General features: G+C 42.4%; 2 protein-coding genes across 12 annotated transcripts; both read right to left on the bottom strand.

The window, feature by feature from the left end:
• Nucleotides 1-16,880: 16,880 nt before the first annotated feature.
• On the bottom strand, nucleotides 16,881-27,762 carry LOC115179294 (N-acetyllactosaminide beta-1,3-N-acetylglucosaminyltransferase 4). Its single transcript, XM_029740685.1, has 2 exons — nucleotides 27,431-27,762; nucleotides 16,881-18,102 (listed from the first exon to the last, which is right to left on the bottom strand). The coding sequence occupies exons 1-2, from the start codon at nucleotides 27,496-27,498 to the stop codon at nucleotides 17,025-17,027; spliced, it is 1,146 nt and encodes a 381-aa protein (XP_029596545.1). The 5' UTR covers nucleotides 27,499-27,762; the 3' UTR covers nucleotides 16,881-17,024.
• An 11,781-nt stretch (nucleotides 27,763-39,543) lies between these two features.
• LOC115179675 (muscleblind-like protein 2a) lies at nucleotides 39,544-118,366 on the bottom strand. 11 transcript variants are annotated; one of them, XM_029741339.1, is made up of 11 exons: nucleotides 118,257-118,360; nucleotides 118,089-118,152; nucleotides 99,819-100,682; nucleotides 60,873-61,040; nucleotides 60,553-60,759; nucleotides 59,278-59,526; nucleotides 55,473-55,526; nucleotides 54,818-54,977; nucleotides 52,776-52,811; nucleotides 51,761-51,855; nucleotides 39,544-43,034 (listed from the first exon to the last, which is right to left on the bottom strand). In XM_029741339.1, the coding sequence occupies exons 3-11, from the start codon at nucleotides 99,990-99,992 to the stop codon at nucleotides 43,020-43,022; spliced, it is 1,158 nt and encodes a 385-aa protein (XP_029597199.1). In that variant the 5' UTR covers nucleotides 99,993-100,682; nucleotides 118,089-118,152; nucleotides 118,257-118,360; the 3' UTR covers nucleotides 39,544-43,019. The 11 variants fall into 11 exon arrangements, with proteins under 11 accessions (XP_029597199.1, XP_029597198.1, XP_029597202.1 ...); XM_029741338.1 differs by having other exon boundaries at nucleotides 118,089-118,366; XM_029741342.1 differs by having other exon boundaries at nucleotides 60,553-60,756; nucleotides 118,089-118,363.
• Nucleotides 118,367-124,588: the final 6,222 nt, after the last annotated feature.

Raw genomic sequence — 124,588 nt, 5'->3', positions numbered from 1 at the left:
GGTTACATACGCCGAGGAACTTGAAGCTTTCCACCTTCTCCACTGTGGTCCCGTCGATGTGGATAGGGGGGTGCTCCTTCTGCTGTTTCCTGAAGTCCACAATCATCTCCTCCCAGAGCCCTCACCTCCTCCCTGTAGGCTGTCTTGTCATTGTTGGTAATCAAGCCTATTACTGTTGTGTCGTCTGCAAACTTGATGATTGAGTTGGAGATGTGCGTGGTCACGCAGTCATGGGTGAACAGGGAATACAGGAGGGGGCTGAGCACACACCCTTGTGGGGCCCCAGTGTTGAGGATCAGCGTAGTGGAGGTGCTGTTTCCTACCTTCATCACCTGGGGGGGCCCGTCAGGTAGTCCAGGACCCAGTTGCATAAGGCGGGGTTCAGACCCAGGGCCTTGAGCTTAATGATGAGCTTGGAGGGTATTATTGTGTTGAATACTAAGCTATAGTCAATTAAGAGCATTCTTACATAGGTATTCCTCTTGTCCAGATGGGATAGGGTAGTGTGCAGTACGATGGCGATTGCATCATCTGTGGATCTATTGGTGCGGTAAGCAAATTGAAGTGGGTCTAGGGTGTCAGGTAAGGTAGAGGTAATATGATCTTGACTGGTCTCTCATAGCACTTCATGATGACAGACGAGAGAGCTACTGGGCAATAGTAATTTGGTTCAGTTACCTTTGCTTTCTTACATACAGGAACAATGGTGGACATCTTGAAGCATGTTGGGACAGCAGATTGGGATAAGGAGAAATTGAATATGTCCGTAAATACACCAGCCAGCTGGTCTGCACATAAATGAGGACGCGGCTAGGGATGCCGTCTGGGCCGGCAGCCTTGTGAGGGTTAACAAGCTTAAATGACTTACTCACGTCAGCTATGGAGAAGGAGAGCCCACAGTCCTTGGTAGTGGGCCGGATTGGTGGCACTGTGTTATCCTCAAAGCGGGCAATGAAGGTGTTTAGCTTGTCCGGAAGCAAGATGTCAGTGTCTGCAACGTGGCTGGTTTTCCTTTTGTAGTTCGTGGTCGTCTGTAGACCCTGCCACATAGGTCTTGTGTCTGAGCCGTTGAATTGGGACTCCACTTTGTCTCTATACTGACGTTTTGCCTGTTTGATTGCCTTATGGAGTGAAAAACTACACTGTTTGTATTCTGCCAGATTCCCAGTCACCTTGCCATGGTTTAATGCAGTGGTTCGCACTCCACAGTTTCTGATTAGGGTAGGTCTCATCATATTTGTGCCTCTTCGATGGTCCAACATCCCTGTCTGCTGTTAGGTGCTTTCCCGGGTAAGGGGGCAGTAGCTCTTCAGCTGCATCAGATTCACAACTGTCAGTGTCCATGCTAGCTGGGCTAACAACAAATGTAGAATTACTGATGCTAATATTGGGTGTGCTCGTGGAAGCAGAACAACTTGTGTCGTCGACAGGTGCAGGTTATAGTACTGCTGGTAGTAGCAGTACTTCCAGGAGAGCTGGTATGTGTCTCTATGGACACGGGCCTTACTTTTTTTTAAGCATTTATCCATTTTCGAGCAAACAGAATGAGCTGCAGTTATGTTTGGCAACATACGGACCGTTAGTGGAATTCCCGCGAGAGAGTAACGGTTAATGTGATTGGATGTTCATTATTTGACTAGGCTACCTGTATTTGACATTGTGTTGTTATTTCGCTGAACACTAGATGGTTTAATTTTATTTTTGGCAGTGAAACGAGGCTACTCAGGCGAGACAAAAACCTCACCCAAATGTTGGAAAATATAAATGGACTGTTTGAAAATGTGAACAGGTATTCCCAGTTTGGTTACATCACAAATTAGTAACGAATTCGACATGATTGTTCTTTAAGACCCCCCCCCCCCCCCCCCACCATTTCCAACATTATTTATATTAGAAATATTGTTTCTTTCTCCACTTTTGGATGATGGAGTATTGGTGGGAAAAAAGTATTTGTTACAAAAGGGTTATTTCCCCTCAATCCTGCAGAACCCAAAGGCAGAGTTTCTGCAAGGTATTTATGACCGTTATAAAACTGTTCAACTCCATCCCTCTCCCAATCTGCGGGAGAGAGAGCGGAAGCGGTGGGTGGTGTGCTCGCCTCCTGAGTCGGACTAGAAGTGCACTCCGAGTACCTCTTCTATGCCGTCAATTCTTTGGGTCAGCCTCTGGAATCAGTTCAATTGCCCTTGGGGGTACGAACAAAGGATCCGATTCGGGAAAGTCGTATTCCTGGTCGTAATGCTGGTAATTCTGGTGAGTTACCGCCGCTCTGATATCCAAAAGTTCTTCCAGGTTGTATGTAATAACACAAACATTTTTCTGGCCTAGTAATTTAAGAAATAACACCTAAAAAACAAAACCTGCATGCTTTTTCTATGGTAACTGCTCCTCACCTAAGGAAACAGCAGGGATATGTTGCTTCTACCTCCAATCTTCTCCATTGATCCTTAACTAGCCTATGTACAGGTGGTTATGACCTGAGGTTGCTTCAGAAACATGGGATGGATCTCAATATTCAAGCACTGCATGTACTGTATGAGCATGGATTGGAGCAAAGAATAAAATCAAACAATGCAGAAGATAAAATAATACATCACATCAAATTTATTTGTCACATACACATGGTTAGCAGGTGTTAATGCATGTGTAGCGAAATGCTTGTGCTTCTAGTTCCGACCATGCAGTAATATCTAACAAGTAATATAACCTAACAATTACACAACAACTACCTTATACACACAAGTGTACAGGAATGAATACGAATATGTACATGAAAATATATAAATGAGTGATGGCCGAATGGCATAGGCAAGATGCAGTAGATGGTATAGAGTACAGTATATACATATGAGATGACTAATGTAGGGTATGAAAACATTATATAAAGTGGCATTGTTTAAAGTGGCTAGTGATACATTACATCAAGATGGCAAGATGCAGTAGATGGTATAGAGCACAGTATATACATATGAGATGAGTAATGTAGGGTAAGTAAACATTATATATATATAAAGTGGCTAGTGATAAATTGATTGCATAAATTTTTCCATTATTAAAGTGGCTGTCAAGGCCATCAGACTGTTTAACAGTCTGATGGCCTTGAGAAATAAGCTGTTTTTCAGTCTCTCGGTTCCAGCTTTGATGCACCTGTACTGACCTCGCCTTCTGGATGATAGCGGGGTGAACAGGCAGTGGCTCGGGTGGTTGTTGTCCTTGATGATCTTTTTGGCCTTCCTGTGACATCGGGTGGTGTAGGTGTCCTGGAGGGCACCTGGAGGGCAGGTAGTTTGCACCCGGTGATGCGTTATTGCAGTGAATAAAAAATATCCAAGCTTATGCCTGTAACAAAAGTGGACTGCCATTTGCAATGAATTCAAAGCAAATCACATCAATTTCTAATTTCAATGTCTCAATTCGGGATTAACTAAATAACCACAATACATAAGACTTCTAGCTAAATATGTTGTTTTAATCAGGCTTCAGCAGGAGAGACCAGAATCACCTGTACCCAGCTGTGTGTTCATGAAGAGTGACTGGTCTATGGATCCACCTCTCCAGTTCAGACAAGAAGACTTTCAAGTTAGATACATGTTCAGTAATAAACGTACCCCCCCCCCCTAAATTGTCAATCCATTGAATGTGCCGATTAGTTCATAGAATCACGTGAGTAACCTCTATCTGCTGTTAGCGGGTTCTGTTTCAGTTTCTGTTTCCTACCTACACATTTGGCTCTAACTTTTGAGACATCCTATCCAATTGTTTTCTGATGTACTGCCTCAAAAACAGCCAGATTGATCTGGTCCTGGATTAAGTTGCATGGACTCACTCTGTGTGCAATAATAGTGTTTAACATGATTTTTTAATGACTACCTCATCTCTGTACCCCACACATGCAGTTGAAATCGGAAGTTTACATACACTTAGGTTGGAGTCATGAAAACTCGTTTTTCAACCACTCCACAAATGTATTGTTAACAAATGAACTATACTATTGGCAAGTCGGTTAGGACATCTACTTTGTGCATGACAGAAGTAATTTTTCCAACAATTGTTTACAGACAGATTATTTCTGATCTCAAGACATCAGTCAGGAAGTTAAAGCTTGGTCGCAAATGGGTCTTCCAAATGGACAATGATCCCAAGCATACTTCCAAAGTTGTGGCAAAATGGCTTAAGGACAACAAAGTCAAGGTATTGGAGTGGCCATCACAAAGCCCTTACCTCAATCCCATAGAAAATGTGTGGGCAGAACTGAAAAACCGTGTGCGAGCAAGGAGGCCTAAAAACCTGACTCAGTTACACCAGCTCTGTCAGGAGGAATGGGACAAAATTCCCCCAACTTATTGTGGGAAGATTGTGGAAGGCTACCCAAAACATTTGACCCAAGTTAAACAATTTAAAGCCAATGCTATCAAATACTAATTGAGTGTATGTAAACTTCTGACCCACTGGAAATGTGATGAAAGAAATAAAAGCTGAAATAAATCACTCTCAACAGTCAAAACTGTTCGCTGCTCTGGCACCCCAATGGTGGAACAAGCTCCCTCACGACGCCAGGACAGCAGAGTCAATCACCACCTTCCGGAGACACCTGAAACCCCACCTCTTTAAGGAATACCTGGGATAGGATAAAGTAATCCTTCTAACCCCCCCCCCCCCACCCCCAAAAATATATAGTTGTACTATTGTAAAGTGGTTGTTCCACTGGATATCATAAGGTGAATGCACCAATTTGTAAGTCGCTCTGGATAAGAGCGTCTGCTAAATGACGTAAATGTAAATTCTGACATTTCACATTCTTAAAGTAAAGTGGTGATCCTAACTGACCTCAAACAGGGAATTTTTACTTGGATTAAATGTCTGGAATTGTGAAAAACTCAGTTGAAATATATTTGGCTAAGGTGTATGTAAACTTCTGATTTCAACTGTACAATTATCTGTATGGTCTCTCAGTCGAGCAGTGAATTTCAAAAACAGATTCAAGCACAAAGACCAGGGAAGTTTTCCAATGCTTCACAAAGGGCACCTATTGGTAGATGGGTAAAACAAATACATTGAATATATTTAAGCATGGTGAAGTCATTAATTACACTTTGGATGGTGTATCAATACACCCAGTCACTACAAAGATACAGGCGTCCTTCCTAGCTCAGTTGCCGGAGAGGAAAGAAACCACTAAGGGATTTCACCATACTAACCTAATTGACAGTGAAAAGGGGCTCCCGAGTGGCGCAGTGGTCTAAGGCACTGCATCTCAGTGCTAGAGGTGTCACTTGTGAGAACAGAAATTACAAGATTATGTTATAATACTGTTATTGCACCGAAATAGGGGGTTTTAGAACACTCTCATCTGTGTGTGTGGACTGAAAGTGGGCCTCTGGGAGATTTAACATTGACAGTAGATTTACGATGGTTTGGTGATAAAACAGCATTCCATTCCATGATTAGTGTTTGTCTGTCGGTAACAGGGAGAACCAATCTCCAGTTTCTTTAAAGAAAGGATTTAGTATTCTAGGATACATTAGTATTTTTGTACAAGCAAGCAGTAAATGAACTAGAGACAGATATTTGGCACCATGTAAATCTTGATGTCTGTTGCATGAGAGCAAAATGTACCTTTGTATAAATTCTCTCATCTGTGATTTGTCATGAACATCCAGGAGGATGGACTGTGCTGTAAAATGTTGTGGCTTAGTCCTGCTGGTTGGGCTCTCAACGAATCACATACGGGAGGGTGGTTGACAAGCTCCATTATTTCAGTAATTACATAATAAAGTTAACTTGTTTTTAAGAAATGTAATTTCATTTTGATTAGAATAATTTCATGACAATTTTGGCGACGATGAATGAACTTCATTTTTCCTCATTGTTCCCAGTGAAATTCAGGTTAACTGTGCACGGGGAGTTACATTAGATGCAGCTGGGGAAAGCCATACTCCACTATTCGGAGCAGATCGGATCCCCACCTGGCTGGGAACATCAGCTGAATGGATACATCATTTCTAACAGAAATGGATTAAGGGTGGGACTGGTTTCTTACAATAATTGAACTTGAAAGTGCACGGAATTGATAGTACTAAATAGACATTAATTGAACATTGATATCAGAGTGGACAATCTGTCAATAAGTGATGATAAATTAAGAAAAAATAAAGATAAGAAAAACATAAAAGCTCCTGTTGAGTGTACGCTCAGAGCAAGGTCTTCCTTAAGAGGGCCACAGCTGGGGCAACTGAGTTGAGTTGATAAGAGTGTTCTTAAGTGAGGTATCCTTGGACATGATTGTTACTTAGCCAGTTGCGGGCTACCAAAAGTCCAGATCCGTGGTACTGGCTTGATCACAGTAGGACTGGTGAGGTTAAGGTATTGAACGAGGAACTAGAGTGCAGGAAACTAATAATAATAATGACATTTTTATATTTGGGTAATATTTTGAGAATGTTATGGGTTTCCCTGTTCATATAGACAGGGTTTGAAATCCTATGTGGGTAATCTTTGTAAAAGCATTCTGTGTGGGCGTGGTAGGTTGACTCTGTGTGGGTAACCATTCAACGATGTTCTGTGTGGACATCTGACCATTCCTGGGTGGATGGTTATTTAGTAATGTTCTGTGTGAGCATTTCATCAATCCTGTGTGGGTGATCATTAAGGTTCTGTGTGAGCCTGAGAGAAATAACAATTAGTAGAGAAGTTAATAATATGCAATGGTTTAAAATAGTTAGGTACATATGTGAAAGCTATAAACCAAATCCACCGATAGAAGTAAGAAAATATTCCTGCAGGTGTTAAAAATTGATTTTTTTTTCTAAATATTCCATTACCGTACTTCGAAGCATGTCAAACGCTGTTTAAAATAAATTTTTATGCGATTTTTCTCGTAAAAAAAAGCGTTAAGTGAAATAATATATAGACATTTGCATAATAAGATGATTGAAATTTGGATAATAAGTATTGATATAATGTTATCTTGGGGTTCTGTCCATCACTGCGCATCATAGAATATCTCGGGGTGGTATTGAGAGCGGGATGTTAGCAGCAAGTCTATAGTTTCTGGGATGCTGGAATTTTCCGTGGTTTCTGGGAGGATAGAGAGCCATTTAGAATTCCATGACAGTGCTGGGTAGTGTCTGGGTAAGTTCCGTTTTTTCCCCCGCTGGGAGAATGTTTGTGAGCATGGATTGGTGGATGTGAGTACCTAAGAATTTCTAACATTCTATATGGATTCTGTGAGGAGTATGAAAATCTGATGTATTGTATGTGTGTATAATAGATTACTAGAGATTTAATAAAGTAATACTGGGAATATAATGAGATGCAATGTAAACAACCCATACATACAGTAGACATACGTAGGTTCAGAGTTGGTCCCTTTGATGGATCATTTGATAAAGATGGTTTACACATTATTAAACTCTACAAAGTCTGGGCAATTGTCTCAGAAACTGATTGGAGTGTGTCCAGGCACGGCGCAATGATTATTTCTCTCCCGGGGCTAAGGGAGGGCTTGACCGATACGTGCGGGTGCTAAGAAAATAGTCGATTTTCATGACTTCAGAGTTAAAAGGAAGTTCTCGCTTTTTCAATAAAAGCAGATATGGCACACAGCACATTCGATGTAAATGTAGTTTTTAATTGAATTTGACCAAAGAATATTCAACAAAATAGCTATAAGCCTAATACAAGTGACCACAAGGCAATGACAAAACAACGTCAGAAATGAAATTAATAATATCCAAAGTGCAGCCACAACGAGAAGTGCAATGCATTTAACCTATGCCTGTTAACTGTGCACACACTTGTAAAACGAACTGGCTATCATCACAAACTTAGTGATAATATTTCTATTGCAAAAATCATTGTAGGCTGACAATATGCTGCGTCTTCTTGTTCCATCCAGATCAGCGCGATTTAATCATGTTCCCACCACCGGACAGGCGCACTCTGTCAATAAATAAAAGGCCTTTCAGTTACTCACCAAGTGTTGTTTTATACAAGGACGATGCGGCTGTTGTTGTGGTTCAGTGCAAACGGGTCTATAATCTTCTGGACATCCAGGGCCTTGGTTCTTTCTGCGTGTATGGACATGGCAGACAAGGGTTCTGAGTCGAGGGTTTAACCCAGTATTTCATTCTGTATATCATGATGCGTGTACTTAGCATTTCTAGTATTATCTGAGATTTTCTGTGCAACTGTTTGTAGAATTTGCCTATGACCTGTAAAAGTTCAAGGAAGTTTCCCTGGTTGACAGCCATGACGTTTTCTATGTCTCCTCTCTGTGAAAGTACCTGGTATACAGTGCAACGCAATGACTCCACAACTGCGCTCATATACTCTCTGTTCTCTCGGACTAGTTTCGAATGTCCATCGCTTAGAGCATTGCATATTGTTGAGCCACTCTGTGAGGAGTATGAAAATCATCGTCACCCTCTGGTCATCCAGGCATCGGTCGGACGGTGCGCTGTCTGAGTGGGAAGTACTGGTGGCCCACCTTGGCAAAGGACGTGAGGGTTTATGTTTCCTCCTGCTCGGTGTGCGCCCAGTGTAAGGCTCCTAGGCACCTGCCCAGAGGTAAGTTACACCCCTTACCCGTTCAATAACGGCCTTGGTGGCATCTGTCGGTCGATTTCCTCACCGATCTTCCTCCCTCACAGGGTAACACCACGATCCTGGTCGTTGTGGACCGTTTTTCCAAGTCCTGCCATCTCCTTCCTCTGCCCGGTCTCCCTACAGGCTGCAGAGGCCTTGTTTACACACGTCTTCCGGCACTACAGGGTGCCTGAGGATATAGTGTCTGATCGGGGTCCCCAGTTCACTTCAAGGGTCTGGAGGGCGTTCATGGAACGTCTGGGGGTCTCGATCAGCCTTAACTCGGGTTTTCACCCCAAGAGTAATGGGCAGGTGGAGAGAGTGAACCAGGATGTGGGTAGGTTTCTACGTTTTATTGTCAGGACTGGCCGGGGGAGTGGGCGGCATTCGTGCCCTGGGCCGAGATGTCTCAGAACTCGCTTCGCCACTCCTCCACTAATCTCTCGCCCTTCCAGTGCGTACTGGGGTACCAGCTGGTTCTGGCGCCTTGGCATCAGAGTCAGACCGAGGTTTCTGCGGTGGACGACTGATTCAGGCGCGCGGAGGAGACCTGGGACACCACCCATGTTCACCTCCAGCGGGCCGTGCTGCGCCGGAAGGCCAGCGCAGACCGTCACCGCAGTGAGGCCCCGGTGTTCGCGCTGGGGGACTGGGTCTGGCTCTCGACCCGAAACCTGCCCCTCCGCCTGCCCTGCCGGAAGCTGGGGCCGCGGTTTGTGGAGCCATTTAAAGTCCTGAGGAAACTGAACGAGGTTAGTTACCGGTTACAGCTTCCCCCCGATTACCGTATTAACACCTCATTCCATGTGTCTCTCCTCAGGCCGGTGGTGGCTGGCCCGCTCCAGGAGTCTGAGGTGCGGGACGTTCCTCCGCCCCCTTTGGACATCGAGGGGGCCCCGGCGTACTCCGTTCAATCCATACTGGATTCGAGGTGTCGGGCGAGGGGCCTTCAGTACCTCGTGGACTAGGAGGGGTACGGGTACACAAGCATGGCGTAAAGAAAGCAAGTTTGCATTCCTTCTAAGTAAATCTATCAAGAAAAATAAATGGATACATACTGTACACACAGATGACTATCAAAGCCATCTTATTAACCACATTGGGAAAATGCAAAAGAGGGAGATTCCACTGATGACGAGTGGAAGGTGTGGCTGGGAAGAAAAGAATCTGGGCTTTTGTGATGGGCTTCACTTCTCATGCACACACACTAACGGTATACTCACTTCTCCTCAATAGGGTCTGGCTCCATCAGATACACTAGATGGCATCGAACATCTCATTCCAAAATCATGGGCATTAATATGGAGTTGGTCCCCCCTTTGCTGAAATAACAGCATCCACTCTTCTGGGAAGGCTTTCCACTAGATGTTGTAATATTGCTACATCGACTGCGAGCCACAAGAGCATTAATGAGGTCGGGCACTGATGTTGGGCGATTAGGTCTGGCTCGCAGTCGACATTCCAATTCATCCCAAAGGTGTTCGATGGGGTTGAAGTCAGGGATCTGCGGAGGCCAGTCAAGTTCTTCCACACCGATCTCGACAAACCATTTCTGTATGGACCTCGCTTTGTGCACAGGGGCATTGTCATGATGAAACAGGAAAGGGCCTTCCCCAAACTGTTGCCACAAATTTGGAAGCACAGAATCGTCTAGAATGTTATTATATGCTGTAGCGTTAATATTTCCCATCATTGGAACTAAGGGGCCCAGCCCGGACCATGAAAAGTAGTCCCAGACCATTATTACTCCTCCATCAACCTTTACAGTTGACACTATACATTGGGGCAGGTAGCGTTCTCCTGGCATCCTCCAAACCCTGACTTTTCCATCAGACTGCCAGATGGTGAAGCGTGATTCATCACTCCAGAGAATGCATTTCTAGAGTCCAATGGCGGCGAGCTTTACACCACTCCAGCTGACGCTTGGCTTTGTGCATAGTTATTTTGCCTGTGCTTAGCTTTATTATGCTTATTTTCATCCTACAAAACTCCCTAGTCCTTGCCGATGACAAGCATACCCATAACATGGTTCAGCCACCACCATGCTTGAAAATGTGAAGTTGTACACAGTGATGTGTTGGATTTGCCCAAACATAACACTTATTTCTGTTTTTTATTTTGTGTTTCTGTTTTTATTTCGAATACATTTGCTAAATAAAAAAATAAAACGTTTTTGTTTTGTTATTATTGGGTATTGTGTGTAGATTGATGAGGGGGAAAAATGAATTAATACATTTTAGAATAACGTAACAAAATGTGAAAAAAGGGAAGGGGTCTGAATACTTTCTGAATGCACTGTATTGAATTTTCCATGTGGTCTACATTAAACGACACTTGTTTAATATAACAGGCTTTTAAAATTAAATATTGGTGCACAATTTCTACTTAAAATACCAAAATGTACAGAAAAGGCACTCCTCATGTAGTGACCCAGTTATTGCTCATTGTTCTCAAAAGTATTCAGACATTCAATATTCAGAAATTTAAGTGGCAGACATTCTTTTTGTGACTTTATTTTGTGTTTTTTTGTTCATTGGAGGGCTACAGGTACAATATCAAAATGTTATATTCCGTTTAGATCATATTTTCCATTCATTATTTCACACATATACAGTATATTCTTGTTGTACCTGTGCCACAAAACATTTAAAAAAGGTACATAACTACAATTGATCATTTTTATCCTATTACAGATGAAGTAATAATAAAATTCAGTATGTACAGGAAAAGGAAACACAAAAGGAAGTGGACCTCCACCCCCAACTACCCATTCCAATTCTCCCAAATCCACCCAGCCAACATGTCTCCATCGAACATTTTAGGTGTCAACTTTCATTCCTTGAATGTATTTCTCAATTTAAACCTTTGGCCACGAATAATGATTCAAAACGAAAGTACATTTTCTGCTGTTTTATTTGTTGAGCAAACAAAAGTGCTGGTGTACTGCCAGTTGCTAGCTAGACAGTGAGATTAATTATATCTGTTAATTGACATGCAAATACTAGCAGCTAGCAGAGTGGAGGCTACCTATTTGCCTCTTGTATTCTTGTAATCATTTAGCTATGTGTTCATAATAATTTGTTTGTGTGTAGCGCTTTACACTCGTACCCATATACGGGTTGAAAATGACAAATTTGGGCACTAATACATGATGTCAGAGCTCAGGCTCTGCGCATCACAGCGCTGTAGGGGTTTTGACTGACGGTTGTTCTGAACTTCAGCACAGCGCAACAAGAAATTGCCCCCATCCCTCCTGGTATTGGGCAACTTTAGTATTTTTTTGTTGTTGTCTGAGTGAGGGAAATGCTGTAAATTAAGATGACTCCATGTCTTTTGAAAGATGAGACGTTGAGGATTAGAATAAATACATATTTGATGTCATACAAGCAAGCCAAACACCTGTGAGTCCAAATGTGCGCTTCACATTTCTAAATCATAAATCTCATGTCATATACAGGGTCAATGTTTATGATAACTATATTTGATGTACAGTTAGTTACAAGATGACATGTGTCATGCCCTGGCACACGCACCTGAATGCACTCATGACTCCATTCTATGCACACCAAAATTACGATATGGGTTTCTGAATTGCCTTAAGAAAGCCTAACACTGTAAGATCTTATTTGATCATTTAGCTAGTCATGTTGGCAATAGAACAAGCTTTCAAATCATGCCCTGCTGACCCAGATTGCTATATATAAATGGACCGTTTTTGGATTGCGTAAACAACAATAGTAATTTTATGATTGCTGGGATGCAGGATTATGTTCCGAATTAAACAATTACAAGTGTGCTTGCTCTAGTTCCTTATAGTTGAAGACTTCTTTGAGTCATAAAAATGCGTTGAAATTGCGTAGGAACTGTGCACGCCTTGGAGCGACATGTGGTCACTTGGAAACCCCAGTTAGTCCTCTCACTCAAACCCTTGTAATTGTTTTGTCTTATGTTGCACCTACCCCACATTTTCCAGGAATAGTTTTATCATGTTACTGAATGTAGCCAGAATATTTCAGATTTCGTTATCAACAAATGCAACTGAACAGTACAGTAAATGTAAAATGCACATAATATCAACAGTGTAATTTTGGATTCGGTCTTGTGTCAGTTGCCCTCAAAGCTCATCACTAAGCTAAGGACCCTGGGACTAAACACCTCCCTCTGCAACTGGATCCTGGACTTCCTGAGGGGCCGCCCCCAGGAGGTAAGGGTAGGTAACAACACATCTGCCACGCTGATCCTCAACACAGGGGCCCCTCAGGGGTGCGTGCTCAGTCCCTGTTCACCTATGACTGCACGGCCAGGCACGACTCCAACACCATCATTAAGTATGCCGATGACACAGCAGTGGTAGGCCTGATCACAGACAACGATGAGACAGTCTATAGGGAGGAGGTCAGAGACCTGGCAGCGTGGTGCCAGGATAACAACCTTTCCCTCAACGTGATCAAGACAAAGGAGATGATTGTGGACTACAGTAAAATGAGGACTGAGCACGCCCCCATTCTTATTGCCGGGGCTGTAGTGGAACAGGTTGAGAGCTTCAAGTTCCTTGGTATCTACATCACCAACAAACTATTATGGTCCAAACACACCAATAGACATCGCCTATTCCCCCTCACGAGACTGAAAAGATTTGGCATGGGTCCTCAGATCCTCAAAAAGTTATACAGCTGCACCATTGAGAGCATCCTGACTGGTTGCATCACCGCCTGGTATGACAACTGCTCGGCCTCCGACAGCAAGGCACTGCAGAGGGTAGTGCATACGGCCCAGTACATCACTGGGACCAAGCTTCCTGCCATCCAGGACCTCAAATCAAATACAATTCATTGGTCACATACACGTGTTTAGCAGATGTTATTGCGGATGAAGCGAAATGCTTGTACCAGGCGGTGTCAGAGGAAGGCCCAAATAATTGCCAAGGACTCCAGCCACCCTAGTCATAGACTGTTCTCTCTGCTACCAGACAGCAAGCGGTACCGAAGTCTAGGTCAAAAAGGCTTATTAACAGCTTGTACCCTCAAGCCATAAGACTCTTAAACAGTTAATCAAATGGCTACCCAGACTATTTGCATTGTCCCCCCCCACCCCCCTTTTTTTACGCTGCTGCTACTCTGTTTATTATCCATGCATAGTTACTTTACCTCCACCTACATTTACATATTACCTCAATTACCTCGACTAACTGGAACCCCCTGTATATAGCCTCGCTATTGTTATTTTATTGTTGCTCCTTAATTATATATACATATATTTTAATAATCTTAAAACTGCATTGCTGGTTAAGGGCTTGTAAGTAAGCATTTCACTGTTGTATTTGGCAAATGTGACAAATACACTTTGATTTGAATTGAAGTGTGTTGTAATAATTTTCCCATTATCTCAAAACTGTTCCCATTCAATTGCTACCATGGTTATGCATATGATTTTCATATTTCTTCTGTAAGAAACATTTAAATGTATCCCTATCCATATAGGCCAATACCCAGGAGTGTAAAGGGTTATTGAGGAGCTGAAGCAAGATGCTTCTGTGAAGTCCCTGATGGGCTTCTAGGAAGAGAACAGCAGCAAGAAGGAGATCAGTGGCCAGCAGAAGGGACACCCACTGCTGCTGTGTTCCCTCCTACCTCGAAATGTCCCTATCATTTTAAGAATGTAACAGTTACATTGAATTACTACATCTGTCCATCCAAGCAATTTAATCCCAAATTGTTTTTGCTTTTTAACTAGAAGCTCAGCAAACTCAGTTAACCATTGAATGAAGCAGAGGTGTGCTGGTTCATTTAAATCCAAATCTTGTCGCTGATTGCGCCACAGAAATGTAAAGGTAATTTACGATTGAGCCGGTTATGCAGCGTTTACCGGGAATGTAGTCTCTGCTAATGTGGAAACATTGCATAGAGCCCCAAGTGTCTTTTCTTGTCAGGCGGCAATGGAAACAGTTCTACATTTAATCACTGATGCTTACTTGCATCAATTTTCCCTTCATCATCGTGGCATGGCCTGTTTGTGCTCTGACTTACATGCTCTGTCTGCTAGCATTCTCTTTTTTTGCCTTTCAAAGTTTGCCTCATTAAATGACCATATAAAATACTGGAAACAGAGGGTATGATGCTTATGAGTTTCTGTAGATAACTTTTTGAATGTCAAATATCTGTAACAAAAATAGAAAATACATAAATTAAAAATAAGGCATTTATGCATAATCTTTTTTGTATTATTATGTGTTTCAAAACATGTGCAGGAGCTCATGTGAAATTAACCATTTAAACACATTTCAAATTACAGGATGTGCACATGCTAACAGAAAGAATTGAGGTGGGTAGCTAGCTAAGTGTGTCATTGTAGCAAAGTAATTATAAGCAACAAATCAGAACTCTTAAACGTTTTGTTCATCTTTGTTCTTTTATCTATACAACAGGCTATCATTGATTTTGGCCCAATAGGGCTGACATATTACCTCTTTCAGAGTTTTCCGTTTTGATATGGTTATTTGGCCTAAAAACCTTTGGGCCTGCCAATAGAAAAAAAAAAAAAAAAACAACTCTGCACCCATGCCCAGACTGGCCAGTGTCCTGAAGGCATAGCTGCGGGAAGATGTTTGGGGGTGCTGCTTTGAGAGAAAAAAAAAATGTATGTGACAAAAACAAGCTGAGGATTGATTATAAATATCGTTTGACATGTTTCTACGAACTTTTATGGTACTTTTTGGATTTTTTGTCTGTCTGTTGTGACAGGCAAAACGCGCCAACAAAACGGAGGTTTTTGGATATAAAGAGGGACTTGATCGAACAAAACAAACATTTATTGGGTAACTGGGAGTTTTGTGAGTGTAACAATATGAAGATCATCAAAGGTAAGTGATTCATTTTATCGCCCTTTCTGACTTTTGTTACTCGTCTACTTGGCTGGTTACTGTTTGTAATGATTTGTCTGCTGGGCGCTGTTCTCAGATAATCGCATGGTTTGCTTTCGCCAATAAAGTCTTTTTGAAATCTGACACCGTGGTTGGATTAACAAGAAGTTAATCTTTAAACCGATATATAACACTTGTATGTTTCATGAATTTTTATAATGAGTATTTCTGATTTTGAATTTGGCGCTCTGCAATTTCACTGGATGTTGGCCAGGTGGAACGGTAGCGTCCCACACCCCCTAGAGAGGTTAAATGCTGGGCGCTTAATGTTCCTGCCAGCCTAGAGTGTTGCACTCGCAAATGCTTCACAATTTATTTATTTGTAGGCTATAGCCTTGAAATAAAAGGCAAATAAAATAGCCTAAATCATTCATTTTTGTTCCTTCTTAGGCTACCCGTCTGGCACCTGATCTATTTAGGAGTGTTTGTATGCTGTTTAATACGACATGTAGCCTATTTGAAATGTTTCTTAAAATATTTTCATTCAAATCATATGGTTTCATTTCAATACATCCAAATGTTAGGTCCAGGTAGTTACAAAAACAGATGGGTGTTGGTTAAATTGTGATTTTAATGAATGGAGCGAATTTGGAGCTGCAGTTTTTTTTCCTGTGAGCCAGCAGCGGTTTTTAGTGGAGAGGTTGGAAAGGACATGGAGCGCTGGAGTGGTGATGAGTGATGACTGGGATTTTGGCCGCTCACTCCGCTCATATATTCTGATCTTGGCACTCCTCCACCATTCTAAAAATATTTTGGAAGCTATTGAAATATATGTATTAATGTACCACAATTATTCTATTACATAGCCTACGCCTCTATTTTGGAAGATATTGTCTTTATGGCCAAAATTAACCTACTTGCACTTTTTAGTCAATTTTGGTACTGGAATAAAGGTTTCTATTAATATCGATTAATATCGATGTCACATATGCCGTTTTCAGCGAGAGAAGTCAGTTCTCGAGTTCAGTCCTGCTTTAATGTTTCCCATCAATACCTCTGTAACCCACTATACCAGTTTTTAAAGTTTCCCATCAATATCTCCTTTCCAACCTTACAGAATCCTAGAAACATTCTACAAACGTCCTCATCAGAAGTGTCAAATGGCACTATATGCATCTCAGTATTCTTAAATGGATCTTACACTGTCTGTGCAGATCTGAACATACAGGATAAGGGAAGCCAAATGTCAGAATACTTTCAAATATAAGTATGGGTAAAGGAAAGTATGCTATTTTAGACCATTCATAAGGATAATTTATCCTTCCCTGTGGCTCAGTTGGTAGAGCATGGTGTGTGCAACGCCAGGGTTGTGGGTTTGATTCCCACGGGGGGCCAGTAAAAAAAAATATATATAAAAAATAATAATGCATGAAATGAAAATGAAATGTATGTATTCACTACTGTAAGTCGCTCTGGATAAGAGTGTCTGCTAAATGACTAAAATGTAAATGTAAAGGAATTCTCAATTTACAGCAGTGAGACAGATAAACAGCATGATATACACACAATGCCAGATGTCTCATGTCCTTGATTTAAAGCATTTCAGCTTTGGGTCCTGCTGTAGAGACCACATTGTCCACATCTCTGTGGGATTCAGTTTGTGCACCACCATGAGCTCCCTGTAAATGCAGGGGTTGAAGTGTGTCACCCCCTGTTTGAGCCCAAAGGTCTTGAAGCCAGAGTGGTGTGTCAGCGTGATGTTCATCTTCTGTAGGCACAAGCCCACAAAGACATCATCAATGGGGAACAGGTCAATGCTGGACGCTGCCACTTTCAGACTCAGCACAGTCTGATTTGACATCAGGTAGCCCCCACCCCCAGCGTATAGAGGATATGGCTTGTTGGGGTACATCTCCACTGGTATGAAATATTTACTTTCTTTGTCCCGGACTGGATAGCCAGACATGATGTTCCCAGCATACAGTTGCTCAGAGGGCTTGTTGTCCTTAACATATTCCACCAGATTGCTGGTGTGAACAAAAACATCATCGTCCCCTTTGAACACATAGTGTGCCCAGCGGCACTCCAGGCTGAACCATTTGAGGAAGTGGATCTCCTTTAGGGTCAGGTTGAAAAAACTGTCATCAAAATCCCACTGCAGGATGTCCCCAAACTGTCTGCTCTCCCACTCCAGTACCTGCTGCAGCGGGTAACCCTGTATTGTGTCTGAAGACTTACCTACTAGGAACAATAGTTTCACATTTTTACCCTGAACATATCCCTTCTTCCCCCATGTGTTCCGAAGTGCAGACCTGCGATCAACCTGGATGGCTGTGGACTTAACGACCAGCAGGAGAAAGAGGTCATTCTCACAGGGTGTAGGAGACAGCAGGCGGGAGAATGTCCTGCAGTGTTTGTACATGAGGAAGTTACGGTGGGTAGGTGGAATAGAGGATGAAATGTTGTTCACGGTGTCATTCAGGGAGCACTTGATAACATCCACAGTGGACTGTGACTGCGTGGCAGAGGGAGAAGTGTTCCAGTGCCCGTCTGTGTGGTTCATGCGCAATAGTCTGAGGACGCCAATCAACAACGCAGTCCCAATGACAAGGGACCATCTACTGCGGCTTTGGATTCTGAAGAGGTTCCTCATGGTTCTGAAAAATAATTGCAAGCACACCACTTTTTAGCCACAAGGAGACAGAATTGGAACTGGTATATGAAGTAGGCCTAAAATAGGCTACAAGTGGCACAGTTTATTGTCTCATACCAAAAGTATGTATGTTATATATTGTTGTGCCTATGACAAGGAGTGGATACCTCAGAGGCTTTCTCAAGCACAGAATAATACACCTACAGTTGAAGTCGGAAGTTGACGTACACCTTAGCCAAATACATTTAAACTCAGTTTTTCACAATTCTTAACATTTAATCCAAGTAAAAAATACCCTGTCTTAAGTCAGTTAGGTTCACAACTTTATTTTAAGAATGTGAAATGTCAGAATAATAGAATAGAGAATGATTTAGTTCAGCTTTTCTTTCTTTCATCACATTCTCAGTGGGTCAGAAGTTTACATACACTCAATTAGTATTTGGTAGCATTGCCTTTAAATTGTTTAACTTGGGTCAAACGTTTTGGGTAGCCTTCCACAATCTTCCCACAATAAGTTGGGTGAATTTTGTCCCATTCCTCCTGACAGAGCTGGTGTAACTGAGTCAGGTTCGTAGGCCTCCTTGCTCACACACACTTTTTCAGTTCTGCCCACAAATTATCTATGGGATTGAGGTCAGGGCTTTGTGATGGCCACTCCAATACCTTGACTTTGTTGTCCTTAAGCCATTTTGTCACAACTTTGGAAGTATGCTTGGGGTCATTGTCCATTTGGAAGACCCATTTGTGACCAAGCTTTAACTTCCTGACTGATGTCTTGAGATGTTGCTTCAATATATCCACATATTTTTCCTCCCTCATGATGCCATCTATTTTGTGAAGTGTACCAGTCCCTCCTGCAGCAAAGCAACCCCACAACATGATGCTGCCACCCCCTTGCTTCACAGTTGGGATGGTGTTCTTCGGCTTGCAAGCCTCCCCCTTTTTCCTCCAAACATAATGATGGTCATTATGGCCAAACAGTTCTATTTTTGTTTCATCAGACCAGAGGACATTTCTACAAAAAGTACGATCTTTGTCCCCATGTGCAGTTGCAAACCGTAGTCTGGCTTTTTTATGGCGGTTTTGGAGCAGTGGCTTCTCCCTTGCTGAGCGGCCTTTCAGGTTATGTCGATATAGGTCTCGTTTTACTGTGGATATAGATACTTTTGTACCTGTTTCCTCCTGCATCTTCACAAGGTCCTTTGCTGTTGTTCTGGGATTGATTTGCACTTTTCGCACCAAAGTACATTCATCTCTAGGGGACAGAATGCGTCTCCTTGCTGAGCGGTATGACGGCTGCATGGTCCCATGGTGTTTATACTTGCATACTATTGTTTGTACAGATAAACGTGGTACCTTCAGGTGTTTGGAAATTGCTCCCAAGGATGAACTTGTGGAGGTCTACAATTGTTTTTCTGAAGTCTTGGCTGATTTCTTTTGATTTTCCCATGATGTCAAGCAAAGAGGCACTGAGTTTGAAGGTTGGCCTTGAAATACATCCACAGGTACACCTCCAATTGACTCAAATTATGTCAATTAGCCTATCAGAAGCTTCTAAAGCCATGACATCATTTTTGGAATTTTCCAAGCTTTAAAGGCACAGTCAACTTAGTGTATGTAAACTTCTGACCCACTGGAATTGTGATACAGTGAGTTATAACTGAAATAATCTGTCTGTAAACAATAGTTGGACAAATTACTTGTGTCTTGCACAAAGTAGATGTCCTAACCAGCTTGCCAAAACTATAGTTTGTTAACAAGAAATTTGTGGAGTTGTTGGAAAACGAGTTTTAATGACTCCAACTAAGTGTATGTAAACTTCTGACTTCAACTGTATATGTGGACAATATACAGGCCCTTGGGCAGCTAGGAAATGTGTGTGACTTAAGCTTCTCAAACAGTATTTGATTACCCCTGCCCTATGCATGCTTAACAACCCAGCTAACAATTCTAGGGAGACATTATGTAACGTTACCCATAACGTTCCCCTGATGTTTGAGTGTCCAGTTTTCTGCTAGTTTTGGGAACATTCTGTTATTTATCAAAAACTTCCTGAGAACCTATTTTGCATGTTCTGGGTAAGTTCTGTTTGACATTAAGAGAATGGTCTATTGGAAACAGTCTTTGCACATCACAGGAACATTCCTTTGAAAATGATAGGTAATAACTTAATGAGACTCTTAAGGGACCATTCTCTAAAGATGTGGGAGTGTTTGTTTTTGGGGAATTGGTGTCTAGATGTCATCTAGGCCTAGTTATTTCTACAAGTCTGTCTTGATTCCTTATAAAACAACAAAATATAATGCATGATTTAATAAATTGATAACAATTAATCCTATGAGCTCGAGCAATTTGGTTTCTTCTCATTTGTATTATACAACGAGTGTGTCTAATCCTGGATGCTGATTGGTTAAAACTGCGTTTTGTGCAGTTGTCTATCCTGGTTGCAGTCTCTGTTCAGCTATCACATTCCACTCCTTGCCACGCCTGTCTTTGGCAAATGCTAGGAGTGGCAAGGAGTGGAACGTTAACTAACCACCCCAGAGGGTGGGCCTGGCTGCCAAGAGGGTGTGCCTATGCCCTCACAGTGCCACCCATGACTGCACACCTGCCCAGTCATGTGAAATCCCTAAATTAGAGCCTAAGGAATTTATTTCAATTGACTGATTTCTTATATGAACTGGAATTCAGTAAAATCTTTAAAATTGTAGCATATTGCGTTTATATTTTTGTTTAGTATATTTCACAACTACCACCGGCTATGATGGCAAAATGCCTATTCCCTGTCCCATGCCCTTGCTTTTGGCTAGCATTTGGTTTGACCCACTGTCATCACAACCAATGTCACTGCTACACAGAGAATATACTAATCGTCAGTGACAATAATTTGGCCCAGGTGGTGACCTTCTTTCCCAGTCGGGGTTCTGCTGAGGTCCTGCTCCTAGTCTGCTTTCTGACAGATACAGCATCACCTTTGTGTGTGTGTGTGTGTGTGTGTGTTCTATGTGACATGATTTGTGTTATGTCCCAAAGCTCTACCTCAGGGGTTCAGCTCGAGAACCACATGAGGAATTAACTGTCCTCCAACGACCCAAATTAAGAACAAAGAGTATGATACAGTTGAAGTGGGAAGTTTACATACACCTTAGCCAAACGCATTTAAACTCAGTTTTTCACAATTCCTGACATTTAATCAGAGTAAAAATTCCTTGTCTTAGATCTGTCACGTCCTGACCAGTGAAAAGGGTCATTTGCCATAGTAGAATGGTCAGGGCATGGCAAGGGGGTTGTTTTGGGTGGGGTTTTTTTCCGGTTCTAGGGGAATTTGTTCTAGTTTTCTATTTCTGTTTCGTTTTCCATGTTTGGCCGAGTATGGTTTCCAATCAGAGGCAGGTGTCTTTCGTTGTCTCTGATTGGAAGCCATATTTAGGCAGCCTGTTTTCCTTTGGGTTTTGTGGGTGGTTGCTTTCTGTTAAGTGTGTGAGTATACCTGACAGACCTGTTTGGCTGTCGTTTGTTTTTCTTTGTGAAGTGCTTTTTTCATTGAAAATAAAAGATGAGCACTCAATGCTGCGCCTTGGTCTGTTCACTACGACGCCTGTGACAGGTCAGTTAGGATCACCACATTATTTTAAGAATATGAAATGTCAGAATAATAGTAGAGAGAATGATTTAGTTCAGCTTTTATGTCTCATCACATTCTCAGTGGGTCAGAAGTTTACATACACTCAATTAGTATTTGGTAGCATTGCCTTTAAATTGTTTAACTTGGGTCAAACGTTTCGGGTAGTCTTCCACAAGCTTCCCACAATAAATTGGGTGAATTTTTGTCCCATTCCTCCTGACAGAGCTGGTGTAACTGAGTCAGGTTTGTAGGCCTCCTTGCTCACACATGCTTTTTCAGTTCTGCCCACAAATGTTCTATGGGATTGAGGTCAGGGCTTTGTGATGGCCACTCCAATACCTTGACTTTGTTGTCCTTAAGCCATTTTGTCACGACTTTGGAAGTATGCTTGGGGTTATTGTCCATTTGGAAGACCCATTTGTGACCAAGCTTTAACTGCCTGACTGATGTCTTGAGATGTTGCTTCAATGTATCGACATCATTTTCCTCCCTCATGATGCCATCTATTTTGTGAAGTACACCAGTCCCTCCTGCAGCAAAGCACCCCCACAACATGATGTTGCCACCCCCGTGCTTCACGGTTGGGATGGTGCTCTTCGGCTTGTAAGCCTCCCCCTTTTTCCTCCAAACACGATGGTCATTATGGCCAAACAGTTCTATTTTTGTTTCATCAGACCAAAGGGCATTTCTCCAAAAAGTACAATCTTTGTCCGCATGTGCATTTGCAAACCATAGTCTGGCTTTTTATGGCGGTTTTGGAGCAGTGGCTTCTTCCTTGCTGAGCGGCCTTTTACGTTATGTCGCTATAGGACTTGTTTTACTGTGGATATAGATACTTTTGTACCTGTTTCCTCCAGCATCTTCACAAGGTCGTTTGCTGTTGTTCTGGGATTGATTTACACTTTTCGCACCAAAGTACGTTCATCTCTAGGAAACAGAACGCGTCTCCTTCCTGAGCGGTATGACGACTGCGTGGTCCCATGGTGTTTATACTTGCAAACTATTGTTTGTACAGATGAACGTGGTACCTTCAGGTGTTTGGAAATTGCTCCCAAGGATGAACCAGACTTGTGGAGGTCTACACATTTTTTTCTGAGGTTTTGGCTGATTTCTTTTGATTTTCCCATGATGTCAAGCAAACAGAGTTTGAAGGTAGGCCTTGAAATACATCCACAGGTACTCCTCCAATTGACTCAAATTATGGCAATTAGCCTATCAGAAGCTTCTAAAGCCATGACATAATTTTCTAGAATTTTCCAAGCTCTTTAAAGGCATGGTCAACTTAGTGTATGTACATTTCTGACCCACTAGAATTGTGATACAGTGAATTATAAGTTAAATAATATGTCTGCATTGTCTTGGCTGTCTGCTTAGGGTCGTTGTCCTGTTGGAAGGTGAACCAACACCACAGTGAGGTCCTGAGTGCTCTGGAGCAGGTTTTCATCAAGGATCTCTCTGTACTTTGCTCTGTTCATCTTTGCCTCGATCCTGAATAGTCTCCCAGTCCCTGCCGCTGAAAAAAAAAAACACAGCATGATGTTGCCATCAACATGCTTCACCGTAGGGATGGTGCCAGGTTTCCTCCAGACGTGACGCTTGGCATTCAGGCCAAAGAGTTCAATCTTGGTTTCATCAGACCAGAGAATCTTGTTTCTCATGGTCTGAGAGACTTTAGGTGCCTTTTGTCATATTCTAAGCGGGCTGTCATGTTTCTTTTATTGAGGAGTGACTTCCGTCTGGACACTACCATAATGGCCTGATTGGTGGAGTGCTGCAGAGATGGTTGTCCTTCTGATAGGTTCTCCCATCTCCACAGAGGAACTCTGGAGCTCTGTCAGAGTGACCATTGGGTTCTTGCTCACCTCCCTGACCAAGGCTCTTCTCCCCGATTGCTCAGTTTGGCCAGGCGGCCAGCTCCAGGAAGAGTCTTGGTGGTTCCAAACTTCATCAATTTAAGAATGATGGAGGCCACTGTGTTCTTGGGGACCTTTAATGCTGTAGACATTTTTTGCTACCCTTCCCCAGATCTGTACCTCGACACAATCCTGTCCTCGGAGGTCTACAGACAATTCCTTCGACCTCATGGCTTGGTTTTTGCTCTAACATGCACTGTCAACTGTGGGACCTTACACTACCGTTCAAAAGTGTGGGGTCACTTAGAAATGTACCTTGTTTTAGAAAGAAAAGCACATTTTTTTGTCCATTAAAATACCATCAAATTGATCATAAATACAGTGTAGACATTGTTAATGACTATTGTAGCTGGAAACTGCAGATTTTTTATGGAATATCTACATAGGCGTACAGAGGCCCATTATCAGCAACCATCTCTCTTGTGTTCCAATGACACATTGTGTTAGCTAATCCAAGTTTATCATTTTAAAAGGCTAATTGATCATTAGAAATCCATTTTGCAATTATGTTAGCACAGCTGAAAACTGTTGTTCTGATTAAAGAAGCAATAAAACTGGCCTTCTTTAGACTAGTTGAGTATCTGGAGCATCAGCATTTGTGGGTTCGATTACAGGCTCAAACAAAGCACTTTCTTCTGAAACTCGTCAGTCTATTCTTGTTCTGAGAAATTAAGGCTATTCCATGCGAGAAATTGCCAAGAAACTGAAGATCTTGTATAACGCTGTGTACTACTTCCTTCACAGAACAGCGCAAACTGGCTGTGGGAGGAGTGGGAGGCCCCGGTGCACAACTGAGCAAGAGGACAAGTTCATTAGTCTAGTTTGAGAAACAGGACAAGTTCATTAGTCAAGTCTAGTTTGAGAAACAGATGCCTCACAAGTCCTCAACTGGCAGCTTCATTAAAAAGTGCCCGCAAAACACCAGTCTCAACGCCAACAGTGAAGAGGCGACTCTAGGATGCTGGCCTTCTAGGCAGAGTTGCAAAGAAAAAGCCATATCTCAGACTGGCCAATAAAATAAAAGATTAAGATGGGCAAAAGAACACAGACACTGAACAGAAGAACTCTGCCTAGAGGCCAGCATCCCGGATGATAAACAGGAGAGTTTGTCACGTCCTGACCAGTATAAGGGGTTATTTGTTATTGTAGTTTGGTCAGGACGTGGCAGGGGTGTGTTTGTTTAGAGTGTTTCAGGGTTTGTTGGGCTATGTTCTGATTTAAGAGGGGTGTTTGTTTAGAGTGTTTCGGGGTTTGTTGGGTTATGTTCTTGTTAGTCTATTTCTATGTTAGTTCTAGTATGTCTATTTCTATGTGGTGTTTGTTGGGTTGACCTTCAATTGGAAGCAGCTGCTCCTAGTTGCTTCTAATTGAAGGTCCTATTTAAGAGGGGTGTTTTTTCTATGGGATTTTGTGGGTAGTTGTTTCCTGTTTAGTGTTTGTTGCACCTGACAGGACTATTTCTTGTCGATGTTTGTTATTTTAAGTGTTTATGTTTTTCTTCATTAAAGAAGATGAGTATTCACATTCCCGCTGCGTTTTGGTCCAATTCATACGACACCCATGACAGAGTTTGAGTGATGAAAGTTGAACAGAGGACCTCAATCTCTGAGCAATAAACACTTAGACAAACATTTAAAAAAACTGTTACACGGAACCCAAACCGGCTGTGCGCGTGTGCCATCGTGCATAAATGTATTTTGTCCCCCCACACCAAACACGATCACGACACGCGGGTTAAAATATCAAAACATACTCTGAACCAATTACATTAATTTGGGGACAGGTCGTAAAGCATTAAACATTTATGGCAATTTAGCTAGCTAGCTTGCACTTGCTAGCTAATTTGTCCTATTTAGCTAGCTTGCTGTTGCTAGCTAATTTGTCCTGGGATATAAACATTGAGTTGTTATTTTACCTGAAATGCACATGGTCCTCTACTCCAACAATTAATCCAAACATAAAACGGTCAACCGAATCATTTCTAGTCATCGCTCCTCCTTCCAGGCTATTTTCTTCTCTAGACTTTATATTGCGATTGGCAACTTTCATAAATTAGGTGCATTACCGCCACTGACCTCGTTCGTCTTTCAGTCACCCACGTGAGTATAACCAATGAGGAGATGGCATGTGGGTATCTGCTTCTATAAACCAATGGGGAGATGGGAGAGGCAGGACATGCAGCTTGATCTGCGTCACAAATAGAACTGACTTCTATTTTAGCGATTGGAAGCGCAGACGCTCGTTGGCACACGCGAGCAGTGTGGATGCAATAATTGAATAACATAGATTTCTACATTTATTTTGCAACGCTCGCGCACGCGATGCGAGGGTGTAGTCAGGGTATTAGGCTATTTTCTGGCAATTGTGCTGTTATTATGTGCCAGATGTTAAGACTACAAACCGTTATAAATGGCCCATTTGGGAGATCGACTTGTCATTTCAATAGGCATAGACTACAAATTAAAATCTGAGTTTATGATTGTAATTGAATTTTGCCATGGTTTGCTTAGATAAAGGCAGTTAGCCTATAGCCCCTGATAAGCTTACACCTCATTTCAGATTACAGTAGCCTAGACAAGATGTAGGCAAGATGTAAACTGAACGATTTAGCAGCTTGCTTAGTTCAAATTGACAGACTAATTTATTCAACATGAATAGCGAGACCATTTCTGTGTTAAACACACAAGTAACTAGCAAGTTTGATAGCTACAGTAGTGGTAACCAAGTAAACAGACTTGCTTTTTGCTAACCAGACCATCAGTCCTAGCTTCAGCTTGCTAATATGAAAATCGAATTCAACAATATTAATACTGTTTTAATTTCAACTTTTGGTTTCAAAAGCAGCTCAAATAAAACATGTAAAATAAACTATAGGCATTCAATTATACCATGCAAATATACCAGGAGTAACAAGGAAATGTAAAAAAAAAACTGTGGTAGTCTCTATCAGACATTATACCACAGGTATCACAAAACATGTATGTTTACTGTTCTAATTACGTTAGTAACCAGTTTATGATAGCAATACGGCACCTCGGGAGTTCGTGGTATATGCCCAATATCTACCATGGCTACGGGATGTATTCAGGCACTCGGCGTTGCATCTGTAACGTCTGCTTCCAATTTACTCTCAAACACGTAGATCCCCTGAACGCAGCCCACTCTCCAGATCCCAATCACCTGTTCACACACCTGTATGCCACTATCACACACTATTTAGTTCAGTTCTTTGCACCCCATCATTGTGAGGTATCGTTTGTTATGTGACACTTCTATTCGGGGCCCTGGTTTTCCCCGGTAATTTACTCCTCCCGTGTATGATAGTTTTAGCCTGCCTCACTAACGACACCTTTTGCTATTCCCTGCCTGTACTTTAGCCTATCGGATTTCCTGTTATCTACCTATTGCCTGATCTCCCAGATGATGTTACTAGCCTTTTCCCTGCCTGTACTGTTGCCTTTTCGGAGCCCCTGTGTATGACCTTCTGCCTGCCCCTGGACCCAGTTACCTGCCTCCTCCTGTGGCCCTTTACAATAAACACCTGCTGCGCCCTGCGCTTGAAACCAGCTCTCGTCTCCCATCGTGTCCATTACAGCATCGTGCATAAGAACAGTACTTAGTCATAGTACAGTATATTGGCCATATGCCACACCACCTCCTCCCTTATTGCTTAAATATACAGCACCAACTACATCAATATCTGTTAGGGTCCATTATCTGCTAACTGGACAAAAAAAAGTATGCTTAACCATTTACATTTTTTAAAACTCAAAACAACATGGTTATTCACTTACTTGTTATTAAAAGAAGACGCAGTTGGACAATCAAAACGTTCGTGAGAATTGAAGTGTGCGTCAAACATCCATAGCACAGTCCAAGAGGTTGCGCAAGCAATGTTTGTACATCTGTCACTAAAACGCTAAATGTATAATTTGCTTGATACCGTTATGTATGCTAGGCCTACTATACCCGCGTTTTTAAGAAGTTATGCTATTCGTCTAGAGAATCGTTTGGAATTTACTTAACTATACTATATTCAATGGTTACCAGGTTCCAGTTGCCTACAGTCTGGAAGGGAAGTTGCCGTTATAGTCAAATTGAGCAGACCAGAACGGAGTGCCTTTGACCTGAAGGTGCTTCCTGAAAGCAAAAGGAAGTTGCCTTTATAGTCACATTTAGCAGACCAGAAGGGCGTGCCTTTGACATTAATGTGCTTGCTGAAAACAAGGCCACTCTAGCACACTTAGGTAATCTTTTTAGTGTGCTTGCTGAAGACAAGACACTAGATTCTTACATACTTATTAGTGTGCTTGCAGAAGGAAAAAACTATAGATTTCTTACATACTGTACTCATTATTATTATTATTTATTTTCTTTGGCTCATTTTAAGATACTAACACAAAACCAACTTTCATTTACTTTTTTATTTATGTTTCAGATTATTTTGTGCCAAGTAGAAATTAATGGTTTGCTTTGCTTTATCTTGGCCAGGTCGCAGTTGTAAATGAGAACTTGTTCTCAACTGGCCTACCTGGTTAAATAAAGGTGAAAAAAAGGTATATGATGTAGTTTGTAAATAATCTAGTTTGAGAAACAGACGCCTCACAAGTCCTCAACTGGCAGCTTCATTAAATAGTACCCGCAAAACACCAGTCTCAACTCAACAGTGAAGAGGCGACTCCGGGATGCTGGCCTTCTAGGCAGACTTCCTCTGTGTTCTTTTGCCCATCTTTTCTTTTTATTGGCCAGTCTGAGATATGGCTTTTTCTTTGCAACTCTGCCTAGAAGGCCAGCATCCCGGAGTTGCCTCTTCACTGTTGACGTTGAGACTGGTGTTTTGTGGGTACTATTTAATGAAGCTGCCAGTTGAGGACTTGAGACGTCTGTTTCTCAAACTAGACACTAATGTACTTGTCCTCTTGCTCAGTTGTGCACCGGGGCCTCCCACTCCTCTTTCTATTCTGGTTAAAGACAATTTGTGCTGTTCTGTGAAGGGAGTAGTACACAGCGTTGTACGAGATCTTCAGTTTCTTGGCAATTTCTCACATGGAATAGCCTTAATTTCTCAGAACAAGAATAGACTGACGAGTTTCAGAAGAAAGTGCTTTGTTTGAGCCTGTAATCGAACCCACAAATGCTGATGCTCCATATACTCAACTAGTCTAAAGAAGGCCAGTTTTATTGCTTCTTTAATCAGAACAACAGTTTTAAGCTGTGCTAACATAATTGCTAAATAGTTTTCTAATGATCAATTAGGCTTTTGAAATGATAAACATGGATTAGCTAACACAATGTGCCATTGGAACACAGGAGTGACGATTGCTGATAATGGGCCTCTGTACGCCTATGTAGATATTCCATAAAAAATCAGCCGTTTCCATCTACTTTGTGCATGACACAAGTAATCTTTCCAACAATTGTTTACAGACAGATTATTTCACTTAATCACAAATCCAGTGTGTCAGAAGTTCACATACACTAAGTTGACCGTGCCTTTAAACAGCTTGGAAAATTCCAGAAAATGATGTCATGGGTTCAGAAGCTTCTGATAGGCTAATTTGTGTACCTGTGGATGTATTTCAAGGCCTACCTTCAAACTCAGTGCCTCTTTGCTTAACATCATGGGAAAATCAAAAGAAATCAGCCAAGACCTCAGAAAATAAATTGTAGACCTCCACAAGTCTGGTTTATCCTTGGGAGCAATTTCCAAACACCTGAAGGTACCACGTTCATCTGTACAAACAATAGTACACAAGTATAAACACCATGGGACCATGCGGCCGTCATACAGCTCAGGAAGAGAAGACGCGTTCTGTCTCCTAGAGATGAACGTACTTTTGTGCGAAAAATGCAAATCAATCCCTGAATAACAGCAAAGGACCTTGTGAAGATGCTGGAGGAAACAGGTACAAAAGTATCTATATCCACAATAAAACGAGTCCTATATCAACATAACCTGAAAGGCCGCTCAGCAAGGAAGAAGCCACTGCTCCAAAACCGCCATAAAAAAGCCAGACTACGGTTTGCAACTGCACATGGGGACAAAGATCGTACTTTTTGGAGAAATGTCCTCTGGTCTGATGAATCAAAAATATAACTGTTTGGCCATAATGATCATCATTATGTTTGGAGGAAAAAGGGGGAGGCTTGCAAGCCGAAGAACACCATCCCAACCGTGAAGCACGGGGGTGGCAGCATCATGTTGTGGGGGTGCTTTGCTGCAGGAGGGACTGGTGCACTTCATAAAATAGATGGCATCATGAGGTAGGAAAATTATGTGGATATATTGAAGCAACATCTCAAGACATCAGTCAGGAAGTTAAAGCTTGATCACAAATGGGTCTTCCAAATGGACAATGACCCTAAGCATACTTCCAAAGTTGTGGCAAAATGGCTTAAGGACAACAAAGTCAAGGTATTGGAGTGGACATCACAAAGCCCTGACCTCAATCCCATAGAAGATTTGTGGGCAGAACTGAAAAAGCGTGTGCGAGCAAGGAGTCCTACAAACCTGACTCAGTTACACCAGCTCTGTCAGGAGGAATGGACCAAAATTCACCCAACTTATTGTGGGAAGCTTGTGGAAGGCTACCCAAAATGTTTGACCCAAGTTAAACAATTTAAAGGCAATGCTACCAAATACTAATTGAGTGTGTGTAAACTTCTGACCCACTGGAAATGTGATTAAAGAAATAAAAGCTGAAATAAATCCTTCTCTCTTCTTTTATTCTGACATTTCACATTCTTAAAATAAAGTGGTGATGCTAACCCTAATTTCTGCTAGGATTAAATGTCAGGAATTGTGAAAAACTGAGTTGAAATGTATTTGGCTAAGGTGTATGTAAACTTCCGACTTCAACTGATATATATATATATATATACACATATTTTGTATTTTTTGCAAAAAAATGTGGGGCCCAGTATGACGAGTTGCCACTGAACCTATCTACTGTACAACAGTTACTTTTACTACTGCAGTGTAGGGGAGAGCCTAGACGAAAGTAACACGGGCAAAACTAACACATTATTTTCAGCACATTCCTAATGTGGAAGACGACCTCCCTGTAAAAAAACAGACCAGTCTGACCATGTTTCGCTGAGTTATTAACCAAAAGAGATTCTGAGGCGTGTACAGCGCCGTGAAAAAGCCCCCTTTTCTGATATTCTCTATTTGTGCATATATTTTTTTTATCAGATCTTCAACCAAAACCTAATATTAGATAAAGGGGACCTTAGTGAACAAATAACACAAATGTGTTACTTATTTCATTTATTTCGTAAGCAAAGTTATACAACACCCAGTGCCCCTGTGTGAAAAAGTAATTGTCCCCATACACTGAATAACTGGTTGGGCCAACTTTAGCTGCAATGACTCCAATCAAACACTTCCTGTAGTTGTTGTTCAGGAACATCACCGTGAGGTATTTTTGGCACACCCTTCAATGCTGAACTGCTTTAACTCAGCGACATTTGTGGGTTTTTGAGCATGAATTGCTCTCTTTAGGTATTCCCATAACATCTCAAATCGGGTTTAGGTCTGGGCTTTGACTAGGCCATTCCAAAACTTTACATTTGTTGCTTTTCAGCCATTCTGATGTAGACTTGCTTGTGTGTTTTGGGTCATTGTCTTGCTGCATGAACCAGCTATGCTTCAGCTCACAGATGGATGGCCTGGAATTCTCCTGTATAATTCTGTGCCAAAAGTAAACTGATGACCTTGAATAAAATAAAATAAAATGTTTAAGCACAGGCCATTGTCTCCTCTAGTTCATATTGCTTTTATAATGTTAGCAAAATATCAACAGGTGACTGAATGTTTGAAAATTATATATGACATTAGAATTATGCCTTAATCAATTGACTTGGAGGATCATCTTCTCACATAAGCTTTTATCGACAGGTTAGTGGTTAAAGATTATACATCTTTATGATTCCGGTGGTCAATTTCCTTATGTCAAAATATTGTGGTTGCGCAACATTGCAATGTTGACGCATGGTTCATTTTCAGAAATCTCAAACCTATAGCAATAATTATTCAAATTGACACAAACATGAAATGATGTCTAATAGTACATTTGTTGAAAGTAACGAGCATTACAAGCCAGAAACAAAGATAAGACAGATATTGTGCACTTCTCACCAGCTGTTACTTCAATCCCAAGGTTGTGTTATTCCCACCCCGCTGGCAGGTACAAAAGTAACATTGCGGTAGTTCTGTTCTCGGTATATTTAATATTAATGAAATTACAGTTGATAAATGGTAGAGGACATATGCAAGTTGTTTGCCATAACATATGGTGTCTCTAGCGATCTGAGTAATTAGTAAAAAAAAAACTAAAATTGTTACTCTCTGCCCGGCTAAATATAAAGTCTGCTTACACAAAATATGTTTCTGTATACATGAGTTTTCATAGCACAAATATATGTTATAATGTAACAGAGACAGAGTTTTTTTCGTCAAATAAAAAACAGTGTGCTTATGATGGTTGTTATAGACTGTTTGCAAAGACAAAGGATAACTGATATTGGTTCCTACTACTAGCTGCACAGTAATACAAAACAAATGTGTCAGATTACAGTACTGTTCTTACTGGATTATCACAACGTTTTACACCAGTATAATGGATCTATAGTAAAAATTGTGAAACTTGAATCTTCTCTTGCCTGGAGCTGTGAAACTGGTTATGTGACCTTCATACATGGTCTAGAATGTTCTCTTGCCTGGAACTGTGAAACTAGTCATATGCAATCTCCAATCTCCATTGTTCTAGATTGTTTCTTTCGCCTCAAGAAAACTCACACCTATTTAGGTGATGTAAGGGTCCTGTGTGTAGCTGGTGTAGAGAGTCAGGGGCAGGACAGCAGAATTGAGTAATCAACGTACTTTACCCAAAAATACAAATATACAAAGTAATATCACGAGCCCACAAAGACGGACCGAATTACAACAAACAATCACTCACAAACACAACATGGGGAACAGAGGGTTAAATAATAAACCAGTGATTGGTGAGTGAAGCCAGGTGGGATAAGACAAAGACAGAACAAATGGAAAATGAAAAGTGGATCGGCGGTGGCTAGAAGGCCGGTGACGTCGACCACCGAACGAACAAGGAGAGGGACCGACTTCGGCGGAAGTCGTGACAGGTGAGGTGCTGGCTCGCGGAGTTGAACAATTAAAACATTTAAGGAGAGCCGCACACTCTAGGAGCTCAAATGCAATAATTGAATAACCTAATAGCCAACGTTTTGACAGACAAGCGGCCTTCATCAGGGTATGATGACAAACACATACCTAACACATCACTAGTTTATATAGTGTCAAAGGACACACAGGTGTCTGTAATCATCAGTGTTGCCCACAAATGTTCAGGGTAAGTTGCTAGAGGCAGCATGATTTGTTGCTAAAAGTTGCTAAATGACGTTGACATGTCATTGCGTAAGCCAACAATGATTTGCAATTTGCTGATATTGCTGCTGGCCTGCTGCTGCCTGTGCACGAGCTGAGCGCCTGCCGTCACTCACAATGCACTTTTGCAGCCAGGCACGTGTGTTGTGACTGAGTGTGTGACATAGAAAATCGTTTGTGTCATTTAGAGGGAAAATGTGTTCATTTTAGCATTTGAGTCACTTTTCAAAAGTTGCTAAAAGTTCCAAATAATTTTTTAAAAAGTTGCTAAATTTGTTGCTAGGTGCTGTTTGAAACAAAAGTTGCCAGGGTAGTCTGAAAAGTGGCTAAATCTAGCAACAATATTTCTAAGTTGGCATCACTGGTAATCATGGCCTGATATCAATGGTTAATTCTTAGATATAAAAATGATGTGGGTAAAACAAAGCACGAATCAAAAGTCCGAATCTCGGAGCATCGGAGCACCATTAGGTACAACAACTCAACTTACATATATTTTGAAAGCAAACAACTCGATTTCGTCCCTACATTATATCGGCTTTGAACATGTCACCCTCCCTAGGAGAGCGGGTGAACTCGACAATTTATTGTTAAAACGAAATCTTTAATTTAAAAGATCCTTGCTCCCTTCGGTCTCAATGTAGAATTTGATCTGAAGCCATTATTGTGATTTTGCTATTGTAAATGTTTGTAGGCCTATGCAGCCAAATTGCATCTATGATCGTATGCTATCCATTCATGTTTTTGGTATGTTATTTTTACATCTGAGAATTAACCAATGATATCAGGCCACACTGGCCATGATTACAGACACCTGTGTGTGTGTCCTTTGACGCTATATAAACTAGTGACCCTGCAGTGTTTGTCATTATACCCTGATGCAGACCGCTTGTCTGTCGACACGTTGGATATTAGGTTATTACATTATTGCATGTCAGAACTATAATTGTCATGTCAGAACTATACCTATCATGTAGTGAGAAGGCACTGCAAAATGTAAAAAGCAACATTTGTTTTTGTCCATACAATCTACATCAGCTGCTCAAACAATTCTGTATCCAGAGTATCCACCTAAGCGTCATAGCATGAGTTTCTTTCTACCTTACATTTACATTTTTACATTTTAGTCATTTAGCAGACGCTCTTATCCAGAGCGACTTACAAATTGGTGCATTCACCTTATGATATCCATTGGAACAACCACTTTACAATAGTGCATCTAAATCTTTTAAGGGGGGGGGGGGGGGGGGGTAGAAGGATTACTTTATCCTATCCCAGGTATTCCTTAAAGAGGTGGGGTTTCAGGTGTCTCTGGAAGGTGGTGATTGACTCCGCTGTCCTGGCGTCGTGAGGGAGCTTGTTCCACCATTGGGGTGCCAGAGCAGCGAACAGTTTGGACTGGGCTGAGCGGGAACCGTGCTTCCTCAGAGGTAGGGGGGCCAGCAGGCCAGAGGTGGATGAACGCAGTGCCCTTGTTTGGGTGTAGGGCCTGATCAGAGCCTGAAGGTATGGAGGTGCCGTTCCCCTCACAGCTCCGTAGGCAAGCACCATGGTCTTGTAGCGGATGCGAGCTTCAACTGGAAGGCAGTGGAGAGAGCGGAGGAGCGGGGTGACGTGAGAGAACTTGGGAAGGTTGAACACCAGACGGGCTGCGGCGTTCTGGATGAGTTGTAGGGGTTTAATGGCACAGGCAGGGAGCCCAGCCAACAGCGAGTTGCAGTAATCCAGACGGGAGATGACAAGTGCCTGGATTAGGACCTGCGTCGCTTCCTGTGTGAGGCAGGGTCGTACTCTGCGAATGTTGTAGAGCATGAACCTACAGGATCGGGTCACCGCCTTGATGTTAGTGGAGAACGACAGGGTGTTGTCCAGGATCACGCCAAGGTTCTTAGCACTCTGGGAGGAGGACACAAGGGAGTTGTCAACCGTGATGGCGAGATCATGGAACGGGCAGTCCTTCCCCGGGAGGAAGAGCAGCTCCGTCTTGCCGAGGTTCAGCTTGAGGTGGTGATCCGTCATCCACACTGATATGTCTGCCAGACATGCAGAGATGCGATTCGCCGCCTGGTTATCAGAAGGGGGAAAGGAGAAGATTAATTGTGTGTCGTCTGCATACCAATGATAGGAGAGACCATGTGAGGATATGACAGAGCCAAGTGACTTGGTGTATAGCGAGAATAGGAGAGGGCCTAGAACAGAGCCCTGGGGGACACCAGTGGTGAGAGCGCGTGGTGCGGAGACAGATTCTCGCCACGCCACCTGGTAGGAGCGACCTGTCAGGTAGGACGCAATCCAAGCGTGGGCCGCGCCGGAGATGCCCAACTCGGAGAGGGTGGAGAGGAGGATCTGATGGTTCACAGTATCAAAGGCAGCAGATAGGTCTAGAAGGATGAGAGCAGAGGAGAGAGAGTTAGCTTTAGCAGTGCGGAGAGCCTCCGTGACACAGAGAAGAGCAGTCTCAGTTGAATGCCCAGTCTTGAAACCTGACTGATTAGGATCAAGAAGGTCATTCTGAGAGAGATAGCAGGAGAGCTGGCCAAGGACGGCACGTTCAAGAGTTTTGGAGAGAAAAGAAAGAAGGGATACTGGTCTGTAGTTGTTGACATGGGAGGGATCGAGTGTAGGTTTTTTCAGAAGGGGTGCAACTCTCGCTCTCTTGAAGACGGAAGGGACGTAGCCAGCGGTCAAGGATGAGTTGATGAGCGAGGTGAGGTAGGGGAGAAGGTCTCCGGAAATGGTCTGGAGAAGAGAGGAGGGGATAGGGTCAAGTGGGCAGGTTGTTGGGCGGCCGGCCGTCACAAGACGCGAGATTTCATCTGGAGAGAGAGGGGAGAAAGAGGTCAAAGCACAGGGTAGGGCAGTGTGAGCAGGACCAGCGGTGTCGTTTGACTTAGCAAACGAGGATCGGATATCGTCAACCTTCTTTTCAAAATGGTTGACGAAGTCATCCGCAGAGAGGGAGGAGGGGGGGGGGGGGGAGGAGGATTCAGGAGGGAGGAGAAGGTAGCAAAGAGCTTCCTAGGGTTAGAGGCAGATGCTTGGAATTTAGAGTGGTAGAAAGTGGCTTTAGCAGCAGAGACAGAAGAGGAGAATGTAGAGAGGAGGGAGTGAAAGGATGCCAGGTCCGCAGGGAGGCGAGTTTTCCTCCATTTCCGCTCGGCTGCCCGGAGCCCTGTTCTGTGAGCTCGCAGTGAGTCGTCAAGCCACGGAGCAGGAGGGGAGGACCGAGCCGGCCTGGAGGATAGGGGACAGAGAAAATCAAAGGATGCAGAAAGGGAGGAGAGGAGGGTTGAGGAGGCAGAATCAGAAGATAGGTTGGAGAAGGTTTGAGCAGAGGGAAAAGATGATAGGATTGAAGAGGAGAGAGTAGCGGGAGAGAGAGAGCGAAGGTTGGGACGGCGCAATACCATCCGAGTAGGGTCAGAGTGAGAAGTGTTGGATGAGAGCGAGAGGGAAAAGGATACAAGGTAGTGGTCGGAGATTTGGAGGGGAGTTGCAATGAGATTAGTGGAAGAACAGCATCTAGTAAAGATGAGGTCAAGCGTATTGCCTGCCTTGTGAGTAGGGGGGGAAGGTGAGAGGGTGAGGTCAAAAGAGGAGAGGAGTGGAAAGAAGGAGGCAGAGAGGAATGAGTCAAAGGTAGACGTGGGGAGGTTAAAGTCACCCAGAACTGTGAGAGGTGAGCCATCCTCAGGAAAGGAACTTATCAAGGCGTCAAGCTCATTGATGAACTCTCCAAGGGAACCTGGAGGGCGATAAATGATAAGGATGTTAAGCTTGAAAGGGCTGGTAACTGTGACAGCATGGAATTCAAATGAGGAGATAGACAGATGGGTCAGGGGAGAAACAGAGAATGTCCACTTGGGAGAGATGAGGATTCCAGTGCCACCACCCCGCTGGCTCGATGCTCTAGGGGTATGCAAGAATACGTGGGCAGACGAGGAGAGAGCAGTAGGAGTAGCAGTGTTATCTGTGGTAATCCATGTTTCCGTCAGCGCCAGGAAGTCTAGGGACTGGAGGGTAGCATAGGCTGAGATGAACTCAGCCTTGTTGGCCGCAGACCGGCAGTTCCAGAGGCTGCCGGAGACCTGGAACTCCACGTGGGTCGTGCGCGCTGGGACCACCAGGTTAGAGTGGCAGCGGCCACGCGGTCAAAACACACTAGCAACGCTGTGTATTCCCACCAACAGACCCAAACCACCACCACCAATGCCCATACACACTTCCATGTTGGATCCTCCACTATTCTTGAACCATTTATGCTACAAACCTCAAATCAACGTTGACATGTGCAGACGGTCAACTTAGATTGCTTCAACACAGCTTTTTGCTACCATTCATACTGAACTATGAAGCTTGTTGTATCCCCATTCATTTCAATGGCGGAAGAACTGCCACAGAACTGTCAGAATGTTCAAACTAAAGCTATTAACACAAATCAACTTCCAAACGTACAGACTGACCCAATTTAGATTGCCTGAAAAAATACTTTTGAAAGCATGTACACTTTTTGTACTACAACATTAAATGAGCTCCCAATGCATTAATGGTACATTTTTTAAATAAATTCTAGACCCATCTCTTTCACCATTTAAGCTATCAACACCAAATCAACGTTGAGACATTCAGACTGACCCAACTTAGATTGTCTACATTCCGATTTTGTATCATATTTATACTTTTTGAATTATAACGATTTTAAATTGGCATAAATTAACATGGATTTGAACCACAAGGTTTGAATGAGAACCACAGGAATACAGTGGCAGTTATTTAAAATGGTCCTGCTCCTTGGTCAATTAAGCAGCACGACAAACTTTAGAACTTTAAGTAAACTATAAACGAACAATAAAAAAATAAAAATCGCCCGAGGTTCCTCGATATTAGGGAGTTTTTCCTGGCCACTGTGCTTTCGCCTCTGCATTGGTTTCTCTTTGGTGTCTAGACCGTGTAACTGTAAAGCACTTTATGTAAAAAGGGCTTCATGAAATGCATTTATTTACTTGGGCTTTACTGAGGGGACAAAAAGTTATTGAATCTTGTCGTGCATTCTGAAATGTATTTTTTTCTGTTCCTCGTATCTATTGATCTGCAACATGCATGTTGTAGCACAGGGATCATCAACTACATTCAGCTGCGGGACAATTGTTTCCTGAGCGAATGGTCAGGGGGCTGGAACATAATTACAAATCATTTGTAGACTGCAAATTGACCGCAAGAAACCCAAACAGATAAAATATTTGACTAAAACAGTAATTTCAAACCTTACATGTGTGGGGATACTTTGGAACAGATTTCCAAAATTGTAAATCACTTGGAGCTGATTTGCTGTACTTTTTATAGTCTTATGTCCAACAATAAAACAAAAATAAATAAAATGCTTTACTTAGAAAACGTTGGGCCACATAATATCAGCCGCGGGCCAAATTCGGCCCATGGGCCGCCAGTTGGGGAACCCTGTTGTAGCATGTCTGTCATTCACCATGTCCATAAGAGCATTATTCATTTGGACATTTTGGCCATTAGCAGACACTTGTCCAGAGCGACATACAGTCAGGGCATTCAACTAAGGTAGGTAAGACAAGCGCATATCGCAGTCATTATTCATAAATAAGGTCATTTCAACAAACATCCTTTCCATTTTTTCTTTATTTCAATAGATTTTACACTATCTTGCTGGAACCAAAACATTTGACTATAGTAACATAAAATAGCACAAACTATACGCACAAAGAAAACAGAAAAATGGTTACATCAAAACTAAAAATCCAATGAGGGTCTTGTCTTTTACTCTCTCTCTATATATAGGTTTTTGCAAAGTAGATGGGATACTGCATTTCTGATGGCAAAGCAGTCTCAATTCATTACCTGGGTAATATTCAATAGTGCACACTTGTAGCGAAACGTTTTGCAATGTTAAACAAAAACAAGCGTTTCTTATTGGACAAGTTCAGTTAGTCCCTTCCGTTTCGGCACGTTTGCTTCCTAGTGAATACGACCCTGGCGGCAGTCCTTTTAGGGACCATTCAGTATCGCATGTTGGCCACAGCCCTCATCGTCAAGCTCTCTACAAGGACATAATAGTGCCCTGTTCCAATACTTTAACAAATGCATCGTTCCTTCCCCCTTCCTTGAAGAAATACCTAATCTGACATGGCCGGATTGGGGAAAGCTACGTGATAGAACTGTTGCTTACACCTACCAAATTGTGTTAGATCAGAAAGTAAGTAGGGAAGGGTTTGTTATTAAAGTATTCGAACGGGGCTTAGAACTCAAGACTGCTTTCTGTACAGCAGTCAATCCTTTTGGCCTCACCTTTTAAAAATGAAAAAAAAAATGTAAAAACTTCAAACAATTTAATTCATGTATATAAATAAAATTAGTTTTAAGTTTACATTTTAGCATTTTATTTATATATATATATATATATATATATATATATATATATATATATATATATATAAACGAAAAAGTCTGTTCAGCAGAGACCACTTTACAGCCTTTAAAAGTTTATTTTTAACAGCTCTGGAACATAAAACCTTAAGCACGATGGACTAACGACAAGGCAAAGTGTTTGGATAAGCTGTGTCTGCTCAGCTGACCCAAGTGCTTATATATTTTTCTCTTATCAGTCAGTCAATGTCAACACATTTCATATAAATAAATTACATTTCTCAGCACAATTCCATTCTCTTGGGCACAACCATGACCCCATTTGAGGACAACTTGGATTTTTGTCTCATGTGCAGACTATTTTTTGTGTTTTTCGGTATAACTAGAAACATTCAGTACGTTATCGTTTATTAATAAAAACTTTATTTTTTTTCATGCAAGATGCTCAAAGGTTATTTCTCTGATACGAACTGGTAGTGACTATTAAACAGATTTACTGTATTACTGGTGTATAGTAACTTTGCCATACCTAATGAAATTTTCATCGGTAATAATGAAATGTTTTACTTTACCGGAAGAAGTGCAATCCTTAACTGATGATAAACAATTTAACAAACTACATTCATAAATATTTTTCCATTGGTGTGCATGAAACCAGTGGTCCTTTCTCAGGGGAAAAGTTGTACATCTTAACTATTCAATTAATAGATCATTTGTTATAATTTCATCCTAAATATCATTGGTAACTTTGTCTATTACATCTTAAGTGTTAAAGTTACACCTTTACAGAGGCTGCTAAGGAAAATTGTCATAATCACGACAAATAAGAAATGTTGAAATCTGCTTTACAATCTAGTGATGTGTGCAGTGTTCTAGAAAAAAAGTAAACTTAACGATTAGATAATTTACAAAAATACAGAACTTTAGTAATTGCAACTTTATGTTGCCACAGCAACAACTTAATATTGTTATGAAATACTAGAGTGAAAAGTACATATTTTTAAAATTATTTTTTGGGTAAAATGTCACCTATACAATTAACATTCTTATTTTCTTTTCTCTTTTTTTGTTGAACAATAGAAGCAATTCTAAAGCCTTGCTCATTACTGTAATGCGATGAACTGTGTTGATGACAAGGCAAGGGAGATCCAGTAGCATTCTATTGGTGGCTTTAAGACTCCACCCCCTTGCTCCTGATCTGCATCTCATTGGCTGACTAAAGAGACCAGACCTTGTAGGGATGCACAGCTCAATAAATTACATTCATTTCAAAATAGAATAGGTTACATCATTCTGACTCATTTGACAAAACAATAAAATACGATAACTTACCAAAAAATATCTTCAATCACCTTCCACACCAAAAATTACATTAAAACTGTAACTTTTTAGAAGAAAATCTCAGTGAAAGTGAACAAAAAGAAAGAAAAAAATAATTCTAAGACCAGTGCCATATTATTTTGTTAACCAAAGGTGTCTTGTTGTGGATTGTCTGTGTTGATCAAGCACCATGAAAATATATGTCATGATTCTGATCTTTTTTGTTGAACACACATACACAAGGTAAATAATTGGTTGTGTAGTATTAAGAAATGTGATTTAGAGTCAAAATACATACATCTCATAAAACATATTAGGTAATAACGCGGTGGTTGGTTTAAAACAATGCTAGTACACAATTAACTATATCATGGCATAAAATAATGGATTGTTCTGGTGACACACATACCTTGATGCTTAACATCATAAAATAAATCATAAATCATAAAATAAATGTGAATACATTGCTGCTACAACCATGAATATAAACTCTCAAAGTATGAGACACGTTACATACATTACACACACGTCACAATTTCCTGTATTCTCAATCACTTTTTCCAATGTAAACTACTAAAAACCTATGGTAAGAACAAAATATTACATCATGAAATATTTATTAAACATTCTACCAAGCTATCTTGGTTAGTTTATATATTTTCTTTTCAGAAAGTTACTTTTTGTCGTGTTAAATATATGCTTACAATAACACTAGGGTACTGCTTTAACCATGGCATCTGCATGAAAAGTGAATAGTCTTTTCTCTAAATAGGTCAACATACTTTTGGGAACTTTGCTTGAACCATCCTTTTGTATATTCTTATTTTTTCTTTGACAAAGTATGTTTCTCCAGATGCTTGTTGTTTTAAAGTTAAAGGATTTTTAGGCACTTCTACAGTTTTTCTCAAATAGAAACAGGATTCTCGGTGATAGCAGGGTGACGACTGACAGTCACAGATAGCCCTCCAGTCAAAAACTTCAAGTCATCTCACGACAATGACTAGCATCTTCGAACGCACCTTTTTTTTTGAGTCGTAGCACTTGTTTCACCCCTAGCCGATCTCACCCTTATCTCTCCTTCTAGCCCCACCCCTAACTCCCCCAAAGGCCTTGTCCCTGTGGTCTTGACTTTGGGGCCTCTGGTGGACTTACAATCTGTCTGTTGCAGACTGCTGGCAGATGTCCATGGCTTGGCCCATCAGGCTGAGGCTCCCTCCTGCCATATGCTTTCAGCCACCCGCAAGCTTTCGTGAAGCCCTTGGCACACAAACTGGAGCCATATAGGCTAGTAGCACTCCCTGATGCCCAGTATAACTCTCCCCAACACCGACCCCTGTGAGGCTCCCACCCAACCAACCACATTCACAAATACACCCACAAGCCAATGTCAGCATCCATCCAAAAGTAAAACTGAAAATTTAACAAAGGAGAAGAAATTGAAATTCTAGGTTATTTTTCCCCCCCAGACGTGCACAAAAACGAGGCCCGACTGCACGTTTTGGCCACGAAGCTGTTCCACGTCTGTTTCCTTGCAGACCGACTCCGACTCCGTCCGTCAATCTGTCAGTCGCGATGACTTTCGTTTGGCAAGCCGTTGGTTTTCCAGAGATGAAATGTTGGCAAGTGGTTCATATGGAGCGCATACCACACCGTTTTAAAGGGGTGGTGGTGATGGGGGGGTGGGGGAGCACGTTCAAATCATCGTTAAGAGGACAGTCATTGAGTAAACATAAGCCTATAGTCTGCCCTAACATTTGTCTTTTTAAAAAGAATTAAAACAAACAAAAAGTAAAACAATCCCTTCTAGCTTGGTCTGGAGCACCAGTTACAACCAGGGGCTTCTCTGTGACTCTCCTGTTTAAAACAATTAAGCACTTTTGACAATAAGCACTAGTTCTCTTATAGTGCAAATAAGGTGTTTTCAAAGGGTGAACATTTGTGCAGATCGAGGTTCCGTTTTGAAAACAAAATATAAAAGGACCCATATTACTTTAACAGAGAAAACAATAGTTAAAATGAACACCATCTCTCCACTAAGTGTATGTCGTTCAGTACATATCATTTTTTTGTCATCATTTTCATGGCAATAGTTTCCTAGCAATACATATACATCTTTTTGTTGTGTGTATCTTATGGTTAATTGGTAGTATTACACTCTTAGCATGCAGGTTGCTGTAGTGGAAGGGGTAGGTAGTATGTACAGAAGGGCTGTTTTGGGCTTTGTAGTGCAGCTTCTTGACACTCCATTTCTTTCCTGACCGTTACTTCAGGATAATCTGTGGGAGAGGTGAAGAAAAAGAAAAATGGAGAACAAAAACATCAGTTCATTGTCTAAACCTTTTGAAATGATTGGCTCCATCTCATTTAATCTTTCCGTGATTTCTCACATCTGATCCCCTCGCCTTCTTCTCAACCATATTGGAGGAGAAGATCCAAGTTCCCTCTGACCTTCTCCAATGCCTTTTGAGAAGGAGGCGAGAAGAGAGGATGCAAGGAATCCAGGAAAGATTGCACAAGAGCCAGATTGTCGTTGTAGGGTGGTTAAAAAGCCAATCCCTAACATACACTACATGACAAAGTATGTGGACACCTGCTAGTAGAACATCTCATTCCAAAAACATGGGCATTAATATGGAGTTGGTCCCTCCCTTTGACGTCAGGTCTCCATGCAGGCCAGTCAAGTTCTTCCACATCAATCTTGACAAACCATTTCTGTATGGACCTCGCTTCGTACACGGGGGCATTGTCATGCTGAAACAGGAAAGGGCCTTCCCCAAACTGTCACCACAAAGTTGGAAGCACAGAATCGTCTAGAATGTCATAGCGTTAAGATCTCCCTTCACTAGAACTATGGGGCCTAGCCCGAACCATGAAAAACTGCCCCAGACAATTATTCCTCCTCCACCAAACTTTACAGTTGGCACTATGCATTCGGAAGGTAGCATTCTCCTGGCACCCACCAAACCCAGATTCGTCCATCAGACTGCCAGATGGTGAAGTGTGATTCATTACTCCAGAGAATGCGTTTCCACTTCTCCACAGTGCAATGGCGGCGAGCGTTACACCACTCCAGCTGACACTTGGCATTGTGCATGGTGATCTTAGGCTTGTGTGCGGCTGCTCGGCCATGGAAACCCATTTCATGAAGCTCCAGATGAACAGTTCTTGTGCTGACATTGCTTCCAGAGGCAGTTTGGAACTCTGTAGTGACGGTGGCAACCGAGGAGAGACAATTTTTACAAGCTACACGCTTGAGCACTCGGCAGTGCCGTTCTGTGAGCTTGTGAAGCCAACCACTTCACGGCTGAGCCGTTGTTGCTCCAAGACGTTCCACTTCACAATAACAGCACTTACAGTTGATCAGGACAACTCTAGCAGGGCAGAAAATTGACAAACTGACTTGTTGGAAAGGTGGCATCCTATGAAAGTCACCGAGCTCTTCAGTAAGGCCATTCTAATGCCAATGTTTGTCTATGGAGATTACATTGCTATGTGCTCAATTTTATATACACTTGTCAGCAACGGGTGTGGCGGAAGTAGCCAAATCCACTAATTTGAAGGGGTGTGCACATACTTTTGTGTATATAGTGTATGTAATGTAGATCCTGCAAGCTCATAATAAGTCATTTTAATGACGCGAGTGGAGTCATTTGACTTATGAGAAAAAAAATGATAAAAGAAAAGAAAAAGCTGAATGTTATATTGATGTTGTGTGATGTCCCGTTGGCTCCTAGTTGCTTACCGCTAATTACCCAGACAGATGCCCTCTCCAAACCCCTTGCCTCTACCCCCCTAGGCACTTCCATAGATCCAAGAATACTAGATGGGTGTAAGTAATATCAGAGGAAAAGGTTGAGCTACATCTATCCAATTCTTTAAAATATACAAAATAGGTCAACTGTTTAGGTGGTAGGGTCTAGGGGTCGTTTTTGGACAGGACCACAGAGAGCAAATTATTGGCTTATCATGGCAGTGAAAGGCCTCAGTTACAAAGCAGACATACTGATGACCTGGCGGAAGCATAGAGGACCACCATGATGCGCTGTACCAGCTACGGCATTGAAATAATGACGTTTCCCTTTTAGACATTTTATTTCCATGCGTTACAGATCAATGCTAGCAAAGGCAAAAGGTCACTTCACACACAGAGGCTGGAGATGCATGCATGCTGGGAAATGGAGCACACAGATATCACTGATGAGGACAGAAGTAACAACAGATAATCAGTAAAATGGAGTTAGTGAATGGGTCATGATGGACAGAAAAAAGGAAATGACAAGTCAGGGGTGGATGCCTGGCCCACCATAAAAGAAAAGCCAACACCAGATGATGTGCGTGACACTTGATTGCTTTTTGTGCCTATGATGACACTTAACGGAAATCCTTATTGCAGACAGCAGCCCCAAAGGGGACATAGTACAATCATCCTGCAAATATGTGAACCAATGTCTACGCTAATTACTTTTTATAACCAATGTGACAAAACCCACAAGTGTATCTTGGTGTATTTCCCAATTCAGCCAGAAGAGGGAGCCCCCACATTTGTGTCAGGGCAGTGAGAGGTTTGACCTGCAGGTACTTATGATCAAGACTATTGTCTGTGGGGCTGACGCCAATTAGACGAAATGTCGATTGTTTGGTAGTTAGGCTGTTGGTCGACCAAGATTGTTTTAGTCGAGCAGTAACAAATTATTTATATTATAATATACACATCTATATATACACACACACACACACACACACACACATTTGTGCCCCCTCTGAACTATTCCCTTGCGGAGGCCTAGACTTTAAAACAATTTATGCTTGACCTGAAAATGTGGTCGGAGGCTTCATATGGAGGGTGTGACGCAACTGCGGAGCCTCCAGACGCATCCAGAGGCCAAACTGAGCTCTGCGTCGCATCGCCATGCGCCTCACAAATTTTATAACAATGCGGAGGGCTCTGCATAGCTCCGCATTGACATGATTGGTTGACGGTAGGTTGGGGCGGTACATCCTGCAGAAAACAAAACTCACTTCCTTGACAACAGCTCTGCACTGCTCCGTGAAGCGCAAAAAGTATGAATGCCCTGACTTCTGCTGAGGCTGTATAAAAGTAAATACTGCATGGCCAAGGCCAATGCAGATGCCGGATTGACCATGCGCCCAGATGCACAATGCACTTCTCTCACCAGAATACGCTCTCTCCCGCCAATTTGTGCACATTCATTATTTCATAACTTGATTGTGTGAATTGTTTGCATTTGATTATTAGTGTATAACAATTCTCCATTACATACAGTACCAGTCAAAAAGTTTGGATACACCTACTAATTCAAGGGCTTTTCTTTATTTTTACTATTTTTACATTGTAGAATAACAGTGAAGACAAACTACGAAATAACACATATGGAATCATGTAGTAACCAAAAAAAGTGTTTAACAAATCAAAATATATTTTATATTTGAGAATCTTCAAAGTAGCCACCCTTTGCTTTGATTACAGCTTTGCACACTCTTGGCATTCTCTCAACCAGCTTCATAAGGTAGTCACCTGGAATGCATTTCAATTATCAGGTGTGCCTTGTTAAGTCAATTTGTGTAATTTCTTTCCTTCTTAATGCGTTTGAGCCAATCAGTTGTGTTGTGACAAGGTAGGGGTGGTATACAGAAAATATCCCTATTTGGTAAAAGACCAAGTCCATATTATGGCAAAAACAGCTCAAATAAGCAAAGAGAAACAACTGTCCGTCATTCTGCAGTGATACGCCTTCCCATCTGGTTTGTGCTTAGTAGGACTATCATTCCTTTTCAACAGGACAATGACCCAACACACCGCCAGGCTGTGTAAGGGCTATTTGACCAAGAAGGAGAGTGATGGAGTGCTGCATCAGATGACCTGGCCTCCACAATCACCCGACCTCAACCCAATTGAGCTGGTTTGGGATGAGTTGGCCCGCAGAGTGAAGGAAAAGCAGCCAACAAGTGCTCAGCATATGTGGAAACTCCTTCAAGACTGTTGGAAAAGCTTTCCAGGTAAAGCTGGTTGAGAGAATGCCAAGAGTGTGCAAAGCTTTGATATGTTTAACACTTTTTTTGGTTACTACATGATTCCATATGTGTTATTTATAAAGTTTTGATAACTTCACTATTATTCTACAATGTAGAAAATAGTACAAATAAAGAAAAGCCCTTGCATGAGTAGGTGTGTCCAAACTTTTGACTGGTACTGTATATCACCAGTAGTACATTTACTGTTAATTCCTATCATTTCTTATCTACAAAGTTTGTTACTTTGGTTATGGTAATTTCTGTTAATGCATTCAATATCATTATTCCAGTCTTCCCGTTTTCATTGCCAGAGTGGACACATTGTTTGCAGAGTGCACAACCTATGCTACACTTGTAAGAAACACGTTTTGGTTTATTTGATTCCATTTACCATTTTTTTTCAATTGAATTATTGTCTTTTGTTTGGACCGCTCCTGTCAACGTTGAGTAAGGATGCGCACACATAAAAGTAGACCTATGGGATAGCTGGCCTGCATGCAAATGTAGGCATATACATGTGCCCATTTGGGGGATCTGATAGTATTTCTGATTGGCTTAACGCACCACCACTAATGACCTGTGGAGCTTCTCAAAGTAATGTGTTCTTCAGCTCAAACAGCAAGCAAACAACATCTGTTTTTACATCCATTGAGAATTACAATAGTTCCTTAATGCATTTGAAAAATCTTTCCTGCTCTCTCCCTTTCGATTATCACCCAGCGTGAAAGTGAAAAATCGCATCCTCTGATTCAGTGGAAACGTCATAAAATAGGGCTACCTGATTACAGCTTATCAGTGCTGGAGTTGGACTGAAATAAGTTCCGGTACTCATTTTGTGTGCTGGTACTGTTTATATTTAGGAGCTCCACAATTCCTTTTAGCTAATATTCTATAAGAGGAACAGGAGCTCAAGCAGTAGAAAATGTGAGGTGTCGGTACTCAGCTCCGGTGAGCTCCTGCCCAAGTCAAGCTCTGCTTCTTATCCCTTGTGCAAATAGCCTACAGCTGTGTCTGTCCCGAGCTCACTGGCGCTGGAAACGGAGGGCCCAGAATATTTTATACAGTTAGCTAACGCGAGCTTCAGCCGGACCCAAGTTAATAGTTGCTACAATGTTTCAAGTTAGTTGCAGTCAGGCCATGCGTAGCCAATGTGATTTATAGGATATTTATTTTTATCAGGATATTTTGTACCTGCAGGTTGCAATAGTTTTATTTGTTGGCTTTATGTAGGCTATTTTTACATAATTGGAAATTGCAATATAAGTTACTTTTTAGGCTTGAATCATTTTCATTTAGATAGAATTTTGATTAACCACATGACTTTGACAGTGACTGTTTCACGAAAATGTGCATATGAAAACCCTAACTGGGAAGCAGATCGGTAGAAGTGGTAAGATAAAATGGCATTCCACATAAAAAAACGATCACCGGCAACTTCAGGAGAGTAATGGCAGAATCTGCGAAAGCCAGCAGGAGGAGAATAGGGTCAGGTAAGTTTTTTTCTTCTTCTGGCTATCTAGATCTCTGTCGCCCTCTTGAGGCATTTGTCTTATTTCATCAAACCGTAAGCTTAAAGCATCAGATAAGCTCAATGCATATAGTTGATTTTATTAAAACACAGGGCTTGTCTATTTATGGTAAAATAGAACCGACGACTTTCGGTTAACCAAGATTTTATTTTGTCGGGGACAGCCCTAATTGTCTGTATTTCAAGATGACCTTTAAAAGCTAAAAACAGACTACGTCAATGAACGGTTAAAATCATCGGGTAGCATATTAAATAGCTACATGTTGAATCAGCACCGTTCGTCGACACCCAGCAGGCCAATATCATTTATGGTGTGTCCTGTCCTTTAAAGGTCCAATGCAGCCGTTTTAATCTCAATATCAAATCACTTCTGGGTAACAATTAAGTACCTTACTGTGATTGTTAATTAAATAAAAGAAATAGCACAAAGCAGTCTTGGAGAGGTCTGAGTGGGGATGGAAAAACAAATTAGCTGTTAATGGTTTGGAACTCTCTTCCTTATTGGTCTATTAACATATACTGCCTGGTGATATTACCAGGCAGGCCAAAACTCCATCCCACCAAAACATGCTGAAATGTCAGCTAAAAGGGCATTATCATCATCTTCGCAATGTCACAGTATTATTCCAACCTCATAGTGTGGAAATATATAGAAAACACAGGAAAATCACATTGACTGCACTGGGCCTTAAAAAGAGAGTCCACTTCACCTATATCAAACACGCTACGCTGTTTCAAACCAAACTATTAAAAATCTTACTGTGAAAACACAATGTATATGATATATTATAGATAGACAACTCATGTAATACTGTAGCTGGGTTGTGTCTGGACTGTGACGGCATATACCCTGAATCCCTATCCATTGCTTACACCTATGCACTCCGCTCAGATCCACACAAGTGCATAGGGGCTGATTTGGGATTCAGGTTAGTCCCCCATATGGAACACTTTTCCCAGTATAGTGCACCACATCACTGATTAGGGCCCAAACGGCTTTATGTGCACTGTAGGGAATAGGGTGCCATTTGGAACGCCCTCTGGAGAGGCTACAAAATGGCGATGGGTGTGTGTTTCTAAGGTAATCATTAAAAAATCTTAAGGGCAAAGTCATATTTCTCCCTGGTCATGGTCCAAAAACAGAACAATATCAAGGAAATTGCTAGTCATGAATGATAAATAGCAAGTGGGACTGCTTATTGAGTTTTGAGGAAAATGGTGGAGAGACCTATCCGTAATAGTAGACCTACAATAATAAAACATCATAGGCAGCAATAATAAGTCATGTGCCAGTAATATTATTAGCGTGGTTGGTCATACAGACTAGATGCTGGGAGGAGAATGCTGGGAGAGAGAATATTTTTTAGAATATCAATTGAAATTCTAGAGTCTTGATTAAAGGCGTCTAACATGTTAAAGTTTCAGTGCCTTCAGAAAGTATTCACACCCCTGGACTTTTTCCACATTTTGTTATCACAGCCTAAATTTAAAATGTATTAAATTGTGATTTATGGTCACTGGCCTACACACAATACCCTATAATGTCAATGTGGAATTGTGTTTTTCTGTATTTTTTTTAATAAAAAATGAAAAGCTGAAATGTCTTGAGTCAATAAGTATTCAACCCCTTTGTTATGGCAGGCCTAAATAAGTTCAGGAGTAAAACATGTGCCTAACAAGTCACATAATAAGTTGCACTCTGTGTGCAATAATAGTGTTTAACATGATTTTTTTTAATGACTTCCTCATCTCTGCTTAAGTTCTTGAGTGGCCTGCCAAAGCCCAGACTAGAAGATTGCTGTTCAATGTCACTCCTCAATTAACTTAAGAGACCTTGAAAAAAAATCTGCACAGAAGAAAGGGAGAAAAACCCCAAATCCAGATGTGCAAGATTGGTACATAACCAAGATGACTCAAAGCTGTAATCGCTACCAAAGGTGCTTCTACAAAGTACTGATGCAGGGGTGTGAATACTTATGTAAAGGAGAAATCTGTATTACATGTTCAAAAAGATTGCGAAAAAAAAAATAAAACATTTTCATTAATTTTGAATTCAGGCTGTAACAACAAAATGTGGAATAAGTCAAGGGGTATAAATACTTTCTGAACGCCCTGTATGATGTGTAAGAGTACATTTTCTGGTCCATTTTTTGACCAAATAAAGCCTGGGATTGAAAATATAATGATGTGAAACCAACAGAAAACCAACCATCACTTTCTACACTGAGAATCTCTCAATATAAACCAATTTGAGGGAACAGTGTGAAATAATGAACATTCACCGGCAACCGGAAGTCTTGATGATCATGGAACGACGTCATCCGTCCAATACATTTCTGGGAAAGCTCACTGACCACTGAGATGTAAATCAAATCTCATCAAGCCTGTAATGTGGCCACCGCTCAAAGCCTTGCTAAGTGGGTTTAATGGGAGACTGATTGTTTGCTGCGGGCACTCCACCTGGCAGTGCACTGTAATTGTCAGGTTTAATAAACGAGGTTGTGTGTGTGTACGTCACCCGACTTACGCACCCAACTGCAACTTCCCGGCCCCTGCTGATACAGAGGCATGCGTCTAGCTAGTAACTGTGCTTATCTGGAGCCATTTTAGGTCTTTCTGGAGGCATCGTCCTGTCTCCTGTAACACTAATATAGCAGAGGTGGCCACCCTGGATCGACAGTTTCCTCAAGGCTTTCGTCCTCACCCATCACCGCCAAGCCGAACAAGGAGTCAGAGAGTGAAGCTGCGTTTGCTGACAGGAGCCAACATGGTGGATGGAGATGGAGCGGCTAGGCTTTTTTTAGGTGGAAAAAAAGTGTATGTGCGTTCGTGTGTCACGAAACATACAGGTGATGTTTCTAACGCAGGTGAAGAGGGAAACTTGACATCAAAGTAAAGTGGATGAAAAACAATATACATGCAAAACAAAAACTAGGATCTAATGCAACACAAGACAACTATTATTTGCAAATGTGAGAGCTCTGAATAAGTGCTTCACTGGGTCATTGTGTGACACGCCCAATAAATTACTAAACATATACTTGTACAAAACGTACAGCAGTCCTCTGAAATAAAAGCCAACACATTCTGACACCTGTGGCAGACATTGAAATATACCACAGTAGCAGACTAGACTAGAGCATGAATGAGTTTCCCTGTTGGGACAATAAAGTTCTAATTTAATTGAAGGATGTTGAGGTTGGGCTCAGCCATAGAGTTGGATAGAGGGCACACTTGGCCCAAAGCCTGTTTTAACATAGGCAGCGCCATTGAGGGCTTTCACCATTTTGAAGTAGTCAACTCTTCTGCAGTCATAGAAGTAAAATAAGAAATTGACTACTTTAATTGAAATGATAGTAGATCAGCTCGATGGACTATGGTCGTCAAGCACTTATTTAGAGCTCTGGGACTGTATGAAAGAAAGCTTTAAAATGAGCAAACCTGATTGGCTGGCGCTGCTGCTGCGTAGGGGACACTTGTGGCAGGAGTTGTTGTTGCAGAGATAGTAGCAGGCGTAGCACTGTACATCATGGGTACTTTTTCAGGAAGGGGGGACCATGGAAGCAATGAACAGGTAGGCAGTGGAGGCAGTGTGGTAACCATGGCAACGTGTGTTGATTGTTTGGTTGTTGTTGTTTTTGGGCATGACGCATATTACAGAGAGTGGCGAGCCATCGTTAGGTTAGCCCAGCGGAAGGCGTGCACATCACAATGCAAAAGCGAGAGAAAGCATGGGAGAAAAAAAAGAGAGAAAAACCTGAATTACAATCAAGGAAATTTGGCCCGACAATCAGTTGTTCCCAGAGGACTGAGTGAGATATGATGACTGGTATTATAAGATTGAGATTAACTAGAAAACAATTAGAGCCCCATCAAGATCGAGAGCTTTTCTACCAATTGTGTTCACCCTCTTTCTATTTGTCTCTGGGATCAACACAGCACAGTAAACAATACAATATCTACTTTTCAACAAACAATTCATTTGGAATGCATTTAAAAAATATATATACTAAAACTGATAATGTTAAGAATAACACTTCACATTTCATAATTAGGGGATAAGACAGTAAGTAGCTAATTAACAATCATCTCTTACCGGGGAGTTCAAATTGACATGTAGGACTTTGCAGCACTTTGTGGCGCTTTTCAGTAAAACAATCAATCATGCACTCTAGCCCAATGTTCTACAACCGTGCCTCTCACTGTGTCACAACATCCATGAACTTTGTGTCACCTGTGAGTGCTTACATCTCCCGGCCTGTTCCCGCTCTCCCCCCAATTTAAAAAGGCTCCATGGTGAATTTTCCCCTAGGTACAGATCTAGGATCAGCTTCTCCTCCCCCAATCCTAACCTTAAACATTAGTGGAGACCCAAGATCAAAGTCTAGGGGCAACTTCACCCTAAACCTTTAAAAGAATATGTGAGAGAATGAAAAAGGGACAGGAAGGAACCTACCAAGGCTGCTAGCAGGAGTCATGCACAAGACTGACCCTGTGTGATCATGCAGTGGAAGAGAGTGAACAGAGGGTTAATAAGGGAAGGAGAAAAACATGTTAGAGAAGAAAGACAGAGATTTTGGTGGTAGCCTGGTCCCAAATCGGTTTGTACTGTATGGCATGCCATTGACCATAGGAGCCGGCAAGAGAGCACAAACAGATCTGGGACCAGGCTAGAGATTTTGGTAGCTAGCTATATAAACAACATGCCTTTAAACAAATTTCACAAGCCTGCAATTGGTCTAACTGGACTGTGCAGTTTGACTCCATTTGTAGTCTTATGCCATACTTTATGCTACACATCCAGGCTGTATCACATCCGGCCGTGATTGGGCGGCGCACAATTGGCCCAGCGTCGTACGGGTATGGCCTGTCATTGTAAATAAGAATTTGTTCTTAACTGACTTGCCTAGTTAAATAAAGGTCAAATAAAAAAATGAATGTCTGGTCTGTAAATAAATGATGAAAAAAATGTGTTCTGGAGGGGGTGGGAAGGTAAGGTCACACATTCTACAAATGAAACTTCTTCAGTGTCAGAGGTTAATTAGCCTCAGATTGCAGATGTGTGTGTCATCTTGCCAACTCCTATGGTCTCTGTCACAGCAGACACATGGCGTGACAATGGCAATAGGAGCTGGCAAGACAGCACACACATTTCTGGGATCAGGCTAGAGAAGGTTAAGGGCTGGATGCTTGGGCCATGCAGTGAGAACGAATCAGACCTGAGTTCAAATAGTATGTCTTCTTTCAAATGACTTTATGCGTTGGATCTGGAGTGCCAGATGGGCAGGGTTTGCACTTTTGGTTCAATAAAGCACAGCTAGAGTTTTCATAGAGAAACCGATATTAATTGAACTCATGTGTGGTGTGTACACAGCATTCTGAACAAGCTTCCTACACTAGGAAAGGAAGGGTGTAAAAGCCATGGAGGATAATAACACAACCATATCTACATGTACATACTACCTCAATCAGCCTGACTAACCAGTGTCTGTATGTAGCCTCGCTACTGGATATAGCCTCGCTACTGTTTTTCACTGTTGTTTTTATTTCTTTACTTACCTATTGTTGACCTAATACCTTTTTTGCAAGTAAGCATTTCACTGTAAGGTCTACCTGTTGTATTCGGCGCACGTGACAAATAAACTTTGATTTGAACACTAAAGAAAGGAGTAGGTAGGGAGGGATAGGGGGTTAGGGAAGGTAGTCTCATCCACAAGTGGCTTAAAGGGATTGTTTGGGATTTTGGCAATGAATACCTTTATCTACTTCTCCAGAGTCAGATGAACTCGTGGATACCATGTGTATGTCTCTGCGTCTAGTATGAAGGAAGTTAGAGGAAGTTTTGCGAGCCAATTGCTACTGGCGTTAGCGCAAGCTTAGTGCAAAGACTGGAAGTCTGCCGTTTTATAAGTAGGCCATAAAATGCCTAGTGTACTTAATATAATCATACAGCAATATATCCCATCATCAGCCACAAAAGAGTTTTACCTTTGTGATCAAAGGATATCCATGCCTCTACCTTGTCCTGGCACCTGGCTGCAATTACACATTTATATGAGAAGCGAGCATACCGTGGCTGCATTCCGAATGGCATCCTATTCCATATATAGTGCACTGCACTATTTTGAACAGGGCCCATATCAACTTGATTTCCACTTGAGGAAAAGCGCTTGATCACTCTGTTGGTTTAAAGAGGGACTGGCCTCAAACTTTTGGAGAAAATATGGGGAATATCTAATTTCCTCACAAGCTCACCTGGTGAAACCTTTTAAGGGTTATATACTTGAATTTTGCCCTTTGATGCTTTTATGGGGAAACGGAAAGTTGGGGAAGCTCTATCCAGTGTGTGTCTACATGCTACATGGGTGTGTATCTGTGTACAAGAGTGTGTACAAACGTGTGTGTACATAAATGTGTATAGGTGTGTGTGTGTGCCTACATACTATGTGTGTGTGTGCGTGTGTATGAACATGTGTTGCGGGCCGGTGTACCCCCTACCTGTGGGAAAGCCACAGAAAGCCGTCTGCTGCTGCAGCTGTGCGTTGGCCAAGGCCTGCTGGTAGTGCAACATACTGGGGTGAAAGAGCGAGCTGGCCCCGTTGCTCTTCTCAAGTGCTGGTCTCTTTGGTAGCGGCTGCAGGCAGCCGTGGGGGAACGCCTGTACGGGAGGGACGAGGAGACGTTAGATACAATGAGGCGGAGGCCTCTAAAATGACTACATTCACATGACTATTCTCTATACTATAACACGAGAAATCACACTGCTGCTCGTGGTCTTTTGAGGCTACTAGCTACAAAACAGCACAAAGTTACGACAGAGACGTCACAATGGCAACTTAGGTTTAAATAACCACATGGGGACAATGAAGGAACTACACACGATATCTAGCAAGGCAATTATAAAACAATGATTTACAGTACAGTAACAAACTAATTGATACTTGGGAATTAACATTCTCATTGTTGTTATACGATCAATCAAATGTAAAGCATACTAAAAGAATAACTACAAGAATCATATTAGTGGATATTAATTGCATAATACAAATACTTGGGCATTTAAAACAGCAAAAAGCCAAATTAAAATTATTGTGAGTCGCTACAGTACATTAAAGAAGCTACATGCAAAGCAAAAGGTGAAAGGTCAAAGTACCAGTTCTACAGTTGCCTCGAGGGGTCGCTTCATTGCTTTGGCAGTCGACTGAGTCTTTAAATAGCAGGCAGCGAGCACATGATGGCAGTGGGCCAATGGGAGTCAAGCGTATTAACATACAGGTAACAGCAAGCAGAGGTGCGTCATGGGGGACAGCATTGCATTGTGGATAGGTGAGAAGGAAAAACAAAACAAAATAATCTGAATGCAGTATACCACGTACAAAACAATAGGCATGCACATAAACAAAAAATAGTTTGTTTGTTTAAAGAAACATATCGCTAAAGTTCTGAATTAGTACGAAAGCAAAAAAAGCATCTACTATACCTTTGGTTAAAAAGTTTAAGAAATACAAAGATTTTCAAATGTACTTATGAAGTAAACAAACTATTTGGATAGCAGTTATTAGTTCTGTAAAGCTAGCTACTTCTTTACAAGTAAATCAGCTATCTAATCAATCTATGTATCAAAATATCTTGGGGGTATTATTGATATAAACACAATCGACATTCAGTTGGGCCAAATCCTAACTTGAGATCTGTGCGCATAAGTCAACATTTTTCATAAATCTCCCTTTGACATCGTGATTTACGTGAAAGTTTGAGTTATGTTCGCAGATCTAAAAAGGTAGGATTCAGCCTCTTCTGTAAACACACTTGTACACTATCTGCTGTATGGAATATTGTTGGCTCTGTTTTCGGTGCTTTGGTGTGACTGGCCACCATGACAGAATAAGATGTGAGCGCAACATACATTTTTCACCGAAAAACCCTAGTCTTTGCTCTAGCCCTTACTATTGTGTTCATAGAGCTGAAAGGACTGGATAGGTGAAAGCAAACATATTAGAGGGCTAGGATGGAACCCTCACCGTCGCTTAAACCTATCCAGTCCTTTTAGATCTGGGAAAACAAAAACAAGATAAGGGGCTAAGGGAATGGGCTACTAGGGACTAGATGTTCTCAGCAAGTGAGAGTTTCTGCTCAATGGACAATGGAGAATCAAAAGTATTGTTGATTGGACAATAAAGGACCATATGTCTTGTTGATTGGAATTATTAGCTTTTACAATAAAAGCAGTGCAATTTGGAACCAATGAACATTTTATGGAGGCCATTATGACCAATGGTTTGATAGAAGATGCCCTATGGCAGACAATGGTAGAAAGGACAATGTTTTGGAAGCTGGTCAGTCACATCCATTTCAGTCATGGGGTAGAAAAATTCTGATTTAGGTGGTAAAAGCAAAACTATTATTTTTCTTTCCATAACTGCACTAATACATGAGTGAACCCAAATGTGTAACTTGTTAGTGTGTGGTTAATGGGCAACTTTGGAGAGGTGAAAGTCAAAATGTGAATTGTAACAATATCTGTTATTAGGAAAGTCATCACAGAATGTGGAGCTCTGTTTATTCTACATTCCTCTTGGATTCTACAGTTCAAAAAAAATAAAATGGATATTAGCTCAATGCAATAACATTTAAAGAAGATTTAAAAAATGACGTTTGTTTGTTTGCAAGCCTTCTGAATGAAACCAAATCGATGACATTGCACAAAGGAAACAGCAAACATCGATGGGACAACCAAGGCACTTATGATTACTAGACCATGCACAAGCCTTTCCTTTACGTGTAGGATAATACTAAGATTTTTCGGTAACACTTTACATTAAGGTACCTTTTATAAAGGTATTAGGTATTTTAAAAAGAGTTACCATCATCCCAAATGAATACACCTCAGATTCGGTGTTAGATTCAGACTGAAATGTTATAGTTAATGGAAGCAAACGGAGGAGGGGGTAGAAATATTCTGTTTTAATTAAGGGAGGGGGGCAAGCAAAGATGACAGCATTCAACTTGCGACACGACAGGCTATGAAGACAAAATGGAGAAAAATGAAATCAAATGATAGTCTCAGTGTAACTGCATAGCGTAAAACTCAACCACCTCCACCTGTTGTTTATAATCTTATGTACTATAAACTTGGTTCTGATGGGGCATATTTCCAGATGACCAAATCTTTGGGGAATGTAAGCTCATGATACATGTATTGTTGGTACAGCTCCGGGCACTAAAAAGTTACACGATGCATGAGCAACATGGCACTCTAACTCCTTTTGATAGTTTGTCACAACAAACTGTACTATGGTACAACTTTTCAGTGCCCGTAACTGTATCTAACTTAGGACAAGAGTCTGGTCGAGAGGTTAATCCTCTCGCTTCCGGAACCATATGCTTCCCCTTTCGGCAGGGATTCGGTTTTTGCTCCTATCCTGTCATAAAAATGATAAATATACATAAGTTCTCCTTTATAAAAAACTAAAACAGTATCTAACTTACTGTACCTTGTGTCAAAACATTGTAATGGCTTTATAGTACATGATACATTTATTGAGAGAATTGCAGTGGGGAAATGCTCCCATAGAGCTGACTAAAAAGCTCTCTGTCCTCCGGTAAACCATAAGCCCTGTCGCCCCAATATTTTATCTCACGTCACACCAGCTTAAAGAAACAGAGCGCGAGTTGTCAAACTCATAATCATGGCTTCAGCACTGGATGACGTGTGTTTTCCTATTGTTTATGTCCTTTTTCTTTTAAACCATAACTGTGCTCGAGTCATCTTTTCACCTAGTATCAGTGGAGGTGCGGTTGGGTTTTTAGAGCAAGCAGCGATGGACGAGCAAGCTGATGAGACGAAAAGCATGCTGGACGATGCCATGGAATCAGACAGCAGCGTGAGAGCAGTGACAGCAAAGTGTGAGTGACAGCGGGCAAGACAGAGCCAAGTTCACCCATTCAACAGCGACTGACTCGGGCCAATGTGGACACGAAGTATAGTGAGAGGGGAGGGAGGGTCACAGCCTCGTGAAAGTCCTATTGCCAAAACCTGCTCTCTCTCTGCCTGCCTGAGGGAGTGGACCAATGGCCTCGCATTCTCATCCATCTCTCTTGATTCAATTTGTACTAATCTGCAGAGATCTACACTTATCATTGAGAGGAGGGCGGGCATTGTCTTTGTATGTATGATCAAGGGTGAAAAAAAAAGCTCCTAGCCTGAAGCTAATAATAGACTGCGTCCCAAATGGCACTCTAATCCCTATATAGTGCACTACTTTTGAACAGAGGGCTCTGGTCAAAAGTAGTGCACTATATAGGGAATAGAAACCATTTGGGATGGGCCCTGGTCAAAATTAGTGCACTATATAGGGAATAGAATCCATTTGGGATGGGCCCCGGTCATAGACTGTTGTGGTCGTGTTATACATTCACTTTACCTTCTCTAAAGCCTGATAACTATAGAGCCTATACGATGACCTGAGGGTGGGTTGAGTGGTCACATTTCCGTGAATTGTATAGAAGCGTCCATAATAGTATTCTAGGAAGATGGTATATCAACTGTATGGAAAAATAAAGCAGTGCTCCACATTTTATGTACTTGTGTTCTTTTGTAGATGTGTAAAGTAGAATTTTTAAGATTTAAGTTTGTGTACTTTACCAAACTAATCGTCTATAGTTGATTACATATTGTAAACATTAGAAGAGATATTTTTTGATCTGGCCCTTTGTCAGGTGTGCTGTCTGACATTGCTGGGGCTACAAAAGTTTTGTAATTTTCCCAAAAGTCCCAGGTTTTCCAGAAATTACCGTTCAAGGATTCCCTCCTGATTTCAGGAATATTTCAACCAGGATTTCGGAAAACCAGGGAATTTGGAAAAGTTAGCAGATTTCTGCCACCCTACTCTAGTGTGTGTGCTGTGAGGTGCTCACTACTCTACACTACAGGCTGTGAGGGGGGCGGAGGTTCTCACCATGGCGGCAGCTTGTGCGGCCACGGCTGTCTGGTTGGCCTGGTGCTGCGCAGCCTTGATCTTGGCCTGCAGGTGGGCCGGCGGGTGGAAGTACTTGCACTTCTCCCGGGAGCAGCGTGACTTGATGTAGTCCATGCACACGGTCACCGTGTTGTCGCTGGTGTCAATCATAGGGCTGTCGCTGGGGTGAGCGAAGCGGCAGTCCGTCTCGCCACGCGCGCAGTTGCCCCGCTGGAACTCCCGGCACACCTGGGAAGGAGGGTGGGGTGCACACGGACAAACAGACACACACAGACAGACACACACAAATATTGGCTTAATATATCATACAATATAATACACATACCAATAACATAACAACAACTTATCATTGGGTTTATAACTATGGACTGAATAATGAACAGATTGATGTGTTTATCTATTCAGAGCCTGGGCGTAGTCAATCACAGGGGGCTTCACTCACAGCCTGGGATGTAAAACAACACCGCACACTCACTAAGTGTGGGGAGAACACTCACGCACAACACACACTCAAATCCACACACACACCCTCAAACACACACACGCAAAGACACACAAAGCAGAGAGAGAACACACACAGCCCCTCTACAAACACGCGCAGAAGGCGGTAAACAGTCTCACTTAGCGTGGGGAGTGTCCCCATTCCTCAGTGGAACACGGCCTCTCATTAGCAACCACATGGCTCTGTTGCTAAGTGACGGTACTTTGAGATAAACACACAATACACCTACACTCCGAGGTCTGTCTGTGCATGCCATCCTTCCAAGGCTATTCTTTGTTTTCATTACGACACAGTGGCCTGGGTGCTTTGTTGTTGTATAAACAAAACCCCCATTGAAATAACCTCATCTATCTTAAGTAGATTTAAACAACGGTGAGGTCTAGAATTCTTGGCCAGCGCTCAAGTTCTTAAAGTCATCTATTCTTTAAAAGTCAAGGTGTGTGGAAAGGGAGTATGTAAAATATAAATTTTATCTCTCTGATGGGTGAGGTTAGGACTAGGTAAAATAAGATCTGTGTTAAAAGGGGTAACTTCTACCTCAACCTAGGTGGGTTAGGACGATGTCGTGAGATAATAATTATGGAGAGGCTTTCCCAACACCTCGTAGGGCAAACTCTCTTGATTCCTTGTATCGTGACTGCCCAGAGGCCGGCTCTCCTAACTCCTGGTATTGTAATTGGTTAGTTGGTGATGTCTCCTAACTACTAATATACTAGGACTTCTGGTATTGCTATTGGTTAGTGGTGGTGTACCTCCAGCTTGTCCGTGCGTAGCAGCTTCTGGTTAGAGGAGGAGCTCTGCATGGAGCAGGGAGGGCTGCCGGGAACGATGATACTCTGGGTGCTGGGCTGGAGCATCTCGGTGGGCATCATGCCCATGCTGTGGGTCATGTGGGTCAGGTAGGGAGCATAGCTCAGACCCGGGCTGGAGCCCAGGCCCTGGCTAATAGGAAACGACTGCTACCGAGGAATAGGGGGTGAGGTGGTGGGGAAGAGGGGAGACAGAGGGATAGAAATGTTAAAGAGGTGAGAGAGAGAGAGAGAGAGAAATAATCAAGTAGTCCATTACTCACCATGGTAGGCTGCATGGTCGTGCCAGGGAACATGAAAGGCATCTGTTGAGCCAACATGGCTGCTGCCGTCTTCTGTTGTATGAGGTTGTTGCGGCCGTTGATCTCCAACTGAGTCTTGAGGTGGGCCGGGGGGTGGAGGTATTTGCAGTTCTCTCGCGTGCATCGGCCCTGAAAAATACAATAAAAAATACATTAACACAAGTTAAAAGAAAGACCTTGTTTTTGTAACAGTATTTTTTATTGGAGTTTCACAATTTTCACCCATATTAAGAGATACAACAACAAAGACAAGGCAAAAAAAACAGCACTCGCTTACACATATCCGTATGTATGCACGCACGTACACACACACCCACCGTTTCCCTCTCCCCGCTTCTCTCACCCCATCCCCCTCATTGCATCCCTCAATACATACATTTTAAACAAACATAAACAGAAAAAAAAAATAACAATAAAGACATATTAAATAAATAAAATAAAATGCTCAGTTTAAACCAAGAAGTTGAGTTCCTCACACGGACCGTACAGTGTAATTCTGGAATACATAGATCACCATTCTAAGAGAATCCTTGCAGCATAATAGCTGATACTTCAGGTTCTAGGTAATTTAGGTAAGGTTCCCATACTTTGTAGAACTGATCTGTCTTAGAGTGCAATGTACATGTCAGATATTCCAGCGGGACCCATTCAAATAGTATCTTATGCCAATCTTTAATAGAGGGAACCTTATCACTAATCCACTGTAAAAGTATGTTTTTTCTCGCTGCGAAGGTGAGGATGTTGTAAAGCCTCCTCTTACCCACAGAAGTTACATGCCTACTAGGGAGACCTAACAGTAGAGAAACTGGGTCCAATTCTAGATCGACCCCTAGGATCTTTTCAATCTCTTGCAGAACACCAGACCAATATCTTTGTATTTTGGGACATGACCATAAACAATGTGTTAGGGTGCCTGTATCAGTTTTACATTTGAGACACTGAGGAGAGGAGGAAGCGGGGCTAAATGCATGTCTGCGATTTGGGGATATATGCAATCTGTGTATTATTCTTAATTGAATTGCTCTAGTACGATTACATATAGATATTGTTTTTGCATATTTCCAAATGTCCTCCCACATCTCTTCGTCAATGGTAACAGACAGTTCTTTCTCCCACACTTGTTTCACTCTCTGTGTGTCGACAGCGGAAAAGGACCTTAAAGCATCATAAAACAGACTTAGACATTTTCCTTTGTGGGGAAAAAAGCATTCTTTCAATGACAGACATATCAGGGTTACCAATTAAGGTGGTGCTCTTCAGAATATAGTGTCTTACTTGTAGGAAACGGAAAAAGTCCTGCTTTGGGAGTTGATATTTCTCGACCATCTGCTCAAATGACAATAAAATCTTATCCGCAAATAAGTAATTTAGTCTGCGTATGCCCTTATTAAGCCAAACGTTAAAGCCAGCATCCAGCAATCCTGGGACAAAATCTGGGTTGTTAAGAATTGGGGTAAGAGCAGAGGTTAGTTTGGACCTTCCCAGGAAACGTTGAACTGACCTCCATACTTTGAGTGTGTTAAGTGTAATGGGGTTGTTACAGCGATCTTTTACAGACTTGAAACTTGTGAGAAACAAAAGGTCCTGTAAAGGGTATTTTGAAAGAGAAGTCTCAATGTCTAACCAAATAGAGGAGTCATCGTTTGTGATCCAGTCTGAGATATAACATAGGTGGGCACACCACTGATAGAGCCTGATATTGGGTAGATCCAAGCCACCTATAGAATTTGGCAGCGGCAATATTGCCATCTTAAGTCTTGGCTTGCGTTTACTCCATATAAAGGAACTTAGCCATCCATTTACATCCTTTTTTACCTTATTGGAGAGTAATACAGGGATCATTTGGATTGGGTAAAGTAGCCTAGGTAAAATGTTCATTTTCAAGAGGGATATTCTACCCAACCATGAAATCGGAAGCGAGTTCCAGCGCTCCAGATCCTGTCTTATTGTGTCGAACAAGGGAACAAAATTGGCTTTGTACATTTGTTGGAATTTAGGAGTTACAAATATACCCAGATACGTAAAACCTGAGGGAGACCATTTAAAAGGGAAGGGGGGAGAAGTGTTAGGTACAGAGTGAAGGTTACCAAGTGGCATAGCCTCTGATTTAGTTAGGTTAATCTTGTAGCCTGAGAATTCGCTGAATAACTCAATAGTGTTAATCAGAGATGTGATTGAAGTCTCGGGATTAGAAATAAATATCAGGACATCATCAGCATACAAGCTTATTTTATGGTGAACATCACCAATGAGCAGCCCCTGTATAGCAGGCGTTACCCTGATGGCCTCGGCCAGTGGTTCCATAACAAGTGCAAATAGGAGGGGGGACAGAGGACAGCCATGTCTGGTACCTCTGTGTATAGAGAAGCTATTTGACCGTAGTCCATTAGTAAGGACAGCAGCCTGAGGATCATCATATAAAACTTTCACCCATTTTATAAAGTTGTCCCCCAGACCAAATTTATTTAGAGCAAAGAATAGGTAAGACCACTCCACACGATCAAATGCTTTCTCAGCATCTAGGGAGAGCACAAGACCATCCATAGCACTTTGTTGGTAGACTTCAATTACATTAAGGAGCCGTCTGACATTGTTACATGACCTACGTCCCTTAATGAAGCCAGTTTGGTCTCCTTTCACAATCAGTGGCAGTGAGTCCTCTAATCTTGTGGCTAGAATTTTAGAAAGCAATTTTCTATCCACATTCAGAAGGGAAATTGGTCTGTACGAGGAACAAGACTCCGGACATTTTCCCTTTTTGAGAATAAGTGATATGTTGGCTTCTCGCAGCGTTTGGGGGAGCTGGTCATTTGAAAATGAGTGGTTAAACATATCACGCAATGGCTCAAGGATCAGGCCATGGAACTCTTTATAGAACTCACTACAAAACCCGTCCGGTCCTGGGGCCTTACCATTTTGCAGATTCTTAATTGCGGACATTATCTCTTCCTCAGTAATAGGGGCATTAAGGAGAGACTTCTGTTCTTCGGAGATAGTAGGGAGCTCAATCTTAGAAAAGAAGTTCTCCATTAACTTGGGTGCGTCATTTGGCAGTTCTGAGGCGTAAAGATTTGCATAAAATGGCTTAAATGAGTCATTTATCAATTTATTTTCATATAAATGATTGCCATCAGAATCAGTAATAGCCGCAATTGACTGTGAGTCAGCTCTCTTTTTAGCTAGGTACGCCAAGTACTTTCCTGGCTTATCGCCATGTTCATATAGCTTTTGCTTGACAAATCTCATTTTCTTTTCAGCGTCCTGTGTTAGGAGGGAGTCCAGCGTTGATCTAATGACTGCTATTTCCTTTAATAGGGCAGGAGTGGGAGTTTTAATGTAGTCCTTCTCTTTAGTTCCCAATTCACCCTCTAGTGTTTTTTGCTTTTCACGCTTTTTCCGCCTCTTAGTGGCTGCGTATGACATAATCAGACCCCTGGCGTACGCCTTACAGGTTTCCCAAAGGAGTGAGGGGTTATCTGTTGATTGAGAGTTAATAGAGAAAAATGCTTTAAACTCTGTAATAAAATATGATGTGAATGTATGGTCTTTAAGAATGGTTGTATTCAACCTCCAATGTCTTGACTGATTGAATGCCCCGTTGAGTTTTATGTCCAGGATCACCTCCGCATGATCAGATATGACTATGCTTCCTATCCTAGCGGATAAAACAGACTGCAGCGACGTCCTGGGCATAAAAAAGTAATATATTCTAGTCTGACATCCATGAGGTGCAGAGAAAAAAGTGAACTCTCTGTTGGAGGGATGAAAAGCTCTCCAAACATCAGCATACCCCAGATCATCACAAATGGCTGTAAGTGACTTAGCTTGAGGAGAGAGCGAGGCTATACCACTGGGAAGCTTATCAATAAGGGGGTTCAACAAACAATTAAAATCCCCTCCGACCACTGCAGTGTCTGAGTTTAATTCTGAAAAGTCTAGAAATACCTTAGTGAGGAAGTCAGGGGGGTGGGCAGGGGGGAAGTAAATATTCATTATGGAAATGCTCTGCCCTTGTAAAGTACCATTAATTATAACAAAGCGACCCAATTTATCTTTCACACACTTCAAGACCTTAAGTGGCAGGTTCTTTTTCACAAGAATTGCTACACCTCTACTTCTGGATGTAAATGATGAAAAATACACTTGACCAAACCCCCCTTGTTGTAATTTCAGATGCTCCTTATCATTCAAATGGGTTTCTTGTAACAGGGCAATATCAATATTTTCTTTTTTCAAAAAGGATAGTATCTTCTTCCTTTTAATGGGGTTATGGCTCCCTCTAATGTTCCATGTACATACACGTAGTCTGTTACCTGCCATTGCGCTTTGACCATTCAATATCCAGACTGAATCTTACTGTAAAAATGGGGTGGTACCTTTTTCCATGTGTTGAACTCTCCTCTATCTCACTGAGCGTAAACAAACGATATGAACCCTGAACTTGAACTATACAAAACCCAAAATATAAACATGTAAAAATCCAAAAGGGGGTTTTCCCACTAGCTAACATGCAGGGGATTTCAACTTTCCAATGTAGACTCTTAAGTCCGCATTGCCACTCAATAGCCTCATCCTTTATATATGTGGAAATTAAAATCAATAGAAGAAGATTGAGGCTCTTCCACCTAAAACCAAGCCTGGGCACCAATATAGGTTCACACATATCTCAGTCTGAGCTACGGCGGCAGTTACTTTAGCAAGAAAAATAATACCGATACGAATATTACTGAACAGGAGCACATGAGAACTTACACCACTGTTTCATGATCAGATTAAAAATAAAATAAGACGTTATCCTATGCTGCGGAGGTGCAGCTTAAGGTTATTTACCCGAGAGAGTCAATAAACGCAGCAGCCTCTTCAGATGTGTAGAGTTTTTTAGGCGATCCGTTGACCATAATCTTCAATGTGGCCGGGTACAGCAGTGCGTAGTCGATCTTCATTCTCTTGAGTCGAGCCTTCACCTCATCAAACGCTTTGCGCCTTCGTACAACCGCTGTGGAATAATCATTGAAGAATGAGACCTTTGGAACTTTACGTTGACTACCGTCAGAACCGATGTTTCTAGCCGCATCCATGACGCGCTGCTTGTCGGTAAAGTTGTGGAACTTTATAACCACTGGTCGTGGGCTCTGATTGGGACCGGGTATCGGTGCTTGAGAGCGATGTGCTCTGTCTAGCTTCACACGACCAGCCTTAGTGTCCATTTGTAGGTAGCCAGGGATCCATTCCTCAAAAAATTTTACTGAACGTGTCCCTTCAGAATTTTCCGGGAGTCCCACAACACGGATATTGCATCTGCGTCCTCGATTATCCAAGTCGTCAATGTGCTCCGCCATTTCGCGCACCTGCTTCTCAAGTGCTTTTATCTTAGTGTCCATGGATGTAGTTGAAGTTTCCACAGTAGCAATTCTTCCTTCCGCCTCATCGACACGTTTGACAACCCTCTGTAGTTCAGCTGAATGGCCTGCTATTGCTTCCAGGACCGTTCTTGTCTTAATATCGATCACTTTAGTAATGTTATCTGTCATCCTTTGAATCACCAGGTCCATTGTGCCTGGATCCGCAATGTTGTTAGATTCGCTAACGTTAGCTAGCTCCTCCTGCACCTCTACAGGGATGACGGTTTTGGTCGACTTCTTAGTTGGGCATGTTGTCGGAGATTTTTGAGAAATAGTCGCCAAGACTCATTTAGCCAATTCTACCACTTTTTCAAGCTAGGAGATTAATGTAAGGATATAAATTTACGAATACCGCGTGAGCTCGCTGAAACACCGTGTTCTCTCTACGGCGTCATTTTTCAAGAAAGACCTTGTTAAAGACCTAGATTATGAATAAACCCTAAAGACAGGTCAGAGGTTAGGCATATGCAGACTGACTTCAATACATTGAATACTGAGGGGCAACATTGATATTCACAGCTGATGCTTTGCAGCGGCTAATGGGGATCCTAATATCAAAACATACGGGGAGTCGTGTGTATCGGCCTCAGCAACCCGGCGGGGCTGCGCGTAGCTAGCTCAGAGGTTTGAGCTCGCTAGCTGCTTCAATAAAGGATCTTTAAAACCTTACAATGTGTAGCTTTGGCTTCAACGTGTTTTAGCAAGATAATGACGCCATAGACAGAACAAGGCACCAGATATTTTACTGGATGTAAAAATCTGAAGCATCCGGTATCTATCTTCTGCTGTTGAAATGCCTCACCTCCACACCACCAGGCAGTAAGGGGTGAGCAGTGACCTAATTAGCTGAGCGCCAGCTCCCCAGTCACGGGTTCATGCTGAAATAGGACAACCTCCCTACCAGTCCACTGACAAACCAGCATACAGCCAGCCACTCTCCATGCACACACTGTCTAGCTAGCTCTGACCTAGAGCTGCGTTTACTACTGCAGTATGGCACGTGCTCCCTCAGATTTGTCCTGTTTTAATTGCTAAACTTCATTTAAGCACACATTGTTTCATAATTTTTTATACAAATATCTATCAGCGGTATTTTGAGGAAGGTGTCCACTGACTGGACAAGGCAAAGAGAATTAGGCATAATGATTATGGCTCTAGAATGCAGGAAAAAGCTGTTTCAGATGTTTGAAAAATTCTAAATCCTCCAACTTCCCGAAAGGAGTACCACCCCCCTCCATCCTCGCATACTTCGTGCCCCTTCTAAAATAATGGGAACACGATGCCTCTGCTTTTAGCCAAGGCAACATGTCAGAGAAGATGAAGTGGACCGTACTTTTGATGACCAAATATTTTTCTTCACATTACATCAATTCTATAAGGGTGGTTGTAAATCTGAACCACGCTTTACGGTTCCCCCGTTTCAACATCCAGCTTATTGTTCCGGTCACAAACGATAGCAGACCTTTAATCAAGGAGGGGTTATCGGACACCGGGGAGTTCACAGAGCAAATAACGTGTAATCACGCTGGTCAGCCGGGTGTTGTCAGCCCGATACAAAATTAGAAACCTGATGGAAAGTGCCTGTTTTTTACCCCACTGTGATAAAAAAAACACCAGTGGGAGCATCAAACTGAGAGCAGGCATTCACACGGATGTGATTTGTGATATGAAGTTGAGCTGAGCTGAGCCCAACAAAGCTATATGTGTGAAGGTATGCCTTATTTATGTAAGAAACTAGCTGTAGCTAGATATAATATGATTATAAGTACTAAACCCATCATACAATCATCTCTAAGACAAGTCTGGGGCAAAGTAGGCTACAATTAACAACAAACACTGATAGATAACTATCATCATGAGACTAATACGGAGTTATTTTTTGATGCGGTGGATTAAAAACAATAGGCCTGATATAAAAGGAATGCAATCATGCACCATCCTTCAAAGAACTCCTATATTTCAGGATATGATCATCATTTTCCCTAGTGGAGGGGCACAGAGGTCTTGGTTTAGTGTGGGGGAAGTCAAGTCGCCAGTCAGATGGGGTGCCACAGGGCTGCACTCTACGCCCCCTTCAGTTTCTACAGCTAGTTTGTGCCAGTGCTGCACTGTACTTCCGCTCAGTTTCTCCACTGGCGCATATTAGTGCTATTGATATCCCTCCTCCGCTTTACTCCATCCACAGCCAAAGAGTAATGTTATCGCTGCGCCTCGCAGCCAAGAGCCTGAGAGGTGTGAAAACCAATCAAAGCCTCTCTCACTGACGCCGCTCTGGGCAGACCGACTCCATGGCGACTGCTGGGAGGGGAAGAGTGATGGGGGATGCGGTGCTGCTGAGGCTGAGCTTTGGATGCCTTCCCTGTGACTGTGAGGATGGCCTGAAGGGCATTAGATTGTCAGGGGTCAAAGCACTATCGCATGAGTAGGGCCGTGACCACCTGGACCAAACCCCAGAACCTAGTTATAGCCTATTTTCTGTGGTCAGGAAAAACTCTGAAAATCCTAGGTTGCTTGGTTAGAAACAAGGCACATGACAACAATGCTTTCTTTGTGACATTCTGCTGCCCGTGTCGTGATTGATTCAATGCATTTGGTGCCAGTTTTGAGCATCTTTACTCGCCATTTGAGGGAGGAGTTAAGCAGCCATAAAAAAAAAACACTTTGGGAGAGCGTTTAATTTGACACATTAGGAACTTATCAAATGTAGGGGGTTATATTCATAAGTGTGGGGCACAGCGGTCCATATGCTCTCCTCCTACACCGCTTTACTTCTGCTTATTAGCATTGAAGGAGCGGTGTACATTTTAATAAGCGTTATTAAATGATAATCACAGGGTCCTTTTCAGTCACGTACTAATTAACTTAGAGCCCACCGGCTCTGGAAGTCACAGCGATGCTGGCTAGAACACTTATGCAGTAGGTACACATGAGATGACGCAAGCAGGGTCGGTCTGTTCAGAGGGAGTCGCGCCACTGACTCTGCAGATAAGAGACGACTAGAGGAGCGTTTCTGGCTGGCTCCCCTCCCTGAGTAGAGCTGCCGGAGAGTGCCCCGGAGCATTCCTCATGTAACAATGACAGTGCTAAAAAGCTGCCTGTCTCAGATGATGAAACACTGAGCGAGAGACCGTCATTAGAGCTCAAGTCAGATGTTATCTTGCCCAGGGGGGGAATAGAGAGAGGCCCCGTTGTCTTAACCACCCACCACCCACATCCACGGAGCAAGAATCTATTCATCCTCACCATCACCTCGGAGCACGCATTTATGAAAAGGGGCTTTTCAAACCTGAGGCACATGATTACCCCGTTAAATAAGCCCATTTCAGACGCTACATCGTTCAGATGTAATGACACATTGGAACCCTTCTGCTAGCTGGCTCTGTTTCAAAATGTCAGCACTAAGTCAAGGATCTATGCATCTAGCTAACTTGTGATACTAGGCCTAATAATATAACAGGGTTAAGAAGATAATTATCTCTTAGGGGTTTGAAAAGCGATGACAATGAGGCAGGGAGTATAATACTACTAAATGCTTTATTTGGGTGAGGTTTTTTTCCCTCGCCTGAGAAGCCTCATTTCACTGCCAAAAATAAAATTAAACCATCTAGTGTTCAGCGAAATAACAACACAATGTCAAATACAGGTAGCCTAGTCAAATAATGAACATCCAATCACATTAACCGTTACTCTCTCGCGGGAATTCCACTAACGGTCCGTATGTTGCCAAACATAACTGCAGCTCATTCTGTTTGCTCGAAAATGGATAAATGGTTAAAAAAGTAAGGCCCGCATCCATAGACACACATACCAGCTCTCCTGGAAGTACTGCTACTACCAGCAGTACTATAACCTGCACCTGTCGACGACACAAGTTGTTCTGCTTCCACGAGCACATCCAATATTAGCATCAGTAATTCTACATTTGTTGTTAGCCAAGCTAGCATGGACACTGACAGTTGTGAATCTGATGCAGCTGAAGAGCTACTGCCCCCTTACCCGGGAAAGCACCGAACAACAGATAGGGACGTTGGTCCATCGAAGAGGACCAAATATGATGAGAACTACATTGATTTGGGGTTGACTTATATTGGGCATGTGTTATATGTGCAAAAGTACTCTCACACAACTCGATGAAACAACATTTTAGAGCATGCTGACCCTGGTGCTAGAGGGGACGCTAGAGGAGGTTGAATGTGAAGGGGTACGGGACTATAAAAGGTTTGGGAACCACTGCTCTAGGGAGACTAAACCATCCTTTTTCTACCCAGTTAGAGGTCGCCCTTCCCTACCCAACAAAGTTTCTATGAACAGTCCATGTACATTATCAGTGGTTCCCAAACTTTTTATAGTCCGGTACCCCCAAACATTCAACCTCCAGCTGCGTACTCTCTCTAGCACCAGGGTCAGCGCACTCTCAAAATGTTGTTTTTACCATCATTATAAGCCTGCCACACACACACTATACAATAAATGTACTAAACACAAGAATGAGAGTGAGTTGTCGTCACAACCCAGCTCGTGGGAAGTAACAAAAAGCTCTTATAGGATCAGGGCACAAATAATAATAAATAATTTTGCTCTCTATTTAACCATCTTACATCTAAAACCTTATTTGTTAATCGAAAATTGTGAATAACTCACCCCCAGGTTAATGAGAAGGGTATGCTTGAAAGGATGCATATAACTCTGCAACGTCGGGTTGTATAGGAGAGAGTCTCAGTCTTAAATCATTTCCCCACACTGTGGCTGTATTTAGTTTTCATGCTCGTGAGGGCCTAGAATCCACTCTCACATAGGTACGTGGTTGCAAAGGGCATCAGTGTCTTAACAGCGTGATTTGCCAAGGCAGGATACTCTGAGCGCAGCCTAATCCAGAAATCTGGCAGTGGCTTCTGATTAAATACAATTTTCACAGAACCGCTTGTTGCAATTTCGATGAGGCTCTCTTGTTCAGATATCGGTAAGTGGACTGGAGGCAGGGCATGAAAGGGATAACGAATCTAGTTGTTTGCGTCAAACGTTTCAGGAAAGTACCTGCAGAATTGCACACCCAACTCACTCAGGAACTTCGCTATATGACATTTGACATTGTCCGTAAGCTTAAATTCATTTGCACACAAACAAATCATACAATGATGGAAAGACCTGTGTGTTGTCCTTATTAGCGCAGACAGAGAAGAACTCCCAACTTCTTAATCATAGCCTCAATTTTGTCCCGCACATTGAATATAGTTGTGGAGAGTCCCTATAATCCTAGATGCAGATCATTCAGGTGAGAAAAAACATCACCCAGATAGGCCAGTCGTGTGAGCAGTCAGACAAGTGTAAGCAGTCAGACAAGTGAAAATTATGGTCAGTAAAGAAAACTTTAAGCTTGTCTCTCAATTAAAAAAAAACGTGTCAATACTTTGCCCCTTGATAACCAGCGCACTTCTGTGTGCTGTAAAAGTGTTACATGGCCGCTGCCCATATCATTGCAAAGTGCAGAAAATACACGAGAGTTCAGGGGCCTTGCTTTAACAAAGTTAACCATTTTCACTGTCGTCTTCAAAACATCTTTCAAGCTGTCAGGCATTCCCTTGACAGTAAGAGCCTCTCGGTGGATGCTGCAGTGTACCCAAGTGGCGTCGGGAGAAACTGCTTGCACGCGCATTACCGCTCCACTATGTCTCCCTGTCATGGCTTTTGCACCATCAGTACAGATGCCAACAGATCTTGACCACCAAAGTCCATTTGATGTCACAAAGCTGTCCAGTACTTTAAAAATATCCTCTCCTGTTGTCCTGGTTTCCAGGAGAGGATGTCTTCCTTAATTGACCCCCCCATAAACGTAACGGACATATACCAGGAGCTGTGCCAGGCCTGCCACGTCTGTTGACTCGTCCAGCTGTAACGCATAGAATTCCCTGGCTTGTATGCGAAGCAGTAATTGTTTCAAAACATCTCCTGCCATGTCACTGATGCGTCGTGAAACAGTGGTTTGATGAAGTCATTGTCTGTATAGTTTTTTTGGCCTTTTCCCCCAGCATTGTCCCAGCCATATCCACGGCAGCAGGAAGAATTAAGTCCTCCACAATAGTATGGGGCTTGCCTGTCCTAGCCACTCGGTAGCTCACCATATAAGACGCTTTTAGCCCTTCTTATTAATGGTATCTGTTGCTTTTATACATGTCTTACTACTCGAAAGTCGTCTTAATTCTCGCTCAAAAAACTCCCGTGGCTTACTTTTCAAATCGGCATGTTCTGTTTCTAAATGTCTGCGCAAGAGTGAACGTTTCATTGAGTTGTGAGATAGTACTTTTGCACATATAACACACTGTGGCTGAGGAGACTACTCCCAATATAAGTGAACCACAAATCATCCTATTTGCGCCTCTTCGATGGTCCAACGTCCCTGTCTGTTGTTCGGTGCTTTCCTGGGTAAGGGGGCAGTAGCTCTTCAGCTGCATCAGATTCACAACTGTCAGTGTCCATGCTAGCTGGGCTAACAACAAATGTAGAATTACTGATGCTAGCAGAAGGAATTCCTGCGAGAGTGTAACGGTTAACGCGATTGGATGTTAATTATTTGACTAGGCTACCTGTATTTGACATTGTGTTATTTCGCTGAACACTATATGGTTTAATTTTATTTTTGGCAGTGAAACGAGGCTACTCAGGCGAGAAAAAAAAACTCACCCAAATGTATAGCCAGATTAATCCCAGGGGGACAGAGATGAACGCCTGTTATTCATGAACAGATTAGGATTATGCTCACTTAACCCATTTAGGCGTGTCCCCTTGGAGGCTAACTAATTACACATAATAATTGCCCATGCATACTACCTTACATCCCACTGCTGGTTGCTTCTGAAGCTAAGCAGGGTTGGTCCTGGTCGGTCCCTAGATGGGAGACCAGATGCTGCTGGAAGTGGTGTTGGAGGGCCAGTAGGAGGCCCTCTTTCCTCAGGTCCCAAAAAATATCCTAATGCCACAGGGCAGTGATTGGGGATGCTGCCCTGTGTAGGGTGCTGTCTTTCGGATGGGACATTAAACGGGTGTCCTGACTCTGTGTGGTCACTAAAGATCCTATGGCACTTATCATAAGAGTAGGGGTGTTAACCCCAGTGTCCTGGCTAAATTCCCAATCTGTCCCTCATATCATCCCCAGCTTACAACTGGCTCATTCATCCCCCTCCTCTCCCCTGTAACTATTCCCCAGGTCATTGCTGTAAATGAGAATGTGTTCCCAGTCAACTTACCTGGTAAAATAATGGTAAAAAAAAATGTAAATCCAAAGTCTTTAACACTGAGAAATTTGGGTTTTGCATGTTGTGATCGAATCATGGCACTTTTCCCTTGTCGTCATATTGGGGTAGTCAAATGGAGCCAAAGTTGTTTCCCCCAAGAATCTCAATAATAAACTAGCGTAGTTAGTCTCTTCCCACAGCTGCTGTGAGTTTGGGGCAAGCAAGACTAGTACTATACTGCTGTTGCTTTAGCATTGTGCTACATTACCAGAAACAGAATGACACTGCTGTCCTCGACGAGGCCTTGGTGAGGAAGGAAAAACATGTACCTTTAAGGCAACACTGTGGCTGCCTGCTGCTGTATTGGCATGCCCCCCCCCCAGCCCTCATCCCTGCCTCGAAAAAAAAAAACTCAGACCCTCCCACCTTCTCAATCAGCTGTGCCCTGAATCGAGACAGAGATGACTGCGTGTCTGTGGGTGGCACAGCACAGAGGGCCACTTTACCAGGGGCAGCAGAATGGCGCTTCAGTTGAGGCCTCCGCTAACTACTGGCCATTTGCATTTTCCTTTCAATGGGGCTCTATTCTGCCTCACCCGAGACAGAGGTTCATCGTCTCTCCAGCCGACAGAGGTGCAAAAAAAGAAATGAAAGTAAAGCTAGACCCTAATTCAGGGAAGGCTGGGTGTCCTTCCTTGTGTCACTCTATATGTTTTATTACATTTTGCATCTTATATTTAACTCTGCATTGTTGGGAAATGACCTTTAAGTAAGCATTTCACTTTTAGTCTACACTTGTTGTCTTAGAGGCATGTGACAAATTAAATGAAATGACATTACATCTATATGGCTTCGGGGGAGAGAGACGATATTAGTGAATGAGAGGGGGCTTTAGTTATGGAGGGAAGTGGTGGGGTTCTGTCACTCTCTCTGTGTGACTAGGGTCAGACACAAGCTACTCATTCAGCCTCAGGAGAAAGGTGCTGTACAGGGTTCACATAGCTGAAACCCACATTATGACATTATCACCATCCTGACAGCCAGGATCGATGGCCATTGGGAGAAGAGTGACAGACGAGAAGGCCATTAAGACCTAATGCCATTTAAATCAAGAAGAGTCAGAGAAAAAAAAAATGAGGCACTGGTGAGACATAGTGGAACGCCACGCGCTCTCTCTCTGTATGTTAGTTCATGCGCTAAACATTATTTATTCATGCCTTTGCGTTTCCAGAAACATCCACAACACCTGAGATGACTGCACCTTCGGAGAAGCTCTGACAACACAAAGTCCTTTCTCTTTATCCTTTAGTTCTTCTCCCCGGCGACAAGGGGAGGGCTTTGATCGCTGTGAGAACTGACACTAATTTCTATGACAAGAAGCCAGGAATATCTGTAATCCCCTTACACCATATCAGAGGGGCTCGTGTCTCCACTGCCCTGACCGGATGGCCTCGTCTCTTCCTTTCAGTCTGTCTCTCTCTGCGCCTCTCCATCTGTCCGTCTTCCCTAGGTCTCGCTCTCCATCTCTCGTTCTCTCTCTGGGCATTAATGGCTGCTGGCATGTCAACCTTATTCCCAGTCAAGTGTGACATTTTAGCGAAACCTTCTGCAATGAGAGAGAACCCAACAGGTTGGGCACTTACAGAACACGTTAAGGCCCAGAAAAAGCAGGTCCCGACACCGCTCTGGAAGAAAGCGGAATGGTTCTCGTTGCTGGATGCACACAGACAGGAGGTCCCTTCATCCTCCTTAGGGGTAGTAGTGTCCCCTTTCTGGTACCCTATTCCACTTAGGCCCACTGTAACAGGTTCACCTTAGCCATGAATACTACTCAAGGTGCCATGACATCCGTAAGCAGTGCTGGCCACCCTAGCTCAAGTTGAGGCATTCAACTCCATGCACACAGGTCTTCTAAAAGGAAATAAGCACTAACTGAAATGCTGTACTTCCATACTGAAATGATATCCTATGGCTTTTAATCTTGACATTTGAGAAGATGAACTATACCCATTAGCGTTTCCTTTAACTTAAGAGTTTCTTACACTATAGAAATAGTCAAAAGTACAAATCGAAGAAAGAACGGTAGATATATCTGTAACAAACCTTGCCCATTTTGTGTCGGCCTACATGTCTGGCGAGTCTCAGTATAAGGCTATTATGCGTCAACACAAATGAGAGTCACCATTAACAAAAATAAATTAGGGAACAAAGGACTTTGTTTTTGCTTTTTGTCTCACACACACGTCTCCCGATGCATTTACCCGCTGCCTACTAGATTCCAGTGTTGGCTCGACGGTAATTACATATGCCTTTGTTTCAACACCCGTAATCCTAGAGATGGGTAAGCGGTGCTACCGCTGACACGCCTGAGATTACCACAGGAGTGTGGCAAAGAGCCTCCTAAGCCTCCTGGCTTTCCACTGCAGAGGAGAGAAGAGCGAGAAAGAAGGAGGGAGAGTGAGTGAGAAAGATAGTTGGTGATAATTCCCCCCTCCTGTTTTCTCAGACGCAGACACACACACACACTGTCATCTGTGTAGGGACGCTCCTCAGCAGGGGTCCCTCTACCACAGGCCCACACACAAAACACACATACACTCCCAAAAACACATCACCATCTGGGGAGAGGGCGTTCTAGAAAAATGTGGCAGGCAGTATTGTGTGTGCATCAGAAATAGAACACTAACTCATTCTAATTCTTTGACTGTAACATCAATGAGAGTGTATTCAGAGTGAGGCGCTACCTGGAACATTGAGCACGCACACAGTTTCTGTGAAAGACGAGGAATGAAAACAGCTTGAAAATAGCAGGGTGGCTCTTAATACAATGATGAACCTTGAGATACAGCAGAAATATACACACTTCATCTTTCTGACTAAAAGCAAGTCTAACTTATGCGCTTGTTGACAGAGGACTGTCTGACATTATATTGTTGTGGACCAGTTATGAGGGAGCGTCCAGACCTAAGAGCGAGGGAAAGTTCTTTGTGTGCATGTATATTACAGAGTTCTGTGTGTGTTCTGCTTGCCTGTCAACATAGAGAGAGATAGGATTTGTGTGTGTGTGTGTGTGTGTGTGTGTGTGTGTGTGCGTCTGTCTTCACTGCTCTTACTGCAGGTGCCTCCCAGGTCTATGCTGTAGCCCAGTAGGCTGGGCTGGTAATCCAGTGAGCCGTGCCTGCTCCAGTTAATCTGATCATCTGTGACCTGCTGAGACATGAAACCCACCCTGTTGAGCTGCACTAATCCGACGACACACATACACACAGGCGTGCATACAGGTACCATCTCAATCTCTGTGTTGACAGGCCGAGGTACAGGACCGAGGCAATATTCCTTACAACTAAGCCTAACTGTCATGAGCACTCAGTCCATTTCAGACACTTGCATACCAGTTGGAGATTGGCCTATTCGTCACTGACACCTTCTAGGAGGAAAAGGATTGTAGAATAAGTACTGGCCAACGTCAAACTGCAATTAGAGAAAAAAAATTGCCATTTCAAGAGAGAAAATAAACAATTGCTAGCCAATCTAAAATGAATCTACAGTGCAGCCGGAAAGTAATTAGATCCCTTGATTTATTCCACATTTCCTTAAGTTACAGCCTTATTCTAAAATCAATCTACACGTTTTTAGACATTTTAGCAAATGTATAAAAAAAATAAAAAATCTACATAAGTATTCAGACCCTTTACTCAGTACTTTGTTGAAGCACCTTTAGCAGCGATTACAAGCCTCGACTCTCCTTGGGTATGACGCTACAAGCTTGGCACACCTGTATTTGGGGAGTTTCTCCCATTCTTCTCTGCAGTTCCTCTCAAGCTCTGTCAAGTTGGATGGGGATCGTCGCTGCACAGCTATTTTCAGGTCTCTACAGAGATGTTCGATCGGGTTCAAGTCCAGGCTCTTGCTGGGCCACTCAAGGACATTCAGAGACTTGTCCCGAAGCCACTCCTGCGTGGTCTTGGCTGTGTGCTTAGGGTCGTTATCCTGTTGGAAGGTGAACGAACCTGCACCACAGTCTGAGATCCTGAGCACCCTGGAGCAGGTTATCAAGGATCTCTGTACTTTGCTCTTTTCATCTTTCCCTCGATCCTGACTAGTCCCCCAGTGCCACCACAGAAGAACTCTGGAGCTCTGTCAGAGGGACTATCGGGTTCTTGGTCACCTCCGTGACCAAGGCCCTTCTTCCCCGATTGCTCAGTTTTGCCGGGTGGCCAGCTCTAGGAAGTGTGTTGGTGGTTCCAAACTTCTTTCATTTAAAAATGGAGGCCACTGTGTTCTTGGGGACCTTCAATGCTGCAGACATTTTTTGGTACCCTTCCCAGATCTGTGCCTCGACACATTCCTGTCTCGGAGCTCTACGGACAATTGCTTCGACCTCATGGCATGGTTTTTGCTCGGACATGCACTGTCTGTCAACTGTGGGACCTTATATAGACAGGTGTGTGCCTTTCTAAACCATGTCCAATCATTTGAATTTACCACACGTGGACTCCAATCAAGTTGTAGAAACATCTCAAGGATGATCAATGGAAACAGGATGCACCTGTGCTCAATTTCGAGTCTCATAGCAAAGGGTTTGAATACATATATAAATAAGGTATTACTGTTTATTTTTAATTAATAAACATTTCTAAAAACCTGTCATTATGGGGTATTGTGTGTAGATTAAATAAATGTTTTGCTCATCAATTTTAGAATAAGGCTGTAACATACATGTGGGAAAAGTCAAGGGATCTGAATACTTTCCGAATGCGCTGTATACGGTTGTTTAGAAACACAAACACCCCACGGGATTCAGTTCCAATCTGTTAGCTAGATGCTAGTTATTTCTTAGTTTTTTACATTTTACTGAAAATGGTAGGGAAAACATGGGTATGTGTGTTTCCTGGTATATACCTAGCACCTCTGGGACTCTGAGCAGCTCCTCTTTAAAGGCATCCTGAAGGACCTGGCCAAGGAGGGCTGTACACGACCTCCAGTATGCCTTAGTCTCCAACCTGGATTGTACAATATTTGCACATTATTCTTTTTTAAATTCAAGCGCTTGATTGTTGATCATTGCTAGACAGCCATTTTCAAGTCTTCCCATAGATTTGTAGGCATATTTAAGTCAAAATTGTAACTAGGCCACTCAGGAACATTCAATGTCGTCTTGGTGAGCAACTCCAGTGTAGATTTGGCCTTGCGTTTTAGGTTATTGTCCTGCTGAAAGGTGAATTCATCTCCCAGTGTTTGTTGAAAAGCAGACTGAACCAGAATTTAGTCTAGGATTTTGCTGGTGCTTAGCTCTATTCTGTTTCTTTTTATCCCAAAAAACTCCCGAGTCCTTGCTGATGACAAGCATACCCATAATAGAATGCAGCAACCACCATTATTCAAAATATGAAGAGTGGTACTAAGTGATGTGTTGTCTTGGATTTACCCCAAACATAACGCTTTGTATTCAGGACATAAAGTTAATTTCTTTGCCACATTTTTTGTAATTTTACTTTAATGCCTTGTTACAAACAGGGTGCATGTTTTGGAATATTTGTATTCTGTACAGGCTACCTTCTATTCACTCATTTAGGTTAGTATTGTGGTGTAACTACAATGTTGTTGATCCATCCTAAGTTTTCTCCTATCACAGCCATTAAACTCTGTAACTGTTTTAAAGTCACCATTGGCCTCATGGTGAAATCCCTGAGCGGTTTCCTTCCTCTCCGGGAACTGAGTTAGGAAGGACACTTTGTAGTGACTGGGTGTATTGATACACCATCCAAAGTGTAATTAATAACTTCACCATGCTCAAAGGTATATTCAATGTCTGCTTTAAAAAAGTTTAGCCAATCTACCAATGGGTGCCCTTCTTTGCGAGGCATTGGTCTTTGTGGTTGAATTTGTGTTTGAAATTCACTGCTCAACAGAGGGACCTGACAGATAATTGTGTGTGTGGGGGGGGGGTACAGAGATGAGGTAGTCATTCAAAAAGCATGTTAAGAACTATTATTATAGTCCATGGAATTTATGAGACTTGTTAAGCGAATTCTCTCCTGAACTTATTTAACCTTGCCATAACAAAGGGGTTGAATACTTATAGAATCAAGACATTTTAGCTTTTAATTAATTTGTAAAAAAAAAAAATGTTTTAACCTAATTCCACTTTGACATTATGGGGAATTGTGTGTAGGCCAGTGACACAAAATCAGAATTTAATCAATTCAGGCTTTAACACAAAATGTGGAAAAAGTCAAGTGGTATGAATACTTTCTGAAGACACCGCAACTATCACGTTAGATGCCTTTAATCAACACTCTAGAATTTCTATTGATATTCTAAAAAACACCAGTCACACAAGGGAGCCTCAGCAGGTACTCCTCACACCCAAACCATAAAAAACACTAACTTTGCACTGACACTTTTTTTAATTATCTCGAATATGGAATTTGTTTTTAAACATTTTTTTTTTTTTTTTTTTACTCTGTTTTACCTTTATGTTTTGAGTACATGCAAAACTCCATAGCCAGGTTATTTTTTTCTCTTACGCACCGGCCACCATTCACCCAAGCCTGAGCCCTCGCGCTCCTTTTCAAGATTCATACATAAAACGCTACATCTTCTTTTCTCCAATCCTCTGAGGCTATTGATAGTTTGTCGGGTGTCGAGTGTTTCACAGTGATGTAAATCCATAGCCCAGACCAAGGGGGATAATGAGATGGAAGGGGTAGAGGGAGGGATGAGGTGGAGGGAGAGCAGGAGCCGATCTAGTCATCAAAGCCCCTTTCCAACACACTCAGCAAATGGATGAGCATTGATGCGTCCCAAATGGCATATTATTCCCTATTTAGTGTACTACTTACCCATAGGGCTCCGGTCAATAGTAGTGCCATAGGGTGCCATTTGGGACACAGACCAGGAAATCTGTAATATGGGAGACATGGCTGACACAGGCCAGTGTGTCCAAGGTTACAGTGTTGGGCTGTGTCATGGGCCTTTTCTATTCATTCACAATTCATTGAAGGAGAATGCTGTATTAGTGAATCACTCTCAGACGACGAAGTGGCGCTTATAAACAAGACATCAGTCATCCGTATGCGTTGAAATGGCACCATATTCCAGCCTCAGGTCAAAAGTAGTGCAGGTAGGGAATAGGGTGCCATTTGGACACAGACAACCTGATGAAGGATGTCACCCGGTAACGTAAAGAAAGAAGCATTTTTTCCCCCATCAATGTCAACTGCCCTTCAAGAGTGGCTTAGTATATTCTCGCATAACCTTAACTCATGTACTTTGGTTAGGCACCTTTTCCTCTACCCTGTGCATTTCCGTCATCTTTCTATAATATGACACTTTTTACCCAAAGTGACTTGCATTACAGTGAGTCCATCTTTATTAAGTTTATGTGGTCCCTACGGAAACTGAACACACAACCTTGGCATTGCTAGCATCACACTTTTACCAACTGAGCCACACAAGAGTAAGAGAATGATTGGGGAGACACCTTGTGCGACCATGACAACCAAGCGAGGACAGAATGCATACAAAATGTTTTCTGGTTGGGATAGCGTTTCCCCTGGTGACAGATTTCCCCCTGTATGGCTGAACTCAAGAGCCTCTGAGGGCTTAGAGACGCAGTGGCAGCTCCTCGACAGGGCCGTGTTCATAAGGCAGCAAAAAACATGACAGACTGAAACAGGGAGGGACTACCTGGACTTGTACAATGAGAAATTCTAATTTTTGTTTTCCTTTGCAAAGCGTTTTAAAATGATGCATGCCCTAATGAACATGACCCTGAGGTAGGTAGCTTGCTAGGCAGGTACCGTATGTAGGCTCTCTGGTGATGTGAGCCTTCTGGCTCTAAATATAAGCCCAAGGTTGCCTCGCGCTACAGGAAGTGAATTAGAGCCCAAGAGTGATGACTCACACAAGCCGCTCAAGTGGAGCTAGCACACCTTTTATTTCTACCTTCAGCGTACACACACGCCAGAATCACCAAGCAAAACACCCCTGTATCGGGAATAGAGGGAGAGTGGGGCAGAGCAAGAGAGAGAGCACCACACCCTCTGTAGACCAACATAGGGGTGAATAGAGGGAGCGTGGGGCAGACAGAGAGAGTTTGTGTTTCTATGAGTATTCATAAAGCCTGTCAAACAACAGAGACAATACATTTGTCTCATCTCATCATTTGTTAATGAATGTAAATGCTGAATTGCATTGGTCTTTATTAAACGATGACAAATGGAAGTACTTTAGAATCTCTGCGTCACCGGAAGAGCACTCACTCCTTTCGCTCCATCCCTCTCACTCCTACCTCTCCCACCTACTTCTTTCCTCCCTCACTCCTTACATCTACCACTCCCTCCCTCCTAGGATAGTTATAATGGACTAGGATAGTTATAATGGACTAGAGGTCGACCGATTAATCGGAATGGCCGATTAATTAGGGCCGATTTCAAGTTTTCATAACAATCGGAAATTATTCTTTTTGGACGCCGATTTTTTTTTAATACCTTTAACACCTAGGCAAGTCAGTTAAGAACACATTCTTATTTTCAATGACGGCCTAGGAAGGGTGGGTTAACTGCCTTGTTCAGGAGCAGAACGACAGATTTTTACCTTGTCAGCTCGGGGATTCAATCTTGCAACCTTACGGTTAAACTAGTCCAACGCTCTAACCACCTGCTTTACATTGCACTCCACGAGGAGCCTGCCTGTTATGCGAATGCAGTAAGAAGCCAAGGTAAGTTGCTAGCTAGCATTAAACTGATCTTATAAAAAACAATCAATCAATCAATCATAATCACTAGTTAAACTAGTAATATCATCAACCATGTGTAGTTATCTAGCCTGTCCTGCGTTGCATATAATCGCTTGCTCCAACGTGTACCTAACCATAAACATCAATGCCTTTCTTAAAATCAATACACAATTACATATTTTTAAACCTGCATATTTAGTTAATATTGCCTGCTAACATGAATTTCTTTTAACTAGGGAAAATGTGTCACTTCTCTTGCAAACAGAGTCAGGGTATATGCAGCAGTTTGGGCCGCCTGGCTCGTTGCGAACTGTGAAGACTATTTCTTCCTAACAAAGACAGCTGACTTCGCCAAACGGGGGATGATTTAACAAAAGCGCATTTGCGAATAAAGCACAATCGTTGCACGACTGTACCTAACCATAAACATCAATGCCTTTCTTAAAATTAATACACAGAAGTATATATTTTTAAACCTGCATATTTAGCTAAAAGAAATCCAGGTTAGCAGGCAATATTAACCAGGTGAAATTGTGTCAGTTCTCTTGCATTCATTGCACGCAGAGTCAGGGTATATGCCGCCTGGCTCGTTGCGAACTAATTTTCCAGAATATTATGCAATTATAACATAACATTGCACAACCTTCAATGTAACAGGAATATTTAGACTTAGGGATGCCACCCGTTAGATAAAATACGGAACAGTTCCGTATTTCACTGAAAGGAAAAACGTTTTGTTTTCGAGATGATAGTTTCCGGATTCGACCATATTAATGACCAAAGGCTCGTATTTCTGTGTGTTATTATGTTATAATTAAGTCTATGATTTGATAGAGCAGTCTGACTGAGCGGTGGTAGGCACAAGCAGGCTCGTAAGCATTCATTCAAACAGCACTTTCGTGCGTTTTGCCAGCAGCTCTTCGCTGTGCTTCAAGCAATGCGCTGTTTATGACTTCAAGCCTGTCAACTCCCAAGATTAGGCTGGTGTAACCGATGTGAAATGGCTAGCTAGTTAGCGGGTGCGCGCTAATAGCGTTTCAAACATCACTTGCTCTGAGACTTGGAGTAGTTGTTCCCCTTGCTCTGCATGGGTAACGCTGCTTCGAGGGTGGCTGTTGTCGATGTGTTCCTGGTTCGAGCCCAGGTAGGAGCGAGGAGAGGGACGGAAGCTATACTGTTACACTGGCAATACTAAAGTGCCTATAAGAACATCCAATAGTCAAAGGTATATGAAATAGAAATCGTATAGACAGAAATAGTCCTATAATAACTACAACCTAAAACTTCTTACCTGGGAATATTGAAGACTCGTGTTAAAAGGAACCACCAGCTTTCATATGTTCTCATGTTCTGAGCAAGGAACTTAAACGTTAGCTTTCTTACATGGCACATTTTGCACTTTTACTTTCTTCTCCAACACTGTGTTTTTGCATTATTTAAACCAAATTGAACATGTTTCATTATTTATTTGAGGCTAAATTGATTTGATTTATGTATTATATTAAGTTAAAATAAGTGTTCATTCAGTATTGTTGTAATTGTCATTATTACAAAATAAATAAAAAAATTAAAATCGCCTGATTAATCGGCATCGGCTTTGTTTGGTCCTCCAATAATCGGTATCGGCGTTTAAAAATCATAATCGGTCGACCTCTATAATGGACTGCAAAGATATATGCGCTGCCAAATTGTGTGTCCCCCCACCACCACCAGTACTCCCATCCATCTTTCCCCCCCTCTGTACACCCTTCTCTCCCTCCATGAGGTCATCTGAGTCTGGGGAAGTGTGTAAGGCGTCCCAAATGGTACCCTATTCCTTATATAGAGCACTTCTTTTGACTAGAACCCATGGTGCTCTGGTCAAAAGTAGTGCACTATAAAAGGAATAGGGTGCCTTTGGGATACAGTCAGTTTGTAGGCCCTGGCCCTGTGTGCGCTGCCAATTAGTGTCCCCCACCTGTCGCCGCGGGTCAGTGGTGCAGGCATCTGCCGGGTGTGAAATTGCCCATCTCAATTTCATCCCTGAACTCTACATGCCCCCCCACCCTTGCCCCTACCACCAGCAGGATCTCTAGACCTTTACCACATGACCATACACTGGGGGGGGGGGGGGCATGCTGCATATAGCCTACTGCTGGAGTATATGTTGCACTGAGTCGTATCATTAGTACAAACCAGTGCAACATTTTGCAATGAAAACAATTGTTTCTTATTGGACAAGTTCAGGTAGTCCCTCCCCATTTTAGTCTGTTTGGTTTTCTAGTGAATACAACCCTGGAGTGTGTAGAGCACTGTAGAACATGGAAAACACTGCCGTTGACTGAATGGCTTCAACCTCGCACGTTGAACCAAATCACTATAATAACGACTGGTCTAATCTAGTATGTGTATTTGGCAGTTATGTAATTACGAGGTACTTTGTTCATGGTCAAATCATTAGGCACCCTTTGTGCAGTTGGAATGGTAATCAATCTGGCCTCTGTAATCATTGGATCATTTTCCACAATTGAAACGCATGTGCACAGTGCAGACTTTGACAGATGAACTTTATGTGACAGGATAGCAAAGCAACAGTAACCATGTCGTTCCCCACGAATGATTACACCCCCCCCCCCCCCCCCCCCCCCCGGGTGTCACTGAGTAGACTGATACCCCGTGTCATTGATCCATAATCCATAGGTAAGGCTGTACAGTGAAATAAGCCCCCAATGCAATTCTAAAGTCTAATACATCAAGTGTGATTTCAACAGATTTTTGTGAAATTGATTTTATATAAACATGCCAAACTCGTTTAGCATGATCTATTCAATTATGGCATAATTCTACTATTTCTATTCATTTGCATCAGTGTCAATGGCAGACTTGTATTTTAAAGGCTAACTACAAAGTCCACTATTGTGGGTAATCCTTATTGTGGCTAACTTCACATAGGTGGGTCTGACCATTAATCAAATAAGAACTGTCTTATACATTAATTAGGGTTATTTATAATACTATGTAATGTCAAAGTGGAAGAAAAATTGACATATGTAAAAAAATATATATAAAATATAAAACACTAATATATCTTCATTACGTAGGTACTCAACCCCGAGTAAATAAATGTTACAATCACCTTCGGCAGTGATTACAGCTGTGAGTCTTTCTGGGTAAGTCTCTAAGAGCTTTCCACAACTGGATTGTAAAATATTTGTCAAATTTTTTTTATTTTCCTTCTTCAAGCTCTGTCAAGTTGGTTGTTGATCATTGCTAGACAGCCATTTTCAAAGATTGCCATAGATTTTCAAGATGCTTTAAGTCAAAACTGTAACTAGGCCACTCAGGAACATTCAATGTCGTCTTGGTAAGCAATTCCAGTGTATATTTGGCCTTGTGTTTTAGGTTATTGTCACACTGAAATGGTGAATTTGTCTCCCAGTGTCTGTTGGAAAGCAGACTGAACCAGGATTTCCTCTAGGATTTTGCCTGTGCTTAGCTCTATTCGGTTTCTTTTTATCCTAAACATCCTAGTCCTTGTTGATGACAAGCATACCCATAACATGATGCAGCCACCACTATGCTTGAAATTATGGAGTGGTACTCAGTAATGTGTTGTGTTGGATTTGCCCCAAACATAATGCTTTGTATTCAGGACAAAGTGAAATTCTTTGCCAAATATTTGTTGTTTTACTTTAGTGCCTTATTGTAAACAGGATGCATGTTTTAGAATATTTATATTCTATACAGGAGTCATTCTTTTCACTCTCTCATTTAGGTTACTTCACCATTCCCAAAGGGATATTCAATGTCTGCTTTTACATTTTTTACCCATCTAGCAATAGGTGCCCTTATTCGTGAGGCACTGGAAAACCTCCCTGGTCTCTGCGGTTGCGGTTGAATCGGTGTTTGAAATTCCCTGCTCGACTGAGGGACCTTAGGGATAATTGTATGTGTGGGGTACGATAGTCATTCAAAAATCATTTTAAAAACACTAGTATTGCACAGAGAGTCCATGCAACTTATGTGACTTGTTAAGCAAACGTTTTTTAATTAATTTCTAAAACACTAAAAACATAATTCCACTTTGACATTATGGGGTATTGTGTGTAAGCCAGTGACACAAAAATCTAAATGTAATCCATTTTAAATTCAGGCTGTAAAACAACATTTGGAAAAAGTCAAGGGGTGTGAATACTTTCTGCAAACACTGTACATCTCAGTGGAGTTGGGTTGCGACAACTGGGCGGAATGTACCTCCGACTACATCAAGTCCCTGTCAGTCGATACGAGGAAACAATCAGTGGTTGTATTTGACGAAAGGTTAATTTAAAGTATGTATTTCAGCAAACAATGAAAGGCACGCAGCAACAGAGGACAAACAGGTACAGAGTAAGGGTTTAAGAATATACATTTTTACTCGTGTCGACAGACAGCGACTCGATGTAGTCGGAGGTTCAGTCTGCCTACAGTAGTCTCCGCTCAACTCCATTGATGTGATGTACATCGTAGAGTTGAGACAAACTTGGCTACTTCCCAAATGGTCAAAAGTAATGCACAAAATAGAGAATAGTGTGCCAATTGGGATGCAGCCCTAGTCTCCGTTGGTAAACCTCAAAAGACCTCACAGCAGCTCTTACATCACATGGCTTTCAGTTGATAGCTTGTCTCCTGAAGATGAGTCAAACTGGTATGTCCACTAAGTCTACATTCGTACACTAAGTCACTCAATGACTCTCTTGGGATATAGGCCTGCTATATAAAGCCATGATTGAACATAGTGTTTTGTCTGGATCAAAAAGAGGCTTAGATGGTGGGCGTGGCAGGGGTGAGGCAATGGGCGCGGTCGACTTGTCAGCGTGGCTGAATTGTCAAGAAAATTCTACACATGAAAGAACATGTTGCAGTTTAAGACATTCCTGCAATTCTATGCATTTTGCCATGGCTAATGCTGTTATTTTGCTCAAACATAAAATCCATAGAGCTAAATTAATTGTTTTTGGAATTTTCTATTCTCCCTGACTGAATAATATATACTGCTCAAAAAAATAAAGGGAACACTAAAATAACACATCCTAGATCTGAATGAAAGAAATAATCTTATTAAATACTTTTTTCTTTACATAGTTGAATGTGCTGACAACAAAATCACACAAAAATAATCAATGGAAATCCAATTTATCAACCCATGGAGGTCTGGATTTGGAGTCACACTCAAAATTAAAGTGGAAAACCACACTACAGGCTGATCCAACTTTGATGTAATGTCCTTAAAACAAGTCAAAATGACGCTCAGTAGTGTGTGTGGCCTCCACGTGCCTGTATGACCTCCCTACAACGCCTGGGCATGCTCCTGATGAGGTGGCGGATGGTCTCCTGAGGGATCTCCTCCCAGACCTGGACTAAAGCATCCGCCAACTCCTGGACAGTCTGTGGTGCAACGTTGTCGGATGGAGCGAGACATGATGTCCCAGATGTGCTCAATTGAATTCAGGTCTGGGGAACGGGCGGGCCAGTCCATAGCATCAATGCCTTCCTCTTGCAGGAACTGCTGACACACTCTAGCCACATGAGGTCTAGCATTGTCTTGCATTAGGAGGAACCCAGGGCCAACCGCACCAGCATATGGTCTCACAAGGGGTCTGAGGATCTCATCTCGGTACCTAATGGCAGTCAGGCTACCTCTGGCGAGCACATGGAGGGCTGTGCGGCCCCCCAAAGAAATGCCACCCCACACCATGACTGACCCACCGCCAAACCGGTCATGCTGGAGGATGTTGCAGGCAGCAGAACGTTCTCCACGGTGTCTCCAGACTCTGTCACGTCTGTCACATGTGCTCAGTGTGAACCTGCTTCATCTGTGAAGAGCACAGGGCGCCAGTGGCAAATTTGCCAATCTTGGTGTTCTCTGGCAAATGCCAAAAGTCCTGCACGGTGTTGGGCTGTAAGCACAACCCCCACCTGTGGACGTCGGGCCCTCATACCACCCTCATGGAGTCGGTTTCTGACCATTTGAGCAGACACATGCACATTTGTGGCCTGCTGGAGGTCATTTTGCAGGGCTCTGGCAGTGCTCCTCCCGCTCCTCCTTGCACAAAGGCGGAGGTAGCGGTCCTGCTGCTGGGTTGTTGCCCTCCTACGGCCTCCTCCACGTCTCCTGATGTACTGGCCTGTCTCCTGGTAGCGCCTCCATGCTCTGGACACTACGCTGACAGACACAGCAAACCTTCTTGCCACAGCTCGCATTGATGTGCCATCCTGGATGAGGTGCACTACCTGAGCCACTTGTGTGGGTTGTAGACTCCGTCTCATGCTACCACTAGAGTGAAAGCACCGCCAGCATTCAAAAGTGACCAAAACATCAGCCAGGAAGCATAAGAAATGAGAAGTGGTCTGTGGTCACCACCTGCCGAACCACTCCGTTATTGGGGGTGTCTTGCTAATTGCCTATAATTTCCACCTGTTGTCTATTCCATTTGCACAACAGCATGTGACATTTATTGTCAATCAGTGTTGCTTCCAGTTTGATTTCACAGAAGTGTGATTGACTTGGAGTTGCATTGTGTTGTTTAAGTGTTCCCTTTATTCTTTTGAGCAGTGCATATTATAAAATATATAGGTCCATTATCTTTTCTACATACTTTATATGTGTTTTTAAAATACACTTAAAGCGTTTCTCCCTCCGGGAAAGTTGTATTTTTTAAACCAAAAAAGGTGGTGGAAAATTGTGTTCTATTAGGACAGTACAGATATTTTCCTTTTTGGGGTGTGACCATTAGTTAAGCACTGCTAGTTAAGCAGGAAAAGTATGCTTTTGCAGCCTGAACGGAGGATACTTTACGTATGAGCCAGGCTACGGGACACACAAGTGTTTTACATAAATCCTAGACAATAGTGCAGATCTAGCGGCCACTACTGGCTGCCAAGGCTAGCTCCATTCCAAATGGCACCCATTCTGCATTGCCCTAAAGCTTACCAGTCAAATTAGTTGGTGGTGGTTGTACCTCACATTACATTTTTTAAGGCCAATTAAAAGGAGGCCTGTGGCTCATTAAAGGGACTCCGTCCTCTCTGAAGACAGCTGTGGCTGCCTCTCTCCTAGCTGCTCCCAGAGTGGTTACATTCTGTATCACCAGATCCCAAGGCTCACAAAACACAATGAGGAAAACAAAGTACCTAGGTGGAGTGTAGGTCATTGTACAAATAGGTGTAATTTAGACCCCCCCCACCAAAAAATACAATTTATTTAGCCTAATTTTAAAGTTGTGTAATAAATAGCACACTCAACTTCATAACTAATACGTTTTCCCATCAAGAGGTTAAATATATAAAATACTATAGTGACTATAGAAAGGGACAGGGTTGACGACTATCTTAAAATCAGCCATTACTCCCATTGTGACAGGGGGGATGGAAGCTTGTGTGCAACATCAAGGGGAAATTGAATGCAAGCTTAAAGATGCATTCTCAAACTTTTGTATAATTTCAGCCAGTAGTTTTGAAAGTGGTGCTTACGAGCCAAGTGGTCCACGTTTTTTGTGTACTTAAAAAAATTTTTTTTTAAAGTTCCTTGGACGCGTACAAAGATTTGCAGATGATCTCGCAGGTACAGCGAAAAGCTTGTTTCTGTCCCGAAGCCACTCCCTGCGTTGTCTTGGCTGTGTGCTTAGGGTTGTTGTCCTGTTGGAAGGTGAACCTTTGACCCAGTCTGAGATCCTGAGCGTTCTGGAGCAAGTTTTCATCAAGGATCTCTCTGTACTTTGCTCCGTTCATCTTTCCCGCGATCCTGACTAGTGTCCCAGTCCCTGCCTCTAACAAACTGAGGAGTGGCTTCCGTCTGGCCACTCTACAATAAAGGCCTGATTGGTGGAGTGCTGCAGTGTTGGGTGAATCTTCCAGAAGGACAACCATCTCAACAGAGGAACTCTGGAGCTTTGTCAGAGCAACTATCGGGTTCTTGGTCACCTCCCTGACCAAAGCCCTACTCCCCAATTGCTCAGTTTGTCCGGGCGGACAGCTCGAGGAGGTTTCAAACTTCTTCAATTTAAGAATAATGGAGGCCACTGTGTTCTTGGGGACCTTCAATGCTGCAGACATTCTTTGGTACCCTTCCCCAGATCTGTGCCTCGACACAATCCTGTCTCGGAGCTCTACGAACAATTCCTTCGACCTCATGGCTTGGTTTTCACTCTGACATCCACTGTCAACTGTGGGACCTTATCTAGACAGGTGTGTGCCTTTCCAAATCATGTCCAATCAATTGAATTTACCACAGGTGGACTCCCAGGACCGGTCCTGGGAGCCATCATTAGGTACACCTGACATCAATCATTACGTGCACCTGCACGTCATCATGATAGTCACCTGGACTCCATTACCTTCCTTATATCAGTCACTCCCTTTGGTTCTTTCCTCAGTCAGTATTGTTTCTGTGTTTATGCGTAGACACCACTGTTCTGTCTTGTTTCATGTATGTTGTTTTATTAAACATTGCACCTGCTTCTCGACTCTGTGTCTCCGTTACATATAGCTTGGAAAACAAATGTGACTCTGGATTACACCATTAGGGCTATTTTCATTTTCCAAAATAAGTTAAATACGCTTCGTGTTTTGTTTCCTTGCCGTCCCAGCCATAACAAAATCCCGTAAAAAAGAGGGGGAAAAGGCACAATTCAAATGTGCATTAGGCTCCATTTCAGATCAAAAAGTAATGACAATGGCTACATCCCAAATGGCACCCTGTTACCTACATAGTGCTTTACTTTAGACAAGAACCCAATGAGCCCTGGTCAAAAGTAGTTTACTCCATAGGGAGCCACGTAGGAAGCAGACAATGGCACAAAGGCCAAGCATGTAGCGAGCTTCCGGCCTGCCTGCCTTGCACTCACTGGATCTCCCCTTGGTCTGCTGCAGTGCCTGCTTACCACAGCCCACAGTGGATGGATGGTGCAATTAACAAGTGTGAGAGATACTGTAGAGGGATGCATTCTGCAGAAGAAATTATTCTAGGAGAAAGCATTTCTCAGAGAGCATGTTGTTTTATCAAAGGCGAGAGAGCGAGAGAATGATTTAGAGCCAGTGAGGGAGGACTTGGTGAAGCCTCTGTCCTACAGACAGTTTTTTTATGCTCTCAGTCTCCCATTATTGGCTTGCTTGTAATACTGGGTCACTAACACCCTATGCTGAATCTTTGGATGACATCATGTGGGGGAAGAAATCAATACAAAATGGCTACGCTTTAGTTCCCAATAACAGACTAAAGCAGCCAATGCTTCAACGGCCTAGACCAGTTTTGCAGAGGTCAGAGCTGGGGCTGTGCTATGCCAGTGGTCTGACTTATTCTCACAGCATAATTTGTTTAGGAAGTCCATTCCAGGACTGTGGTTTCCAGCCCACAGAGACTGTCACTGGTCCCGCACTGCGCTATACTGCACTGTGGAGACTAGCAGGCCATAGCAGGCAGGCGCGGACACACACACACACACGGGTCAGAGCAGTGGCCCATTTAAGAGGGAAACACTGGCCTCATATCCGCTGCAGCAACCGTCTGCGACAGCTAGACCTTCGCCTCGTCCTATCAACTGTTGGTCTGGGATCACAAGATGGTAGCAGGGAAGAGTGACGTCACAGGGACCAAATTAAGTCTGGAGAGTTTACGGTGTGGAGGGGATGCCGAGAGGCCTCTTTTAAGAGGGGGCTGCTGCCTGCGGGGATCATCAAAGCCTGGCCTCGTCCCTACCGGTAGCGCTAGCCCTACCGTTAAAGCTCAGGTCAGCAGCCAGCGCTTCTTTGTTGCTGTGAATGACCCCGGGGGATCACTAGCTTTACTATGCTTTGCTGCCTGCTGCGCGGCATACATTCCCCCGTCCATGCATGTTTGCTCTGGCGAGGGTGTGGCACAGTTTCGGGGATTACCCTGAGGAATACATGTCCCTCCAACCCCCCACTCCCTAAAAAGTTTGCATTTTTACATTTTTTGTCATTTAGCAGACGCTCTTATCCAGAGCGACTTACAGTAGTGAATGCATACATTTCATTTCATGCATTTAAAAAAAAAAAATTGTACTGCCCCCCGTGGGAATCGAACCCACAACCCTGGCGTTGCACACACCATGCTGGCGTTGCAAACACCATGCTCTACCAACTGAGCCACAGGGAAGACCACAAGCTTATATCCAGCTGAGAAGTCAAGGCGAAGACGAAGCATTCCTTCCTCGAACACAAACGTAGCAAATAGGCGTGGTAGGATTTCGATCTAAATTCAAGATCTAAGAACTAAATTTAAAAATGAGATTCAAAAAAGTGTGTTAAACTATATGCATGTTTCCGCTGCCCAGATCATGTACTGAAGCATGAGGGAGCGGCTGCTGCACAGAGCTCAAAGATGTCTGGAAGTTTTTGGTTGAATTGGTTTAAATCCAGCACCAGGCTTCCTGCCTGACTATACACGCTGTGTGCACCGTAGGCCTTCCAGCCAGAGCACTCTCATACCTCCTCTCCCCCGCAAATCAATTTGTTTACAAACACTACCATTTTCACATTTCATAAGGATTAAGATGTTCTTACAGAGGAGAGAAAACAAAGGCATGTTCACGCCGAGGGGCTATGTCTGTGTCCCAAGTGGCACTATGTAGTCAATAGGGTGCCATTAGAGACTCAACCAATGTTTATTTGACAAGAGGAAAACACATAACAACAATTACTACTAGTGTAGCTAACTGCTTCTGATAAATTCTGAAATCTGTTAGGCTGAGGCAGCGTTGGAAAACAGGTTGGTTGTAAACACTCAAGTTAGGCGTGGTGGTGGTCCCCAAGAAGTAGCGCTGATGGTGAAGATAACAGGCATGGAGGCGAGGGAGGAATAATCCAACACCTCACAACAGCATTCTGCTGGCGCTGTAAGAATCAAGCGCAGTTTTGACTGTTAAATCCCAATGAATATGATTATATTGATAGGGGGGACCTGTTCCTAGATCAGCACCCCTACTCTGAGACACTTATTCAATTTGTCCCCTCGTTTTCATTCTAAGGAATCCCTTCTTGGTACCCATCTACACACAATTCCCCATAATGACAAAGTGAAAACATGGTTTTTAGAAATGTTAGCAAATGTATTGAAAATGACATACAGAATTCTAATTTACACAAGTTCACACCACTGAGTCAATGCGTTGTAGAAGCATCTTTGGCAGCGATTACAACGGAGTCTTTCAGGGTAAGTCTTGAAGAGCTTTACACACCTGGATTGAACAACATTTGCCCATTATTCTATTCAAAATTCTTCAAGCTCTGTGAAATGTGTTGTTGATCACTGCTAGAGAACCATTTTCAGGTCTTGCCATATAGTTTCATGAAGATTTAAGTGAAAACTGTAACTTGGCCACTCAAGAACATTCACCATCTTCTTGGTAAGCAACTCCAGCGTAGATTTGGCCTTGTGTTTTTGGTTATTGTCCTGCTGAAAGGTGAATTCACCTCCCAGTGTCTGGTGGAAAGCAGACTAAACCAGGTTTTTCCTCTAGGATTTTGCCTGTGCTTGGCTCCATTCCGTTTCTTTTTTATCCTGAAAATCTCCCCAGTCCTTAATGATTTCAAGCATAACCATAACATGATGCAGCCACCGCTATACTTGAAAATATGGAGAGTTGTACTCAGTAATCTGTTGTATTGGATTTGCCCCCAAATACAAAGTGAATTGCTTTGCCACATTTTTTGCAGTACTGCATACAGGATGCAGGTTTTGGAATATTTTTTTCTGTCCAGGCTTCCTTCTTTTCACTCTGTCAATTCAGTTAGTATTGTGAACTACAGTAACTGTTTCATCCTCAGAATTTAATGGCTGTGATAGGAGGAAACTAACTGTTTTAAAGTCACCATTAGTCGTATGGTGAAATCCCTGAGCGGTTTCCTTCCTCTCTGGCAACTGAGTTAGGAAGGACGTCTGTATCTTTGTAGTGACTGGGTGTATTGACACACCATCCAAAGTGTAATTAATTACTTCACCATGCTTAAACCTCCCTGGTCTTTGTGGTTGAATCTGTGTTTGAAATTGACTGCTCGACTGAGGGACCTTACAGATAATGTGTGGGGTACAGAGATGAGGTAGTCATTCAAAAATACAAAATAATGTTAAACACCATTATTACACAGAGAGTGAGTCCATGCAACTTATTATGTGACTTGTTAAGCACATTTTTACTCCTGAACTTATTTAGGCTTGTCATAACAAAGAGGGTGATTACCTATAGACTTAAGACATTTCAGCTTTTACATTTTTTATTAAATTTGCAAAAATGTCTAAAAACATAAATTCCACTTTGACATTATGGGCTATTGTGAGTAGGCAATTTTTTTTTCAATTTAATCTATTTTAAATTCAGGCTGTCACACAACAAAGTGTGGAAAAAGTCAAGGGGTGTGAATGCTTTCTGAAGGCACAATGTCAACAAAGACTTCCAATCTCACAATGAAACAATTGAGTCGAGTCATAGGCAGTTGATTGAAGAACAAACATTCATTTCCATAATGAGTGAGAAGAGCCCTGAATCCATGTCTGTGCCCAAAATTGTCACTGCAGATGTGTCTAGGGGTGTAACAGTACACGTATTCGTACCAAATCGTTCGGTACGGGGACCCCGGTTCAGTCCGCACTGTGAACCCAAATTAATATAAAAATATATACACAAAATAAAAACACTTGGCCTATAGGCTATCTGAGCTGAAAAACACATTTCTGCCTTCCATTAAAACAACTAGAGCTTATGCGTACATTGTAATCAAAATTGTTATCTGAATTGGCGCATTTAAAACTGTCCTTTTTTTATGCACAGCTGGGAACTAGTTCTGTATGATGGCGAGTGGTGGGGTCGATAAACCAGGAGGATTGCATCAATGTTTGAATCTCCAGTTTGGGAACATTTTGGCTCCCCAGTAGATTACAATGGCGATGGACAAAAATAGTATATTGCCACTGCTCAACGAGAATGGCCTACGTAGCTGCCAAAACCTCAAACATGTTGACACATTTACACTGAAATCACCCCATTATTCCTACCACCGGAGCAAGACAGAAACTCCCCAGAAAACACCACAACTTCGTCTCCCCACTGCAATCAAGCAGTGGATTCTGACCGGGACAAAGAAGTTATGAGTGTTAGGTATGTTTATAGCCACAGATAAGCACCCATTCTCGGTGGTTGAGAAGAATAGGGAATTTCAGCACCTCGTAAAAGTCCTCAAGCCACCTTACGAACTTCGCCCTCTCGCATCCATTTCAGTAAAAAGGTAGTAGAGTACCCACCACTATAAAGCCGAAGTTGTCAATGAATTGGCCAATGCACCCTGTATTGTGCTTACTACAGATGGATGGACCTCCAGGTCTTAACAGTGAAAGTCCATCACATTACCCGAGTGGGAAATGTAAATTACTGCGCTGGAATGCCAACACTTTGGATTTTGTTAAACTAAAATTATTTAACTACAGTAATGGTTGGCCTTTCATTTTCCCGCTGTACCGAAACATGACCCCAAAACCAAAACTGCAATATTTACCGAAACGGTGGGTTTGTTAAACTGTTATACCCCTAGACGTGACAGTAACAGGTGGCACTCAACAACAGGCTATTCACTCACAACCATTATGACTCTGGTATTTATGTTTTCATAGAGATAGCTTCTGTCCTTTGTTGCGGTCCCCCAACCCCTCCTCCACAGTCATGGTTCCCTTGGTTAGCATCTTGGACAGTAGTCTAACTGTTGTCAGGTTAGTTCAAAGCAAACCAGTAGCCTGTCACAAAGCGTGATAAAAGGAGTAAATGAGCCAACTTAGGCCAATTCTGAAATCAAAACCCGATAACCGTTGTCACGAAGGTGGCTTACCTTTTAGCCAGGTAAATTGCTATGGCAACACATCCTTCAGCTCTAACCTGCTCTGGGGTAGGCTCACTCCAATTTTATCCTGAATGTGTCTGTTCGCTCAAACCAAACCTATTTTTAAACCCCCAAATTATTTGAAGGGATAGTTTTGCCTACAGTAATGATAACATATTGCGATGGACACAAAGTGTCTATGCGACACAGAACTTCTGTCCATCGGGAGAGAAAAGCACCTGAAAGGACGCACGCAATCCACGAGACAGTACGAAATGCTGAGAGCAGCAAGAAAGTCACGGCGGAACGGTGAATGTAACAAACGATGCCTGTGACCGAATTCATTTATCTTGCACTTCTTGTTAATGCAAAGCACACAGAGGAAGGAGAATGCAAAGCCTGCTGTTCAACCTGCCTCTGCAGGTCAAACCTGCCAGTGTTTATCTGGCCTCTGCTGCCAGTGGCCTGACTGGCCTCCGTCTCACTGCTCTGTCCCCGCCCCAGGAGGACACACCGTTTCAACACAGATCGTAGCCTTGCAGTTTGTTTCTTCATATCTGACTCTCTGGCATCACATTTAAATGTCAGTGACAAATCAAACGTTTCAATGCAGTTTGCATCTCGACAGAACGTTGGCGAACACCCGGAGAAAGGACATCAGGTCCTTACGCGGCACAATTACAAATCTATCCCAATTGGAGTCAACTGTAAACCCATTAAGCTGTTGCAGGGTTTGACGGAGCCGGGCAGCTGTAATAGACCGCCGGTCAATTGGCCGATTGCTCTGCAATAACTCAAAGGGGCTTTACAAATAACAAGGGGGTTGCCAAGAAAACAGCTGATGGCCCCATAAATACAACGCCATTTTCAACAGCGGGTTGCCTCTAAATGATGTAGAGCTGACAAGACTCATGTAGTTATAGAGTGGTTACTGGGTTTGGTTCTGAACTGAAGCAGGCAGAATTCCACACATGCCAAGGAGGTGGTGATCATTACAGATGATGACATTCACAATTTGCAAATGAAACGTATATAGTATTTTGGCCCTAAATCTTGCTGGACAGAGATGTATCATGTAGAATGCGCATTGCTCGTAACTCACACTCTTATAGGGTCAGCGACAGTGGGAAAAGCACCAGAAAAATAGCAGACCCCCAGTGAGTTCTCAGTATTGGTATCACGTAAAAAGCGCATCTGACTCTTATGTGTGAAACTCAATCCTCCACCTTTGACCCAAAGCATGACCTTGAAGACCGTGTTATAAACACTGCATAACCTTTTGGTTGGTGTCCCTTTAAAATTGCTGCAATAGCTCACACTTTCATCTAAAAAGCTAAAGGCATTGTGACGTATGACTATTGTTCGGCAAGATACCTGCTCCAGTTTCTCTGGTCATTCATCATTGTCACTGGGTAGGTTTCCAAGGTTTAATCGCAGCTACTGCTACCACTGTCTTAAAAATAAGGGAGCCTGCACTCCCCCCGTCCCCACTGCAGTAGTTCGCTGTGTAATGTTATGTAAGGGTTCTTAGCAGGTTTTTGTCAGGTTCTTTCATCTGGAAAGTTCAGGGTTTTATCTGCATTTTATTTTTTATTGATTCACTGTTGAATTATTGGATCACGAGGCAGCATGATTCCAGTATCGGCCTAGGTCTTATCAATGTCTGAAACAAAATGTTTACACAGTGAAGGAAAAAAAAACCTGGATAAATAAATATAAAGCATAAATCCTTGAATGTGCCAGGTAACACTATCTGGATAGTCCCAAGTAGATGGTTTGTTCAATAAGTGTCAACAACATTTCAACAAACTATCCCACCAACCCTAACCCTTATCCTAAACTTAACCCTTAAGCTAGCCCTTACCCTTATTCGAAACCAAACCCTAACCGCAAGCATTTGCTTATCTACAGATAGTGTGTTTATCGTATGACTATCTGTACATCATCTATATGGGACTATCCAAATAAAGTGTGACCACGCACCATACTCTTGTAGTTTTATGCTATTGCTAATACAACAACTTCTAGCATAAGCTAAATAAAGAAAAACATTCACCTTATTCAACATGTCGTTTTATGTGTAACAGCTGAGACAGTCTAGAAATAGAACCATCGGACACCTCTACACCGATCAGACATTGGTCACTAGTATAAAGGATGGACGTGGAATGGTAACAGAGCTAAAAGTATTAAAAAACCCACCCACAACTGGCGGCAGAGATCACGACAGAAGACCTTGGACATTTCGCTCTATAGGTCAAGCTTGTCTGACTCTGGCATTGCATGGAGAACTGACACACTAATTCGTGTGCCTCCTACCATCGTAACGGCAAAATGTTAAAAATCAGGTGTACTTACATGATACTGTGGTATGAATGATCTATAGCGCATGCAGTTTACACATTACCTGCTCCAGATTGAGTCCCCTCATTACAAAATTGTTACATAATAGGCCAAGCTAATTTGCTTGGATTGAATAGATATGCTACCTTAACTGACCCTGAGCCTTCTTCAACAGGCTCTTTTAAACATACTATAACTAAGGAGTTGTTTAACAATGATTAGGCCTACAGCAAGACATATCTATTCAAACCAGGGCAAAAGTGAAGCCATTCTGAAACAAAACCTGGTTGTAGCAAACTTAAAGGGTCTTCACTCTGTAGTGCCCAATTTAAATACAGTAAATCTGTCCCAATTTAATGAGCAAAGGATTTGGAGAGCGATACCACAGAAGCCCTTAGAATAGTGGAGTCAAACTCAATCACCATAAGGGCAATATTGAAAAAAACAACAAATTCGCAGGCCAGATATAGCCTGTTTGTATTTAGATTTTTTTTTTGCATATAACTACGACCCAAATTGGCCATTCTTTTATTTGAAAAAGTATGCCCCTTTATATAATGTCCATTAAAAACATACATAGGATGCTGTATAGAGCGTTTTAACATTAAACAAAAGATAAATCATATTTGTCCAGCCTTTGCTGCTATGCTTGCAGAGGTGCATAATATGCTACAACCCTAAAAGCATTTCAAAACTGCAAATAACAAAAACGTACCTAGGTTGTACATTTTTCACGCTGCATGGATCACAGGTAGTTGAAAGCAGCTGTATGTTGCTGTAATAGGCCTACATGTTTATCCTTTGCATGGTGTTTTGTTGCAGGTTTAGTTTTTGGTTTATTCATTGTCAAGCTTTCATTTTAGTAGCCTAGGAGTGGCATGTGTCCATGCACTTTCCCTCCGCTGCACACTTTGGGGGCGTATCAAACTGTTGACTCATACTCACGTGTGTCCGAATTTATACTCGCATGTGAATCCTTTATCTAATAACTTTTTGACAACCAATATGACATTCTCTGTAGTACAACAATGACCCGGGTTCCTACAACACGCTTAAAATCAGTCAGTACCATTAAGGAGAACAGTTGGGGATGCTGCAAATGTTTAGTGATGATATGATACAGCACTCTGGCGGGCTCATGGTTGGGTGTGTGTGTGTATGGGTCTCTGGGAGGAGGTGTGTGTGTGGGTCTGGGAAGAGGAGTGTGTGGCAATGTACTGCCTTTGGTGCACAGCTCGGGCTGGATAGAAATGTGTCACGGGCCGGATCCTGCCGGGCGGGCCTTGTTTGACACATGTGCCTTAGAATAAATACATCCCCTTTATCTCTGCTCTGCATTCCTTACCTTTAGTGAGTCAAAGCAGGCAATCACCCTTCCGTTCTCCACCTGGCAGCTTTTGGGTGGGTGCGCAAATTTGCATTCCTCGTCACTCCGCGAACATGTCCCTCTCTGGAACTGCCGGCACACCTCCAGCGTCAGCCATTTTGTGTCTCGCATCGAAGCAATATTTAAAGCCATAGCAATGCCGGGGTGGGGTAAAGATAGCCACTTGTTTAAGGAGAAGCTATACTCTAATGGCTCTTCAGTGTGCTAGAAAAACAACAAAAAGTGTAGCAAAAAAATTGTGTGGATCAGTGAAAGTCGTTTGCCCTTGCGGACTTCAGAGCAGCAGAGTTGGTGGACTTGCAACCCGGATGTGGTCGCTGCTTGGGAGATGGCGGCTATCAGAGAAGCTGTCAATCAAGAGACGTCGCTCGTCAATCAGTTAGTCCCAGGTGCAGGCCACTGACAGGGCAACGGGGGCATGCTCAGAGACAGGCTGGACTGACGGTAGTGGGAAGTAAGGGGTGGCGGGGGAAGAGAATTGAAACTGGTTCTATTTCGAGGGCGATGGCACTGCCTGGGCGAGAATATTAAGTTGGTGCAGACGTTAGGTTGGGTATTGACTAAACTTGTCCGAATGAGTCAGTCAGCACTCTGTGTTTTGGCAGAGTGGCCAGACAGTTCCCCCAACCTCTGCAGTTAAATCTTTCTGCTTGGGTTTCTCTAGTGCAGCGATGGAGCCTGAAAAAGATGAGTTGGTAGGGCAGGGGCTGAGGTTGAGCTATCTTCTGTCACAGCGAGGGAGGGAATGTTGCAGGCTCGGTGGAGGAGACGTGCAGGCAGGCAGCTCAAGTAAGAATGTCGAAGGCACTTTCTGTCGACGATCTGAGTGAGTGAGAGAGAGAGAGAGAGAGAGAGAGAGAGAGGTTATTTTCAGAGACAGTAGCTAAACAACTGACTGAAGCATTAATGCAACAGTCTGCTTTTTTATTTAAAGCTAAAACACTTTTCTGGGGGCAGCATTATTTCCCCAAAACTCCTTTCAAGAAGAGTGAACAATCAATTAGAAAACTCTAGAAAAATAAATAAAATAGCAATAAATCCACTGTTCACAAGATAAAGCTGTGAATGTTCTTTAACAATACAGACCCATTGGCAAAAGTATTCAGAGATTTTTCTCCCATTGTAATACTTGGGTGGGCCGCTAAATAGGAGATTATTTCATCCATTCATTTGGGATCGAAAAACGCTGTCAGTGTAAACTTGAACGACTAAACCAGGCTATGTAGAAATTAGAAAAAAATACAATAAATGTAGCAATATTATACATGTTATTATACGCAAGCAAAATAACACAGCATTAGCCATTGCAAAATGCATAGAATTACAGGAAACTATCTTTAAAAATCGTCAAAAAATATATTTCAACTCGATGGAGAAATTTGTAGAACTGCAGAAAATTTGCTTAAAAAAAGCAAACGTTTCTATACACCGGCAAGATGAGGAACTCAAAGATTAAAAAAAATTTGGCGCGCAGACAGGCCGATCACGCGCATTGCCACGCCCCCTGACATGCCCACCACCTAAGCCCCTTTTTGATCTATAAAAAAAACCCTGGTATTGATGCAATAACAAGATTATAATCAAGTTTCGGTGGAAACAATATTCTAATCCATTATCAGGAATTGCGTCAAGCCCTCCAAATCGAAACCAGCTATAAGAAAAATGTTATCGTCTCAATTTCATTGCGTACAGTTCTAACTTTAACCCCAGTTGTTAGTGCTCTAGCAGACTTTACCAGCGGTGGAAAAAGTACCCAATTGTGATACTTGAGTAAAAGTTACCTTGTAGAAAATGACTCAAGTAAAAGTCACCCAGAAAAATACTGCTTGAGTAAAAGTCTAAAAGTATTTTGTTTTAAATATACTTAAGAATCAAAAGTAAAGCTAATTGCAAAAATATCCCTAAGTATCAAAAGTAAAAGTATAAATAACTTCAAATTGCTTATAATAAGAAAATCAGATGGCACAATTTTCTTTTTTCTTTACGGATAGCTAAGGGCACACTACAACAAAAACATAATTTACAAATGAAGCATTTGTGTTTAGTGAACTAATTGGAACCCTTTCCTTGAAAATGTAAGGAGTACTTTGGGGTGTCATGGAAAATGTTTTCTTTAGAAATGTAGTGAAGATAAAAGGAAAAGTAGTCAAAAATATAAAAAGTGAAGTAAAACACAGATACCTAAAAAAAAAAAAAAACGACTTATGTAGTACTTTTTACAGTACTTTACCCCCAAAACTGAAGTTTGTGCCCTAGAAATGTAGGGCCTAAGCCAAACACTGAGAAATGGTATAGCAGGGTTTAGCCACATAATAACCAGGAGAATAATATAACTGTCAAAAACGCATTGATATAGAGACGTCTGGCGCCCTGTTTTTAGTGGCGTGTGTGTGTGTGTGTGTGCGCGCGCACCCTTGTTTGTGTGTGGGGCTAGGTAGGAGGAGGCTGGCTTGAAGTGTCGTGTAAGCCAACAGAGGGCGGTTGGGAGGTTATTCAGCTGCCACTTGGTCTGAGTTCCCAATGATTACTTTACGTCATTGTGCGCCAACTCGCCCAGCGCAGCCCTCAGGCGTGTTGAATACAAAGCAGAGCGGAGAATGGCAACGACCCCTGTGCAATGAGACAGCAAGAGTGCAGTAAGCCAAGCCAGTGCGGGACAGGAGGGATAAAGCCCCCGGGGTCCACCCACCCTGTCGAGTAATGCCGTGACGAGAGCCGCCAGCTAATAGAAAACGTGCAGCGCAGCAGTATTCCGGGAAGCCATCCAACAGGCAGAGCGAGAGAGACCAAGACAGATGCATGTGCCAGACACGATTACGCCACTGCCCGGGTACCTAGAGCGCCTCAACACCCACCAGACAGGACCAGTCAAATTAGACGGCGGATCATTGATGTGGCCAGTGGATGTTCAATTCATAGAGAGATAATATAGGTCTCGCAGCTCTCGCTCTGCATCTGTTTTCAGGCACTGTCCTCTGTCTACTGGGGTTGTGGAATGGGGGAAAAGGACTCACTAAAATCAAATAAAAAAAAAGGGACATAGCCTAGCCTTTACCTTGCTTTTTGAACCCATTACAAACCGACTACCGCGTAGGGAGCCTGTTACCCTTAGAACATCTGGAAATATTTTCTGGTCATAACTGGGAGAGGGAAGTGGGGGTGGGGCAGGCGAACGAGGGAAGGCTGTAAAAACCTGCAGCTGCTGTTTAAAATTCCCTTCACTTTTTCATATCCCACAGATCCCTCCATTCAAAGGCATGGGGCAAAATAAGTACAACAACACTAGCATAGTGAGCATACTGCACTCCACAATGAACAAGAGACATTGGTTAGACTCCATACAAACAAATAGACCTGTGTGCAAATCATAGTCAAAACTTTGAGGGAGTAGCTTTAGTGGTCATGAAAGAAAGCGAGTCCAGACAGTAAAAGCCATGGCAGCAGCCTACTGTAAGATAGACGGTCTATCTTTGATAGCTTGGTTCGATATCATGGGCAGTTGTCACATTCAGGTCTGCTTCAATATAAAGTTTGAATTAAAACAATTAAGAAAAAACATCACATTTCCATATCTATGGCTTTCTATGACTATAACCATGCAACAAGCTGCTGGTGCCAAGTTAAAGTAGGCCTAACCATCAGCCACGATGCTCCATTTCTGGACCTGGAAACCAACATATAGGCATACTTTACGGGCTAATTTACAATATTATAGGTCACATTCTCATGAAATAATCTTTAGAAATTAATGGTAAATAATGTAGTGTGTCATTTTGGAGACACTTTTATTGAAACAAGAATAGAATGTTTCTAAACACTTCTACATTAATGTGGATGCTACCATGATTACGGATAATCCTGACTGAATCGTGAATAATGACTAAGTCAGACACACAAATATCGCACCCCCCAAAACAATGCTAACCTCCCCTGTTATTGTAATGGCGAGAGGTTAGCATGTCTTGGGGGTATGATATTTGTGCATCTGTTACTTTCTCATCTAGTTTAGAAACATATTCTATTCTTATTTACACTAAAGGTGACTCCAATATTTACCATAAGTTTCTATTAGACACAAAATAAATCTATAACAACCAAAACAAACAGCAAACGCATCCAACCAATTGGTAGAGTCACAAGCTTGATGTAGTCATTGCGTGCTAGGAACATACTACACTTTTACTACTTTAATACACACAGATGAATTTCTCCCAATACTTTTGGTCCCCTTAAAAATGGGGAGATAATGTACAAAAAGTGCTGTAATTACTAAACTTTTCACTCGATATGGATGAAAATTACATGCTGACCACACGAGCATTGCAAAATAAATTGACACAAACATGTTATTCAAATCATTGCACCCACACCGCTCGCGCGCCCGCCAACGAGCGTCTGCCCTTTCAATCGCTAAAATAGAAGTCAGTTTTATTTGCGACGCTGAACGGGTTCAAGTGCTGCCTCTCCCATCTCCTCATTGGTTTATAGAAGCAGATACCCACGTGCCAACTTCTCATTGGTCATACCTACATGGGCGACTGAAAGATGAACTAAGGTCAGTTGTGGTAATTCACCTTATTAGTTAGTTGCCAATCGCTATATAAAGACCAAAGAAGAAAAGGCCTGGAAGGAGGAGAGATGACTAGAAACTATTTTGTCTGTGGATTAATTGTCGGAGTAGAGGACTTTGTGCAATTCAAGTAAAATAACAACGCAACGTTTAGAGCTCCATTTTTATAGAATGGTCTGCCTACCCATGTGAGACACAGACTCGGTCTCAACCTTTAAATCTTTATTGAAGACTCAATAAAGAGTCTTCAATAAATGACTACACTCCTATGATTGAGTGTAGTCTGGCCCAGGAGTGTGAAGGTGAACGGAAAGGCACCGGAGCAACGAACCACCCTTGCTGTCTCTGCCTGGCCGGTTCCCCTCTCTCCACTGAGATTCTCTGCCTCTAACCCTATTACAGGGGCTGAGTCCCTGGCTTACTGGGGCTCTTCCATGCCGTCCCTAGGAGGGTGCCTCACTTGAGTGGGTTGAGTCACTGAAGTGATCTTCCTGTCCGGGTTGGCGCCCCCCCTGGGTTGTGCCGTGGCGGAGATCTTTGTGGGCTATACTCAGCCTTGTCTCAGGATGGTAAATTGGTGGTTGAAGATATCCCTCTAGTGGTCTGGGGGCTGTGCTTTGGCAGTTGGTGGGTTTATATCCTGCCTGATCGGCCCTGTCCAGGGGTATCATCGGATGGGGCCACAGTGTCTCCTGACCCCTCCTGTCTCAGCCTCCAGTATTTATGCTGCAGTAGTTTGTGTCGGGGGGCTAGGGTCAGTTTGTTATATCTGGAGTATTTCTCCTGTCTTATTTGGTATCCTGTGTAAATGTAAGTATGCACTCTCTAATTCTCTCTCTTTCGGAGGACCTGAGCCCTAGGACCATGCCTCAGGACCTCATGGCCTGATGACTTCTTGCTGTCCCCAGTCCACCTGGCCGTGCTGCTGCTCCAGTTTCAACTGTTCTGCCTGCGGCTATGGAACCCTGACCTGTTCACCAGATGTGCTACCTGTCCCAGACCTGCTGTTTTCAACTCTCTAGAGACAGCAGGAGTGGTAGAGATACTCTGAATGATCAGCTATGAAAAGCCAACTGACATTTACTCCTGAGGTGCTGGCCTGTTGCACCCTCGACAACCACTGTGATTATTATTTGACCGTGCTGGTCATCTATGAACATATTGGCCATGTTCTGTTATAATCTCCACCCGGCACAGCCAGAAGAAGACTGGCCACCCCTCATAGCCTGGTTCCTCTAGGTTTCTTCCTAGGTTTTGGCCTTTCTAGGGAGTTTTTCCTAGCCACCGTGCTTCTACACCTGCATTGCTTGCTGTTTGGGGTTTTAGGCTGGGTTTCTGTACAGCACTTTGAGATATCAGCTGATGTAAGAAGGGCTTTATAAATACATTTGATTGATTGATTGATTGATTGATTGATTATATCCCTGGACAAATTAGCTAGAAACTGCAAGCTAGCTAGCTACATTTCCATAAATGTTTCATGCTTTGACCGGTCTCCAAATTATATAATTGGTTCAGAGTGTGTTTTGATATTTCAACTTGATAAATTCAGGGCAGCAATATTACAGAGAGCAGTAGCAACATATTTGCAGTTCTACATGTCTAAAGTTATATCTTTAGAAAAAACTGCAGTAGAAACGATGCGTATGATAATCCCGTCTCATTTTATATGCAAGACGCTGCACCGCAGAACAATCTGAAATGCATCTCTCGGACAACTCATTATCTCAGCCAATCATGGCTAGCGGGAAGGTTGTCTTTTTCTTTGGCTAAACCAACTAGGCTCTTAATTTAAAAACTTTATTCGTATGTACAGATGGCATAAAAGTTGGTTATTAAAAGGCACATGAAAGTTCACATGTTCGGGGAAGGCATTTCTGCCAAAAAAACGCATTTCAATAAAAAAAAAAAAAATTTTACGTTCAAACGGCTCTCCTGTGAAGTCGTGACTTGAGACATACGCCTAGTTTCCTGAATCGGGTTACATATCGGCCCAACCCTAGTGTGTGTGGTAAAACACCATCCTGTCATCTCGGAAATTGGCCCACTTTAGAACCATACTGCAAATATGAAATGAGATGCATTCTCTCTCTGACACCAAGCCTGCAGTCTCAAAGGCAGGATTTAATTCCACAGCATCTCCCCGGGGACAAGTGAGTCGCTATGAAAGAACCAGGTAAGAACCATGTCAGATGTGACCTTTCACTATTAATACCTTGTTATTTTTAGAATCATCTGCCCGAAAAAAAAAAGATGGTCTCATTTTATTAGGGGTGCAAGACGGTTAAAGGATACTGTTCCTGGCAGCGAAATGACTTAGCCTCACCTGGGTTTGTTTTACTGGTTGGTACAGAGTCAAATGTATGTGTTACATTGTAATATACTACGCCACTGTATAATTCAAAATTAAATAGGCCTTAAAGGGAAAATTCAGGATTTTGGCAACGAAGCCCTTTATCTACAGTCGTATGAAAAAGTTTGGGCACCCCTCTGAGGCTGCATAATAATTTACTCTGTCGTCACAGAAAATGATCACAGTGGCATGCCATTCATTTTCTAATAAAAGCTAAGTACTAGGGTATTGTCCAGACAAAGATTTTTAGTGTAGCAATATTAAGTTGTATGAAATTAAATCAGATGTGAAAAATAGGCTATGCAAAAATTTGGGCACCCTTGTCATTCTGTTGATTTGAATACCTGTAACTACTTAACACTGATTAATTGGAACACACAATTGGTTTGGTGAGCTCATTAAGCCTTGAACTTCATAGACAAGTGCATCCAATCATGAGAAAAGGTATTTAAGTTGGCCAATTGCAAGTTGTTGTTCTCTTTGACTCTCCTCTGAAGAGTGGCAACATGGGGGCCTCAAAACAACTCTCCAATGACCTGAAAACAAAGATTGTTCAACATTATGGTTTAGAGGAAGGCTACAAAAAGCTAATCGCAGAGATGTAAGCTGTCAGTGTCCACTGAAGACCACAGGCACAGTGCTTGTTAAGGCCAGAAGTGGCAGGCCAAGTAAAATATCGGAGAGGCAAAGGCGAAGGATGGTGAGAACGGTCAAAAACAGCCCACAGACCACCTCCAAAGACCTACATCATCTTGCTGCAGATGGTGTCACTGTGCATCGTTCAACAATTCAGCGCACTTTGCACAAGGAGAAGCTGTGTGGGAGAGTGATGCGGAAGAAGCCTTTTCTGCACACACACCACAAACAGAGTCGCTTGAGGTATGCAAACGCACATTTGGACAAGCCAGCTTCATTTTGGAATAAGGTGCTGTGGACTGATGAAACAAAGATTGAGTTATTTGGTCATAACAAGGGACGTTATGCATGGCAGCAAAAGAACACAGCGTTCCAAGAAAAACACTTGCTACCCACAGTAAAATTTGGTGGGGGTTCCATCATGCTGTGGGTCTGTGTGGCCAGTGCCGGTACTGGGAATCTTGTTAAAGTTGAGGGCCGCATGGATTCCACCCAATATCAGCAGATTCTTGGGAATAATGTTGAAGAATCAGTCACAAAGTTGAAGTTACGCCGGGGCTGGATAAGACAACAACCCAAAACACTGCTCAAAATCTACCCGGGCATTTATGCAGAGGAACAAGTACAACGTTCTGGAATGGCCATCCCAGTCCCCAGACCTGAATATCATTGAGAATCTGTGGGATGATTTGAAGCGGGCTGTCCATGCCCGGTAACCATCAAACCTAACTGAATTGGAGATGTTTTGTAAGGAGGAATGGTCCAAGATACCTTCATCCAGAATCCAGACACTCATTAGAGGCTATTGGAAGCGTCTAGAGGCTGTTATTTTAGCAAAAGGAGCCTCTACTAAATATTGATGTGATTTTTCTATTGGGGTGCCCAAATTTATGCACCTGTCTAATTTTATTTTGATGCATATTGCACATTTTCTGTTAATCCAATAAACCTAATTTCACTACTGAAATATTACTGTGTCCATCAGTTATTTGATAGATCAAAATGAAATTGCTGATCTAAACATCCAATTATTTATAAATGGAAATCATGAAAATTGTCAGGGGTGCCCAAACTTTTTCATGTGACTGTACTTCCCAAGAGTAAGATGTACTTGCGGATAGCATTTGTATGTCTCTGCATGCAGTTTGAAGGAAGTTGCTAACTAGCATTAGCGCAATTGCTAACTAGTCTATGGTATATGCTAGAATGCTAGTAGATACAGTACCATACATAGACTTTGAGTCATTATGCTAACACTAGTTAGCATTGGCTCGCGAAATTACCTTTAAATTCCTTCATACTGGATGTAGAAACATTTTCTTGTGTTTTTAATTCACAGATAGCCATGGGCACACTCATATCATTTACAAAACGAAGCATCTGTGTTTAGTGAGTCAGCTATATCAGAGGCAGTAGGGATGACCAGGGATGTTCTCTTGATAAGTGGGTGAAATGGACCATTTCTTGTCCTGCTAAGGAGCATTCAAAATGTAATGAGTACTTTTGGTAGTCAGGGAAAATGTATATTATATTATTATTGTCTTTAGGAATGGAGTGAAGTAAAAGCTGTCAAAAATAAAGTGCAGATACCCACATGTAATACGGTGAAGAATGATGCTGATCTTGGGTCAGTTTAGCATTTTCCCGACTAATGCTTAAAGTTAGGATTGTGTAATGCAGTAGTGAATTTAATCACCAATCGTTTATATATCTTTTTATACGTTTCTAATTGGCTCAGAAAACATTTTTTGCTACCAAAATCATGACAAAGGATGAATCATCATCATCATCATCATCATCGTTTAGAAGCCAAGTATTTCTCAATTTCCTGGCATCAGCAATTCCCACAAATCAATGTGTTATTTGAATAACTGTCTGGGTTACAGTGTAAGCTGGGGCAAAGTTGCAAAATGCTCTAAAGCTTTTATTGTAATGGAATTTTGCTAAAAGATTAAAACAAAATTGGAACAGTGTCTTATTTCAATTGTGTTATGACCCCATATCAGGGTGAGATAGATAAGAAAAGCAGAAAGGCATTTATAATATCAGATTACCAGTGTAACATCTTATTGGCCTACTCTAACACTCTTCTTTCCTGGTTCAGAAAATACAAAGCACAGCTAAGATACCTAGTAGCCTACATATCATGAAGAATGGCCTGAAAAATCAGGTTACGAGCGAGAGAGAGCTCATACAGCCATATGATATAGCTTAGCCCTAGCATATTACTGAGCCCCGTGTTTGTACTGTAGCCTGGCCTAAGATAGCCCATGTACAGTATATAGGCTACATATACAGTGCCTTAAGAAAATTCACAGCCCTTGACTTTTCAGCCTGAATTTAAAATAGATGAAAATGTTGATTTTTAGTCACTATGCACACACACACACACACACACACACACACACACACACCCCCCATAATGTCAAAGTGGAATTTGGTTTTTCAAAATGTTTACAAATTAATTAAAATGAAAAGTTTAAATGTCTTGAGTCAATAAGTATACAACCCCTTTGTTATGGAAAGCCTAAATAAGTTCAGGAGTAAAAATTAGCTTAACATTGCATGGACTCACTGTCTGCAATAATAAAGTTTACAATTATTTTTGAATGAATACCTCATCCCTGTACCCCACACATACAGATAATTGTAAGGTCACTCAGTTGAGCAGTGCATTTCAAACAGATTCAACCACAAAGACCAAGGAGGTTTTCGGATGCCTTGCAAATGTAACCTTCATTTAACTAGGCAAGTCAGTTAAGACCAAATTCTTATTTACAATAACGGCCTACCCCGGCCAAACCATGACCGGGGCCAATTGTGCACCACCCTATGGGACTCCCAATCCCGGCTGGATGTGATAAAGCCTGCAAAGAACACCCATTGGCAGATGTGTAAAGAAAAAAAAATGTAAAAGCAGACATTGAATATCCCTTTGAGCATAGTGAAGTTATTAATTACACTTTGGATGGTGTATCAATACACCCAGTCACTACAAAGATACAGGAGTCCTTCCTAACTCAGTTCCCGGAGAGGAAGGAAACCGCTCAGGATTTAATCATGAGGCTAATGGTGACTTTAAAACAGTTAGAGTTTAATGGCTGTGGTAGGAGGAAAATGAGGATGGAGCAACAACATTTTAGCTACTCCACAAAACTAACCTAAATGGCAGGGTGAAAAGAAGGAAGCCTGGACAGAATAATAACAACCTGTTTGCAACAAGGCACTAAAGTAATGCTGTAATTAGTTATATACGTATTTAATTTCTAAAAACATGTTTTTACTGTCATTATGGGGTAAAAGACAAACAAATATTTAATCAATTTTGAATTCAGGCTAACAACAAAAAGTGGAATAATTCAAGGGGTATGAATACTTTGAGGCTAGCCTAGCAGACACACCTCCAGGAAAGAGTGCTGATGAGGACGAGTGGAGGGACAGATGGTGCGCAGATAGGTAGGGCCATGCGACACCCTTGTTGTGACCTGCACAGATTAGTCCCGTATGCCCCCGCCCAGCTCTCTCTTGGTGCTTCCAGGACAGATTGATGTGCGCAGTGCTCAACAGTCAAGCTTTTTTTGGCTTTCCACTACAAAATAAAAAAATGACATAGGCAACAACAAAAATTGTACCCAAGTGTACCCACTTGGTACACTGAAATGACAGGCAACCTTTAAAAACTGTAGTCAATCGCTCTGTCGCTTGAAAAGAGGCAGGCAAAGCCATGCCATCCAGTAAAAGTGCAATGTTTTACCAAAGAGCAGCTAGCCTAACCAGCCAGGAAAGGAGACCTAAGAGCAGGCCAAAGATTTGTGGGGACTGGGGAACGCTCCATGTTACGACAAGACCTTGATGGATTACAGTTACCAAGGCCAGCTGGCCAAGCATTATCTTGGTCATCTCCGAATTTGAATGAGACCAGGCCAGTGCAGGGTTCTCTCAAGTGAAAGTCATTAGCTTGACCTCTGAATACCACCCATGTATCCTATCAGTTGTGTTAGTCTCTCCTGGATGTTGTCAACCTGAGAGAAAGGCCTAGTCTACACTTTGCATTGTTTTCCAGCCTACAAACGATCTTATTAAAGCACCAGCTAGGTGTTAAACAGCAGGTCTACAACAACCAAGCAAATTAATACCTGCTCTTTTGAATTTATTACAATGCAAACATGGCAATCCACCATATATTTGCATATGGCCAAGAGGAACACAAGTAGGCCACATTTTCCCTGGGAAGCAGAGTGCGAGTGTGCTTCAGTGGAATAAAAGCGAAAATGTCCATCGATTGGTTGTGGAAAAACAAGAGTAATAGTGTTGTTTTTTATGATCAGGCTAGTTAAAAAACGATTTATGTCGTGTTTACCATCCTAATAATAATGATTCTAAAGAGCATATTTGACGACGGTATTTTGTTCTGAATTTCCATATGGTCAACTGCCGTATCGTGCAATCCATTTGCTGAAAATTCCGACATAAAAATATAGCCTAGGCTACTTATTTGATCGGCAGATTTCTCTTAAAAAGATCTTGTTAAACTCACAAATTAAAAGTGCACTCACATCACAAGGGAACGTATTTAAATAAGCTTAACTTGTATATCACAATTTCCTGCAAGTCTACACAAATGTCTTACCAATGCATATTTTCGAAGCTCAACTCATAGGCCTGCTATTCAAATATCAGGCTAGGATAAAATGGGTGGAAATTAAAGTATGCCATCCTGCAAATTAATATTGGCATTAGGTACAGCTCCTGGAGCTTCAAATTATCAAATGTCATTAGCGTAAGGAGAAATGAGTGAAACTAGCTAAGCAGAGGTTAGCGGACTAAGCTAAGCAGGGCAACTGGGAAGACGCAAAGCAGAGAACATTTAACAAAGTCAGCAGAAATGTGTGCCTCATATCCTAATTGCCTTAACTAAAACTCGGTGACCGCAATGGTCATCTCATGCCACTGACACAGGGAACTGGCCTATAGGATATTTAACCAATCCCCTGCCCCGATTAGCCCATCTACAGCTCAATATAGATCTGATAGCCAATGAGAGGGCTGGATTTGAAGTGTATGTAGCCTGTGACAGAGAGGAGACCTATTTGCTGTGACCGTCATGGACTTTCCTGACTAAAGTACTAAAAGATGTAGGTGCAACTGTACATTCACACAAAAGTTACTCAGGAAGAAATGTTGTAAAACTGTTATATCATCCAACTTCAGATAATCCTCTAACAACCCGTCTGTCTTTTAAAATTGAGCATTTAGCTAGCATTTAGACTTTTCAGTAGTTCTGGAAGAGAAAACAACAACTGTCAAGTTATGACTCATGACCAAATAGCAGGCTAATTCTCATATGACTTCCAATGTGGCCTGTTCATTTTAAAGCAGATGCATCTTTTCACTGAAAAGCCATGCTAAAGTGAGGGCCAAATGATTCAGCTTTCTTTTCACAGCACACACACAAAATCAGTGCTTGGACATTTAAGAAATAATTTTCAAGGCAACGTAGATTGTTGTTAATGTTTAAAAGGTCTGGAGGATTTTTTTTCTTCCTAAAAGCTAAAAATACCCTAAAAGCTCCCAAACCTGTAAAAAGGCATGGCTAATTACCTTTCTGTGTCAGCATTGACAACTCACGTGTGAATCAATTTAGGGAGGGAGTTGTCTGGCCTTGCAGCCCTGTGGCCTTGCAGCCCTGTGGCCTTGCAGCCCTGTGGCCTTGCAGCCCTGTGGCCTTGCAGCCCTGTGGCCTTGCAGCCCTGTGGCCTTGCTAATAAAGAGCCATTGCATGTCTGTGACGTTACTGTTTTTTGTTGTTTATTTTTGTAACAGGAAGGGCTGAACGGTCTTCCATTTCAGAAAACACCCACTTCCTCCTCCACTTCCCCCCGCGACTGCCAACTGTTAGACACCGTTCTAGTGTTTTCCTGCTTGTTTCCAGGCCGCACCGGTCAACATGTACAGCTCCCTCCCATACTAACACACTACAGAGCAGTGGATAAAGAGCTTACTGTGGAGTGTGGCTGTGGACCTCCTATGTGATAATAAATATGTGGGACCTCCTTAAAATAGTACGAAGCCCAAGCAAGGATAATTAGGGAGCCAGCACTCGGCTCTGTGTTTCATGTCCACCTCCAGTACAACAGAAAAATATTTTAGCTACGCCTATGAACTAACTGCATTGAAAGTGAAACTCTTTATATGGCAAACAATATCCTGGCATAAAAGTAAAGTTTGAAACAGCCTATGGAGCGGACTACACATAACTGACAATTCTTTCTCTCTCTGGCTAGTCCACGTGCTCTGAACTTCATGGAGAGAGAAGTCTGCATAATTTTTCTGCATCATGAAGGGAAGGGAGAGGCACTGTCTGTCTGTGGTAGTTCCCCTCGTCATCAACAAGTCCCAATACAGGCACTCAAGCGGCCGTAAGCCGCAAAAGTGCTTGTTAGACCATATCAGCGAGCTCCCCTCACTCTCACGCATTTGTGCTCCCCTTCTTTCCCTCTCTGTAGCTCCCTCTCCCACACACTCTCTTTCTTTCCTCCCTACCCACCCAGGATGGTATGCACCATACTGCAGCAAACTACTTGAAAAAAATAGATCAGAGAGACGTTCTTCCCACCTTGTTTTTTTGCTGAGTCCCGTATAGCTCTGTCGTGCCTCTCTCTTTAAGCCACAGCATAGATAGAGACACCAGGTGCAGCTGCTATGCCTCGGAGTAGTTCCCCTGCTTCAGCGTCTGGAGCTAATGACCACGTGAACTGTTGTCATTCCCTGCGAGGAGCTGCCGAGTGCTGCAGCAGCCAGAGTCCCATGCCTAGACAGGGATTTTTTTCTCTTTCTCTCTCAGCCACGGAGGGGAGCGGAGCAGGCAGACAGGAAGCAGAGCAGTGTCTGCTCAACTATCTGGCAGAAACACTTCCAGCCATCCCCCACAGCCAGCCCCTTCCTGCCCAACCGCCTCCAGCCAGTTCCGCCCACTCACGGCGCGGCCCAATAGGAAAAGGGATATCAGGTCATAGAGCTTTTCTGGTTGGCTCGCAGGGTACTGACTGGCAGGCAGGCAGAACTGAGAACAATCCAATGACACAGACACTGCTGGATCTTAAAGGTATTTCCCCAATTTCATGCCCAGCTCAACTGTTACAAGCCTTCCACCCCCCTTTTGGGCATTCCACAAAGGACACAACATCTAGTCTACTAGGCAACCAACATGAAAACAGCACATCCTCCTCTGTATCAATATAGGTAAAACAAAAACACAGAGTTTATATAATAAAGCTAAATACCTGTATGTAACCTATTTATAAAGTAGTAGTCTATCTTAAAGGCGTATTGTTTTTGTTTTTTTTACACCTGTCTGATGTGAAAGGATCTGATGTAGAGCATAAGCTCTCCCCACCTGCACTGTAACATGACATAAGCTTTGCAGCATCCCCTCAGGGTAGAGAACATTGTCTCTCCTCTTCTCCCCACCCCACCCTGGTGACGACACACACAGCAGCCTATTTAGTATCACGTGAGACCTGGTGGATGGAGCGATGGCAGCACAGAACTGATGAGTCAGAGCCCCGGCTTCATGATTTTTCGATTCCAATACAACACAACAACTGTATTCTCTACCTTTCTCTATCCAACTCTCCCTCTTTTTATCTCACTCACCCTCTCCCTATGTGCGTTGAGCTCCCACTCCCATACATGGACTGAAGATTATGTGGTAGCCAGAGTGCTTTATCAACAACATCAATGAGGCTAGACATGCTCTTTCCAGTCCACTGCCAAATAAACCTGATAACCCTCAAGGCTAGCTCGGACAATAACACCTAGTGCTCAAAAAAAAAAAAGAGGAACAGATGTTTTTTTTTCCCCCCACCACCCAAATCGGTGGTGTGGTGTTAATCTATCCTCCGAAACAAAGTGAATTGTGCATCCTACCTCAGCAGTTGACAGGCTAAAACAATTATGTTAGCGCCATCCACCAACGTCATCTTTGCATGCGACCCACCCATAGACCGTAATAGGGGACCCAAGTTACAGGGTCGTATTCATTAGTGAGCATCATAGCAAAAGGTTTTGCAAACAAATGTAAACAAGCATTTCTTATTGGACAAATTCAGGTAGGTCCCTCCAGTTTCAGCCTGTTTGTTTCCGTTTGGTTTTAGTGAATAGTGATATAGATTCAGTTGGCGCTCCACTCTGATCCCTATGCTGAGAGAAGATGGGGGGGCTGGAAGTGACAGTTTGCAAACTGTCACGATACAGCTATGCTTGACAACACTAGAAAGTGCTTCAGACAGAGGTGGAGAGGAGATGACTGCAGGAAAACATAGCCTAGGAGCCTACTGGGGAGCAAGTGGTCCTAAACGAAGTCCAATATTCTACCTAATCCAAATCACTTTGTAACGATGGGATACTAGCCATAAAGAAGGTAATGTTGCAGAAATAGATTTCCAACAGAAAAACAAAGGCCTTGCGGACAAACAAGTCAGGCTACTTCCTTCCCACCATGGTATCCCCTCCTTAACCTCTGTCCTGGTTCACCCTTGTGCCCAACTGTGATATTAAATAACAGGCTATTAACTCCACAAGTGACTTTCCAATGAGTATGCTAAAGAAACAAAAACAACCAACACAGATATACAAAGGTATTTTTTGATAAAACAGGGTTAAAAAAAATAGGAGGAAAGTTTAGAATTTTTGGGGAACATTTTTTGCCCTTGTTTTAAAGCAATTTACCAGAGAATTTAACGAACTTTATATTGCATTTTAGCACGAAAACATTGTTAGGCTAAATTCTTATTCTGTTTTCATATAGCAATATTCAATTTTTTTAATTGCACTGTTGAGGAAGCTTGCAAGCATTTAATTGCGCCATTTACACTGCATCCTGTGCATATGACAAACATTGATTTGAATTTTATTCAATTTTTATAGCCTATGGCTAAAAGAGGCAAGCACACCAATCGTCCACATAAAATAAAAGGTGTGGTATATCTCCATTTCCAAGATTTTAATAAAGAAAATAATGGAAACCAGTGAAAGCTCAATGGGAAGCTGGATGGGATGCTGCCTTCTTGTAGTTGGCTGTAATTAAATAGCAAGAGGCAGAGTTGTGTTTCACTTTGAACCCCCTGGATGAAGGGCTTTCTGCCGACCAATGAATACATGCCTGAATAAAATGTACAGAACACTACAGAATAGAGTGAAATGAGATAGGTTTACCCTACATCCGAATGCAGCTATGTAACATCGTTCAGATGACTGACAATACAAAGAGGCTCCATCTTGTTGAATTGTTCATTTGCCCCTGCTATGTTGCAGAGCTTCAAGTCTCAATCAGCAGTGGGTTTCCATGGCTACCTAAGATGGACAAAACAGATCCATGGATAGACCTATATATCCTCTGTGAATCTCATCAACAGTTCTTTGCAATGCATATTCATTTCAGGATCTCTCTTTTTGTAAGACACAATAACCTGCTATTTGAAGGCTAGGCTATACCATTAACTACAGATTTCTAAAGTCCATTGCCTAGCAATTCTCCAGGACACTGAGCAAAATAACATTTGTTAACCCGATTTAAAAAAATAATAAAAAAAAATAAAGAAATCGGGCCTCGGCTATTGCATTAGTTTGAAATCTAGTCTGAAATCTGTATTCTGTATTCTGTATTCTGCTCTGCAAACGGTAGCCTGTCTGCAGTGCACACATGAACATCAGAACATGGAATAAAACAATTATGAGTCACACATGCATAGCCTAACTGTTTATTGAGCCTTACTAAATCATCCTCGATCAGCATCAATCATCTTTGGCACATTAACACACAAGCATAGCCTACTGACCTTCACTCACACTGTACAAGAAAAAACTGTGTGAGTGAGTTTTTGTATGTCTAACTCATAAAATATATGTTAAATGTCAAAGTTATATAACCTACATTATGTTTACTTAACCTACAAAATGATATATGTACTGTTACTGAGGCTGATTATGTCTGCAACACACTGTCATTTTGCACCTGAAAGAACCATCTAGGAGGATGCGCAACCTATCCTAGAATTGAATAGATTACTTTTCTCTCCCCCTTTAAAATTGGACCATGACGTGGCCATGGAATTTAATTTAGGTAACTAGCTCGTTTGCATCGGCTTTGGTATGGCAACATTGGCTTGCCAAAGCCAACTATAGTTAGCTAAGTACAACGACTATCTAGTCAATAACAACATAAATAACATTAGTGACACTGACAGCCACCTGAAGCTTTGACAGGTCAATAACATGTTCGCGTGCCGTGAACTTAGGAAACAGTTCTAGCCAATAGTTGGAAGCTACCCCGTAGGGGCAATTTAGTGCTAGCTGACAACATTGGCTAACTGAAGCAATATTTTCAACAAAATCTGTCAACTCACTTTGAAAGCCTCCGAGATGCTAGCTAGCTAACGTTACCTAGCACTCTTGTTGGAGTAGCTGCGGCAAAACGAACTAACGTTAGCTCGCGCCGGTAATAACATAGCTAGCAATCTATCCATGTTGGCAACCACATTCACAAAGCCAAGCACAGGGTGGCGAGGTAAACAAACTGGCTAGTTAACAGGTAACTAAACAAAATCGTAACAACCCAAGTAAGAATTTAGCTAGCTAGCTATTCTATGCTAGCTGGCTACCTGCTCACCTGTCGCATCCAGCTGTACTGGTCACGGCGCGCAGTCAAGAGACGTTCATCGGCCCACGCGGAACTACTCCCAGGAAAGGTAAAATAATATTGAATATCAAGTTGCAAACATTCTAGTCGGAAAATAAAAATAGAAACTCGGTAAAGGCAGAAATTACTTTTTCTCACCACTAACTACTTTACAGTAAGGCTATCGTGTTGCACAAGCAACAAGCTCTTTTGCAGTTCAGTCACAGACAGAAGGGGTTACCCAGACACGTCACAGGGGCTAAAAAGCTGAAGCATCCGTTTAGAACGTTTTCTCTACACCAAATATGGTAGTGAGAGGAAGTCCTGTGGCAGTAGGAGAGGTGGAACAAGGTGAAATTGGTCTGACGTTCTTCTAATTCTCTCATCGATTAAATATCTGATCTCAATGTATTTTTCTGTTTCCAAAACTATAATCTGTTACGAACACAGTGCACTAAGTTTTATAGACTTGAAGCTTTTCCAAAGTTTAAAATTGCGTTGTTTAGAAGGGGTGCAAGGTCAAATTGAGTTTGTGCACACGCGCACTTTACAGAGGCGTTCCCTGGACGGAAATATACAAACGCGCGAATGGGATCTCGCGAGCTCGTGCTTGGATTTGCCCACCTCCTTGCTTGTTCGGCCCCCTATGCTTCATTTGCTCCCGATGTAAACGACACAGATGAAATGTCTTAAGTTAGTTATAAATATCTTTGGTTCAGGGATGGCCAAAGAATGGTAAAGAAGGACTACAGGGGGTAGTGGTATTATTATGCATTGCATGTATTAGCACTCAATTTAGTTTGCAGTAATTCAAATTTTCACAATTATTAATGTCAATTGAATTTGTTGTCCAACAAATTGAAATAGATTATGTTTAGATAAATATCACCATCATCCTACCAATAGCTGTACTTGGTATGGTCCAAAATGAACGTCAGCAGCACAGGGAAGGGCAAGGGGTTCGCTTGTTGCCTAGGAAACAACTGTGAATCTCCCGGGACAAAATATGTAGCTAGCTACCGTGGCTACAGATTTGAATAAACAAGAAGCTCTTCCAGTGCCACTGAGATTGATATTCAGGATTTTTGCAAATCATTTAATATTCATCATTTCGTAATGTAGTGTAGTTAATCGACACTGAGCTCAACATTGATAAATCAAAAAATGAAAATCACAGCCCATCTTCTCTGCAAAACTATAGGTGTTGATTAGTTATTAAAAAGATATTGGTTATCAGAGCACTTTTATTTTTTCATAATTGTTTTAGTTTCTGTACAGTTTATTGACTGAGGTTCTATTTCTCTGTGTTGAGTATTTTTTATTTTATTTTACACATACAGCCTACACACAAACACACACAATCCCCCCCACACACACAATCACACAGACACACACACACAAGTTCAAGTCCTTTACTTTCCATTTGCAAGTATTAAGTAATACATACATTGGAATTTTTTGTTGGAGCTCTCTCGCATATAGGACAGTACGTACTAATTCAGTAAAAATATAAAAAGAACAACAATTTAAAAAGTGCTAAGTGGTAAGATCATTAAAAACTGTCCAATCATGTGCTAAAGTGCTACAAATAGGATGAAAACAGCTCAGGTTGTTTGGTTTAACCACATAATTAGGAATTAGAATACTAGAATGGAGAGAACCTTGTTATGATGGTAATAAAGGTCAGCCATTTTTGTCAGGGGGTTGGTCAACCATGGTTTGCCAGTGCTGTGATAAGATATTGTGTAAAATAATGAATTTGAAAGATTTATCTACATTGTATGGTTGTTAGCTAGCTAGCCAGCCAGTTTAAGAGGAATGATTTCATAATTGTTTCAAATTAACTTCCAATATGCCAACATTCCATACAAACAATGCAGTCAATCCACAGCCAAACACTGGCTGAACTCAATTGATGATAGGATTTAAACAAGTTGTAAATGCAACAAGAAAACAAAAATGTAGACATTTATGGTCTGTTTACATATATTTTAGAGGCTATTTATACAGAAAATCTGTATTAAACCCATATAAACTGTATTTTAGGTTGACAAATATTCTATTACACAATTTCTGATCTATCTGATCTATCACATACCTTACTTATTTTTCTGCTAAGTAAAATCAGGATTATGTCTATACTGTCATTCATTCAGACTGGTTTGGATTTCTCCCTGACCAATATTGCTGCCATTTTAACTGCATTCTGGTACTGCGTTCTGGGGTTTATGACAGCCCCTAAGATCTCTATGGGTTTAACACAAACACACACACGCACACCTGTGTGTGTGTTCTTGTAGTCACAGTAAGGTTTTGACCTGTAAGGCCTCGCTAAAAATGGACACCTCTGTCACCTCTGCTCCTTTTCCCATAAGTCAGCATATTCCTCATGCTCAGATGCTCTGCAGAAGCACCCACTTGTTATGATATTTTGCAATATTGCCAAAGCTGGATTTAGCATCCATCTGCTACACAAACACTTCTGCCCTCAGCAAGTAGCACAAGTCAGGGAGGACCATGTCAAAAATATTAATGGAATGAGCAGGGCATGGATTTGGCTCCTCTGAGTCCTGCCCATGCCATGCCTAGCCTATTGAGTAAATGAACAATGAGCCAGCTAGCGTTAGCCTGCACTGTGCTCAAGGCCAAAGGGCCAGCATAGTGAAATATGTGTGAATGCTAACCTAGCACAGATGAAGGGGGAACATAGACTCATCTTTAGGGATTGTTGTAACGCCCTGGCCATAGAGGGTTTTCTTGTTCTTTATTTTGGTTAGGCCAGGGTGTTACATTGGGTGGGCGTTCTATGTTCATTTTTCTATGTTTTTGTAGTTCTTTGTTTTGGGCCGTGTGTGGCTCCCAATCAGGCACAGCTGTAGTTCGTTGTTGCTGATTGGGAGTCACACATAAGGAGCCTGTTTTTCATTTGGGTTTTGTGGAGGATTGTTTCTGTTTAGTGTCTTGCACCTGACAGTAATGTTTGGCTGTCGGTTTTCTTGTTTTGTTGTATAGTGTTCTTACGTTTATTAAAAGTCAAGATGAACACTAACTCCGCTGCACCTTGGTCTACTCTTTCCACAGACAGCCGTTACAATTGTCAAGGGCATGCTGTACAACTGTATAGTAAAGGCATGCTTTTTATGGTTAAGAAAATTGAATGAATTATATGGACAAAACACTGAATATTCGTCAATTTAAGAAGGTTATGGAATAGTAGCCGACGGCGACACTATAATGTTCCATGCGGGTCTCGAACCCAGGTCTGATAGAAAACTTACTAACTGTTCCAATAGGGTTAACCCACTTGAGGGAGATCACAACTATCTTACCTAGATAAAGATCGCTACACTATCCCCTCCATTCAGAAGAGCATGTCCCTACATTTCCCTATAGCATGTCCTCCATATACAAGCCCCTCTGATGGCCACACGGCCACCAAATCCCACTTCTAACACCAATGTAGCAAATGGTGCCAGTGTAATGCCATTGAAACTATGTGAGGGTCCCATGATGATATTTTAAGTCTTACACAATGTCTGCTCTTTATTTGTTGTGTAAACAAAATTAGAAAAATCCTTTTGAGAAAGAGTCATAAGCTGCTTATCAGGCCTGTGCTATTGCTTGGCAGACATCTTGTATTGTCCTGAGCATCTTGTCAACTTTATCTTTGCTATGTTGTTGTCAGTTTGTATTAATTGACGATACATCGCTATTTGGTTATCAAGCATATCTTAGATAATTAGGCACCACAGCAAGTGACCACAGCAAGTGACCGTCTCTGCCATTTAAGTAAGCCTAATTCACAAATGGGACCTCGTTATTTATCAGTTTGTCATTGGAATTTCCTTAGCAAACAGAGCAAGTCAGTGGCTGTGTCCCAAATGGCACCCTATTGCCTTTATAGTGCAATACTTTCGCATGGTACCCTATGGGCCCTGGTCAAACGTAGTGCACTACAAAATGGAAAAGGGTGCCATTTGGGACGTACACAGTGTCAGATATGTGGAAAGTCTTTTACAGTAGTGCTAGCGTTTGAGGGTACTAGAGTAAGATGTAGTTTGATTCAGCTGACTGTGACCTCCCTTACATACCCTTACATACACAGCCTGTTACTTCTAATGTGCACTCTTAGAAAAAAGGGTTCCAAAAGGGTTCTTCAGCTGTCCCCATTTTTCGTTCCAGTTAGAACCCTTTTGGATTCTTTGTAGAGCCCGATATGGAAAGGGTTCTACCTTTAACCAAAAGAGTTCATCTACCTGGAACCAAAAAGGGGTTTTCAAAGGGTTCTCCTATGGGGACAGCCGAATAACCCTTTTAGGTTCTAGATAACACCTTTCTTTCTAAGAGTGTGTGTGTATTCAGTGTGTGTGTGTGCATACGTGTGTGCGTACGTGTGTGCGTACGTGTGTGCGTACCTGTGTGTGTACGTGTGTGCGTAACTGTGTGTCACAAGTTAAAAGGTTTCACAAATAATGTGTCACGTCCTGACCAGTAAAGGGGTCATTTGTCATTGTAGTATGGTCAGGGCGTGGCAGGGGGTGTTGTTTTTGTGTGTTTTGGGGTTTGTTTGTTTCCAGGGGATATGTTCTAGTTTTCTTTTTCTATGTTCATTTTCTATGTGTGGCCGAGTATGGTTTCCAATCAGAGGCAGGTGTCTTTCGTTGTCTCTGATTGGAAGCCATACTTAGGCAGCCTGTTTTTTCCTTCGGGTTTGTGGGTGGTTGCTTTCTGTATAGTCTGTGAACCTTACAGAACTGTTGATTGTCGGTTTGTTATTTTTGTTTAAGTGTTCACTCTCTTTAATAAATATACGAAGATGAGCACTATACCCGCTGCGTTTTGATCCCCTTTCATCGACGCGTGTGACATAATGTGCATAGAAACCTTGTCAGTTAAGGATTTCATGGCAGTGGAAAAATAACTCTTAATTTTGACACAATGTGCTGACTTCGCCTCTGAAAACTCAAAATGGGGCTCATGTGCTTTTACTTAAGTGGAAAGTGAAGAATGTCCGACAATGGAAATTAACAAATACAATCCTGACCTTTAACCCCAGAGATTGACGATAGCACTTAAATGGTTGAATATTTGATATATACTGCTCAAAAAAATAAAGGGAACACTTAAACAACACAATGTAACTCCAAGTCAATCACACTTCTGTGAAATCAAACTGTCCACTTAGGAAGCAACACTGATTGACAATACATTTCACATGCTGTTGTGCAAATAGAATAGACAACAGGTGGAAATTATAGGCAATTAGCAAGACACCCCCAATAAAGGAGTGGTTCTGCAGGTGGGGACCACAGACCACTTCTCAGTTCCTATGCTTCCTGGCGTAGTGTCCAGAGCATGGAGGCGCTACCAGGAGACAGGCCAGTACATCAGGAGACGTGGAGGAGGCCGTAGGAGGGCAACAACCCAGCAGCAGGACCGCTACCTCCGCCTTTGTGCAAGGAGGAGCAGGAGAAGCACTGCCAGAGCCCTGCAAAATGACCTCCAGCAGGCCACAAATGTGCATGTGTCTGCTCAAATGGTCAGAAACAGACTCCATGAGGGTGGTATGAGGGCCCGGCGTCCACAGGTGGGGGTTGTGCTTACAGCCCAACACCGTGCAGGACGTTTGGCATTTGCCAGAGAACACTAAGATTGGCAAATTCGCCACTGGCACCCTGTGCTCTTCACAGATGAAAGCAGGTTCACACTGAGCACGTGACAGAGTCTGGAGACGCCGTGGAGAACGTTCTGCTGCCTGCAACATCCTCCAGCATGACCGGTTTGGCGGTGGGTCAGTCATGGTGTGGGGTGGCATTTCTTTGGGGGGCCGCACAGCCCTCCATGTGCTCGCCAGAGGTAGCCTGACTGCCATTAGGTACCGAGTTGAGATCCTCAGACCCCTTGTGAGACCATATGCTGGTGCGGTTGGCCCTGGGTTCCTCCTAATGCAAGACAATGCTAGACCTCATGTGGCTGGAGTGTGTCAGCAGTTCCTGCAAGAGGAAGGCATTGATGCTATGGACTGGCCCGCCCGTTCCCCAGACCTGAATCCAATTGAGCACATCTGGGACATCATGTCTCGCTCCATCCACCAACGCCACGTTGCACCACAGACTGTCCAGGAGTTGGCGGATGCTTTAGTCCAGGTCTGGGAGGAGATCCCTCAGGAGACCATCCGCCACCTCATCAGGAGCATGCCCAGGCGTTGTAGGGAGGTCATACAGGCACGTGGAGGCCACACACACTACTGAGCCTCATTTTGACTTGTTTTAAGGACATTACATCAAATTTGGATCAGCCTGTAGTGTGGTTTTCCACTTTAATTTTGAGTGTGACTCCAAATCCAGACCTCCATCGGTTGATAAATTGGATTTCCATTGATTATTTTTGTGTGATTTTGTTGTCAGCACATTCAACTATGTAAAGAAAAAAGTATTTAATAAGATTATTTCTTTCATTCAGATCTAGGATGTGTTGTTTAAGTGTTTCCT

This window comes from Salmo trutta, chromosome 39 (assembly GCF_901001165.1).
Source record: "Salmo trutta chromosome 39, fSalTru1.1, whole genome shotgun sequence".
Taxonomy (NCBI): Eukaryota; Metazoa; Chordata; class Actinopteri; order Salmoniformes; family Salmonidae; genus Salmo; species Salmo trutta.
This window is presented reverse-complemented; position numbering and strand designations above follow the sequence as displayed.

Coding starts and splice junctions, on each gene's coding strand:
- LOC115179294 (XM_029740685.1), bottom strand. CDS start 27,498: ATGTTTGACGCACACTTCAATTCTCACGAACGTTTTGATTGTCCAACT. Junction 18,103..27,430: donor GCGTCTTCTTTTAATAACAA/GTAAGTGAATAA, acceptor ATTATTTTTCAG/AACCATGAGGAACCTCTTCA.
- LOC115179675 (XM_029741338.1), bottom strand. CDS start 99,992: ATGGCTTTAAATATTGCTTCGATGCGAGACACAAAATGGCTGACGCTG. Junction 60,760..60,872: donor CGACCATGCAGCCTACCATG/GTGAGTAATGGA, acceptor ATTCCTCGGTAG/CAGTCGTTTCCTATTAGCCA. Junction 54,978..55,472: donor TCGAGGCAACTGTAGAACTG/GTACTTTGACCT, acceptor CCTCCCGTACAG/GCGTTCCCCCACGGCTGCCT.